This window comes from Capsicum annuum, chromosome 5, assembly GCF_002878395.1.
Source record: "Capsicum annuum cultivar UCD-10X-F1 chromosome 5, UCD10Xv1.1, whole genome shotgun sequence".
Taxonomy (NCBI): domain Eukaryota; kingdom Viridiplantae; phylum Streptophyta; class Magnoliopsida; order Solanales; family Solanaceae; genus Capsicum; species Capsicum annuum.
The window spans coordinates 75,987,049-76,131,227 of NC_061115.1; the positions used below are offsets into that span (position 1 = coordinate 75,987,049).

General features: G+C 34.5%; 1 pseudogene; it reads right to left on the minus strand.

Moving 5' to 3' along the window:
* Positions 1-30,082: 30,082 nt before the first annotated feature.
* LOC107871896 lies at positions 30,083-105,205 on the minus strand (annotated as a pseudogene).
* Positions 105,206-144,179: the final 38,974 nt, after the last annotated feature.

Genomic DNA, 144,179 nt, shown 5'->3' on the forward strand with positions numbered 1-144,179 from the left:
TGTTCTTTTTGAAAAACCCCACATACCTTTATGGTAATGGATTCATTGAAAGATTGGACCCTCAATGTTGATTGTGCAACCCTAGTTGTTTTTCTCCTTTAGTGCTCTTGGATGATGAACTTAGATTGATAATAGGGTTATGATGTGTTTAGATTCTATTAAATTTGTAAGGTTAAGTTTAGGGGTTTGTAAGGAGTGCCAAAAGACTTAATTTCCCTCAAAATAACTCAAACAGAGTGTTTTTACTACCTGAAACACCAAGTGTGCGTCGTATTGCTTATCTCATACCTTTATGTATGCGCCGTCTTGCTTATCAAACACATTGAAGTATGTGCCGCATTGCTTATCGCACACATTTAAGTATGCGCCGCATTTCTTATCATAAATATTTAAGTATGCGCCGCATTGCTTATCGCACACCTATTCCAGTAGCCATGTTCGATTGGTTAGACGACGCACTGTACTTTGCAAAGTCATAACTCCTTGCTCAGGTGTCGGATTTTAATGAAATTTGTATAGTTGGAAAGCTAATTCAATTATCTAGAACTTGATAGGTCTTGGGATGAAAAATTCCACATATATTAAGAGATATTCCCATTTGAAGTTGACCCTTGTAGAATCGAATGTCAAACTTTGGATGAATCAATTAGTCTTAGCTCAACCTTGTCTATGTCATTGCTATAAACATTTTCCACCTCTAAACTACCCCATGGACTAGGATAAAGATCATGCAACTTGTATTCATGTGAGAATCACTTGGATTAGAGCTTAGATACGCAGGAACGACGGTTAGAATTCTAGCACAAAAATACGAGGTATTACATTATCTCCCCCTTGGGAACATTCTTCTTCGAATGTGGATAATTAATCTGAAACACAGAGGAATATTAGTCTTCAAGCTGTCATGTGTAACTGATAGAACTGAATCACTGGATCTCAAGAATAATCAGCTACTGAACTGGTCTGCAAGTGCATGAATCCTCAAGAAAAATAACTATATGGCTAAGATAGAAACGACAGTGTCAACTTATAAGTAACCATTACTTTGCACTGGATCTTATCTCATGAGAAAGGATGAGAGGTTTATGATATAAAAACTCGGGGTATTACAACATCCCCCTCTTGGGATTGTTCGTCCCCAAATGATAATAATTTGATGAAAATACTTAGAAGAGACTATGATACTACACAGGATACTTACGAACTGAATCTTGACTTAATATATGAAACTGAAACTGATGCATGAACTGAGATGAATTCATAATTTAATTGGACACAAACACATTGCCTCTTGGAATGTACATACGTATAAGACTGCGGATAGTAAGACTAGCTAGAAAATTAAGAATCTATAGGAGCTTATCTCCTTGCTTGCTAAACTAGATTATAGGCTATATGGACTAGATCATACTGACTACCCATACTCAAATGGAGTATTTCCTTAGCACTTTTCTACGAAATTCTTTTGACATTAGGGAGCAAAGAATTTTGGGCATGCTCTGAACAAGACATTTGACTAAGGAATTACAACACTGATATAACTCAATAGCATGGAATATAATTATATAACTCGTAAACTAGGATAGGATTGCTAGGCTGTAGGCAACACAACTTCTTACTTTCAAGTTTAGCATCACTTCTGAAATGCTCTCTCAACTATACTATTTCCCTTAAATACCATACTTATTTGATTCAACTTATAATTCTCATATTAGCACTGCAAAATCTTTCTACTAAGGTGTAAACTAAACTAAGTTCTCTCACCATGATCAATCCTAACACTAAATCACAAGATACAACATGCCAAACCACAATACTAGTCTAAACCACAAGGTTCAATATTCTATATCTTCTTAGAGCTCACACCCTAAGCATAACATGCCATACCACTTCAATGACTAATTTAAAACTCTTGATATGGATTCACTAGTGCATATTGCATTCATCATCTTACACCCAACATGACATTCAAGCCTATCATTAAAAATCACATATAACTTTAAGGCAAATACCCATAAAGGCATACTTCGCATATTCTCTAAACCTTTATCAACAATAACTTTCTTGCACTATTCTTAAAAACATACACATAATTTCTAACTAACCAAGACATGTATCAAAGACTTGGCCTCAATCTTACTTTACACTTTCGCCTTAGATAGAAAAACATAAATAATCTTTCTTAATGAGGGTCATCAACTCTCTCACATATAAACCATTGCTTATCCACTATCATCACCACTATCTTAACATAGGAAGTGGTCACCGAAGGGCTAACACATATGAACCAGAAGCACAAAAACTACAATACATACCATTAACACTTATCTTTGTCCTAAGGAATAAAATATCAAAGGCATAGATTCATTAAAGAAATCTAAGCTGAGGATATGCATGATATAATGCGAACTTCACTAGTATCATGAGTTTAAAAACTGTTCATACTCTGAAACATGAGTTTATACTTATCATGAGCTATTCAACATAAGATTGGAGTTCATAGCTTCATAAGAGAACTCGAATCATAGAGTGAAGCTGTTACATGCTTGCTAGAAGCTGAGAATGGGCTTGAGCACACATGATAGGTATAAGCATAGGCCTGTGGCATGAATTTGTCAAGCAAGTGATGGATTTGGTGTTGTAATGACTGAAATCCAAGGAATACTCTAGAGTAAGAAGGGATCACTATCTCATCATAACTCATTATTGACATGTATCACAATCTAATTCTCAAAACTTGGTTTGGTTCTTCACTAATCATCTCCCCCTTAGGTCAAAGCTGGTATTCTAAGTATGATGGTCTACTCCATATACTCAAGATTAAGCCATAATTTCATCATTCTATTATCTACACATAAATGCTAAACTCAAAAGAATAAACTAATTTTGAACTTAACGACTTCATTCTTGAACAACCCATCCATATGTCATCCTTAATTCCTAGCTTTAATAATCATCATCAAAAACTTACACTCTCATTTGCAACCATATCTACATCTCTAATCACATAATCATAGCCTACCAAGATCACACTTCTATACTTATATTTTTCCCAAACCATAAGAATAAAATCATACTACAAAGACTCAACATCTTTAATCATAACTCCTTAACTTAGCTATCAAGAACAACATAAATTATCTAAGTAGCCTTTCTCCACCTAGCAACTCAACGTTACTACTAACCACACAATATGCAATAATACTCAAAAATTAATACAGCCCCATAGCACCTTGGGCACACCTCTACACCATACTTAATTACGAACACATGATCTTACACTCTTGCATACACTGTTCAGTCCTACTAGATCACCTCCATATAACTAGGATCAACAACCGAACCATCAAATGTTCAAACTTAATGTTTAGAGCTTAACATGATTTACAACCCAATCTCACACACAATTTTCACTTCAAAACTATAGAACATAATATTAAGAAAAACTAGTACACAATGACAATCGATCATAATCATATGGCCTATCTTATTCATAATCTGTTAACACATCCTCCTTCTTCACATCATTACTATTTACCCATCTTCACACCTAAATTACTTTTATAGCTCTATAAATTTCAACTAAACTTCCTCTTACAATCTCAGGAAAGCCTAAATTAACAATACTCAACCACCAAGTACTTCCATCAAAACCTATGCTTTCCTAGCACAACAAATACCATCAATAACTCTTTTCAAACTTCAAGCAAACAACAATCTACCTTAAATAATAATATCCTTCTCTAACTTCACTAAACTAACAAACAAGGGTATATCACTTTATTACTAATTCAATCATAAGAAAAAAATCAGCTATACATATTCAATAAATCGCCCTTACCACCATTCTTGCCACTACACTTCTAAACGTACAAGTTCAACTAACACAAGACTTTCAACTAAACATTACTACTTCTGTCACTATACAGAAACCCACACTTTCAGCTAACACCAAAATAACAAGATAAACAACAAGTTGCTAGTGAATCGAAATAGGCCTTACACGGCTTTACTAGACTTTGGTTTTGTGTTTTGATTAAGAAAATTATATGAATAACAAAGCAACGATGCTAGTAAATCTAAATAGGCCTCAGACGACTTCACTAGACTTTGATTTTTCACAAATATAATGGTAACAAGATTACATAATACAAGATATAGAAACTTGACACACAACATTGAACGATCTAAGAATACACCTTACTCTATATTAATTAAATAACTCATAAGAACGAGGGCATAACTTAAATTTGAAGGAATTATAACACACTAGAAGGCTCCTCTCAAGCCACTTTATGAAACTTTTGAAACTTCTGCCAGCAAATATAAGAGCATTATCTGGGGAGGAAATTGGAACTTGCCGAACATGTTACCTTAAGAACAGTACATAGATAGAGAAGTATAGATTAACATTATGAATTCTAAGGAGAAATTTGAAAGCATATTTGACTCGGGCTTAGTGCACGATTTCTACAGGCCTAATAAAGCACTTCAGTTTTCGGAACTCAAAAGTACTTATAAGATAATTTTGTAGCTCTCTTATAATTCCATAATTATCTATAGAGAATTAATCTCAACTATTTCTGATACCTTAGAAATAAGGTAGAGATGGCCTGACTAGAGTAAAATAAGAATCTGTATAAGTTTCTTGGAGAATTTTTCTATAGCACGATTTAAGACTTAAAAGAATAGAGACATTTCCTAAATGCCCTGTAGCCTCTCAAAGAAAAGTACAGACATCTCCATACCGTTCTGCAAGACTCTACTAGACACGGCTTCATAGATACCCTAGGACACTTGAACTCTGTGCTCTGATACTAAGTTTGTAATGTCCCAAAATTGGGTCCTGAGATGTCACACGGTGCTTAGGATCACATGTGACCCCAAGCTAACCCTTCTACTGGCATAAATCATAAGCAACTAAACAAAAAGTATAAATCTATACAAATCTATGGAAAATAACTCTTTTCTAAATATGATAGATACAAAGATAAATTTATAAGATTACAACTCTGCTTTTTACAACCAAAACTAAAATAGAATACATCAACTTCTACTGACTATCTATGAAACTACAAGTACTGACTGTAGGTAGCTGGGTCATGACTCCCAACTAACCCAACTCAATACGACTGAGTAAAGAAAATACAACACTTTTCGAACTGTATAACTAACTCAAGCCCTTGAATCAAAGGGACTCATCACCTGCTAACTGGATGCGGCGAACTGACTAGATCTGAAGATATACACTATAACTTGTACCTATATTCTGAGAAAATGTAGCCCACATATGAATATGTGGGTCAGTACCATGGAAATGTACCGAGCATATGGGGTGCAATGCATATATAAAATAATATCTTAATATCGTCAGAGTTTATAAAAATTATACATGCTGATATAAATGACTCACTTAGCACGAATTAAAATTATCATAATCATAAGAGAGTAAAATATATCAGGTGAAACATGTAAGTCATCACAATAAATCTCAATTCACTTCCATCTCAATTCTAAATTATCAAAGCAATCAAATCTCATAACAATTCTCTTTGGAATATATGTTCATTAAATCTTTCAAAAATAATGACTTTCTCAAACTCAGTCTTTCAAACAAATATGTCTTCATCTCAGATAAAAGAATAAGACTTTTCATATTAGATAGGAGAATACACACACACATTGGGAGTCTCTTACAGCCGATAATAATTTAATTGAGCTACATGGAGTCCAACGACCAATCCACATTAGGGAGAGGTGTCCTATCCTTGCCATCGGAGTAGGACCTTAATCATTCTTTTCACTAGTGATCACTATATCAATTAGCCTTAGGCTCATATCTTACAGGGGCACGTAGTTCTAGGGAATTACCAATCATAGATATACCTCCCACTCAGTGCTAAAGACTACTCCCGAATTTAGCTCAGGTCTTTTCAAAAGAAAATCCACAACAACACAATTCCACAATTCATAACGGGAGCCATCATGCTACCCCTTAATCATAATCAATCAAAATGTGGATTTCTTTTCTCATTCGAGTTCAAAAATAACTTCTTCAAGACCAAAAGGTCAAATCAATCCAATCTCAAAGTGTATATAACATATTACTTCAACAAAATATAAATTCAAATCGGGTTCAACAACCCATATATCAATACTTGATCAAAACATTTCAAGATTCACACTTTATATATCAAACATGTATGATTCATATGAAAATCTAGAAATTTATCTTTAATCATGAATATTCACATCAACGCTCATCAAATTTATCTTCAAAACATCAAAAATATTATAACTTCTTCAACAAGAATATAGATTTTGAATTTCCATCTCAAATTCATAAGTAGAGCATGTAAAATCATATATATATGTAAACTAATACAAATTTTTGGCACAAGAACATTAGGGTGTTCTTGTTGAAAAAACCCACTTACCTTTATGGTAATGGATTCGTTGAAAGATTGGATCCTCAATGTTGATTGTGCAACCTTAGTTGTTTTTCTCCTTTAATGCTCTTGGATGATGAACTTAGATTGATAATAGGGTTATGATGTGTTTAGATTCTATTAAATTCATAAGGGTAAGTTTAGGGGTGTGTAAGGAGTTCCAAAAGACTTAATTTCCCTCTAAATAACTCAAACGGAGTGTTTTTACTACCTGAAACACCAAGTGTGCGCCGCATTGCTTATCGCATACATTTACGTATGCGCCGCATTACTTATCGCACACATTTAAGTATGGACCACATTGCTTATCACACATATTTTAGTATGTGCCGCGTCGCTTATCGCACATATTTAAGTATGCACCACATTGCTTATCTCACACCTATTCCAGTAGCTATGTGCGATTGGTTAGACGACACACTGTACTTTGCAAAGCCATAACTCCTTGCTCGGGTGTCAGATTTTTATAAAATTGGTATCATTGGAAAGATAATTCAATTATATACAACTTGATAGGTATTGGGATGAAAAATTCCATGTATATTAAGATATATTCACGTTTGAAGTTGACCCTTGTAGAATCGAATGTCAAACTTTGGATGAATCAATTGGTCTTAGCTCAACCTTGTTCTATGTCATTGCTATAAATATTTTCCACCTCTAAACTACTCCATAGAATAGGATAATGATCATGCAACTTGTATTAATGTGAGAATCACTTGGATTAGAGTTTAGACGTACAGGAACGGCGGTTAGAATTATAGTACGAAAATATAGTATATTACAGTATCTCAGTCCCAAGAGAGGAGAATCAGGTGTGTGTAGTTCATTCAAATTGGACAATTACGAATTAAATAACAAACTAAAAATTGACTTGAGAGACACTACTACAAACATAAGATGAAGAGCGTTAATAAAATCTTTTGGTTTTTTTACTTTAACACTTCTTAGAAAATTGACACCAATAATTATGAAAGAAAAATCTTTTTGATATTTTCATTACAAGAAATTTACAAGACTTCTACCATTTTTAAAATTTTTCTTTTATAAAAAATTTCTATTAATTTTTTTTTTAATTTTTAAATTATGACATGCTAAAGGAACAAAAGAAGAATCTTTTTGATTTTTTTGTTGTTGAGAAATGAGTGCAATGGGTAAAAATCTTATGAATTTTTTTGAATTGTGAAGAACAAAAGTCATAAAGAACTCTAAAAAACTACAAAACTCTTTTTTGACTCACTTTTTTTCTTTTTTTTTTTTTTTTTTGAAACTTTCCTTGCCTACACACTTTCTTATAATTCTAGAACATGCTTTTCCCAAATCAGTCTATTAAATGACCTTGTTACCCTCAAAGATGCAACAATTAGCACGTAAGGATACTTTGGGGGTGAGTTCCTACAGAGGACCAAGTGAGTCCCGCTAGGTCTCAATATGATGCAAATAAGCATGACCTAAAGGATGACCTAGGTTGGGGTCTACTAACAAGGCTATTCGGGAGACCGTATGGTCAATAGTTTCTATGAGAGCTTTCTACCCACTCCATAGACCCGACGGCTCCCCTTCCTAAAATAAGGGTGACTCAACTAGAAGTTATGTACACATGTGTACTACAAAAATTAATGCAAAAGAAATTACTCGAGTTATGCACATGATGACAGATATGAAGTAGTAACACATAAGAAAAACTATAAACATGTAGCACGTAGGTAATCAACAATTATATTCCACAAATAAAGATTCCGATTAAGGAATTTTGTTGATCGAGGGGAAGGTGTTAGGCAACCCTCAGTCCCATGGTTCAACCATGGTAGCTTCATGGACTATATCAGCTAGTCTGATGCTATGAAGTGAATAAACCACATAAAAACACAAAACAAACAAACACACAAACCACACAAAATAAGTCCAAAAAAATATCGTCTAGTCCAATTATTACAGTCTAAAATAAAAGATACTAAAATAAATCTATGTTAACCTACACTATCCTAAACTATGCTTTACCCGAAGGCTCGGGCCTTCATCACGAATGCCTTCATGTACAAGACACTTCGGGGAATACACCGGTGAATAAGTACAAATGGTCTTGTGGCATTTCCCGGCTAAATGAATATATTTTTTGATTTCAAATGACAAAATAAAACAATCTCAAGCACAAACATCTAGTCATTCCACAATCGTCAATTTTATAATTTGCCTGCCCAACATAGTATTTGCGTACCTATTCAACAAACAAATCATGATACTATGGTGTTCAATAACAAAGTTGACATCCATTTCAAATCAAGCAACAATCCATAAATTAAGAAAAAAGCAATATTCATTTTTTGCCCCAAAATTCAACTCAAGGTTCCAACCCAACAATTTATGATTACCATTTCAACAATCCACAACCATTTTTAATTATTGATACCAAGCAAAATTTGATATCACCAAATATTCATATCATGCTTCACCCAAGTCAATCACATATAATGAAATTAAAATGGGCAGAGATAGAATTTGGACCTCAATGGAAGCTTTTATTGTGAAAAATAATCCAGTTAAAAGATGAATTCAGATCTAAAAACCTCCAATCTAAACTCAATCCAAACAAACCATCTCGAATCGAAGACCCGTAACCATCTCGAGCCCAACTCAGAATTTTTTGATAACTGCCCATCAACCCCAAGCCCAAACTGAAGCAACGTCAAGCATCTCTTGTGCTACTGTGTTTTTTTGGTGAGGGTTTTTGGTGGTTCTCCATCGAGGTTGAATGAAAATAAACTTTGGAGGGATTTGGTTGTTGGTTTCACTGCCATTTGGTTCTCTGGTGACAATTGTTATGTCGCTGGAGCTCCGGTGAACTTAATAGTAATGGTAATTTTGTTCCTCTCTAATCTATTTTCTCTCTTTTGCAAGTTGTTTCTCCTCTCTTTCCCCTATATCTGTTACTATGTGTGTGTGTCCTGGTGTAGTGTGTGGGTGTTTTCCAATGGGAGGATGTGCATTTTTCGATGATGTGTGTGCCTCCTTCATTTACTCTATTATTTTCCCCCTCCCGATTTGGCTATGTGTCCGTATATAATATTCTATTCTTCCTCTATGAATCTATGTATGTGTATTGTTATTGTTTCAGTATTCTGTGAATGAGAAGAAAAACTAGAGATTATGTAGTGTGTATATGTAGTGGCAGTATGTGTGTGTGTGTTTTCTCTTTTCCAGTGAGTCTATCTTTTTATGTATGTATTGTGTGTGTGGATATATGATTGTATGTGTTCTCTGTATATGTCCATTCTAGTGAGATCTATTATTTAGTAGAAGATGTGAGTGAGGTAGGGTAGGAGGTCTAGGGGTATAGGGATAGGGGGTTGTTTAGGGTAGTGAGTTGGGTAAGAGTATGAGTGGTTAGGATAAGATGAGGTGGTTAAATTTGATTGAGTGGGGTATTAATTTGTTAAGAATTTTGTTATTTTTGTCTTTTTGTGAAAGGATAATCACATGGGGTAAGGTGCATGGTAAGGCGGGGTAAATATATAAACTTGACTTTTGGGAGGGACAAAATTACATGTCTACAATGGGATAACAGGCAGTAATCAGAAAAGATCGTGTGCAATGATAGAAATAGTAATAACAAGTGACAAATAGAAAGAAAACATATAACATATATACAAGCAACCTCAAGTATAAAAGACTATACTAGAATAGATAGAAGAGGATCAGCCTCGGATAAGAGTAAGCTTACCCGACTATGAATTAGTACAGGAAGGTAGGAATCACATCAATGTCAGCTGCTATTACTTGGGTTAGCCTCAGGAAAAATATGCAGAACTGTAGTATGAGTATCAAAGCAATGGGTACTCAATAGGCATCATCGGTCGACTAAGCTCAATACAGAAAAGGTATAACTACAATGCAAGGGTATAATCTAAGTCAATAGTAAACAGGGACAGAAAGGTAAACAACTACCAAGCTATGCTAATGTGATAAAGGAATAAACGTAAATGATACAAACAATAAATAACACAATAATTACAGACAAATCAAACATAACATAACTTGGACCCCATAAGTCCGTTAGGAACACTGAAGAAGATAATTAACCCAATCTTATCTCCATAAGTCGGTGGGACACACAAGAAGATAGTTATGAATTCATAATTTTAAATTACAAAGAATTCAAAGCTAAAACTTTCAAAAGGTGGATACATTAAAATTAAATCTTGAATCACTATTAGATTATGGCGTATATGTTGTATGTGAGCATCTTAATTTATGTTTGAACATATATTTGACTATTTTATGTCTTATTTGACTCTATCATAAATTTCAAATCTAAGATTAATGCTTAATACTTCCATTAATTCTTCAATCTAATTTATAATATTTGTAATAAATATTTTTTGACATTTATATAATGGATATGTTTCATGAATTTAGTCAAATTAGCTACTTATATGGTCTTTCAGGGCTAGTTATGACAAACAAATCCACTTAGATAAATGTTACAAAATAATTATCACAAATATATAAACTTCTGATTTAATACTCCTTACACTTAATTGTATTTCATCATTCACTAAAGAGGCTATGTTTGTTATTAAGTGTCAATTAGCTACTTACCTGGACTATTAAGATGCATTTATGTTATGAGTATTTGCGCATTCTTATTTTGAGCATTAAAAATTAATTCGCAATGTGAAGAGAATTTTATATTATTCCCATATTCCATGCCAAAGCTTTTACTAAATTAGTGATTTTTCTAGCACATATGGGTTTAGGTAGACAATGAGAAGAAAATTTTATATGTATTTTGAGTAATTTATTTGTCGTATCCTAAAATTAAAGGCTTACATGATTGGCATCTGTTGTCGATGCCATACATTTTGTTCGTAAAAGTAGCGTGGATTTTGTGAAATTTTAGAACTCCTTCGGCAAACCTGTACGCTTCAAGTGTATCACTGTATCCCTTAATTTAAAGGTTTATCTTCTTTACATGTTCACTACATTTATGGACACGTGGTGAAATAATATCCCTAAGCTTTTCCAATGCTTGGGCATTCTTGTCAATGGAACTTGCTAAGAGAATCCCATCTTTGCTCCAAATCTACAGAAAACTTGCCTTTGGACTAACTACACAGAGAGTTTACGTTGTACAGATCTTTGATGTTATTCTGGAATAGCGTTCCAGACTAATGTATGTGCTTCTCAGTCTCAACCTTTTTCAATACTTTCCACACAAGGCTTTGCTAATTAAAAAAGGCCACACTACTCAGAATGAGTAAAGCCATATGTGGAAAGCTTTGTAAAAGGCCAAAATAGAGATGCACATACTTTTCCCTAGAACTCCATTCCCGAATAACATCAAAGAGTTGTACCACACTCTCTGTGTAGTTAGTTCAAAATTTGTTGCAGATTTGGAACAAAAATGGGCTTCTCTTAGAAGTTTCATTGACAAGAATGTTCGAGCATTGGAAGAGTCAAGGGATATGATTTCACCATTAGTCCATAAACATGGTGAAATGTAAAGAAGGTATGCCTTTTGGGTATAAGGGATACCATGATACACTTAAGCCCATAGATTTGCAGAACACTACTCAACACTACCCTAAAAACAACGACCAAAATCCATGATGTTAGGGTCGTTATAGTGACCAAAACGCATGCCAAATCGACACTCTCAGAAAAGTTGGTGAATACATACACAGTTGGATCATTCCTTACTTTCATTGTACAAGTAATAGAAAACTAAATATCCCAAACATTATTTATATGATTGCTGTGACAAATATGTTTTTCACCTATTGTGCTAGTAGTTTCTCCCACTATGTGGGAATACATTGGGTATGTTTTTGTTGTTGTTTTCATCTATTGTGCTATTAATTTCACTGTTTTCCCTTACTTAATCATTTTTAATTATCATTACTTTTTAAGTTTGACCATGGACATCTCTATCTTTACCTGCAAATATTCTTAGTCTTTCTTTGTATACAGGTAGAGATTCTTTCTATTTTTTGTTAGAGTACATACCCTATTGATTTTATTATTTTCACCTAACTATTGACTATTAATGAAATAGGTTGAATAATGTGTTCCGAACTAGATAACACAGTAAGAAAATAACACAGTGAATTTTTATCTGGAAAACACCCATCTCAAAAAGGTGTAAAAATCATGACATGTACCTCTACAAGATTTAACCCCAACTTCACTACACAACAATGAGCCTCAATAACAATTGATTACAAAACTCTTGTAACCTAGGAATTATAAACTCTAATTCCTATAACTCAACAACTAGTAATTATAAACACTAATTCCTAACTACACACACCCCGCCAAAGTATGCGTTTCTAAAGTCTCTAAGTTTTTCCTAACTCAAAGACTAGCCCCTTGTTCAGTTTATAATATACTGAAACTAATATTACATTAATAGTTCAACACAATGAACAACTCCTAAAAATCAATGCTAAAAATTTTAGCCAGATTTTATACTAGGACTAGGTTCTTCAATTTGTCTCTTGAGTGATTGAGTAGCACTTCGTGAACTCAATCTGTCAGTTGTCTTTTTCAGCTTTGTAAGTGTCTGAGTTACTCTGAATAATACATCTTTTATTTAAGTAAAACTTTTCAAAGAGTCATTCTTTATTTCAAACCCCCCTTCAATTAGAACTCTCATTGCATAGAGCTCTACTTCAAGTAAGACTCCTTTTTCAAATCCAACTCTTGTCTTCTTAGTGTTGTAGTCAAACTCCAACTCTTTATATCAGCACATGTTTATTTCCTTGAGTTTATCAGAATCTTTCTCCTTCTACTCATAGCACTCTTCAGGATATGCTCAAAAGTGAAACTCCTTCTTATCACGACTCGAGACTACCCCCTAGTCGCGACAACGATGCTTATGGTCACAAATGACTACAAGCTAATCCATGAGCTAGTACCCGCTGTAAGCAATGAACAATATAATAATAGTAGAAATACATGAAAATAATTGATAAGGTCATAAGGTTTTTAAATACTGAAAATTCAACTGAACTCACAAGTCTGAAAACAACTGTCAAGACTAATAAAGTTAATAACACTAAATGACTGTGTGAATATTTTAAAGCCTCTAAACTGTCTAAGGAATCAATGGGATAGGACCTAACTTACTTTAATTGACTAACTGAAAAGAAATACAAAAATATTGAATAAACATAATAGGTCCCTGATAGATAAGGACTCACCACTATCGTTGTTGCTGAATCACTGGACTGTCTAAGTATGGTTGGAAAACTACATGTCCATACCTATGATATAAGATATCATAGCGAAAAGAAGAGTATGCAATCAGTACATTAAATATACTGTTATATGGGATGAGGTTGGCTGAAATGCATGGGTTAACTGTGCATGAAGTAACAACTTACTGAATAGCATGAGATAACTGAGTATGCATGCATGAAAACTGAAATACTGAGAATGCAAGACCAAATATATAATGTTTCTAAACTAATCTATAAACTGAATTACTAAAATCTGATAACTTCATAAGTGCAAGTTTGTATGCTATGGTCAAGCAAACCTAAACTAAATTCTATATTGAATACTAAGCTGAGAGTGTGGGAGGTATCATTTAACCGACATGCCCCAATATGAGTTGATCAGGGTCCAACCTGTAACCCCAATTAGAAGGGTGTCAATACCGTGCCACAAGTACTAACACTGGCAGTGTGGATCCACTAAATTAATATCCTGAAGGACTAAAGTGTGAACCCTAAACTAGAAGGAAGACATCTCAAACCTACACTGGCTACATAGTTTTGTAATGCAGGGATTGCTAATAAGGGTCAAGCCCTAAACTGGTAGGAATGCCCCTATCCCTAGGTTTGCCTGATGCTGAATCCTACTCCCAGCTGAACTGATACTTATTAGTGCACTAAACTAAACTTAACTAAACAAACAATTGCTTATAATAATTGAATGAATGACAATGCTCATGGTTTATCTGAAATCATTCTAAAGACACTAAATATATGTAAAAAATTAGGTATCAGGTGTTCATAACCTACCATCACTGAAAGAAAATAACAATAAGGGCATATAGAAGCGTTAAAAACCATAATAGGGAATCGTTATTAAAAGTCCATCACTTTGGCATTTCATCAAACACATAGAGATCAAGACGTTAGCATGGGAATGCTTTTAAACATGAGAGATAACATGAGTAAATGGAAAAATCATAAATTAAGGATTCATTCTGACTCGCAGGATAATGATATGGGAACTATAACATTCAAAATATACTATAATCCATTCCACTTGAAAACATTATAATCTTAAATTAGAGTTGAAACAACAAAAGTTTCATGAATATAGTTCAATATAATCATGTAAAAACTCATAATTTCAAATCAAAAAGGGATTCTTGGACTCCATGGGTGAAAAGGGCCCATGGATGAACATCACACATACCTTAAACCCTTAAGCTTGAAAGAAAAATACCAATCTTGATGTTTTCTTAAATTTTCTTGGACTGGGGAACTTGAATTCTTGGTTTTCTTGGAGAGAAAGTAATGAAATTTATGATCTTGGGGGATAAGTAGGGTTTTTTTTAGAGAAAATTAGAGAAGATGGGCAAATAATGCCCTAACTGAAGCTTTAAGTCATGAATTTATGAATTGGGCTGAGGGAAAAAGATATAATTGCCTCTCAGAAATTTAAATTCATACGTAAAATATGTTTTATAGGGTTACCACGATGCGATAAGGTTCCTATCTCTATAGCTACCGCGACACGATACATTTTGATCCAAACGTGACTCAATCCTCATTTGAAAAATCAAAAACTTTCCCCGAGACATGCTTCTTACACCTTTGAACATGAATTAATTCAAAAACCAATATCTTGGGGTCGGGAAGACCAATTTAAAAATCCTCAAAGTTAAGGGACCTTAAAAATGACTAAGTCCCCAACACTTAGTGAAATTTTCAGGCTTTAAGCCACTTATGCATGCAACTAGGAGCTGAACTGTGCTAAGAATAATAGGGGTATTACAATTCTTCACATAGGAATTTTTTTTCAACTCAACTTTCTTTCTCTTATCATCAAGTGTTTGAATCAAATTTAACATCTTCTATTCCCCACGTGATCAGTAAGTTGAATTTTTTAGTTGCATCGATTCAATTGATTCTGATTCTTAATCATTTGTATCGTGGACTTGCACTCTTGAACTCGTCGGATCAGTGGAATACGCATAGTAACTTTTTTCATTCATATTGTCATTTATCAAAACTTCAACGTTCCAAAAAATTCCCCCTTTTTTATGATAACAAACATCTCATCTTTGTGCATTGAAACATCTTTACTTATAGGTACTGCAGTATAAAACACTAGAATTAAACAAGGTTAGTCAATGGGTTATAAATACTACACAACCCTTATTTTCCCCTTTTGGCATCATCAAAAAATCATTTTAATGCAATAATATACTAACCAAAGTGATTATTTATGATATTTATGGCAACTGGGGCTATCACCAAAACAATCAGACAAAGACTTTAGCCAACATAGTAATGTATTACAGAGATCAAGAACATGAGTCAATTAAGAAAAGATACCATACCATTCAACTGCCAGAACATGTTCCACATTAAACCTAAGCTAGTACTAAACAAACCAAAACAACTGAGCATTAATAAAAAAGAATATGATATAAAAGTGGGACATGGCTAAGGATACGAATAGTGAGAAACCGATGAGGAATATAGAACAAGTGATATCAACTGTGTCAATTGACGAATTAATTCAACATTTTCAGCCCTCTCCCAATCAATACCATGCTTTAAAGTTATGATCCTAGCCAGAAGGACCTCTTATTCCACTTTATGACTGTCTTGTGCAACTTCTAGTTCAAAATTTTTCTCAACTAAAGCATTTATTTATTAATTTTCTTACAAATGAATACTATACCTCCTTATTGAACCAGGTAGAGAAGCATGATTCATCTGTTCAAGAATATCCTTTGTTGTTTGAAAAGTCAAATCTAAACTAGGATTGAGAAATCCTAAAAAAATTGAGCCAATTAAAAACCAAATGAGAAGTTATGTCCCTTTTTTATCCTTCAAAAATATATGCTGCATATGATTGATGATCAATCTTGGTAAATCCATGGTGCAAAAACTAATATTTTGATTGAGAGAGAAGAATAAATTTTTGGTGTAGAATTAACACATTTGTGCATAACTATTTGGAAAGAATGAAAGAAAATTTTAGCAACCAGTTCATTAGTATTATAGGACAAGGAAGGATAAAGTGTAAGGAATTGAACAGATGTGTTGAACCATTTCAACTTAGACAACCTATGCTTATGTTAGTGCAAAGCATACCTGATAAGAAGAACTTTGTGGTCACAATTACTTACTTGTACCTATTTTTCTGCACAATTAATACAAAATTAGGTTAGAAGAGTAAAAAATCTAGAATTGGGACACATAACTAAATGTGTAAGACTAAAACAAATAACACTCTAGCTAATATGATTAAAAAAATGGTTATTCTAGTCAATCATTAAGGTAAGTTTATGAAATTTTAGTCACCCCCAAGTCTAACCTATTCCTTTCAAAATGCTTTCTACTTAGTGTCTTTAGTGCTTCCCCAATCAATTAAGTAACCCACATACTTAACATCTTGATAGCCCACAAGAGTGAAACTACTTTTCTTTGGATACCATAGTATCAAGTCATTGATTTCCATGATATAGCTCAAGATTTTTTTGACATCACTAATTTTTATAAACTATCAGTAAATTATCAATAGCTTATGCTGGTGTTATTAATGAATCAATTTCTTGATGTTTTGTTCCCCCTGTAGATATGTCCTCAGTCTATACAACAGTTGGACCAGGTGGTACAACATGTTCCTATGCATGCTCATCAGATTCACTGTCATCCTCTTACCTTTTATACTTCCCACATTAGTCTACAAAGATTCATATGAACTAGGTCCAAGCACTAGATCATTATTTTTTTTGTTAAAGAGGATCTCATTTGCTTCCCCTTTATACGAGTACTACAAACCTATCCATCTTTCATAGGCTTTTTGTTTTATTTTTCCAAATCTTTTAAACTCTAGTAATAGTGCTCTTTTTCCCATATCCAAAAGATCCATTCCCCTTTAAATGTGTTTAGTGAAAAAACTTTATTTGCTTCCAGTCTTATGCCCTGAGCAAGCTCTATCCATGTACTAATTTTTCTTGACTCCTTTCACTCACACCTGCAAAACAAATTAAGGGTTAACTTTAGGCACTCGAGTAAGCTTGGGTCCTTTCTTATGAGAAAATAATATATGAGGTTCCTTCTAGCCCATCGAAGCAACATGTTATGTGATCGACTTATCTGACTAGTTTTGACCTTTTTATTAGTTTATGCTAATATATAACCAAATTGTTTTGCTAAGCTTATGCTTCTTCATTTACTTTTTGCTTCAACTGGACATTTAATGATTGGATGCCCCAGGTTACCATAAATACCACACAGATCTGTAATAGCATTAGAATTTATATAAAAGTCCAACCCAACCTTTTCATTTTGAGTTCTTTAACCTAGCTTATGAATAATTTTTGAATAATGTGTCTGTATATTATTATCTCTTTCAAGATCAAGTTTAAATTTAGAAACTTCTAGACATAGTTGACTAACTTTTTCTTCATATTTAATCTTAGTCAATTCTGACTTAATTTTTTCTTGTTCCTCACTCTTGACCTTTTTTCTTTTTCAAAAAGAGATAGTTTTAGAATTTCAGATTTGAGGGTCAGGTTTGATGAATCAATTATGCTAACCTATTCTTTAAGAGTGGATTTTTCCTTTTCAACAGTGTTATCCTTTAGATCAATATAATCAAACTTTAGGCTTGCCAAAATGTTGAAGATTTCATCCCTATTAATTGTCTGTTCTTGAAAATCATCAATTAAAGAACATATTAAAGAAACAAATTTCTTTTTGGAAATAGATTCAACTTCTCTTTGAGTTTAAGAATACTTACCTCAGAGGTTCCATCATATTCTTTCATGCCTGAATTTCCAACGACCATGAGAGCCGTTTCATTATCTGATTCATCACTTTTAGATGCCCTAGTTAGATCTTCCATATTCATCTCATTGGTCTTCAAATTACCAACTAACTTATCAAGGGACATTCTAGTGATATCCTTAGATTCTCTTATGGTTGTAACTTTGACATCCCACTTAGATTTTGGTAGGACTCTCAAGACCTTCTCTACCTATTCTTCAGTAGATAAAACCTTTCCTAGAGATGATAACTCATTTACCAATAAAGTTAACCAAGTTATAATATCTTATAGTGACTCATTTTCCCCATTTTAAAAGTCTTATATTCTATAAATAGTAATGCAATTTTGAATTTTCTCACTTGGATAGTGCCTTCATGTGCATTCACCAATGCATCCCAAATTTGTTTAGCAGTGTTGTAATTAGACACTCTATTGTACTCGATTGTACCAAGACCACAAACAAGAATGTTTTTTGCTCTTGTATTCTTTTTTTGTGCAACAAGATCTTCTAGGGTGAACTCACTCCTTACCTTTTTCATTTTTTCTAATCCACTTTCTTCATGGGAATTATTGATCCATCAGTAATTCTATCCCATAATTCATAATCTACACTTTCAAGATACGTTTCTATCCTAGCTTTCCGCCAAATAAAGTGAGAACCATCAAGAAGTGGAGGTCTAGTATTGGATTGACCTTTACTATGACCAGTAGGTGGTGCAGAATTTATCATAGTGATCATTATCTTAGGTGTTAACCTTTTTTAAGACAACCTAGTTCTGATACCACTTGTTAGAGTACATACCCCAGAGATTTTCTTATTTAACCTAATTGTTGCCTATCGATGGAATAGGTTGACTAATGTGTTCCGAACTAGCTAACACAGTTAGAAAATAACACAGTGAATTTTTAAGTGGAAAACACCCAACTCAAAAAGTGTAAAAACCATGACCTGTACCTCTACAGAATTTAACCCTAACTTCACTACACAACAATGAGCCTTAACAACAACAGGTTATAAATTTCTTGTAACCTAGGAATTATAAAATCTAATGCCTATAACTCAATAACTAGGAATTATAAACTCTAATTCCTAACTACACCCCCTCAAGGTATGCGTTCCCAAAGTTCTTGAGTTTTTCCCAACTCGAAGACTAGCCCCTGGTTCAGTTTATAACATACTAAACTAATATTACATCAATAGTTCAATACAATGAACAACTCCTAAAAATCAATGCTAAAACTCTTATCTAGATTTTATACTAGGACCAGGTTCTTCAATGTGTCTCTTTAGTGATTGAGTAGCACTTTGTGAAGTCAATCTATCAATTATCCTTTTAAGTTTTGTAACTGTGTGAGTTACTCTGAATGATACATCTTCTATTCAATCATAACTCTTCAAAGAGTCATTTTTTATTTCAAATTCCCCCTTTAATTAGTACTCTCATTGCATTGAATTCTTTCAAATTCCCCCTTCAATTAGTACTCTCATTGCATAGAGCTCTACTTGAAGTGAGACTCCTTTAATTCCAACTCTTGTCTCCTTAGTGTTGTAGTCAAACTCGAAATCGTTAAATTAGTACATGTTTATTTCCTTGAGTTTCTGAGAATATTTATCGTTCTATAGATAGGCCTCTTCAGGATATACTCAGAAGTTAAACACCTTCTTTATATAGGACTCTTTTTTCAACTCAACTTGATTTATCTTATCGTCAAGTGCTTAAATTAAATTTAACTTGTTCTATGCCCACATGATTAGTAAGCTGTAACGCCCCCAAACTTTTCCTAGCTAAATTTTTTCCCTAAAGTGTGAAGCTTTGGCTTCCAGAATGATTTACACTTAATTCCCTATGGAATTCCCTAGATTTCAATTTTTCATTACGTAGATGATTGAATAAGCTTTTCATCGATATAATATTCATCCAAAACGAACACTCGGTAAAGAAGTTATGGCTATTTTATGTGCTAGTCATAAAACATCATCATTTTGGTGTTTAGCGCATCACGGAGATGGTTTAATTAGCAATTATCAAATTCTAGTGGAACCTCACAATAGTGATGCATCTCGGAGGATCCCAATTTTATATTCGTTGATTTCCAATGAGCCACCGCGATAGTGGCGCATCGTGGTGGCCTTTAAAATCGGGCACCAGTTATATTTTTACTCCATCTCATTAAGGGTAAAATGGTACTTCTCCAACCCCTTATCATATCTAACATGGAATTTAATCCCAAGAATACCAAAGTAAGATTATTTTCATCAAAATCTCTCAAGAAACGCCATTAGGGTTTCAAACTAAAAATCCTCGTAACTTAAGATTCAACCGTGACTTTTTGAATATAATTAGAGATTTGGAATCCTCAATCCGTAAGCTTCCAGAATCATTCATTATTCTTCAAAATAGAGGCATGCAGTTTTTTTTTTAAAATATCATGGGCATAGAAATCATGATTTTAAGAAAGGGGTTTTCAAATTTATGAATACATTCATGTTTTAGATATTTTGACGGTATTGGTTTGGTATTTATACCTCCCCCCACATTGATTCAAAATTGTATATTTATGTATGCTTGTGTTTTAAGGTTGATGATTTAATTGAGAGCATGACTTATGTAAAATACCTCTCTTGTTTCGATTTTCCTTTACTTATCATATGCTATAGATGTGTTGAATGTATCATTGAAAAGTATGGTTTAAAATGTCTTGAAATGTCTTATGATTGGATTAAGATTTGGATTTAAAAAAAGAGGGTAGTTGTGTTGATAAATTTTGAAAATATTCATATAAGGAAAGAGTGCATGATTTTGTCAAAAGCACATGACCACCATATGTTTAAAGGATTTTTACTTAGTTTCTATTTATGCTTTAGAACATGAAATCTCTTGTACTATTTGCATGTTTGGGTTGTTTGAACTATGTCTTAATGAAAGATCATGATTATTATAATATGACTTAGAAATAAGACTTGCAAGTTTTAGTGTGACGACACTAATTCAGATTATGCCATAATAATTCAGAACAGAATAGAATGCAAGCTTGAAATTAGCCTTTTAGATTTTAAGATTTAGAATGATGTATGTTTTAGAAGTGGTTAAAACTGGGCATAAAGAGATGTTAGGTGATTCCCTAAAGGAGGTATAAGTTCAGACAACTAATTTCCTGAAATCGTGATTTGTCAATCCGGGTATATTATATTACACTGGCCTAGTGCCGTGTGACGTATTAGAAATAGAAACTCCGACCCTTTCGACATACTTGGGTTAGGGGCTTCCCCGCCGAATTCCAGAATCCAAACAACCCGTGGGATTTTAGAATTGTAGGGGCGTAACACCTAATTCAGAAGAAATACAACGAAAAGACAGTGCATTGACAAGAATGACTTATGATTTTTAGAAAATGCCCATGTGTTTTTGAGAACTATTTATGCATGATGTTTTAACAAATTGATCTCCACTATTTCACTTATATAAAAGTTTTATTTTGGATTACTTTCCGAACCAGTACATCTGTATTGACCCCCTCATCCTTCCTCCAAGTTCTGAGGCTCAGTCTAGAGGTCTAGAAGAGTAATAGATTTTATCAAATAGAGTTGCAGTTCCCCGTAGGTGAGCCTTCTTTATTCCAGAAGGCCTATTTACTTTCAGAAAACTATTATTACATATGATTTTGGTATGCTGGGGGCCTTGTCACAATTTTAGACAGTTGTCAGATTTTCATGTAGTAGAAATTTCGCAGATTGAGTCAGATGTTATTTAGATGTAGTTGATTTACAGTTTCCATACTTATGATGAATTTAGAATTGACCATGTCTTCGTAAAAGATTATGTTTCTACATCTTCTTTTATTATATGAATGTTGTGCAAGATTACTAGATAGAGAAGGGCATTTCAAGCCTTCATGGTTCGTGATGTCCGTTACGGCCAGGCCCTAGTTTAAGTCATGAAAAACTTGGTATCAGAGCACAGTTCATGGTCTCAGGGTGTCTGTGAAATTACATCGAGTATAGTCTTGTTTATGGGTGTGTAGCGTACCACACTTATAAGCAAGAGGCAACTAGGCATTTAGGAATGTTTCCTCTCTATGTAATTTAGTTTCTGCTTTAGAGTTTGAGATAGAATTGTCTCCTAATCAATGATCTATCGTATTTCAGAAAAAAGTCATGCCTTCTCGTCGTTTCAATAACTAGGATATTCAGGATGATGAAGTTCGCCCAACCCATAGGACGCGGACCCAAAATAGAGCACACACCCCAGAACCTGTTTCTACTCTAGGAGTACCTCCAGCCCTGACCAGTACTCCTCGAGCTCCAAGGAAAAATGTTAACCATCCTCAGACTTCTTAGAGGGACATATCAAATGCAAAATTCAGGCAATCCATTTACATACTTGTATAGCTGGTAGCTTCACAGACTCAGAGGTTGGAGGATACTAGGTCTACATCTATTACTTCAGAGGCTACTAAGGTAGGCCAGTTTGTGAGGATGAACCCGCCCTAATTTTTAGGCAGTAAGGTAGAAAAGGACCCACAGGAGTTCATAGACGAAATGGAGAATATTTTTAGAGTATTGCATGTGGATCAGGTGGAAGGGGTTGAGTTAGCAGCTTACCAACTAAAAGATGTAGAGAACTAATAGTATAATAAGTGGGATGAGGCAAAGAGTAAAAGCGTTGAGCCCACAGTTTGGGGAAAATTTGTGGAAGCTTTTATTGACCGATTCTTTCCTCTAGAGTTGAGGAAAGCCAAGGCAGAAGAGTTTATAAATCTTAAATAGGGGAAAATTCTTGTCCAGGAGTACACTCTGAAGTTTAACCAACTGGCTCGTTATGCACCAGAAATGACAATTAATATGAGAGCCCGGATGAGGAAGTTTGCATCTGGCCTTTCCAATGATCAAGCTCTTGAATGCCAAGGGGCGATGCTAAATAGGGATATGGACTTTGCTAGGCTGCCAGTCCACATGCAGTAGGTATAAGAGAAGAAAAAGAAAATTGCCAAATCAAGAGAGAAGGACAAGAAGGAAAAAAGAGCTAGAATAGTGGATCAGAACCACAGTCAGCCACAGAGTAGTAACTGGGGCAGTAAATTGCAAAAAAAGAAGTTTTGGAGTAACACACAGTCTCCAACCAGCGCCCCAGCGCCCAGACCCCCTGTTGATAGACGATCTCAGAGTTTTCAGACTAGTCGCGGACCAAGGGATTAGGATACCAAGTCACAGGACAGTATGGCTCAACAAGACCTCCCTTATCCATGGTGCGAGACTTGTGGTAGGCATAATCCGGGAAGGTGTTAGCTAGGCGCATTTATGTGTCATTCTTGTGGTCAGATGGGTCACTTTCAGAGGGATTGTCCATCTGCTAGGAAGAATATTGATGGGACAAAATCTCAGGAAAATTCCTCCGCACTACCACTGCCTCAGAAGGGCACCACATCAACTGCCGGGAGCGGTCGAAACCGATTATATGCTTTGACTAACCGACAGGAGATGGAAGCCTTATTAGATGTTATCATCGATACATTATGAATATTTTCCCGTGACGTATATGTGTTCCTTGATCCCTGGTCTACCTTATCTTATGTGACCCCGTATGTGGCTATTGGTTTTGGGTTTGAGCCCGATGTGATTACTGAACCTTTCTCTATTTCCACTCTGGTGGGTATTTCAGTTATGGCTAGAAGGGTGTATATAAATTGTGTTGTGTCTATTCTTAGTAGGGATACTATGGCAAACCTCATACAACTTGATATGGTTGCTTCTGATGCTATCCTAGGGATAAACTAGCTCCATCGGTGTTATTCCATACTAGATTATAGAAAATAAAAGGTTACTTTTTCTTTTCTAAATGATCCAACAATAGAGTGGAAAAGGCAATATTTAGCACCTATAGGGCACTTCATATCTTACCTATTCCTAGGATTGTTGACCTCTTTGATTAGCTTTAGGGTGCTAAGTGTTTTTCTAAAATAGACCTTTATTCGGGATATTATTAATTGAATGTTAGGGAGTCAGACATTCCTAAAATAGCTTTTTGAACTAGATATGGTCATTATGAATTCTTAGTCATGTCCTTCGGGTTGACTAATGCTCCTGCAGCTTTCATGGACCTAATGAATAGGGTTTTTCATCAGTTTCTAGACTTGTTTGTCTTAGTGTTCATTGATGATATCTTGATTTATTCAAAAGTGAGGAGGACCATGCCAATCACCTCTAAATTATCCTCCAGACTCTCAAAATCATAGGTTGCATGCAAAGTTCTCCAAGTGTGAATTCTTGTTAAATGTTATTGCTTTCTTGGGGCATATTGTGTCTAGTGAGGAGATAAAGGTTGATCCCCAAAAGTTTGAGGCAGTGAGGAAATGGCCCAGACCCATGACTCCAACCGACATGCTTAGCTACTTGGGTTTGGAGGGTTATTACAGAAGGTTCATATAGAGTTTTTCTTCCATAGCTGCACCACTTACTAAGTTGACTCAGAAAAAGGTAAAGTTTTTATAGTCTGACTCTTGTGAGAATAGTTTTGAAAAGTTAAAAGATAAGTTAACAACTGGTCCTATTTTGAATCTTTCGAAGGGTATAGAAGGTTTTATTGTATACTGTGATGCATCCTGAGTGGAACTTGGGTGTGTTTTTATGCAGTACGGTAAGGTAGTGGCTTATGTATCTAGGCAGTTAAAGGTGCATGAGCAAAACTACCCTACTCATGAATTAGAGTTAGCGGCTATAGTTTTTGCAATTAAGATCTAGCGTCACTATTTGTATGGGGTACACATTGATATTTTCACCGACCATAAGAGTTTACAGTATGTTTTCTCACAGAAAGAATTGAATCTCTGGAAGAGGTGCTGGATGGAATTGCTAAAAGACTATGACAAGAGCCTGCACTATTATCCGGGCAAGGCAAATATGGTAGTCGACACCCTTAGCAGGTTTTCAATGGGTATCCTTTCTCATGTGGGGAAAGAAAAGAGGGAGATGGTGAAGGATATTCATCGACTTGCAAATCTAGGAGTGCAACTTTTGGATTCCAAAAATGAGGGAATGGTTGTTTATGAGATAGCTAAATATTCCCTTTGTACAAAAGTTAAGGAGAAACAGGTTGAAGATCCCATCTTGATGCAGATCAAGAAATATGTGGGTCAACAGAAGGTGATGTCTTTTGAAATTAGTGGTGATGGTATTTTGAGATACCAGGGTAGGTTGTATATGCCAGATGTTGATAGTTTGAGGAAGAGAATCCTTGACGAAGCTCACACTTCGAGGTTTGTTGTTCACCCACGCTCTACTAAGATGTACCATGCTCTGAAATTTATTTATTAGTGGAATAATATGAAGCGTGATGTGGCTAACTATGTTTCCAAGTGTTTGAATTATCAGAAATTTAAAGTGGAATATATGAGGCCAGGTGGTTCTTCCCAAGAGATAGCCTTGCCCTTGTGGAAGTGGAAGATGATTAATATGGACTTTATTACAGGAATTTTGAGGTCCCAAAACCAGTATGATTCTATTTGGGTGATTGTAAATAGGTTGACCAAGTCAGCTCACTTTCTACTTGTCAGGACTATTATTCGGGAGAGGATTATGCCAAGCTTTTTATTGCAGAAATAGTTCGTTTGCATGGAGCACCTGTATCCATCATATCTAATTGAGGTACACAGCTTTCTTCATAGTTTTAGAGATCGTTTCATAAGGGCTTACGTAGCCAAGTGAATTTGAGCATGACTTTCCACCCTCAGACAGATGGGCAAGGTGAGTACACCATCCAGACCCTTGAGGATATGTTGAGGGCCTGCTTGATTGATTTTAAAGGATGTTAGGTAGAGCACTTTCTATTGATAGAGTTTGCATATAATAATAATTTCCATTGCAGTATTAAGATGGCACCATTTGAGGCATTGTATGGGAGAAGATGTAGGTCTCTAATAGGATGGTATGAAGTAGGTGAGATGCAGTTATTTAGGCCTGATCTTGTTTATCAGGTAATAGGGGATGTGAAAGTCATTAGAGAATGACTTAAGATAGCTTAGAGTCACCATAAATCCTACGCCGATGTTAGGAGAAGAGATCTAGAGTTTGAGGCTAGAGATTAGGTATTTCTCAAGGTTTCTCCCATGAAGGGAGTCATGCGATTTGGGAAGAAAAATTGGATAAGTCCTCACTATATAGGACCATATCAGATTGTTAGAAGGATAGGTAGAGTTGCATATGAGTTAGAATTGCCAGCTAGTTTGGCTTCTGTTCATCCGGTATTTCATATATCTATGTTGAAGAAGTGTATTGGAGACCTTTCTTTAGTATTGCCTACCAAAGAATTCAAAGTGACAGACTCCTTATCCTACCAAGAAGAGCCTGTAGAAATTTTGGATCGCCAAGTTAGAAGATTGATAAACAAAGAGATAGCCTTAGTTAAAGTGTTGTAGAGAAACCAAAAAATTGAAGAAGCAGTTTGGGAATCAAAAGTTAACATAAGAGCTAGATACCCAAACCTTTTTTATTCGATAAATAATGAAATGGAAAGTACAATCCTTGCCTTATTCTTTCTATGCCTTAATATGCTTGAAATTAGGCTTGTCTGTGTCTCGCGTCAACATTAGGGGACGAATGTTCCGAAGGAGGAGATATTGTAACGCCCTCAAACTTTTCCTAGATAAATTCTGTCCCTAAAGTGTTAAGCTTTGGCTTCTAGAATGATTAACACTTATTTACTAGTGTAATTCTGTAGATTTCAAATTTTCATTACATAGATGACTGAATAAGCTTTCTATCGATATAAGATTCATCCAAAACGGACACTTAGTGAAGAAGTTATGGCTATGTTATGTGCTAGTTGTAAAACATCATCATTTTGGTGTTTAGCATGTCGCGGAGATGGTTTAATTAGCAATTATCAAATTCTAGTGGAACCGCGTGATAGTACGTCGCGGAGGATCCTAATTTTGCATTCGTCAATTTTTAGTGAGCCACCGCGATAGTGGCGGGTCATGGTGGCCCATAAAATCGGGCACCAGTTATATTTTTGACTCCATCTCATTAAGGGTAAAATGGTACATCTCCAACCCCTTATCATCTCTAACACGGGATTTAATCCCAAGAACACCAAAGTAAGATTATTTTCATCAAAATCTCTCAATAAAATCCATTAGGGTTTCGAACTAAAAATCCTCGTAACTCAAGATTCAACCATGAGTATTTGAAGATAATTAGAGATTTGGAATCCCCAATCTGTAAGATTCAAGAATCGTTTATTATTCTTCGAAATAGAGGTACACGGGGTTTTCCTAAAATCTCATGGGCATAGAAATCATGATTTTAAGAAAGGGGTTTTCAGATTTATGAATACATTCATGTTTTGGAAATCTTGACGGTATTGTTTTTGCCTTTTGACCTTTCCCTATGTTGATTCGAAATTATATATATATTTATGCTTGTGTTTTATGGTTGAAGATTTAATTGAGAGCATGACTTATGTAAAATACCTCTCTTGTTTTGATTTTTTCCTTTACTTATCATATGCTATAGATGTTTTGAATATATCCTTGAAAACATGGTTTAAAATATCTTGAATTGTGTTATGATTGGATTAAGATTTGGATTTCAAAAGAAAGGGTAGTTGTGTTGATAAATGTTGAAAATATTCATATAAGGAAAGAGTGCATGATTTTGCCAAAAGCACATGACCACCATTGTTTAAAGGATTTTTGCATCGTTTTGATTTATGCTTCAGAACATGAAATATCTTGTACTATTTGTATGTTTGAGTGATCTAAATTATGTTTTAATGAAAGATCATGCTTATTATAATATGGCTCAGAAATAAGACTTGCAAGTCTTGGTGTAACGACACCAATTCAGATTTTGCCATGATAATTCAGAACAGAATAGAATGCATGCTTGAAATTAGACTTTTAGATTTTAAGATTTAGAATGATATATGTTTTAGAAGTGGTTAAAACTGGGCATAGAGACATTAGGTGGTTCCCCGAAGGAGGCATGAGTTCAGACAAGTCATTGCCCAAAACTGTGATTTGCCAATTTGGGTATATTATATTATCCTGGCCTAGTGTCGTGTGGCGTATCAGAAATAGAAACTCCAACCCTTGTGGCACACTCTGGTTGGGGGCTTCCCCACTGATTCAATGGCAGATTCCATACAAACCGTGATATTTTAGAATTGTAGGGACATACCACCTAACTCAGAAGTAATACAAAGAAAAGACAGTGCATTGACAAGAATGACTTATGATTTTCAAAGAGTGGCCATGTGTTTTTGAGAACTATTTATGCATGTTGTTTTAACAAATTGATCTCCACTATTTCATTTATATAAAAATTTTATTTTGGATTATTTTGCATACCAGTACATCTATATTAGCCCCCTCTTCCTCCCTTCAGGTTCTGAGGCTTAGTCTAGGGGTCAAGTAAAGCAATATATTTTATATGACAGAGTTGTAGTGCCTAGTAGGTGAGCCTTCTTTATTCCATAAGGCCTGTTTACTTTCAAACAACTATTATTACATTTGGTTTTGGTCTACTTGGGGCCTTGTCCCAGTTTCAGACAGTTGACAGATTTTCATGTAGTAGAGATTTCGCAGATTGAGTCAGATGTTATTTAGATCTAGTTAATTTACAGTTTCCATACTTATGATGAATTCAGAATTGACCATGTTTCTGTAGAAGATTATGTTTATGCATCTTCTTTTATTATATGAATTTTGTGCATGATTACCAGATGGAGAAGGGAATTTCGGGCCTTCATGGTTCGGGATGTTCGTCACGGCCAGGCCCTAGTTCGGGTCATGACATAAGTAGAATTTTTCAGTTTCTCCAATTCAATTTATTCTGATTCTTAATCATTTGTATCATGGACTTGCACTCTCGAACTTGTCGGATCAGTGGAACACATATATCAACTTGTTTTACTCATATTGTTATTCATCAAAATTTTAAGGTTCCAATATTTTTATTTTCAGTTCTGCAAAAATCTTACATGTCTAGTTGAAGTAAAGGGATTATATTTTTTTGTCCTATTATGTTTTTCAAAGTTATCTTTGGGTATAGTGGAACTTAAAGATCTATTTCTTCTTTGTCATGATTGAATATAAAAGGAATCAGCTGGTTTTTGAAGTCCAACCAAAAAGAGAAAGTTTCAACTTCAATATTCCATGTATGACATATTATCCTAATAAGTTGCAAGCATATAAAAATGTATTTGGCCTTAGGGACATAGTGTAAGCACTGGTGTTTTTTTTGTTTTTATTTCTAGAAAAGTGAGTGTTATCGCTTCTTGCATGCTAGCAGAAGTGATGGAACCATTACACTTAACCTATTAGTATAAGCAGTGGTAAGTCATATACTTCTTACGATGATCTAAAATTGTAAGTAATATTATCCGAATAACTAGTATGCACCAGTGTAAGTGAAGGTTGGGACTAAGCTAAAAGTTTGACAATAAAGCACCATAAATACATTTTGTATTATCCACTAAGAATCAATTTATGAGTTAAAATTGCTTGTAAATAAGTAGTAGAAGCAGTAACAACATCCTAGCTTCACAGTAACAACATCATAGCATCAAAGTCTGATTGCTTCATGTACCAGCAAACAAGAATAAATCATACTAACCTAACCACCTAATTTTATAAGGTTGGTTACAAGAATTAAAGCATGTAATAGGCACCACACGTAGTGTATGAGATAGCTTTTAAAAAATTAGTGGACCTCATGCTTAACCATGGATACAAGTATGTTATCCTCGAACCTATAGCATGAATTATACACTTCATTCCAAGACAAAAGTATATCTGGATGATTCTTTTTTCTCATCTGTTGTTCAATCTCGCCAACCTCCCATTTTGATGTCACTGGAAAGTAAACATACACAAATTTTTTCTGACCATTCCTGTGGGATCGACTGCTGGCTTGTTGTTTTACTGAGGGATTCCAAACAATGTCAAGAAAAACCAATCTTGAGACCCCTATAAGACTTATCCCTTCTAAACAAGCTTGCACGAAACACTTTGACATCACTCTTAAGGTCATTAAGAAAATCAATTGATATCTTCCACTGCTTTACATAAAGTTTCCAATCCATATATAGAATCCCTTGACCTGAAGTCCATCCAAAAAGAGACTTGAGTTGTTCTTGATCAGGTTTAGAGGATCAAGAAAATGACTAAATAATATATCTCTCTTCCTCTATTTTAGCCCACCACAGTGTCTGATCACTTCAACAATTTATTTTTACTCTAATATTTTGATCCAACTGGCATTTTCTTTCTTTTAGCATGCTTTTAAACTCAGAGAACTAGTTTATTTTCTCCACTAGGGAAGGGTGAACAGAGATCAAAGACACCAAATTTTGTTTATAAAAGGATCCTGGAGTCTCTAGAATTCTTTTAAGCAAATCCTTCTGTAAATCTATGGGCTTTAAGTGTATCACTGTATCCCTTACACCTAGAAAGCTTATACTCTTTACCTTTTCACCTATCCCTTAGCTCTTTTATTGATCGGGCATTCTTGTCAATGGAACTGCTAAGAGAAGCCTATTTCTGCTCTAAATCTACAGTAAGCTTTGTACTGATAATGTAGAGGATATTGTATATCCCTTTGATGTTTTTATGGAAGAAAGTTCCAAAAACCAGTGTTAAAAGTATACACTAGTTAGCCAAATCAGTAAGAAATAGAGAGGAACAAGAAGAATCTGAAAAAGAGAAATTTTACTAAATGAATTTGTTCAATTATGCTGAGATGATATGAGCTAATATTTATAGATATATTAGCTTCTTATGATAGCTATATAATGATAGTTGTCACTCTATTTAACTAACCTCCACACTCACTTAATGTGCACATTGACTTTCTCTAACAAAAATTTAACACTCTATTATTTTTTGGGCTAAGGTTTGAACCGTCTTTACTATGTATGTAGACCTGAAACCAATTGTTTCTACTTAGAAATAAGTGTGAATAGTGATTATTTAGGGTGGGAACATTTTTGGAGATGGATTTAAGTATTAAATTTCACCTAGCTCAAAGTTAAGTTGAGCACTTTTCTATCCATTAAATTTTGGTATATGATTTTTTTTCTTGGGTCATCTTCCAACAATCATTAATCATAGAATATAAAGAGTTATATGGCCTATTATATATCTAATTAAATCCTTTTATGTCTTCTTTCCAACGCAAATGGCCATTTTTCAACCCGAGTTTTGAATTAAAAGTTATAAGTATTTTAATGGGACACTGTCCAAGGTGCGTGATTGGGTCGCGAGGCAAGGTTGGAGCTCCATATTTGGGGTCGCAAGCCAAAGATCCAGCTCCACGTTGGGTCCGCGGTGCAAACCCCCTTTTCCAGCTATTAAAACATATTTTTCCACGTTAAATCAATGGTAAAAAAATCCTTTAACCCCCCATAAATCCCCCAATCCATCCTATAATCGTAAAATTATCGCAAGATCAATTGAAATTCCCCAAAATCTAATCTCTCCCTCTCAAGAACATCAAGGAGGGATTTCTCAATTGTGAAGCATGTAGATTCCAAACTCAAGGTTATTCTTTGATTTTTCTCCATCCAAGATATATAGGACAATCCTAATTCCCATGGGTGTAAGTTTAATGTTTTTATCAAGCTTTAAATTATATATGTATGTATATATGATATGTTTTGAAATTGGTTGAAGAACTTGAATATTGAACCCCCTTTTTATGATGAAATTATGTGTTAACTATGGGATTTTTTTAAACTTGATTTATATTCATGAGTGTATGTGTAATGTGTTTCAAGCGTGTTTGAGAGCATGATTTACGAAATTCCCTCTACCATGATGGAATCCATTGTCATAACATGTTATGGATTCTTTAAAAAAGGATGATTAAAAGTTTGAGTTAAATATTATATTATCATTTATGGATTGACAATGTTAAATGATACAATGAGAGGGTGTTTTCTCATTTTATAAATGCTTTGTGTTTAATGGAAGAATTGTATTTGATTAATGAAAGAGATGCCCACCCTATGTTCAAGTCTTAAAGAAGTGTGTTTTCGCATAGGTTTTCATATGCTTCAAAATAAGAACTCTCATGTAATGTTTAAATCCTTTGGTGTTCATTAATATTTTTTTGAATGAAAGGGCTATGAACATAACACAATATGATATGGCTTACAAGTCTAGGTATGATGATACCTAATTATGAAATGCCCTTAGCATGAAAGATAAAGTATCTTATAATAATGAAGCATGATTTTAAAAGGCTAAAACTGGGCTCAAGGAGGGCTAGATAGAAGACTAAGAAGGCACGACTTTAGATAACTGGTAGCCCAAAATCATATTTTGTCGATACAAGTTTTCATGATAGATTGTCCCAAAAAGGGGCATATTTACTGTATACTATCATGCACCAAGCATAACTCTGATCTTTGCGGCAAATTAGGATAGGAGTCTCAACTTTCTAGTTAAAGGAGGGTCCATATAACTTGTGGGTGATAAGGTCGGAATGTCATCTAGTCCAGAAGTAAAACAAAGAGTTTGTTTACATTTACAAGATTGATCATGGTTTACATTTTAAAATTTTGCCCATGTGTTTTTGTATATATTATGATAAATTACTTTCACAATGCTCTCAATTATATTACATGAAATATATGTTATTTTTTATTAGTTTTGCATATAATATTTCTAAGTATTGACTCCTCATAATACATATCTTGAGGCACAGTCTTGTGGTCATCACATCAGTAGAATATTTAGGATAATGATAGGATTGGTGAGCCATCTATCTTTTGAAAAACATTTATTTATATGTTTACTTCTTTTAGTTTATGGTCCAGATTAGGGCCTTATCCCGATCTAGATAGTTAGTATTCAGTAGAGGCTTCATGGACAAGATTGGCTTGCTATATTGTCATAACCCTTTTGACATGTTTTGACTATAAATTTTTCATTGACTATCATTATATCATCTTTACTTCTGTTTCATATGAATTATGCTTATGATAGTATATTAAGGGGTCTTTTTGGGCCTTTATGGTTTGGGATGCCCATTGCGGCCAGGGCCTAGGCTCAGGTCATGATAAGCTTGCTATTAGAGCATGGTTCATGGTCCCAGGGTATCTATGAATTCGTGACTAGAAGAGTTTTTCTTATAGGTGTGTTGTGCACCATATTTATAATCAGGAGGCTACCGGGCATTTAGGATATGTTTTCTATTATTTTATACTCTAGTTCATGCTATAGTGATGTCTATATGAAAGTTGTTCAAATTTCTTTCTTGATCTAATTTTATGGGCCATGCCTCATTGTCGAGGCAATACAAGTTTAAGAGTTTAGATTTTGAACAATGTGGTCTTTCTGATTGAGTTATCCATAAATTTATGAAATACCACAAGACTTGAAAGGTGTCCATTATTGCTTCAAAGTGTGTTGGTTCAAGTGTGTACCCTTATCTATATACATCATGTATTTGAGCCTTAGGTATGAAGTGTATTTAGTCCATTTTAGAATCCTTGTTGCACATGTCACGATTAAGGGTAGAGATATGTATCAGAATATTGGAATAGTATTTCCACCCCAGTAGTATGTGTTAAGATGTCATAACCTATTAATAGTAAAATGGTCCCAAAGTTAGTGTTATGAAGTCATAAGTTAAGAAGTTAGAGTGAAGTTAAATCTTGAGTGAAGAAGGTAGTTGTAGTTATGTAACCTTTTAGTGCAGGATGGCATGACCTTTATGTTAATTGGATAATATTGTAGCAAGATTTGTAGATTGTATGATAGTCTGTGGAGGAACAGATTATCCATGATAATTATTTATTTAAAATAGGAAAGTAGCTCAGGATGAAAAGTTATGGTGATTATAAAAGCATTATGTAGTAATGGCGTTATGAAGAATATGTTCTTGTAGGCCGTAGTTATGTCAGATAAGGAATTTAGGTTGACTTCCCAATTTGATGGACTAGTATAGTATGTAGTATACTTCGTCGGTGGTACACGTTGATAATGCTCTAAGCTTGAACTTTAGATGTTGATCATGGCGATAGAATGTTTGGTCAAGGGAAGTGATGCAAAATTTATTGGAATGAATTAGTAAGTTTGATAGAGTGTGTGAAAGAGGCCTAGGTTGATAACTTACGAGAAGTTTGAGTTGGAAAATTTGATGTATAAATATGGATATGAGTATTAGTGTTGGAGCAAGTGTTTATAATAGCCTAGGTGTTTATGGAGTCTATTATGTTTAAAATGAGCTTATGTTGTCCTTAGATTGAATATAGGACATCCCAAGATAGGTTCTAATGTATTGGGGAAAGTTTAGGTATGGAAATTAGGTCAGAGATTGTAAAGGGGTGAGTTTGTATTGGCTTCCTGTTGCAAGGGAGCCATGAAGGCCCATTGCCTCAGCTTCATACTGGGCTATATGCCGTGAGCTATTGCTTAGTGTTGGGCTTTACGGCGTGAAGCTGGAGGTTTTCCTGGGGCTTCGAGCCATATACCTCCCTTTCTTTGTCGACGAGATTTTATTTTAAAAGTATTTTTAAGGCTATTTTGGTCCTTTTATTTCCTATAAACCATCCAATCTTTTCATAACCCATTTTAAGCTTTAAAACTTCTGTTTTCCATAAAAAAATCACATTTTATTCCCAAACTAAGGTTAAAAGGTAGTGAGTTTAGAGTTCAAGCTTGGAGGCTATAGAAAGTTGAGAGTAGTGCCCTTGAAAGGAATGTCTTAGCAAAAAGTTAGTGCTTTTCCTATATAGTTTATCAAGGCAAGTCTAACCTTCAAGTTTATAGTGATACCTCCACCCCCCATTGTGTTGAGAGTTGTGGTTACAGATTTGATGAGAAGATATGTTCGCAAGTTTATAATTGTGACTTTAATCTAAGGAGAAGATGGATTAAGGTAGTTCTTGAATTTTCTCATGGTGGAAATTTTCAGGGAAGAGTCATGATAAATCTATTCCCATTCTAGTAAACTCCTTCTACTTTAATTTAAGAGGACATAGTACAAATTTCTTACATATTCAAGCCTGTCTATGCCAAAGGTTTGAGTTCTCTATTCAACTTAAATCCATATTCCGACTTCCAAACTAGAAACAATAATGCTCCTCAGAAATCCAAGATTTTAAGTATTCAAGTTCTATATTATGATGTTCATGATCAATAAATCCATGTCTAACTTTATGCTTAGTTCTGAGAAACCTTGCTTTCTAAGTGTAACTGATTCATTTTATGGTAGGATTAGCCCAAAGTGATAAGGTTTATTAAAACTCATGGATATTTTTAGTTCTTTAAATGAGGAGCAATAGCTTCACGTGTAAATCCTTGTCTCAATCGTTTACTATATTAATTCCGCCTTTATATTAAACAATTCATGATATATGCACTGATGTTTCTCACTGTGGCCAGTCCTAATAACATATTTTGTGTTGTGTTTATTCCCGAATGACGCTTTACTTATGTTCTAGACATTTGATATATGAAGCACTTCGTGCCTATGGTATCGTATCTTCATCTCATGTCCCATCTAGAGTAGTGCAATAAATATAAGTTATAATTGAATAGTGTCACTCGTGTTCGTATTCTTGCGCTCTAGTCCCTCAATGACCTTCCAAATGTTAGTATTATAGTGGTTATGGAAGTGTAGTAATATTATAGATAAGAGAGTAGATATTTCCTATAGTGTTAAATTTTGGTGTGACTACTTGACCTAAGGTTAAGTTTTGAAGAACATGCATATTGAACCCCCTTTTTATGATGAAATTATCTGTTAAGTATGAGGTTTTTCTATAAACATAATTTATATTCATGAGTAGATGTGTAATGAGTTTCAAGAATATGTTTGAGAGCATAATTGACAAAATTCCCTCTCTCATGATGAAATCCATTGTCTTAACATGTTATGGATTATTTAAAAAAGGATTATTAAACATTTGAGTTAAATTTTTTACTATCATTTATGGATTGACATTGTGTAACAATACAATGAGAGGGTGTTTTCTCATTTTATAAATGCTTTGTGTTAAATGGAAGAATTGTATATGATTAATGAAATAGATGGCCTTCCTATATTCAAGTCTTAAATAAGTATTTTTCTGCATAAGTTTTCATATTCTTCAAAATAAGAACTCTCATGTAATGTTTAAATCTTTTGGTGATCATTAATATGTTTTTGAATGAAATAAATATGAACATAACATGATATGATATGCCTTTCAAGTTTAGGTATGACGATACCTAATTACGAAATGCCATTAAAATTAAAGATAAATTATGTTATAAGAATGAATAAAAAGGCTAAAACTGAGCTCAAATAGGGATAGATGGAAGCCAATAAGGCACAAGTTCAGATAACTCGTAGCCCTAAACCATGTTTTACCGATATGGGTTTTTATGACAGATTGTCCCAAAAGGCAGATATTTACTATATTCTATCATGCACCAAGAATAACTCTGATCCTTGCGGTAAATTGAGATTGGGGGCTCCATTGTTGAGTTAAGGGCGGGCCCATATATCCCGTGGGTGATGAGGTCGGGATGTCATTTAGTCCAGAAGTAAAATAAAGAGTTTGGTTATGTTTACAAGATTGCATGGTCTACATTTTAAAATTATACTCTTGTGTTTTTATAGATATTATGATAAATTATTTTCACAATGATCTCAATTATTTTACATGAAATATATGTTATTTTTGGTTAGTTTTGCATACAGTACTTTCCAAATATTGACTCCCCATAATATAGTTTCTAATGCATAGTCCCATGGTCCATCACATCTGTAGAATATTTGGGATAATGATAGGATTAGTGAACCATCCATATTTCGGAAGGCATTGATTCATATGTTCACTTCTTTCGGTTTATGGTCCAACTGGGGACCTTGTCTCAGCCTAGAAAGTTAGTATTCAGTACAGGCTTCGTGGACGAGATTGGCTTATTGTATTGTCCTAACCCTCTTGATATGTTTTGACTATAAGTTTTTCAATAACTATCATTATATCTTTCGCACTTCTGTTTCATGTGAATTATGCTTATTATAATATGCTAAGGGGTCTTTTAGGCCTTTATGTTTCAGGATGCCCATCGCAGACAAGGCCTCATCTCGGGTCATGACAAAAAACCATCAACTTGATCACTGCTTTACTTTAGCTTAACACTCCCCCTCAAGTTGATAGCTTGAAGAGGTTCTTCATCCGTAATTTATTCAGTAGATACTCATATTGATTTTTTCCCAAGGCTTTTTTGAGAATGTCTGCAATTTGTTCTTCTGTTGACACATGATTAGTCTTGATCATCTTCTAATTAATACTTTCCCTTACAAAGTGACAATCTATGTAAATATGTTTTGTCCTCTCATGAAATAGATGATTGGTTGCAATTTGTATTGCTTCCTTATTATCGCACGAGATCGATAAGTTGTTTGATCAGAACACCTAACTCTTTAATCAAACCAAGTAAACTTTGCACTGTATGTATCCATACTCCTAAACTCTATTTTTGAAGAAATTTTGGTTACAGTCTTATGTTTCTTTGACTTTCAAGATATTAGAGCATCTCCAAATTTTACTACATATCATGCAACCGACTTTCTAGTTTGTTAGAAAATGCTCCAATCAGAATCACAGAAAGCTTTCAGCTTATTTGTAGTCTCTGCAGGCATAAACAATTCCAGACCAAAACTACCATTTATATATGTAACGACTCTTAGAGCATCTTCTATATATGAGGCCTTTAGACAATCCATATATTGACTTAGCACCTATACCACAAATGATAGGTCAGGTCTAGTTATGGTGAGATATAGTAACCTTCCTACTAATCTTTGATAGAATGTTGGATCCCTAAGGACTGTATTACCATCAACCATTCCATTGGAAATATAATTGTCATATTCCACTGAATTTAACTTGTAATTTACTTCAAGTGGATTGCTAGCACAAGCCAGCCTCAGAAATGAGTTCAAGAGCATATTATCTTTGGCTTAATACTATCCCTTCCTTTGAAATGACTATTTATATTCCTAAGAAGAACTTCAGGTCTCCAAGGTCTTTCATTTTAAACTTGTGGCATAAATCTGATCTATCTTAATTAATGAAGGTGAGATTATTACCAGTCACCAATCGATCATCTATATAAACAAGAATGATTACCATCTCATCTCATGATTTCTTATGAGCAAAGAGTAATCAAAGTGACTTTAAATGAACCCCTTTTGTGAAAGAGCATCAATTAGTTTCTTATTCCACTCTCTAAAGGTTTGTTTCAATCCATATAGAGATTTTTACAATTTACAGACCTTCTGATTCTCTCCTTGTCTGTAAAAACCATCAGGAACATAAATGTATACCTCTTTTAAGAGATAACTATTGAGGAAAGCATTTTAAACATCCATATGAACTATCAAGCACTGTTTAGAAGCAACAAGTGCAATAAGTGATCTGACATTCACCATCATAGCTATAGGTGCAAAAGTGTCAGAATCAACACCAGTATTGCACTATAAACTTAGGCTACTAGTATAGCCTTACACCTCTCCACCTCTCCCGAAGCCTTATACATTAGTTTGTCTACCTATCTGTGGCCAATAGGCACTTTACTAGGAGGTAGATCTACAATTGACCAAGTTTTGTTCTCCTCAAGATTTGTCATCTCCAACTTGACAGCTTTAATCCAAGATGGATCTTTGGAAGCCTTAAGGAAAGAAGAAGGCTCAGGGATAGATGAATACATAAAGAGATATTGATGATAATGAGTAGACAACTTAGAGTAATATAAGAAAACATGGGATAGATGTATTGATGTGCTAAGGCAGACTTAGAAGTAACAAAGTCATACAACAAGATAGAAAGATTCCTAGTTCTTGTGGATTTATTGAGAGTAGGTGCAATTGGAGGATCTAAGTGAGATGAAGAGTGATTAGGGGCTTATAAGGTGGATGAGGGAGCAGATTCATTCCACTGCTCCTGGGAAGAGAAAATGCTAGGAAGGGATGAAGAGGGAAATGAAAGAGGATCTGAATTATGATCAATAGGGGAAAGTTATAACACAGGGAAAAGAGAAGACCCAATAGAGTGAGTTTGAAGAAAAGGAATAATAAGTTCATTAAAGATTATATTCCTACTAAAACAAAATGATTTGGGATAAAGGCCATATAGTTTATACCCCTTGTGAGTGGAAGAATACTCTATGAAAATACTAGGAATGCCTCTAGCTGCAAAATTATTAGAACCATAAGTACTGGAGGCATAAGAAAGACATCCAAACACCTTCAAATGGCATAAAGTAAGATAATGCTAATATAACATCTCCTAAGAAGATCTGTGATGGAGAATTTTGGAAGGTATTCTATTAAGAAAAGACACAACAGTGTCTACACATTCACCCTTAAATTTGAGAGCCTGCTTGGAACCTAAGGATTTGGCTATGCCCAAAATTATTCTATGTTTCCTTTCCACCATTCCATTCTGTTGAGAAGTGTAAACATAAGAAGTTTGATGTAATATACCAAGAGCAAACATACGAGACTTGAATTCATGACTACGAAATTCACATACATTATCAGTTTTTAGTACTTTTATAGATTTGGAGAACAAATTTTGTATCTTAGTAAGGAAATCTCTTAGTACAACTATCACTACATATTTGAATTGAACAAGAAACAACCAAGTAAATATAGTGTAATCATCTACTATAGTAACAAAAAACCTCTTGTTATTGTAGGTGGGTACTCTGTAAGGACTTCATATATCACAATGTAATAGATCAGAATTAACCTTGGACATAGAAATTCTAGGATGAAAAGGTAGATTTGCATTCTTTTAAAAAGGACAAACAGTACACACATGATATTCACACTTCAAATAAATTAGTGCAATATGTTTCTTCAGAACTTCAATAGGAGCATGCTCCATTATTATGTGCCAGAGAACACTAGAATCAAATAACAGTTGCACATTATTAGTAAACCTATTTACATAGTTTTGTTGAGTAGAAATCCTTTTGAGACTATACAACCCCTGATCCTCTATACCAATACCCAACACCATGCCAGTATAAAGATCTTGAAATATACAAAAGTCAGGAAAGGATCCCACTAAACATTGTAATTCCCTCAAATTTGAAATAGATAAAAGATTATACTAAAAAATAGCCAGATACAAAACATCAAAAATGGAAGAATTGGTTAACATTCCCTACTTGATGTGCATATTTACCTACTCCTTTATTCATAGTTTTAGGTTGGTAGACAATTAGCTTAAAACAATGCTCCTCTGTGTGACTATTATAACCACAAAATTCACACACCTTACCTTTTTCTGTGATGAAGCTTTGTAACTAGATGTAGATAATCTCCCCACATAACCTCCTATAGGGTTTATATTATTTTCTAAATGAGTACCACTCGAGCTACCTAATCCCAGATAGACTCCCTTACCTTTTTTCCCTGAGGATTTGACGACGAACCTGGTTTGTAGGTAAAAACACCTGTTGCTTCTAAAGTGTCAGTTACTTGGTTGATGTGAGAACCATTAGCTATGTAAATTTGACTTTTATCATCTATAATCATGGAATACACCTTATTAAGTGATGAAATATGTTTTATTAACTATATTTTACTTTAATACTAAGAATATGTCTTATTAAGGCCAATAAGGTAACTTTCTAGCTTTACAATAATTGCATCCTAGATAGGGTATCAAATTTATCCCAGAGAGTTCTCATGAGAGAGAAATAGTTAGAAACAGACAAAGTAGCTTGAGTAAGGATTACAATTTCTCTATGCAGAATTAACACTCTAGACCTATTCACTTTATCAAACCTTTCCTTTAAACCTATCCAAATACTATGAGCATTGAAAGCATAAATGAAACTACTCAACAACTATTTTTCACTAAATTCATAATCCACTATAAAACAACAACATTTACTCTCTCCTACTAGTCATGCAAAGACTTATTAAAGAGATCTTTCGCATAACGGCCTTCAACGAAGCCTACTTTATTTTTTTTATAAGAATTAGAACCATGAATCTACTCCATAAAAGCTTAATTATAAGAACTAGTGAGATGAATCAAAATAAAAGAACTACCTGGATTATTATTAGTATGTAAATATAATGGATGGTTATCATCAATTTCAATTATAACAGAATGTACAGTTGTATTTGTAGGTACTGTTGTTGTATATGAAGCTTATGTAGAGAAATTTTGAGTATTCACACTGACAGAGCTCTCAAGCTTATTTAATGAATTTATTATTGCACAACTACTGCATTGGGATAACGCCCTCTCAGAAAAAGAAGAATTATCTAAAATAGAGAAATTTTGCTAATTGAATTTATTCAATTACAATAAGCTGCTATGAGCTGGTATTTATAGACATAGTCTTATGAGAGTTGCATAATGACAATTGTTACTCTAACTAACCTCTGCACTCACTTAATATGCATACTAACTATCTTAACAACGATCAGCTTGATCACTGCATTACTTTAGCTCAACAAACAGTATGCGCTTCTGTGTTTCAACCTTATTCAAAGTTTTCTACCCAAGGATTTGCTTATTACAAGCAATGTGCCCTTCTTCCAAGACTAGAAGACTAGGAAATTTTAGATGTTTCTTTATAGTATCTTTGACATAATCATCTTCATCTTCTCTTATAAAAATCCTGAACAAGTCATAGTTGATTCCCAAAACACTCTTATTCCCCACTCCCTCCTAGGATCTCAGCTTCACTATGTATATAAGATGTGAATTTGTTTCAAATATGGAATAAACAATGAAAGACACCAATAGTACATTCTTTTTCCTGAAAGATAGATCTTTGATGTTCAAGTTGTGGAAGGCATTGTCCACCTCACATTTCTAGAACTCATTTTCCCAGTTAAAAAGCAAATTAGATGGAGCTATGATTATAGGCTGACACTTCGGAAATAGCTTCATAAATGACTGAAGAATACTACGGTGAGTTAGTTTTTTTAGGTGCAAGGTGGATGTGAGGTTATGCATCCTCATTTTCTATCAGATAGGGGCTCTCGCATCTTCTTAAGATTTTATATTTCTAGCAATGTTGTTCCACATGAACTCAAATCCTCCATGTTAATGAGGATACATTGTTGCTTTGGCACTTAAGGGAACTAAATACCACACGATTCCTTAAATAGTTGATTTGGTTTATTTTGTGGGGTCAAACCCATGTGGAAGAAAATTTCAAGTGCCAATTTACTTGGCTAGGAAATGAATTTGGAGAACAAATAAAAATTTGCAAAGGACCAATTTTATGTTTATCTTTCCTTTTCTTATTTTGTGCTTGGAGCCCAAGTTTGGTCATCTATAAAAGGATGGTATTCTTCATTATTTAAACCATCCAAAAATTCATAGTTATATCCATCATAAGAATAGGGAGTTGAGAGAGCAGTTATCTTAGGTGTATTTAGGATCTCTCCCCTATCTTTATTAATAACATAAAGATGACTATTTTCTAATGGATATAGGATCATTCTAACCTGAACCGCGTCAAATCTAATGAATTCTCTTATTCTTTACTTCACGTTTCTACTAAAAATTGGCATCAGAGCCAATATTTTGTATGCGTATACTCTGCGGTTGTAGCACAACCTAAATTTCTACATCAGAAATGAATTACTATGTTTTTCTATATTTCTAAATAATATCGGTAGTAGAAGCGGAAGAACAAGTAACAATGAGTTCCATGAAGTTTGAATTGATAGATTTACTAGGCATAATAATTTCAATATCTAAAATATCAAGATGATGATGTTACTGCAGAGGGAAGGTTCATCCATAATATTAATGGAAAGTACCCTAATAGTACATCAGACATCAATAAGGAAATGATTTATGATGATGCATTGAGCGTTATCCAATTGTCCATTACACCTAACATGCTCTATGAAGTGAGTATAGGTACCAAGGAGACAACCAAACAGTTATGGGAAAAGCTCTAAGGGCTTTACCAGTATCGGTCAGTGACAACAAGTATGTTGTTACAATAATCTACTCACACATTTAAGATAGAGTTAGGTATTTTTTTGCAAAACAATATAGATTCATTCAATAAAATTGTTATGGACTTATAGACTGCCAAAATTAAAAATAATTAGGAAACACTTACATGACTGCCAAAATTAAAAATAATTAGGAGACACTTACATGTGCTTTTTTATTTTCATTAACTTTGAATTATCGTGATATTGAGAATTCAATAATGTATATCGAAGATCCCATCACTGTTGATAAAGTGCGGCAACACTTAACTCTTGTGATTTGCAAAGGTATTTTGAAGGAGACAAAAATGATGAATCTAATGAGCTCTTTGTGAAAGGATATAATAGCTAACAAACAAGGAGAAAACAAAGCACAGGTTGAAGTCACATTTGAAAAAACAATTCAGAGTGTTGGGACTGCCACAAGAAAGGGCAGTTTGAATGACATAACCCAATGTCGAATTCTAAAGAAAAGGCGAGTGTTTTCATTGTTGAAAAAGTGCATGATTTTGATAAAGAATATGTACTTAAAACCTCATCGAATAGTGGATACTATATAAATAAATGGGTTCTAGATTCTGGTTTTACTCTGTATATAACATTTCGAAGAGGTTGGTTTAACAACTATGAGAAAAATGGAGGAACCATAGTAATGGACAATAATGCAACTGGTAAAATAGTTGGAATTAGCTCATGAGGACTATTATAGAAGTCCATCGTATTCATGAACTGAAGAAAAATTTGATCTCACTGGGTTCTCTGGATTAACAAGACTATAAGTACATGAGTGAAGGAGAAATTATGGAGGTGACTAAAGGTAATGTTGAAGTCCAAGTTAGAGAATGGACTCTATACATTCGTAGAAAGCACCATTGCTGGCTCTACTAATTCATTTATAGTATATTTATCAAATGATGATATGGCAAGATTTTGGCACTTGAGACTAGGTCATATGAGCGTATGAGGATTATAGATACTGAGCAACCAAAACCTTATGAATGGTGAGAAGATTAGCACACTTGAATTTTGTAAGCATTGTATATTTGGAAAGTGGAAGAAGGTTAGTTTCAGCACTAGAAAGCATAAGATGAGAGAGGTACTAGACTATATCCATTAAGATTTATGGTCCCTTTAAAGTTCTATCAAAAGGTGGAAAGAGGTATCTTCTCACATTCTTTAATGATTTTGCAAAGGGTTTAGCTGCATTTTTTGAAGGCAAAAATGATGATAGCATTTAAGGAGTGAAAGATATTGGTTGAGAATTACATTGAATAGAAAATCAAGTATCTTTGCACAGTTAAGGATGAGGACCTTTGCAGTAAAGAGTATAATAATGTCTACAAGGTTCGTGGGATCTCAAGATATTAACTAGTTAGGCATACACCACAGTATAATGGAGTTTTTGAGAGGATGAATAGAACTCATCTTGAAAAGGCCTGTTGTATGCTCCTACAAGCTAAAAAGTATGAAGTGTTTTGGGATGAAGTAGTTCACACTACTTCTCATATTATCAATCGATCTCCATCATCAGTGATTGACTTTAAGATACCAAATGAGGTATGATCAGGTGAACCCTCTAACTATTCATACTTGCAAGTATTTGGGTTTCCAACTTATTATTATGTTAACAAAAGAAAGCTTGAACCAAGAGCTAGAAAGGCCATATTTATAAGGTATGTGGATGGAATAAAAGGGCCTAAATTTTGGTATTTTTCTTTACTCAAAGTTGTAGTTAGTAGAGATATTATCTTTTATAAATCTTTTTTACTTAATCCTCATAAAGCTTTTATATAGATATCAAGAAATGAGAACAACAAGTAGTGGATCTATCAGTGGAGCTTACCAAGGAGAAAAAGGATCAATCGGCTTAAGTTGATAAGTCAACAAGTGTAGACATTGAAGAACTTGTTATCAATGAACTATACATAATTGCAAATAGATGGGACAAAACTGATTACATATGCATTCATAGCTGCAGAAGAAGAGATCAAGAATCTAGAGCCCTTCTCATATGTTGAAGCAACTTCTTGTAAGGATGCTGCAAAATTGTGGTTAGACATGATGGAAGAGTGGAGTCTCTTCATAAAAATTAGATGTGGAACTTAGTTAAAAGTCTAAAAATAAAGAAGCGAGTTGGATGCAAATAGATCTATAGAAAGAAAAAGGGAATTCCAGAAGTTGAAAATACTATGTTCTAGGTGAGACTGGTTGGAAAGGGTTTTAGTCATAAAGAAGGAAGTGACTACAATGATATCTACTTCTAATCATAAAACATAGATTAATTTTCCTGCTACTAGCATTGGTTGCCCAGTTTGATCTGGAGCTTCAATAGCTTGATGTCAAAATTACTTTCTTACATGGTAATTTTAAAGAGAGAATCTATATAGATCAACCCAAAGATTTCCTAGCTGAGGGAAAAAAAGATCTTGTATACCAATTGAAGAAGTCTTTGTATGGTTTGAAGAAGTTCCCTAGACAATGATAAAGAGATTTGATGTATTCATGACTACACATGGATTCTAAAAGAGTGCATTTGACTTTTGTGTGTATCACAATAAGATATCTAGTAACTCTAGGAATTATTTACTGATGTACGATGATGATATTCTTATTGCTGCTAAAATTATTATAGATATAAATAATTTAAAGAAATTGTTGAGCAAGGAATTTAACATGATGGATTTGGGAGCTATAAGGAAAATCCTTGGAATAGAGATTTCAAGAGAAGACAGTGTTGTACATCTTTCTCAAAAGAAGTATGTTAAAAAGGTTCTGGAGATATTCAATATGCATATGAACAATCCTATAAGTACGTCGTTAGCTCTTCATTTTAAACTGTCAAAGTTACATATGCCTTAGTCTGAGGATAAGGTAGAGCATATGTGATGCACATCAAAGTGACACTACTCTAAGAAGGCCTGTCACAATAAGTCAAGCGATGGACCTTCAAGCATTGCAAGCTTTATGGATGAAGATAGAATCTTTGGAAGATTCCCACATGGAAGACTTGAAGTTACTTAATATATTAAGTGTCTACCATATAAATTAGCTTGTAATTTAAACGAAGGCCAGTTTGTTTTTTCTATATCTTTTGTTAATCCTTTGTATAAATAGTTAACTATTAGGTTTGGACCATTAGTTTTAGGATATTCAAGAATTGTACCTCCTTTGAGAGCTTAAAGCCCCATTGTTGATTTTCAACACTTGTCCTAGAATTTCCAAGTAAGATTACTACCTTCTTGAGGATTCTAATAGATTAGGTGCTTTTACTTCCTAATTAAGCGGTATTTCAGTTAGTTTCACCTTTTCATATTTAAATTATTTGAATCTAATTGTGTCTATATTTCTTGAATTTATATCATTAAATTATATTTATTTTTTTCTTGTTTCATATCCAATTGGTATCACGAGCTTGCATTAGATTTGTTTCTGCAAAATCTAAGTTTTGGGTTAAAAAAATCCAAAAAAATTAAATTCATTAAAGTTTGTTTAATATTATTTCTCCCAATAGGCCCATTTTTTCAAACTTGTTTCCTCTTCTTTTCTTGTCAATTCTAGCTAATTTACTTTGGATATTAATTTATACTTAATGTTAAACTAGTTCTTGTTGGTTTAATTTGTTCGTACATTTTTTAATTTTGTTTCATTGTATGCATGTTTGTTCACGTTCCCTTGTCTTTAACTTTTTTTATTTTCCTTTCTTGATTTACATAAACTCCACTCCATCCCAAAGAAATAGTAACACTTGTGAATTATTTAACGGAATTGCCTTTCAACCTTGGGTAAAAAAGTAGTACCACTTGTGAATTATTTATGCTCATGACTCCGAAGGACCACAAGCTAACCCATGACTGATATCTGTACCTATAAACTGCATAATATCTCATAAAATATGCGGAAACATAAACTGTAAGGCCATAAGTTTCAATACTGATACATATCTAAAAAACATGGTATAACAATATCAAAAAGAAACATAAATACTAAAGTCTGAACATCTAATATGACATTTAGTCCGAAAGCCTCTACCTGATCTGAATAAAGAGTTGAAGGAACATGTCTCCAACTAACTCGAGGAACTGAAAAACTAATCTGAAATACTACAATAAAGTAATAATAATATTGTCCTCGAATGAAGAAGAGCACTGACTGCGGAAATCTACAATGCTACTGCTGCTCTCAAACTTGTGCCTCTATACCTATGGCGTCAAATAAAACACCATAGCATGAATACGTCAGTACGACTGAATGTACTGAGTATATGAGTGAGGTAGGCTAAATGCAAAGGGTTTTATATACATGAACAATGCTGACTGATATGAATGTGTGAATATATACATACATACGTAACTACAACCAAACTCGTAGTGATACTGACTACTGAGTCTGAATACTGACAACCTGAGTTTACTGATGCTGAGATACTAAATGAATGAGTTTACTAATATTGAGATACTGAATGACTGAGTTTACTGATATTGAGATACTGAATGACTGAGTTTACTAATATTGATATGTAATTCACTAATAAGTTAGGAACTGATACTGTATTACTGAATACTGGGAGACTAATACTATATTACTGATAAAAGAATGATAGTTTGGGATAGTTCTGATTATGAAGAATTGATTTGATTAACCGTATATAACAGTCCTGAAACTAAGCTCGTGATAACATAACTACTGAGTATGAATACTGATGACATGTATTTATTTATAACATCTATGATAACTGAATTCTGATAACTGATATATCTTATAACATAAGTTTTGATAACTGATAGCATGAATGATTGTATCTAACAGTCCTAAATTTAATGGAACTAGCTGAGCTCCGTACTATATCTGAGTTGACTGTATCTGACAGTCCTGATATGCTGAAGAACTATCTGAGTTCTTTTACTAAGATTGATATTGAAATTGTGGGAAGTATTTATCTAACTGACATACCCCAAATATGCTATAATAGCTAAGCTGGGGTCCAATCTCTGCCTTGATTGCAAGGGTGTCAATACCACGCCACAGGTAAGGACAAGCTGTGAGTGACCCTCATCTGGCAGGTACTCTAATGAGAATGGTTGGAAACCTCATCTGACAGGTTAAGCCACCTCATCTACCCTTAACTAACAAGCATTGATGTCTCAACCTATGTTGGCTATATAGTTCTAGAACGCAAGGAATACTTTTAAGAATCACACCCTCTAGTGGCAGGTGAGTTTCTATCCTTAGGTTCGTTCGGTGCTGAATCCTACTCCCAACTAAATCACATTGAACTGAGTATACTGAACTGATTTCCTAGTTCATACTAGAATTAACTGAACTGTTACTGATTGTTCTGTTTAACTGAACTGAACATGGACTAAGTTTATTGAGTTCCGATGACTAGCAGAACACTACTGAATTCTGTTAACTGACTAAATGCTACTGAGTTCTATTAGCTAACTGAAGTCTACGGAACATGGCTTGACTGAGAGTATCGTGAAAACATGACATGGCTCTAGTCACACAACTATATTTTTTGGGTACAAATACCCCCAGGACACGATGGAAGGAAACTAACATGACTTGACATACAAGAGTACTTGACCAACATTAACAATCCATAATATAGCATCTATGGTGGATTCATAAATCAAGTGGCTTTCATAACCTTTTCATATAGCTAACATCTTGGTCAATTCTGATATCATGACAAGCCAACAACATATTCATAGCACATTAATAGCATAGAAATCATCTTGATCAAGTATACATGGCATAACTTAAGAGACATGGCAAAATCTTGGAGCATGAAGACTAGGTACTTGATCATTATTTATTCGTTGAGGCACATTATCAAACACATGGTAGGCATAGATTTAGCATGGGAGTCAACTTAAGCATATGGATATGGCATGAAATAATCATTTAGATCACAAATAGGTTAAAGTGCTCAATTTTTCTTCACTTAGGCATTTTAACAAATACCTTGCATGCACTATTTTGGGCATAGGCCTAATGATAAATTTTATACATAATAACACCATAATTCAACTCAATTCCACCAATTGAATCCACAAAATATCATGGTATCATGAACAACATGTAAAGATTCGAACTTTATTCACACAACATGGAATTTACGTGAAATCATAAAACATGGAGTAAGGGCTTGTTAATTGAGCACTCTTAAATCATGAAAACATAATTATGCCTACGGATTATAATATAGTATTTAAAATCATGGTTCTTGGACTCCTACGAATGAAAGAAATCCGTGGATGAACACTATGCATACCTTAGGTGGAAGATTCTTGAAGAAATTCTTACACATGTTCTTGATTCCTTGACTAGGGTTCTTGTTCCTTTGAGAGAAAATAAATTGGCTCTTGAGTTTGAAAAACTTGAATATCATATATTTTTGAAGAAGGATTTGATTCTTGTTATAGGTTATGATCTTGAGAGAAACCTTCTTTTGATATTGAAGATAAATAAGGAGTTATGTTCTTCAATTGATGGAATTTGGGTCATCGAATTAAAACCCTAGCTTGAGTTCTTGAGAGGATTTTTAGAAGAGGAGTATATTTTGCTTCAAATAAGCCTTAATCCCGTGTTTAGGGTATATAAAGGGGTGGAAGATGACCAAAATACCCCTAAGGAACAATTAAGGTCAAATCTGTCCCTAATTGACTGTCTGATACACTGAAGTAAATTGATCATAACTTTTTATTTAGATGTCTAAATGGGATGAAACTAATTTCATTGGAAAGAAGACTCAAAGATCTTTCCATTTATAAATAAAAGCTCTCACATTTTATTATATATTGGGAGTTATGATCATTTGAAGTTGACTGAAATTTTTGACCTGAAATGTGCCCGGAATGCGGGAGCATTTCAGACCAATGAGTTAGCCACTGAAATGCACCCAAAATGCACTTGAAATGTGTCCAATACGTACTAAGGACTTTCTTCATCGCAACACAACTTTAAAATCTAAAAACGGAGGTCGTAAAGGTCATCATATAAATCCCCAAATTTAGGAGGTCTAAAATGAGAGTAAGTGTTGGACTTGAACACTTAGCAAAAAAATTTTCTAAGTGTTGGAATCTCTCATGGAGCTTTACGATCTGAATTTGACATGCAATTTTTACGGGGTCTTACAATATCTCTTCCTTGGGAACATTCGTCCTTGAATGAGACTAACTGAGAGGGGAGAAAAGACAACTGACGTGAGTACTGAGCATGAACGACTGAATATGATTTCATGGTTGACATAACTAACAAGCTGAATATATCATACTAAACATGCATATCTGATGCATGCATAACTGATTTATGAATAAAGGACTGAGTGTTCTGATGAACTAAGTTTTCTCAAAATGAGAATGCATATCTGATGTATAACTGATAAGCTGAGTCTATGCATATCTGATGCATGATTATATGACAGATGTGATACGTGAATGTATGACTGAAAGTGTTTATAAGCTGACCACACGTATCTAATGCGTGGATACATGACTGAACTGACTGATGAGCATATGGCTGAACATGCAATGGTAATGGTACCAAGTTTGGTACTGAAATCTGCACATGAGAATAAGTAAGCTCAAGGAAGACTGTTATGTTGAACTGAAAATACCGATGAGTCTGAGATTAATCACTCAATATGCATGAGCAAAAACATGAGAACATAACTGAGTCTGGAACATGATACATGAGTTGAACTGATTCTATAATATGTGATATGGACAGAGTATCGTGGGCTAAACTGAGCCATTAAGAACATAGATTACGACTGAAATTTAGAGCTAGAGGGTCAGCTTTTAAGTAACCTTTCCTCCAGCTGGATTCATCTAGAGAAAAGAAAGTGGCATGTTTAAATCACATAAGGTCGGGGGATATAGGGTATGTCTCCCTTGGGACTCTAGGTCCCTTGAAGAATAGTGACTTAGCTGAGATACTAAGGAAAACTAAGGCGGTGTACAAGACACTTACAAACAGAATTGTGACTTAATAGCTAGGATCTGAAACTGAGACATGATGCATGAACTTAGCTGAGTACGAGTTCATAAATATACTAACTTATCTGATTAACTGAATAACTAGTAATTAAATACTGGGTATGTAAGACTGAATTGTACTTAGTTTGAATAGCTGGACTGAGACCATAGAGTATTAAGTATATGAGAAAGGACTGACTGACTAACATGAGGTAGCTGAGCATGGATTTACCAAAAAGGTTTGAACTAAGGATATACATGACATGGTATGAATTTATCTGATCTGTAGGGGTATAGCATGAGTCATGAAAGCTGAGTATACTATAAAGCATGATACGTGTACATGAGTCATTAGCTATATGACCTAAGTTTCGAGTTTTTTGTATTCGTGAGACATGATTCATGACACTGAGTGATTTACATTTGAATCCCTATGCTAGGAATTGAAAGCACACATGATTCTATGGAAAACGTGTGAACATAAGTGGTGTTCTTGGAATTTATTCGTACTACGGGGTAAATTGAGATCCTTTATACTAGGAATTAAAACCGTACATGATTTATGGAAAAGTGCATGATCATGGTTCATGAACATAGAGTTGATATGTAACACATGAGTTGATTTCGTGATAGCTGAAGAGAAAAACTCTGCAATGAGATGAGAATGGGTTTGGAATTGTCTTCCCTTACTGCTTTCTATACCTACTGACTCTACTACTGAAATCTGAGGTCCTGGCTTAGGTACTTGATCTACCATCACATACCTACATTCTGTTCAACACCTTCCTGTCTTACTAAATATATCATCTGATTTTGTTTCCTCATATACTGCTAATAACACATTCACACCTTCATGCTTAATTTTTAGTCAAAAAACTTAACTTTTTAGCTCGTACTGTTCAAGCCTACTGATCTAATCCCCATGAATACATAACCTAATAAATAGAATAATACTATCCCAACTCTACTACTGCTACACTTCTAGGCTCTATAATAAGTTCTCATGTTCATGAATAAAATTTGTACGACCTTGGAACAATAATGAACTAATGGGATACTGTTTGAGTCTATGGCTAATCCCATAACTGACTGTAGGGACTATCTGAGAAAGCCCTAGCTTTAGGACTTTAAACTTCACTATTTCTGTTACCTTGAAAGTAAGGTAAAGTGAACATGAGGGGAGCGTGATATGAATCTGCATGAGTTTCTTAGAAAAATTTTCTATAGCACAATCTGAGATATGAAAGAAGGGAAACTATTCCTAGAACATCTCATAGCCTCCTGCACATAAGTGTGGTTCATAAGACGCCCATGTACAAGACTCTACTTAATGCAACTTTCAGACTTCCTAGGACACTGTTGAACCTTAGGCTTTGATGCCAAGTTTGTAACGCCCCAATTTTTTGAATCGAAATTCTACACGGTGCTCATGACCCTGAAGGACCACAAGCTAACCCATGACTGATATCTGTACCTGTAAACTACACAATATCTCATAAAATATTCTGAAACATAAACTGTAAGGCCATAAGGTTCAATACTGATGCAAATCTGAAAAATATGGTATAACAATACCCCAAAGAAACATAAATACTGAAGTCTAAACATCTAATCTGACATCAATCTGAAAGCCTCTAACTGAACTGAATAAAGAGTTGAAGGAATATGTCTCCAACTAACTCCATGAACTGAAAAACTAATCTGAAATACAACAATAAAGTAATAATAATATTGTCCTCGAATGAAGAGGAGCACTGACTGCTGAAATCTGCAATACTACTGCTACTCTAAAACTCGTGCCTCTGTACCTATTGCGTCAAATAGAACACCATAGCGCAAATATGTCAGTACGACTGAATGTACTGAGTATACGAGTGAGGTAGGCTAAATACAAAGGGTTTTATATACATGAACAATGCTGACTGATATGAACGTGAGAATACATACATATATATGTAACTGCAACTAAACTTGTGGTGATACTGACTATTGAGTTTAAATACTAAAAACATAAGTTTACTGATGCTGAGATACTGAATGACTAGTTTATTAATATTGAGATACTGAATGACTGAGTTTATTAATATTGAGATACTGAATGACTGAGTATACTGATATTGAGATACTGAATGACTGAGTGTACTGATATTGATATGTAATTCACTAATAAGTGAGGAATTGATACTGTATTACTAAATATTGGGAGACTGATACTATATTACTGATAAAAGAATGATTGTTTCTGATAAATCTGATTATGAAGAACTAATTTGATTAATTTGATTAACCGTATATAACAGTCCTGAAACTAAGCTCGTGATAACATAACTACTGAGTATGAATACTGATGATATGCATTTATTGATAAAATATATGATAATTGAATTCTGATAACTGATATATCTGATAACATGAGTTCTGATAACTGATAGAATGAATGACTATATCTGATAGTCCTAAATTTGATAGAACTAGCTGAGTTCCATATTTTATCTGAGTTGACTGTATCTGACAGTCCTGATATCCTGAAGAACTATTTGAATTCCTTTACTGAGACTGATACAGAAACTATGCAAAGTAGTTATATAACCGACATGCCCCAAATACGCTATAATAGCTAAGCTGGGGTCCAATCTCTACCCTGATTGAAAGGGTGTCAACACCGCACCACTGGTAAGGACAAGTTGTGAGTGACCCTTATCTGGTAGGTACTCTAATGAGAATGGTGAAACCCTCATCTGATAGGTTAAGCCACCTCATCTAGCCTCAATTGACAGGTATTGATGTCTCAACGTATGCTAGCTACATAGTTTGGGAGCGCAAGGACTGATTCTAAGAATCACACCCTCTACTGGTAGGTGATTTCCCATCCTTGGGTTTGTTCGGTGCTGAATCCTACTTCCAACTGAATGATACTGAATTGATTTCCTAGTTCATACTAGAATTAACTGAACTATTACCGATTTTTCTTTTTAACTGAACTGAACATGAACTGAGTTTATTGAGTTCCGATGACTAGCGAAACACTACTGAATTCTATTAACTGACTAAATGCTATTGATTTCTATTAGCTAACTGAAGTCTACTGAACATGGCTTGACTGAGAGTATCATAAATACATGACATGGCTCTAGGCGCACAACTATATTTTTTGGGTACGAATACCCCCAGGACTCGATGGAAGAAAACTGACATGACTTGACATACAAGAGTACTTGACCAATATTAACAATCCATAATATAGCACCTACGGGGAATTCATAAATCATGTGGTTTTCATAACCTTTTCATATACCTAACATCATGGTCAATTCTAATATCATGACAAGCTAACAACATATTCATAGCACATTAATAGCATTGAAATTATCTTGATCAAGTAGACATGGCATAACTTAAGAGACATGGAAAAATCTTGTAGCATGAAGACTAGGTACTTGATCTCATTTATTCGTTGAGGCATATTATCAAACACATGGTAGGTATAGCTTTAGCATGGGAGTCAACTTAAGAACATGGATATGGTATGGAATCATCATTTAGATCACAAATAGGTCAAAGTGCTCAATTCTTCTTCACTTAGGCATTTTAACAAACACCTTGCATGCATTATTTAGGGCATAGGCTTAATGATCAATTTTATACACCATAACACCATAATTCAACTCAATTTCACCAATTGAATCCACAAAATATCATGCTATCATGAACAACATGTAAAGATTCGACCTTTATTCACACAACATGGAATTCACGTGAAATCATTAAACATGGAGTAAAGGCTTGTTAATCGAGCACTCTTAAATCATGAAAACATGATTATGCCTATTCTAGGCATTTTGTAGAACACCTTGTATGCACACTTTATGGCATAGGTGTTCTTAATAATTTAGTCATCTTAAACCGCCCAATTTTATGGGTTTTAACTACAAGCACACATACTTCATGAGAATCACCCTAAATTAACATCTTGAAGCATAAACAACAACCATCAACATGTACATGATCACATCTCAACAAGAAAATCACAATATAGTATTGAAAGCATGGTTCTTGGACTCCTACAGATAAAAGAAATCCATGCATGAACACTACGCATACCTTAGGTGGAAGATTTTTGAAGAAATTCTTAGACATATTCTTGATTCCTTGACTAGGGTTCGTGTTCCTTTGAGAGAAAATAAATTGGCTCTTGAGTTTGAAAAACATGGAGATCATATATTCTTGAAGAAGGATTTGATTCTTGCTATAGGTTATGATCTTGAGAGAAACCCTTCTTTTGATGTTGAAGATAAATGAGGAGTTATGTTCTTCAATTGATGGGATTTGGGTCTTCAAATTGAAACCCTAGCTTGAGTTCTTGAGAGGATTTTGAAAAGAGGAGTATATTTTGCTTCAAATAAGCCTTAATCCCATGTTTGGGGTATATATAGGGGTGTAAGATAACAAAAATACCCCTATGGAACAATTAAGGTCAAATTTGTCCCTAATTGACTGTCTCGTAGGCTGAATTAGTTGATCATAACTTTTTATTTAGATGTCCAAATGGGATGAAACTTATTTCATTGGAAATAAGACTCAAATATCTTTCCATTGATATATAGAAGCTCTCACAGTTTATTATATATTGGGAGTTATGATCATTTGAAGTTGACTGAAATTTTTTACCTGAAATGCATCCGGAATGCGGAAGCATTTCAAACCAGTGAGTTAGCCACTGAAATTTGCCCAAAATACTCCCGGAATGTGTCCAATACGTACTAGGGACTTTTATCATCACAACCCAACTTGAAAATCTTAAAAAGGATGTCATTAGGGTCTAAAATGAGAGTAAGTGTTGAACTTGAACACTTAGCAAAAAAAATTTCTAAGTGTTGGAATCTCTCATGGAGCTTTACGAGCTGAATTTGACATGCGATTTTTACGGGGTCTTATAGGTTTTGACTCTCAATCTTGGGTTATTCAAGAGTGAAAAAAAGTAAGAGTGAAGTGAGTTCATTTGATGGTGGCCTTAAAAGCCTTTACCTTAGAGTAAAGTGAGTGGTGAGGAACTTTTTTATATTAACTTTTTAATTTATTTTTGTAGGTACAATGACAATTGGAGGGAGAATACTTTAGAAATATGAAAAATAATGATTCAAAAACTATTGGAAGAAATGAAAGAAACAAAGGAAAAATAGGAAGATGTGGATAGAAGGGTGACAAGACAAGATAGCAAAGCAACCACTTAAAGTTTTCAATTTCATGGGTCAACATGATAAGGGATCAAGTAAAACTCCTCCTGATACAACTCCATCACACTTGATACTATAAGTTACCCTTTCTCTTAATGCTACTTTACCAAGGGTTCGTAATCAAGCAATACTTTAAAAATGGGAAATCAACAAACAAATCTTCCACCATAATCCACTAGACCTCAAATGAAATCCCAACATAACCTTGAAAAGCATGATTATTTTGATGGTGACAATTATGATTTTGGAGTCGACAATTAAGTTCAATAAGAGAGGGTTAGGTGGGAGAGAAATAAAAAATGTGGAAGAGTATTATTAGGAGCTAGAGCATACTAGGATTCAAGCTACTGTCAATGATTATCTTGGGATGAAATAAGGAGGTAAGGGAACAATTGGAATTGCATCGTCTTTCTTCTTTATATGAAAGTCAAAGTACAATCTTATTTTTCTTTTTCATGGACTTAAATAAGGAAGTTTGGAAATCATCTCTTACTTGGGACAAATCGAAAGGCGCAAAGCAAGACTCAAGTACAACTTAGACAAAGGCAAATCAAATGTGGACTACAAGGATGGAGGTAACAAAGTTAAACTTGAAATTCCATCTAAAATAAAGTGTTTAAAATTTCAAGGATAGGGTCATAAAGTAAATGAGTATACCGATCGAAGAACTATTACTTCATTGAATGGTGGTGGTTATCAAAGGAAACATGAATCTAAAGATGACGACAGAGAGTATGATAATAGTGATAAGTTTAGGGGAGAAGGTGATAGAGAAAAAAATTAATGATGATGGAATACTTGTTTTTGTTGTGAGGAGAAATATGAGTGCTCTAGTAAGGAAAGACCATGATCAAAGTGAGAGAACTTATTTCATAATTGGTGTAGAGTTCAAGAGCAATTATGTTTCTTTATCATTAATAGTAGAACTTGTGTTAATGTTGCTAGTGTATCTATTGTAGAAAAATTTAAACTTCTAAGTAGAAGGCACCCAAAACCTTATGAATGAAGTGGATCAATAAATATGGTGAACTAAAGGTTTGATAAAATTCAAGGTTGGAAGTTATTATTATGGAGTGCTTTTTGATGTTGTACCAATGCAACCATGCCATTTATTATTGGGAAGTCCATGAAAATATGATGCAAGGGCTAACTATAATGGAAGGCTGAATAAATATACATCTAATAGGGATGGCAAAAAGCATATTCTTAACCCACTTTCTCCTAATCAAGCGTGTGAGGCATATAGAAAAATGGGACAGTTGACAAAAAAAACTCAAGAGAGAAAAGAAAGAAAGGAATAACTAAGACAAAAATGATAACTTAAGAGAGGAATAAGGAGAGATTGAGAGTTCAAGTGAGAATGAGTTATCACAAAAAATAGAGGTGGGGAATAAAAGTAAAAAATTAAAGAAGAAGAATACACTTTATTTACTTGTTACCCACTACTAATGATACTAGCATTTTACCTTGTATAAACCCATCTCTTGTGTAGGTTTAAGAATTTCCAAAGAAGAACCCAAGAAGTGTTCATAATGAACATATGATTGAAGGCTTAATGGAGTTCTTATCTAAGAATTACAACTTCAGAAAGAATAGTAAGGAGTTGATTCAAGGTAATCAAATAGATAAACTCCCATGTGTTGAAAATGCCCAAAAGGAGAAAATGTGCTTCCATGTTGAACAGCAAGGTGAAGATCATACTTCTTATGAGTTAATAGGTAACAATACTAACTTTTGCACTTCTTTAAACTTGAAAAGTCTTAATATGACTAGTAGCCAAGTAAGTGTAAATGATGGCTTATATAATGTTGAGCATAATGATTCTTCCATTTGTGATACTCTTGATAGCACTATGTTGTATGATGATCATGTTCATGTTGTGAGTTTGCAAACACTAGTTAATCCTATACATGACCAAATTGACTCTTCTAATAAGGCCAATTTCTGTCCACCTAGTATTGGAACTTATAGCTTGATTGAGGCTCTATTTTCAAATGATAAGATTATTTACACATTAGTTGACCCTTGTGAAAATCAAGGAGAGTTTGTGTTGGCCTGTGAATTCTCTATAACTAGTAAAGGTATGTGCATTAATCGACTTATGTTATACTTTAATTCGCAAAATGAGGAATTGTATAATGATCTTAATGAAAATTAAATTACTAATGACGAAGATAAAGAGGATCTTCTCAAGTTCCCCTTTTAAAGGTTCCCAAATGACCTATTTCTGATCAACACCCAATTGCTCATCATCCTCGTCTTAGATTATCAAACTATGTCCATAGTTGGGAGTATTTTGAATTTTCTCCCTTGGTAAAAATTGGAGATTGGATCAGGAAGTAGAATTCAAGGAGTCAATGGATTCCCCAATTACTATCCATGCATTGTATAATACCATCCACATTCATAAGCTTACTACCAAAACCCAAAATTTGACCCTTCACTTCTTTTATAACTTGGAGTATTCCCATGATCACCGCTAATAAGGTTTATATATTAACCTTTTCCATGGTGTTTTGACTGTCATGTTCCGCCGCCATTGTACCTAGCAAAAACACACTCAACAAAAACAATAACATATTAGCATTAAAGGAATTAAACCTCAAAGTCACTCATGTTTACACGCCTTTGATTGCCTTATGATTAGATCATCTAATATTGCAAATTGCTTATACCCCATTGGTACACAAGGTGTAAATTTCACTCTTGTCCAAAGTGGACTCACATCATAAGAAAGATGGACAACTCGATTATAAACTAACGAACTTGAAACAAAAAAGTAACTATGAAATAAGACTAGAAAAGCACAAAATAAATAGATTAAGAAAGAAAAGGGCTCAATAACTAATAAAAAAACTAAGTAGGATAATTACTAGTTAGAAATTAGTTTTAAGAATCAAAGAAGATGAATTAGAATCAAAGGAATGAAACTAGGAATTAGAATCCAAGATTAGGTGTACAAGAAAAGACTTTAGTATTGGAAACCATGTTGCATCACCAAATTGGCATTAGCATCGAAATCTAGACCATAGGTGTAACACCTTGAGAGTACACCCTGGATACCACACGGTGCTTATGGTTATAAGTGACCATAAGCTAACCCATGAAACTGGTACCTGCTGTAGGCACTAGGTAAAATTAATAACAAAAGATTATATGCGGGATTTAACTAAAAAATGCCATAAGATTTTAAATTATAGTTCTAATAATGTCTGTAAAATAATAGTGGTAATATTGATTCTATTGTTGATAATAACAACTAATAACTGACTGACTGTCTGTACTATTCTAGAAGTCTCTAAACAATCTAACTGTGGAGTTGATAGGACAAACCCCCAATGAACTCCGACTGACTAGATAGCCAAACTACTGACATAACTGAATATAAGATAACTCATCCTCAAAGGATGAAGACTCACCACAGCTACTACTGCTGCTGATGCACTGGAAGGTCTAAGTATGATTGAGAATCTGAGCATTCGAACCTATGATATAAGACATCATACCATAAAAAATGAGTATGCGATCAGTACTTTGAATGTACTGGTATGCTAAATGAGGTTAGTCAAATATGCATGGTTTCATGTGCATGAGTAATAACTGACTGAATGTATAGAATGAGGTACTGAGTAAGAATACATGTAAATTTTAAAGACTGAGAATGCACGACCAAGCATAAAGCAAGTTCTAAAATAGTTTGTAAACTAAAATACTGAAATGCTGGTAACTGAAGAACTAATATTGTATGCTACAGTCAAGTAAACCTAAAACTTAATACTGAACTGGATAATAAACTAAAACTGTGAGAACTAGCTATAACTGACATGCCCTAATATACTATTAGGGTCCAACCTCAGCTGGAAGGGTGTTAGTACCCTGCTACGATACTAATAATGGTTGTATGGATCCAATAATTTGATATTCAGAAGGGCGATGGTGTCATGCCTATCTGATGGGGGACCCCTCAAATCTATGGTGGTGTCAAAGTTTTGGAACCTAAGGACTGCTACTAATGTCTTATGCCTACTGACGGGGGAGACAAGTGCCTCATACCTACTGACGGGAGAGAAAAGTGCCTTATGCCTACTGACGAGGGAGATTCCATCCCTATGTACACTCGATGCTAAGTTTTACTCCCAACTAAAAGACACTGATTTTTGAACTAATGTATGTTTGACTGCTTATGATAACTGACTGAACTATTAGTGTTGATGGTTTATCTAAAACCATTCTGAGAGTATTGTAAACTATATAAATATCTAAATTTTGGATATTCAAACCCCCAAGACTCGATAGCAATAACAGTAAAATCATAGTAAAACTTTGAGGACATGACATGTAAGCACTTATTCAAAACTCATTCTTATAGGCATGTCATAAAACACTTGCAATTCATGGCTTAAGCTAAGCATGGAAATAGTTTTAAAACTTATAGTAATAGCATGATTTCAATACTACCATCATTATTCAAATATGTGGGGCTCAATAATGATAACAATACGTGTAAATCTGGTATAAATCAAAATTCATGGGAATTCAAAGTTACAACATTAATAACATGTAAAAATCATAGATTTGAATTTGAAATCGGATTCTTGGATTTCATGGATGGAAAAGGGACCATGGATAAATATTTAGCATACCTTGCTTAAAGAATTTGTGAAGTTCTTGGTGGGTTTTTTCAGAATTTGCCTTGAATATTGAAGAGCTGGGGTTTGTTCTTGAGAGGGAACACTTTTAATTGAGGAAATTTTGAGAATAAAATAGTAACTTATGCTTTTGGGATCCTAAATCCCGTGTTTTAGATCAATTAGCTGAAGGGAAAGGAGTAAAATGCCTTTGAAAAAACATGAATGAAAGCTGAAAATACACGGGGTGCGATGGAGTACACGCCATGGGCTCTATCGTAGGTTACCCCCAGAGGTGAAATGGAGGGCGCGTCGCGAGCTAATTGTATGTTGCCATTCTTTTAGACGTCCAGAGTCATCCTTACGCTGGTCCAAAAATTTCAAAACTCACCCGGGATGTACTATTACTTCCCCGAGCATGAATCAATGTAAAAATCAACTTTCTAATGTTGGGAAGATCAAAATAAATTAATCAAAGTTAAGGGCTTTGGAAATAACTAAATCTTAATACTTAGTGAAATATTCTAAGTCTTTGACCCCTTTAACATGCAAGAGTAAGCTGAAACGAGCTAGGATTATGGGGTCTTATAATAGCATCACCTAAATAGGTAGTAACAAAGGTGGGTTTGGAAATAGAGTGGATACTATCACCAAATTGCACTTTGTGTTGCCTAACTGTCCCCTATCATCGCCAAACTTGGTAGAGTATGAGAGAGGACTTTGGCAATCTTAATCCTTACTTTGTAAGGATTCTATAAACTTTAGTAACACCTTTTCATCACTAAAATACTCAATACCATTTCCAAATAGAACCTAGCATGCCCAAGTAAGCAGCATCCTGTAAATTGACAGTTTGTTAGACTAGTCAACAATCTATTGCCAAATTAATTTTGTAAATTTCCAATGAGTTGGGAGATGTCCCTTGAACTTTTGTACAGCTTACACATCACCAAAATGGTCTATGGCATTGTAAAAATGATCAGTATCTCACCCAAAACGTTCAACAAAGGCCACTCGAAGGAAGCTTTCAAGAATTGTATCCTTTGATCCCCCTGTAGTTTATTTTTTGTCTTTTTCCTCTTTTGGAATATTTCCTTTATATCAACACCCAAGAAATTTTTTTTACCTTTTTTTTTGGATCTAACATACCTTTTTGAATATTCTTATTTTACAACACGTGAAGATTATGAACCCTATGAACTTCAAAATTCTTAACTTTTTCATTTCAAATTTGAATTCGACTAAACTCGACATCTAAGTTCTCCTCGTCATGGAAAACAACTTCCAACACCTTTTAACCTGTAATTCCAAGCTAAAAGTTTCAGATTTTAAAAATCCATTTATAATTTTCTTTAAGTTATGAAGAACTTCATAAACTTGAAGAACACCCAAATCAAAACCCAATGGATTTCTACTACTTTTAAGCTCAAATTTCATATTTGAACTCCAAATATTAAGGAGAACAAAGCCCAATAATCAAGAGATTTCATTTTCACCTAGATCTACAAAACCACTTAATGATTTTTGAATTTCTTCACCTCCAATAGTGGTTGATTCAAACTAGATAGTTCATCAGATCTAGACTCAAATAATACTATAAAATATGATTGAGGAGTAACCCACTACAACTCACCAAAAACTAAAAACTTTGTGCCAGTTTCATCTCGCGAGTTTAATGTTCTCCAAGATGCTTAGCTTGTTAAACAGAATGATTCTGTGGTAATAAAGGTTGAAGTCACTGAAGAAAAGGTGGAAGCTCTTGCAAATGCTGAGCAAGCTAGTCCTAAAAGTACTGATATAGAAAAATATAATTACAAATTCTTATATATTAGGTCATTATTACATAACATTTCATACCATTTAAAAAATTACATAAAATCTAGAAATTTAAAATTGCTCTTATTTCAATGATACATGGTAGAACAAGGTTGAAAACTGGTTCAAGATGGTTCAAATTAATTGGATGATAATAAAGATTTTTGTCCAACTACATGTGGAGAAGAAGTTTCAACCATATTTTCAATATTTCTACTGTTGCATCTTTTAAAATAAAAATAACTATTAATTTTTAACTTATTTTAAGTATAATATTTTAAACCTTATTTTTAACCATACAAATAGCAGTGATCAAGATTATGTGAAGAACAAAGATCACATACATAAAGAAAGTGGATCAAATTATGTTAAGAATCAAGCCAAAAGGAGGAGATATGTTAGAGTTTTTACCTTGATTTTTCTTACCAAACTTGAGTATTAATTTTCTATTGAAGGAAAGTCAAAGTACTACCGTAATTGTTTTTACTTTTCTTGAAAGAAAAATATAATTCTCTTACATGTGTGGCTAACCTCTTTAAGAAAGATTTTGTACTTCTATAAATTGAGTATCCTTCTTCTTATTCCAAAACAGGAAGCATCACGATATAATCGTTTATGAGTCTTTTTTAGGGGGATATTTCTCACAATATTAATTTTTCTTTGTTGTTATTATCATATTACAACCATATTAATATTATATTTTGAGTATGTTTTTATCATCTGAATTATCGTCGCCTTGATATGAAACTATTTTCTTTCATATGATGCTCTCTCCATTTTGCACAACAATATGCCCTATGACATAATTTATGTCTGGCATAACTTATAACTTATGCATTGGGACATTACTTGTCCTTGAGACATAATCACGTTTAATACATAACTTGTAAACTGAAATATGCGATATAATTTTTTCCTTGGGATATAATTTCTTTCATCTTGAGCCAAAATTTGCACTATTAAACTTATGCCTTAAGCATAATTTGTGTCACTGGACTTACGACCTTGAATATAAGATGTGTTATTGAACCTATGCCATAGAAAATTTCTTGTCTTGCAATTTTTCTTTTATCTTCCCAATTTTCTTTTTCTTTTACCTTTAAGGACATTTTTATACCATTTTTACTCCCTTTGTTACTTTTACTTGGCCTCTATATCATAAACAATTGTTTCAATTCACTTATTTAATTTATGAAATCAAGAAATATTTTTACTTTCTATTCAAATCCCTCCCTACAACTCATGAATTAAGAATTCTCACAACAACAAGGTCTACTCGACACGAATTACGCGTTAATGAAACTTTTCACAGGAATCTTTCAGAAAATTTCGCCACTAAATATCCACTTTGTACTAGAAACTCTGCTTCCATTAGTCAGGCGCAGGGCTACAGCGAAGCGCTTACCAAGCGCGAAGGGTATATCATGAGCGATACGGAAATAGATCGAGTAATCTGTTTCTTTAGCCAAGAAAAAGCATTTCTAGTTTGCATGGTCCTGAGGACCAGGATGGCCGAAGATCAAAACCTAAATGTGCCAGGGGTTGATCATCGAAGCCTGGGCAATAACGATGTTGGAATTTGAGCGCTGATGTAGCTAAGAGCCACCTTCATAGTCAATTCATTAGGGTTGTCACCTTCTACCCGGAAAAGTATCCACCCCTTTCAACGCCTTACAATTTGTTCTCATCAGGAACCTCTGGTGTTGCAAGCCCCCCCATCTTCCGCATATCTTGATATCGATAAATCTGCGAATCTAGAAATTCATTTCGGCCTATTTAATAAATATACAAAAGCAATAGTTAAATTTAGTGTTCCAAATAATCATTAATAATTTAGTAAATACAACCTTAATTAAAGTTTATCTTATGTGGCAAAAATTAAGGAAAAATTAAACAATGTTTAAACAAACCGGGTGACTAGTTAATTTCACGTATAAATAGTCCCTTTAAGCTAACTCTCGCCTCTCTTTCTCTTTAAGCTAATATTCGTATATTTACAAAGATCAGTTTATTCTATTTATACATGATCCAAATTATTTTTATTTATACATAGAAAGATGTTGAACCTCTTCTCCTGGTTCTCGTGTTTGTTCTTTTCTGTTATGAATTCTTTAGTGAAAATTTTAGATTTGTCGCTTCCTGACTCTGTGTATTTTAGGGGGTTAAATGCTTTTAGTATTCACCTGTATGGTAACCTTTTAGTTTTTCTTGTAAGTTATTTCTTCTATTGAAGTTGATGATTTTCTTTGGCTTCTACAATATTTCTTTTTGAATTTGATCAATTTTGTTGAATCAATTTATGTCACGATCCGAACCGAGGCCCTAGCCATGACAAATATCCCAAACTATGAAGGCCCGAGTGCTTCTTATAATTTTCAATTATATACACCATTCATGTACAAAAATAAAATGCGGAAATATGTAGAAAATGGAATCATGGTCAATTTTTGTTTCAAACTACTCAATACTATAATGTTTTCATAAAGATCAAAAACATCTAACACTAGTCTGCGAAATATCTACAAACTAAAAATAACCTCTGTCTGAAGACTGGGAAAAGGCCCGCTGTTTGACCATAATTCCAAATAAAATAATAATGACTTAAATATTAGGCCTTCTGCAATAAGGGAGGCTCAGCAACTGCAAATCTCTGACCAATCAATCTACAGCTTAGAGGGACCCCAGGATTTGCTTCTCAGATCCTAAAATATAGGGGGTCAATACAAAAGTATTGGTACGCAGTGCAATCAAAAATAATGAATTTATACATATATAACATAGGTGAGAGCAAGTCATATAACATTATGCATAAAATAGTTTAAAATACATGGGCCATCTCAAATGATCTTAAAACAATCTTGTCAATACAATCTCATTCTTTGTATTACTTCTGAGTTAGGTTGTACACCCTATAAGTCTACAACCCTTCGAGCCATATGGCGTCCGCTCTTAACTCGACGGCCAAGCCCCCAACCCAAGTTTGCCGCAAGAGTTGGAGTGTCTGAGTCTGATACATCACAAGGTACTAGGCCAATTATAATCCCTCTAGGAGACATAATAATCCGTATCGGTAAAATACAATTTTGGACAATGAGTTGTCTGAACTCGTGCCTTCTTCGGGTAACCACCTAACATCTCTTTATGTCCATTTTTATCCTATTCTAAACATGTATCTTTCTGAAATCAAGATTTATAAATCTGAGAAACATCTAATTTATATTCTATTTTGTATATGTTATGACATTGTCTATTTTGGTATCTTCATACCAAGACTTGCAAGTCATAATTCTGAGCCATAAAAATATCATGCATGATTCTTCAATTTAAAACATTGTTCATACCACCAAAGCATGCAGATAATAATAGGGAATACATATTTTAAAACATATTTTAAGACTATACAAAGATTCTCATCCTTTTAAACAATTTCGAATAAGGGGTGGTCAATTTCTTAAGCATTCCTGAAAATTTCTTTAATTATCACTCTCAGCATTTAAATCATAATAATACCCCTCTCTTCAATTCTCAATCATCATAAAATTAATGCAAGATAATAAGACTCTTGAATCATTCTTTAAATCATGCAAATTTAGGAACCCATAACTTGTAAATCATGTAGTAACACAATGAGAGAGGGGACGATTTAATATTTCAGGCTCTCAATTTATATTTCAAAGCTTCAACACATGCATACATATATACTTAACCAAATCAATTTCAGGGGAAGGCCTCAAGAACAAATCAATATCATTAAGGATTTCATAATGCAAGATTATAAACATAACTCCAAAATCCCTTTAAAATTTCATGATTTCTATAACTTTAAATCTTATTCAAAAAATTTTCAACAAGCCCATGTAGTTTAGGAAAATCCCACGTACCTTAGATTTTGTAGTTCGAGGAATGAAATCCAAATCTTAATTAGTTTTCTTGGAATTCTTGATCCTAAAGATGAGTTCTTGGTGTTTGGGGGAAGGATTTAGGGTTTTGATTTTGAGAGGAAGAGTGAATAATAGGCAATTTTTGCTTCTTGTGGCTGAAATTCTATGTTATAGATGGATTTTGGGTTAGGAGAAGTGACCAAAATGCCCCTAGACCCATTAGAAACTGGAATAATGCATAAAACAACTTTAAATTCATGTCAAATTTCATTTTGGGGCACAGTCGACGCGACACGTCAAGCTCGCATCAGCTTACTGCCTTACACGGAAAAAGCCATAAATTTTTGCTCGGTTATCAATTTTAGGAAAAATTTGTATAGTTGGAAAGATAATTCAATTATCTACAATTTGGTGGGTCTTGAGCTAATAAATTCTATGTGTATCAAAAGTTATACATATTTAAAGCAGACCCTTGTAGAATCAAATATCAAACTTTGGATGAATGGATGACTCTTAGCTCAACTTTGTTCCAAGTAATTTTTATGAACACTTTTCACCTCATAATCACTTAATACACTGGGATAAATATCATGACATAAGAATTTAAATATAAACCATGGAATTAGAGCTTACACACATAAGAATGACGGTTTTCTTTCTAGCTCAAAAATGTAGGGTGTCACAATTTAATTAGTATTTATATCATTTTCCTTATACGAAGGGTTATAGAAATAATATCATTAAGGGTTTATGTATTCCATTGGTATTTAGATGTTATGCTCAGAATTGGATCTATCTTAGAGCCAGGGGGTTCGAATAACGAAAAATTATACCAATTATACATAGTTAAAAATATCTTTTATATATATATATATAGTAAATGTCGAATCCCTTTCAATTAATTAATTTATTTATTTCTTCAGTTTTTGATCCCCTTAATGAAAAATACCACTTATGCTAGAAGACTAATTTCTAGTATGACATTATAACCTGTTTAATATCTAAATCATCTAAACCAGGGGTAGAGGCAGGTAGTACTGAGAGGGTCGTCTGAACCTCCTTTTGGCAGAAACATACACTCTTTATACAATTAAAATTATTCTTTATGCATATATAGTAGGTTTTGACCCCCTTCGACGTCTTCCTATGTTTACTCCTATGTATTCTAGACCCATTAGTGAAAATTTTGACTCTGCCACTGATTTAAATATATCCATGTAAATCACTGTTGCAGCCCATTTCTACTAGTAAAGGCTTGGTCCATTATACCTACTGTCACACCCTTTTTTTGCCCAGAGAGTCGAAGGATTTTTTCAATTAAAATGACGGTTTTGAGTAGGGATTATTTTGTTTATAGAGTTGCCACTTGAAATTGAGTTATGGTGTTCCAAGTCACCTTATTGAATTCCTAGTAAAAAAAAATGTCTCTTTATTTTGGTTTGTAAAAATAGAAGATTGGGTAATGAATTCTATTGACCAAGGGGAAGGTGTGAGGCAGCCCTCCAGTCCCGTAGTTCTAGAGCGATTGCTTTTATCAACTTATACTTCAGTTAAGATATTATGGATAAATTGTTTGAAGGCCTTGATTTGATCATTTTTTTATATCTAATATCTATCTATAACTCTTGTATTAAACTAGTAAAAATCAATTTTAGAACGATCTTTGTCAAGGTGCATTATTGCATCCTTAACTTTTTTATAAACTTCTAAAAAAGATGTGTATTATTAATTGATACAATCATTTTAAATGTGCCTAAAGCTGATCTAGCGTTAAAGACATTTTTTTCATCTGTTGTAAACTCGAGACACTTTTATCTTATCCATTTTTATTCTCTTCACTATTTTTGAATTTGTAATGAGTTTTTAATTAATTTGTACCTCGCCTCACTCCCTCACAAATGGCTTTTCCCCCCTCTTTTCTTCTCTATTGTGATGGGTTTTGAATAAATTCTTGTAACTCATCTTATTTAGTGTTGCATTATTTAATAAGCATCTCATTATAAAACTTTTCTAGGACTGAACATCTATTATTGGCATATCACTAATAAATCAAATTGGCATATCACTAAGAAATTAAACAAAATTGATAAGTCAGCACAACTTAGTATTCTTAACTCATTAATATGCCTATAAAATACTCAAGATTAATCTAAATAAGATTTGAAACAAATTGTAATAAACTATTTCATGAAAATATGTCCACTGAGGTTTAATATGATAAATAAATAATTTTCAAAAAAGAATATGTACAATAAAATAACCACGTTATGGGAATAAAATCTTACCTTTTTTAAGAAAAAAATATTTTAGATCTATTAAAAAGTTTTACTTGAATAAAAAATTAAGTTTTAAATATAAAGACCAACTAATCTTAACAAATTCACATCTGTTATAAATATATTACCATATATAGTGAATGTCTACTTTACCATATATAGTGTATGTCTATTTATGGAAAAGTTAGAAACCTAAGGTTAATTTTCCCGTATAAATAAAGGGGTTTTCGTTCATTGTAATTAACCCATCAAGAAATCTCTCCAGAGAAATAAAGAAGTCTCCTCTCTTCTCTCTTTATTCTATTTCTTCTTATTTGCTTTATATTTCATAACACGTTATCAGCACAAGACTCTGCCAAACAATGTGAAATCACAAATCTAAAGGTAATTTCAAGGTTAGTAATTCCTTATGTTTTTTATTTTTTGCTACTAATGATATAACTATTATTGGATTTGAGAAAAAATAATTGGTTTGAAACCACTTATGCTTCAAATTTGTTCATGAAGAACAATATTGTTAAAAGATATAATGATGAATTTAAGTCTCATCTCATTAAGAGAGTAAGACATTGGGTTAAAAGTTCTAATGCACCATAATGATAAGATGTTGGGTTCAAGTCCCATCGGGTTATAGCCTAAGATGCCTTTATATGGATAAGATATTGAGTTTGAATCTTAATATACCATATTGATGATATTATAATGGCTAAGGAAAAATAATGGGTGTTTGTGAAAAGTCATGAGACATGTCCCATTGAATATGCTCCATTCTCTGAAGTGAATATGGTAGCACTACATAATATGTCTGAAAGAAGACAAGTGATTGAATATACGAATATAATCGTGAAGGGACAATATGATAATAATCATTAAAAGTGACAATATTTTCTCACGCTTATTATGATTATTAGATATGTTAGAGAAAAATCCTCTAAATTATATGCACATATCGATTTTCTCATAAATTAGCAATATTTTAAAAGAGGTTATAAGCTATCATAATATTGATAGGCTTAAGACACGATTATATTTCATTCCTATGAATGAGAATTTTGATTGTTATAAGCATAGATTTATTTCATGCATTGAATATGATAATATTTAGTGAAGCTTATCAATACAAAAGTGCACTTGATTATGATGGTATCACAACTTAGCTCTGAAAGAGGCAAAATAATTGATAAGAGTTATTTTCAAATCTACTTCTGAAGAAGTAAATATGAAATCTATTCATAGCACGGTAAATTTGAAATTTCCAAAAGCAAAAAAATACATATCATGGTAAACTTGGAGTTTATTAGTATAAAATTTTATAAATTGACATGAACGATTGTGACATCCCAAAGATATGTTGTAACACCCCAACTTAGGAAGGAGTCCCACATCGACAAAACACAAGAGGGATGCTGGGTATATAAGTGAGAAGGCCTTACTCCCTAGTTATGCATTTTAAAGCCATGCGAGCCTAGGGCCAGAGCAAATAATATCACTAGTGGGTTGGGCAGAGATAGGGGTATCTCAAGCCTGTGTGGTTTGGGATACCCGTCACAGCTAGGGCCTTGGTCTGGGTCATGAAAGAATAGTATCAGAGTCGCTCCTATGTCATCCCTATCGATGTGGGCCATAGTTCAAACTGAGTATAGGAAAATTCTGATAAGGAGGGGTAAATCTCAACCCTGAGTCTAGGCAAATCCCATTCGGTGGGGCAAACCTTAGAGAGGATGCTGAGTCCGTAAGGGGGGGTGGATGTAACACCCCAACTTAAGAAGGAGTCTCACATTGATAAAACACAGGAGGGATGCTAGGTATATTAGTGAGAAGGCCTTACTCCCTAGTCATGCATTTTAAAGCCATGCGGGACTAAGCTAAGAGCAGACAATATCACTAGTGGGTTGGGCAGAGACAGGGGTATCTCAGGCCTGTGTAGTTCGGGATGCCCGTCGCTGCCAGGGCCTTGGGCCGGGTAACGCCCCACATTTTGGGCTACAAGATAGAACATGATTCCAATGTGTTGATAAATCTCGAAGCCATAAATCCTATGCCAATATGGCATGTTAATTATTTGTGTAACATATGAATCTATTCAAGCTTGAATTTAGACCATAGGGGTCATCTGACTCAAGGACGAGTTGAGAACTACTTTGACCGATTAAGCTTAAGTGAACATTATAGTTTTTTTCAACTTTTATTGAATATGACTCTTTTTATATGACTAATTAGAAATACTACTATATGTAAACTGATAGGTTTCTGAGTTAGCTTTTCAATAATACCAATTTTGCTGAAATTCAGCACCCAAGCAAGAAGTTATGGCCTTTTAAAGTGATATGTGCCGCCTAACCAATCACCCATGGCCACTGGAAAGCATAGGTGATAGCCTAGGAAGCACCTATGTAAACATAGGTGATAGCCTAGGTGGTGCCTATGTAAACAAAGGAGATAGCCTAGGCGGCGCCTATGTAAACATAGGCGATGGAATAGGCTGCGCCTATGTAAACATAGGCGATGGAATGGGCGGTGCCTATGTAAAGATTTCAAGTGACTTAAACACTCTATTTTTGGGGCAAAATGGTCCTTTTCCACCCTTAGCCCTAAAACACGAAATTCAGTTTGAAGGACCCCAAAATACACCTTCGTTCATCAAAAGTGCTCAAGGATTATCCTTAGGGTTTCAAAATAAAAACCTAAGCAACTCAAGATTCAACCGGGGGTTTTAGGAACTAATTGCGTATTTGGAATCCTCTCAATGTAGGCTTCAAGGAGCATCTAATATTCGTAGTAATCGAGGTACGTAGGGTTATCCAAAAATCTCATGGGTGTAGTTTTATGAACATGCATGCTTTTAAATGGAGGTTTTCAATAAAATACTAATAACTTGCTTTTATTATGATTTCTAAGTCATTTTTTAAGGTCATAAGAATTGTTTGCCTATATACTTCAATGGTTGAAACCATGCATATGTGATTTGAGATTTTTCATGAAAGTTTGATAAATATGAATGATAAACTGTTTCAAATTCCCATGATAATGTTTTGATACCCTATATTATATTGTGACCAACAAAAGAGAGCATGAATTTTAAATAATTATTGTCCACTACTTGTAAATGATGAAAACATCTTGATTTTTACATAATTATGCATATATTAATGTGATATTGATGACTTGCAAGTCGGGTATGATGATACCCTACAAATAAGATATGTGATTGAATCAGATGAAATTTGAATGCATTGATTTTACATGAGATAGGTGGATGCCCGAAGAAGGTGCTTGAGTGTAAGGGCTCATCGCTGGAAACCGTGTTTCTGACATGGGAATTTGGTACCCTGCTTTGTGCTCTTGCGTACCTGACTTTATGTCATTCCCAAATTGGGACTATGGTTAGGAGCCCTGCTTTGTGATCTTGTGCACTACCATTGGGTCGAGACACCCTGCTGTGTGATCTTGTGTGTCTTCCCCTCACGTATACTCTAATCTTGACGGCAATCGAGGTTTGACAGTTGGTGTAAATGTGATATGTAGGGTATTCCACCTAGTTCAGCTGCATTACATTGTTGTTGAAAAACAATTACATTATGCCCATGTGTTTTCAAATGACTTGATATGAAACGGCTTTATAATGGCTCTCAACTATATTTTGTAAATATATTTATGTTTTGTTTTGTTATCTCTGCGTACCAGTACTTTTGTATTGACCACCTTCCTCCCAAATTCGGAGGCGCAGTCTAGGGATCCAGAAAATCAATAGATTCCTCAGACAGATTTGTAGAGTCACTTGGTGAGCCTTCTATATTTTGGAAGGCCTGATTATCTGGCAGTATCATTTATCACTTATTAGTTTTGGGTCTACTGGGGGCCTTGTCCCAGTTTTCAGATAGACAATTGTTTCAGTCATGTAGTAGAGATTTCGGAGATGTTATAGAGGTGTTGATTTGATATTTTGGGACATTATTTCCTATTATTGCTTTCATATGACTCTTGACCATGTTTTCCATAGTGTTATTTGTCTTCTGCATTTCTTTATCATTTGAATTATGTGCATGATTACCAGACAGATAGAGGTGTTTCGGGCCTTCATGGTTTGGGATACTCATCACGGCCAGGGCCCCAGTTTGGGTCGGACAAACTTGGTATCAAAGCATGGTTCATGGTCCCAAGGTATCTATAAAATTGCGTCGGGTAGAGTCCTATTTATGGGTGTGTAGCGCGCCACACTTATAAGCAGGAGATTGCTATACATTTAGGAAATGTTTTCCTTCTTTGTGATTTAGCTCATGCTTCAGAGTCTGAACTGTCCCCTAATCAATGATCTCTTGTATTTCAGAAACACAGTTATGCCTCCACATCGTATTATCAATCAGAATGCTCAGGAAGATGAGGTCCGTCCCACCCATGGGATGTGGACCCGTAACCGAGCTCACACTCCAAAACTTATCCCTACTCTGAGAGTCCATCCAGTATCGACCAGTCCACCTCGGGCTTCGCAGACTAACGTCAACCATCCCCTAACTGCTCAGGGAGATATTTCAAATGCAAAATTCAGATGGTCTATTCATATGCTGACATAGTTGGTAGCTAACCAGGCTCAACAATTGGAAGATGATGGGTCTGCATCTGTTACATCTGAGGATACTAGGTTCGGACATTTCATGAAGATGAACCCACCTATGTTCACTAGCACCAAGGTAGAGAAAGATCCATAAGAGTTTGTGGATGAGATAGACAAGATCTTTTAGGTAATACATGTGGATGAGGTTGAAAGGGTGGAACTAGAAACTTATTAGCACAAGGATGTTGCGATCAGTGGTATGCCGACTGGGAGGATAGAAAAAGTGAGAGTGCTGAGCCCACAGTTTAGGGCAAATTTGTGGAAGCTTTCCTTGATCGATTCTTTCCTTTGGAGTTGATGGAGGCCAAAATGGAAGAGTTTATGAATCTGAAGTAGGGCAGTATGAGTGTCTAGGAGTACACTTTGAAGTTTAATAAACTAGCCCGCTATGCCCCAGAGTTGATTAGTAATATGAGAGCCCGGATGAGGAAATTTGCATTTGGCCTTTCTGATAACCTAGTGCTTGAGTGCCAGGGGAAATGTTGAATAAGGAGCTAGACTTTTCTCGGCTGACCGTTCATATACAGCAGATAGAAGAGAACAAAAAGAAAATTTTAGAAACAAGTGAGAAAGACAGGCAAGCAAAGAGAGTTAGAACCGCGGATTAGAATTACAGCCAACCACAGAGCGACAATTGGGGAAATAGATGGCAAAAAAAAAGTCTTGTAGTAATGCACAATCAGCTGCCAGTGCCCCAGCGCCCAGACCACCAGCAGACAAACGATCGCAGAATTTTCAGACTCCTTATGGATTCAAAACCCAGATACTCAGTCACAAGGCAGTGTGGTCTAACAGCATTGTACTCATCCACAGTGCGAGACTTATGGGAAGAATCACTCGGGGAGGTGTTATTTTGAGGGAGCAATTGTTATACTTGTGGAAAGGTGAGCCACCTTTAGAAAGATTGGCCTTCTGCTGGAGGAAATGCTGGGGGGACTAAGCCCCAAGCCGCGTTCACGGCTCCTCCTCATAAGGGTGCCCCTTTAGCTATCGAAAACAGTTGTAATCGGTTATATGCTTTGACCAACCGCGAGGAGGCAAAAGTTTCCCCAGATGTTGTTACCGATACATTACAAATCTTTTCCCGTGATGTTTATGTGCTACTTGATCCTGGGTCTACTTTATCCTATGTGACCCTTAATGTGGCTGTTGGTTTCGAGTTTGAGTCCAGTGTGATTTCTGAACCCTTTTCTGTTTCCACCCCGATGGGGGATTCTATTATTGCTAGGAGGGTGTACAGGGGTTGTGTTGTGACTGTTGGTAGCCGGGATACGCTGGCAGATCTTATAGAGTTAGATATGGTTGCTTTTAATGCTATCTTGGGAATGGATTGTCTCTATTCGTGCTATGCCACAATAGATTGTAGGACTCGAAGGGTCACTTTTTCTTTCTCGAAGGAACTAGTGATAGAGTGGGAAGGACATTCTTTAGCACCCAGAGGGCATTTTATATCCTATCTCAAAGCCCGCAAACTCATTTCTAAAGGTTACTTGTACCACCTTATTCAAGTTAAGGACTCCAATGCGGAGAGTCTTCCTCTTTAATCTATTCCCGTAGTAAAAGAATTCCCAGAAGTCTTTCCAAATGATCTCCCAGGAATACCACCTGATAGAGAGATTGAGTTTGGCATTGATGTGTTGCCAGACACTCATCCTATTTCCATTCCGCCATATAGAATAGCTCCTGCAGAACTAAAAGAGTTTAAAGAACAGTTAGCAGATCTCCTAAATAAGGGTTTTACACGCCCCAGTGTGTCCCCTTGGGGTGTACCTATACTTTTTGTGTGAAAGAAAGACGGTTCCCTTTGTATGTGCATAGACTATCGTCGGCTAAATAAGGTCACAATTAAAAATAAATATCTTCTTCCTTGATGACCTTTTTGACCAGCTTTAGGTTGCCAAGTATTTTTCAAAAATAGACCTTCATTCGGGTTATCATTAGATTAAAGTTAGAGAGTCAGACATACCCAAGACAGTCTTCCGAACCCGATATGGTCACTACGAATTTCTAGTCATGTCCTTCGGGTTGACTAACGCCCCTGCAGCCTTCATGGTTCTTATGAGTAGAGTGTTCCATCAGTTTCTTGACTTGTTCGTAATTGTATTTATTGATGATATTCTGATATATTCTAAAAGTAAAGAGGATCACGCCAATCACATCCGAATTATTCTTTAGACCCTTAAGGATCATCATCTGTATGCCAAATTTTCTAAGTGTGAATTCTGGTTAGATGCTATTGCATTCTTGGGGAATATTGTGTCCAGTGATGGGATAAGAGTGGATCCCCAGAAAGTTGAAGTAGTGAGAAAATGGCCCAGACCCATGACTCCAACCGATATTCGGAGCTTCTTGGGTTTGGCGGGGTATTACAGAAGGTTCGTAGAGAGTTTTTCTTCCATAGCTACTCCACTTACTAAACTAACTCAGAAAAAGATAAACTTTGTATGGTCTGACTTATGTGAAAACAATTTTGAGAAGTTGAAGGACAAGCTGACTACTGCTCCTGTTTTGACCCTTCCCGAGGGTATAGATGATTTTGTGGTTTATTTTGATGCATACCGTGTAGGACTTGGTTGTGTATTGATGCAGCGTGATAAGGTGATAGCTTATGTATCTAGGCAGTTAAAGGTGCATGAGCGCAAATACCTCACTCATGACTTGGAGTTAGCAGCCGTGGTGTTTGCACTTAAAATCTGGAGGCACTATCTCTATGGTGTGCATGTTGATATTTATACTGACCATAAGAGTTTGCAGTATGTTTTTTCACAGAAAGAATTGAACCTCAGGCAGAGGAGTTGGATGGAGCTTTTGAAAGACTATGATATGAGTCTGCATTACCATTTGGGCAAGGCAAATATTGTAGCCGACGCCCTCAGCAGGTTGTCTATAGGCAGCCTTTCTCATGTTGAAAAAGGAAAGGAAGAGATGGTGAAGGATATTTACTGCCTTACAAATCTGGAAGTGCGATTCTTAGATTCTGAAGATGGAGGGGTGATTGTTCATGAGTTAGCTAAGTCATCCCTTTGTGCTAAAGTTAAGGAGAAGCAGGTTAAAGATCCCATCTTGACGCAAATCAAGAAAGATGTGGGTCAACAAAAGGTTATGTCATTTGAAATTAGTGGTGATGGTATTCTGAGATTTCAGGGTAGGTTGTTCATTCCGAATATTGATGGAATGCGAGAAAGAATCCTTGATGAGGTGCACACTTTGAGGTATGTCGTTCACCCAGTCTCTACTAAGATGTACCATGATCTGAAAACCTTGTATTGGTGGAATAACATGAAACGTGATGTAGCTGATTTTGTGTCCAGGTGTTTGAACTGTCAACAAGTGAAGGTAGAACACATGAGGCCAGGTGGTACTTCCCAAGAGATAGCCCTGCCTTTATGGATGTGGGAGATGATAAACATGGACTTCATTACAGGACTTTCGAGATCCCGAAACCAGTATGATTCTATATGGGTGATTGTAGATCGATTGACAAAGTCAACCCACTTTTTTCCTATGAGGACTAATTATTAGGGAGAGGGTTATTCTAAGATTTACATTGAGGATATAGTTCGATTGCATAGGGAACCAGTGTCCATTATATCCAATAGAGGTACGCAGTTTTCATCTTAGTTCTGGAGATCTTTTCAGAAGGGTTTAGGTACACAAGTGAATTTGAGTACAGCTTTCCACCCTCAGAAGGATGGGCAAGATGAGCATACCATTCATACCCTCAAGGATATGTTGAGGACATGCATCATTGATTTCAAAGGTAGCTGGGTAGATCACCTTCCACTGGTTGAATTTGCTTACAATAATAGTTACCATGCCAGTATCAAGATGGCTTCTTTTGAGGCTTTGTATGGAAGAAGATGTAGGTCTCTGATAGGATGGTATGAAGTGGGTGAGACTCAATTGTATAGGCCTAATCTTGTTCATCAAGCGATGGAGTAAGTAAAGATCATTAGAGAATGACTCAAGACTGCTCAGAGTAGTCAGAAGTCCTATGTTGGTGTTCGAAGAAGAGAACTAGAGTTTGAAGTTGGTGACTGGGTATTTCTCAAGGTTTCTCCTATGAAAGGAGTTGTGCAGTTTGGAAAAAAGGGTAAATTAAGCCCTCCATATATAGGGCCATATCAGATTCTGAAAAAGATTGGTACAGTTGCTTATGAGCTAGAATTGCTTGGAAGTTTGGGTTTTATTCATACAGTATTCCATGTATCCATGTTGATAAAATACATTGGAGATCATTCTCTGGTATTGCCAGTAGAGAGTATCAAAGTGACAGACTCCTTGTCTTACAAAGTAGAGTCAGTTGAAATTTTAGATCACCAAGTTCGAAAGCTAAGGAGCAAAGAGATGGCCTCAGTAAAGGTACTGTAGAGGAATCAAAAATTCAAAGAAATAACTTGGGACTCAGAAGATGACATGAGAATTAGATATCCCAATTTGTTTGCTTTGATGGAGGAGGAAATAGAAAGTACTATTCCTATCTTATCTTTCCTAGTTCTTTATTATGCTTGAAATTATGTCAGTCTGTGTCCTAGATCATCATTCAGGGATGAATGATCCAAAGGGGGCATAATGTAACGCCCCGCATATCGAGCTACAACATAGACTGTGATTCTGATGTGCTGATAAATCCAAAAGCCATAAATCCTAAGCCAATACGGCGTGTTAATTTTTTGTGTAGCATATGAATCCATTCAAGCTTGAATTTAGACCATCGGGGTCATCTGATACAAGGATTAGTTGAGAACTACTTCGATCGATTAAGCTTAAGTGGACATTATAGTTTGTTCCAACTTCTATTGACCATGACTCTTTGTATATGTCGAATTAGAAATCCTACTATGTGTAAAATGATAGATTTCCGAGTTATCTTTACAACGATACCAATTTTGCTAAAATCCGACACCCGAGCAAGAAGTTATGGCCTTTCAAAGTGATATGTGTCGCCTAACCAATCGCCCATGGCCACTGGAAAGCATAGGCGATAGCCTAGGTGGCGCCTATGTAAACATAGGCAATGGAATGGGTGGCGCCTATGTAAACATAGGTGATGAAATGGGCAGCGCCTATGTATAGATTTCAAGTGACTTCAACACTCCGTTTTGGGGGAAAAATGGTCCTTTTCAACCCTTACTTAGCCCTAAAACACGAAATTCAGTTCGAAGGACCCCAAAATACACCTTCATTCATCAAAAGTGCTCAAGGATTCTCCTTAGGGTTTCAAAATAAAAACCCAAGCAACTCAAGATTCAACCAAGGGTTTTAGGAACTAATTGCATATTTGGAATCCTCTCAACGTAGGCTTCAAGAAGCATCTAATATTTGTAGTCATCGAGGTACGTGGGGTTATCCAAAAATCTCATGGGTGTAGTTTTATGAATATGCATTCTTTTAAATGGGAGTTTTCAATAAAATACTAATAACTTGCTTTTATTATGATTTCTAAGTCATTTTTTTAAGGTCATGGGAATTGTTTGCCTATATACTTCAATGGTTGAAACCATGCATATGTGATTTGAGATTTTCCATGAAAGTTTGATAAATATGAATGATAAGTTGCTTTCAAATTCCCAGGATAATGTTTCGATACCCCATATTATATTGTGACCAACAAAAGAGAGCATGAATTTTAAATAATTATTGTCCACTACTTGTGAATAATTAAAATATCTTGATTTTTACATGATTATGCATATGTTGATGTGATATTGATGACTTGCAAGTTGGGTATAACGATACCCTACAAATAAGATATATGATTAAATCAGATAAAATTTGAATACATTGATTTTACATAAGATAGGTGGATGCCCGAAGAAGGCGCTTGAGTGTAAGGGCTTATCGCTGGAAATCGTGTTTGCTGACATGGGAATTTGGTACCCTGCTTTGTGATCCTGCGTACCTGAATTTATATTATTCCCAAAGTGGTACTATTGTTAGCAGCCCTGTTTTGTGATCTTGTGCACTACCATTGGGTCGAGACACCCTGCTATGTGATCTTGTGTGTCTTCCTCTCATGTATACTCTAATCTCGGCGGCAATCGAGGTTTTACAGTTGGTGTAAATGTGATATGTAGGGTATTCCACCTAGTTCAGCTACATTACATTGTTGTTGAAAAACAATTACATTATGCCTATATGTTTTCAAATGACTTGATATGAAACTGCTTTATAATGGCTCTCAACTATATTTTTTAAAAATATTTATGTTTGGTTTTGATATCTCTGTGTACCAGTACTTTTGTATTGACCCCCTTCCTCCCAAATTCGGAGGCGCAGTCTAGGGATCCAGAAAATCAATAGATTCCTCAGACAGATTTGTAGAGTCACTTGGTGAGCCTTCTATATTTTGGAAGGCCTGATTATCTGGCAGTGTCATTTATCACTTATTAGTTTTAGGTCTACTGGGGGCCTTGTCCCAGTTTTCAGATAGACAATTGTTTCAGTCATGTAGTAGAGATTTCGAAGACGTTATAGAGATGTTGATTTCAGATTTTGGGACATTATTCCCTATTATTGCTTTCATATGACTCTTGACCATGTTTTCTGTAATGTTATTTGTCTTCTGGATTTCTTTATCATTTGATTTATGTGCATGATTACCAAACAGATAGGGGTGTTTCGGGCCTTCATGGTTTGGGATACTCATCACGGCCAGGGCCCCGGTTCGGGTCGTGACATATGCATAGTGAGTATTAAACATATATTGAAGAATTATAAATTCTTCATTAACTTTTAATGTTGTTTGTTCTCTTGATAAGTTGGTTGGACCAGCTATTATTGGGATTGGATCCCTTAAAATATGATAAGTATAAAATGATTGATATAAGATGATCAGATGTACATTTCTCGTCAACCTACAGCTTGACATTCATAAAGTTGCTTGCTTATAAAAATTGAGTTAAGAACATAAATTTCAGATTGTATACTTAAGATAATTCATCTCGATGATGATGGTTTAGTATTGAATGCCTTCAATAAATAGCTAAACCATTACTAACGAGAACAAAGCTTCATGCGTTGGTCTAAAATATGATATGTTGTATACAATATAACTTCTATGCATTAGACCAATAAATTATGATTATTTCTTTCCTCTCAATTGGTTTAATGTCCAAAACCAACTATTCCATCTAAAAGTTGATGTACGATATACAATTAATGAATACACCATGATGCACAAAGATGTATTCCTCAAAGAAGATAGAGATATGTATGTTAGTTTTCCAAACATAAGGAGGAGATTATAAGCAACTATAAAATATGTTAGGAATTATCATCAGATCCTCATTCAAAAGATAATTCAAGTCAAATGCCAAAAACACATCATATTTAAGCTGTAAGTGCTCCTATGTGTGTCCTTGAAGGACAAGGTCTATGCATGCGTGAAGCATGATAGACCAATTGATTCCAAATGAAATAATCCTTAAATAGGATATGGAGCAAATAATCATAATTAGAAGGCAATATGCTCTTAAAGAGCCTACGATACTAGGGTGGCTTGAGGTTGGAGAAGAGGCTTTAATTGGGCTAGATTCGGTTCTCAAAGCTATGTAAAAGGTATGGTTGATTTGTGAGGGATTAAAAATTACCCAAAGCTATCAAAAATGGTATGCTGATGTAATGAGAAGAGAGCTCAAATTTGAAGTAGGTGATTGGGTATTCTTAAAGGTGTCACCTATGAAAGGGATAATGAGGTTTGGAAAGAAAAAAAAGTTGAGTCCGCAATTTGTTGTCCCCTATAAGATAGTAAGGCATGTAGAAGAGGTTGCTTATGAATTGAATCTTCCATTTGAGTTAGTTCCTGTTCATCTTATGCTCCATGTTTCAATGCTTAAGAAGTATATTGGAAATCCATCCTTAGTAGTTCCCATAGAAAGTATTGGGGTCAAAGATAATTTATCGTATGAGGAGATTCCTATAGATATACTTTATAGGTAGGTTCGGAGGATAAGGAGTAAAGAAGTTGCATCAGTATAAGTTCTTTGTAGAAACCAATTAGTTGAAGGGCCCACTTGGGAAGCTAAAGCAGGCATGATGTGTAACACCCTGATTTTCTGAACTGAAATGCTACACGGTGCTCATGACCCCGAAGGACCACAAGCTAACCCATGACTAATATCTATACCTGTACACTGCATAATATAACATGAAAATGCAGAAATATGTACTGAATGGCCATAAGGTTCAAATCTGAATAAACATCTGATAAGACAATGTCTGAAAATGGTATAATAATACCAAAACAAATCTAAAATAACTGTCTGACATGCTATAGTTTGGAAAGCCTCTAAACTGTTTGAATAAGGAGTTGATGGGACATGTCCCCAACTAACTCCATCTAGAAACTGAACTAAATCAACAAATAAAGTAATAATCATATCGTCCTCGAATGAAAAGGACTCACTGCAAACTCTGAACACTGGAATGCTACTGTTGATCTGGAGCTCGTGCCTCTGAACCTATGGTGTAACATAAGAAAAAGCACTATATCAAAAATGCGTCAGTACGTCTGAATGTACTACGTATACGAGTGAGGTAGGCAAAATACAAAGGGTTATATGCATGAACAATGCTGACTAATATAAACGTGAGAATATATATATATGCATACATAATTGTAACTGAACTAGTGGAGATACTGACTACTGAGTTTGAATACTGACAACATGACTGTACTGATACTGTGATACTGAATAGATGAATGACTATTTTTGACTGTTTGAATTATGAAAACCTGGTCTGGTTGACTGTGGCTGACAGTCCTGAAGCTGAATACTGATATCATGAATTCTGATAACTGATATGATTGATACATGAGTTTAAAAAACTGATATAACTGATATAATGTGATGATCGATCTAACTGATATAATTGATACTGAGCGACTGTATCTGATAGTTTAAGGTCTGATGGAACTATCTAAGTTCTGTTCTACTTGGAGTAAGAAAATCTGAGATCATTCCTATCTAGCGTGATCATGAGTATACTGATAATAAGGATAGTTTGACTTAGTCTGAGATCAGTCCTATATGGCGGGTGATCTTTAAATCAAATAATTTTAATACTGATTAATCATAGTTGAGATCAGTCCTAGCTAATGGATGATCTTGAAGTCTATTTAGAATGATAAGCATTGACTGTATCTAACAGTACTGAATCTGTACTACTAATCTGAGTTGACTATGTCTAAAAGCCCTGATTCTGTAACTAAAACTGTGGGATGTGTTCATCTAACCGACATGCCCCAAGCTAAGCTGACTGGGGTCCAATCTCTGCCCTGACTGGAAGGATGTCAATACCGCACCACCAGTAAAGACATCTGCTGTGGAGTCAGTCCTAATCTAGCGGGTGACTCCTGGGATCAGTCCTATACATATAAATGTGCTAACGGGTGACTCTTGAGTATGTCAATCCTATCTAATGGGTTTCATCTCATACCTACGTTGGCAACATAGTTCTGGAATTTAGGGATTGCTTTTAAGGATCTCAGTCCTAATTTAGTGGGTGAGTCTGCATCCCTAGGCTCACTCGATGCTGAATCCTACTCCCATCTGAAAGACACTGAACTAAATAACTGGGCTGAACTGAATAACTGAACCGAACTGATTAGCTGAACTGATACTGATTAACTAGACTGGTACTAGTGGAATTATTTAGCCGAGCTAAACTAAGTTTACTGGATTCCGTAACTGACGGAATGTACTGAGTTTTGAGAACTGGTTGAGAGTACTAAAATTACTGAGATTGACTTTGAATATTGAGATTACTAATATTACTAAGTACTGAGATCACTAAGATTACTGAACTACTGAGATTACTGAGGTTACTGGATTTTCCTGAGTCACATGACTGACTGAATTCTATAGATCATGGCTTGACTACGAGTATCATAATAACATGACATGGCTCGAGGAACACAGCTATATTTTTTGGTATGAATACCCTCAGGACTCGATAGAAGGAAACTGACACAACATGACTGACTTGATCATAACATTGGAGTCCACAATTCACATTGTCATAAATAGGGGATATTATACTTCATGTAGTTCTTCAACATATTAAGCATGGTAGGGAGTGCATGGATATATTTTATGTACATATAGTATATCTCCATTATCATACATACTTCATACCACAACAATAGCAACACATTAATAGCATGGAATTTATATTGAAGTGTATAGCCAACATGGATTTGTCATTTAGATATCATGGAACCATGTAAACATGAATTTCTAGCATCCTAAGTATTTTATCAAACACCTTGCATGCATAATATTGATCATAGGTGTACTTAAAATATTTAGAAATCTTGAACCACCCAAATTCATGGGTTTCCAACTAACCTATTCACATGATTCATGAAAAACACATCAAGACACAACCTTGAATCCAAACAACAATCATTAACATGAATATAGTCATAAAACAACAACAAAATCACAATTTATAATTTAAAACATAATTCTTGAGCTCCATGGATGAAAGGGACCCATGGATGAACACAACGCACACCTTATATTAAGAATTGGTGAAGATTGACGGTGAAATTTCCTTGAAATCGACTCTTCTATGAAAACCCTAGGGCTTGTTCTTGAGAGTTTTGTTCTTGAGAGGAAACCCTAATATTATGGTTGAGAGTGTATGAGAGAGATTTTTGAGATGTTTAACCAAAGAGAATGGAAGATAATATGCTCCTTGAGGGTTATAAGTCGTGGGAAGTGAAGGAAAAAGACCAAAATACCCTTACTAAAATAAATTCCCAGTTGTTGAAAATCATAGCTGACGACATTTGTGACAAGATATAAAAAGTGTGGTGATCCATCAAAAATATCGTCACACAGGAGCTGGAATTGATGGTTTCTGCCTAAGTCTGACGACCTTCGTGGTAGGGCGTCACAAATGTGGTAAGCTACCATGAATGTCGTCACTTAGGAGCTGGTTTCTGCCTAAGGCTGACAACCTTCGTCGTAGGGCGTCACAAATATGGTAAGCTACCACGAATGCTATCACATAGGAGCTGGTTTCTTCCTAAGGCTGACGACCTTCGTGGTAGGGTGTCACAAATGTGGTAAGCTACCACGAATGTCATCACATAGTTTCCAGCCTGACATGCTGGAGTAAAATAGGAATAACTCTTTGCTCCAATATCGGATTTAGGAGAAATTGGTTTTGTTGGAAAGATAATTCAATAATATATCTATTGATATGTCATGAGCTAAAAAATTCCAAGTATAATGAGAGATATGCTCGTTTGAATCTTACTATGGCAATATCTTTCTCAAAAATTTGATCGGTTAAGAATGTTTTGATTCGTCTGATAGCTGGGAGTTATTTGAAGCCTTCATATACATATAACCTACTCATAAAACTATAAAATAACCATGATGTACTATACATGAGCTTGATACATGGCTCTAATATAGATTTGGATTTTTTAGGGTATTACAATATCTCCCCCTTGGAAACATTCATCCTCGAATAATGACTGCTTGGGAGGGGAGAAAAGATAAAATAACACATATATAGCATGAATGAATGATCATGATTTCATCGCTGACATCACTGAAAACTGAGCATATCATACTGTGCATGGGTAGCTGATTTATGAATGTAGGACTAAGTGTTTCGATAAACTGAGTTTCTCAAACTTAGAATGCATATCTAATGCATGATTATATGACTGACATAACACATGAATGCATGACTGAAAGTACTGATAAGCTGACCACGTATATCTGATGTGTGAATACATAATTGAACTGACTCACGAATATGCGACTGAACATGCAATGATAAAGGCACTAAGATTGAACTAAAACATGAGAACATGACTGAGTCTGCTATGTGACATATGGAATGAATATCATGAACTGAACTGAACCTCTGAATACTTGACTTACAGCTGAGTTCTAACTTGAGGGTCAACTTATGAGTACCCTTTATTCTAGACTGAATTTGTTATGCAAGAGAAAATTAAAGTATCTAAGGCATGAAAGCGTTAAGAGAAAGTGAGGTATCTCTCCCTTGGGATGCTATGTCCCTCTAAGAACGCTTACCTTACGGAGATACTGGGTGATGCAAAGGGCATCTACGAACTAGATTATAACTAAACTTCAGGAGTCTGAAACTAATGCATGATACAAGAGATAAACTAAAATTTCAACTACTACGAGGTTCTACCTTGAAATAGTTACTTTATCTGAGATTTTGGATAGCATGAATAGATGCAAGGATGAGAAAACAAGCTATAAAAATCTGACTGGTCGATTGCTAAACTGACTTGCTGGCTTTACTAGCTAACTCATACTGAAACATATGCTCGAATGAGAGAAAAAGATCTAACAATGCATACTATGAACATGAAAGACTGGCAACATACCCGAATCAAAGTCAGGAAAACTTTCTAGATTAGGACGGGTCTAGAGTGCATAAATTTTATTCTGACGCTGACCACTATTGGTACCTTGCTGACACAACTCCTTATCCCTCTGTGCTAGAACTCTGCACTCTCGCATCCTGTTTCCTGGCTTGCCACACCTAAAGAATACATCACTGCCTGCCATAGATACACCTAGATGATTCTTACCACACTCTTCACAAAGCGGATGAGTAAGACCTTTATTTTCACTAACCTGGGCCTCAGAGCTTGGTGCTCCATCATAATGGTTATTTCTGGACTTAGGTGTTGGTACACTAGCTGAGGATAGATTTGGGACTGAAAATTTCTGACTATGCTAAGAATGGTTACCACCCTGTGACATAGGCTGAGCAAAGCTGAAATTACCTATCCTTGCTCTCTTACTCTTTCTCTCTCTTGTCCTAATCTTCTGCTCCTCTATCTACTGAGCATGTGTCCTAAGTATGGATAAAGTCATATCACTATTCAACACGGCAGATCTGCACTCGTTTACCATACTATCATTTACCCCAGACACTAACTTACTCATCTTAACTCTACCATCTTTAACCACATGAGGGGCAAATCTAGCTAATTGAGTAAACTTGAGAGAATACTCTTTTATCGTCATACTACCCTGCCTGAGGTTGATGAACTCTAGTACCTTAGCTTCTTTAAGCTCTAGTGGAAAAAATCTATCAAGGAAAGCAGAGGGAAATTCCTCCCACTCTATAGGGAATGCATCATCTAACCTTTCTAAATTCCACTGCTTATACCAAGTATGAGCGATATCCTATAATTATTATTTGGTTAACTCAGTACTCTGAATAGTAGTAACCCCCATAACATCTATCACCTTCTGAACCTAATCTAAGAATTCATGTTGGTCCTCATCTGACTTAGACCCTGTGAAGGAAGGAGGATTTATTCGGGTGAAGTCTCGAATTCTAGCTGCAGCTGAATCAGCCACTGGGTTGACCAGAACGATAGCTGGTCGTTCATTCTGGGTAGAAACTGACTGAGAAAGAGTGGTGAATGCAGCCCTGAACTCCGTATGAGAAACATAATCACCCAAAGCATCTTCTGGCTGAGGGGCTGAGTGACTCCCATTTCTTCTTTTAGGAGGCATGTCTGTAGAAGAAAGGGAGAAATGGATTAGACTGAGATTATGTTCACTGGCACGTAAAGAAGGGAAACTGTTCCTAAATTATCTCATAGCCTCTTTCACATAAGTGCGGTGCACAACACACGCATGTACAAGACTCTACTAGATGCGGCTTTTATACTTCCTAGGACTCTATTGAAACTTAGGCTCTAATACCAAGTTTGTAATACACCAATTTTCTGAACCAGAATGCTACACGGTGCTCATGACCCCGAAGGACCACAAGCTAACCCATAACTGATATTTATACCTGTACACTGTATAATATAACATGAAAATATGGAAACATGTACTGAATGGCCATAAGCTTCAAATCTAAATAAATATCTGATAAGACAATGTTTGAAAATAGTATAACAATACAAAAACAAATTTGAAATAACTGTCTGACATGCTATAGTCTGGAAAGCCTTTAGCCTCTAAACTTTTTGAATAAGGAGTTGATGGGACATGTCCCCAACTAACTCCATCTAGCAACTAAACTAAGTCAGCAAATAAAGCAATAATCATATCATTCTCGAATGAAAAGGACTCACTGCAAACTCTAAACATTGGAATGCTACTGCTGATCTGGAGCTCGTGCCTCTGAACCTATGGTGTAACATATGAGAAAGCACCATAGCGAAAATGCGTCAGTACGTCTAAATGTACTGAGTATACGAGTGATGTAGGCAAAATTCAAAGGGTTATATGCATGAACGATGCTAACTAATATGAACGTGAGAATACATACATGCATACATAACTATAACTGAACTCTTGGAGATACTAACTACTGAGTCTGAATACTGACAACATTAATGTACTGATACTGAGATACTAAATAGATGAACGACTATTTTTGATAGCTTGAATTATGAAGAAATGGTCTGGTTGATTGTGTCTGACAGTCCTGAAGCTGAATACTGATATCATGAATTTTGATAACTGATATGACTGATACATGAGTTCAAAAAGCTGATATAACTGATATAACGATAATGATCAGCCTAACTGATGTAACTATTACTGAACGACTGTACTAATAGTCTAAGTTCTGATGGAACTATCTGAATTCTGATCTACTTGGAGTAACTAAATCTGACATCAGTCCTATCTAGCAGGTGATCATGAGTATACTGATAATAAGAATGATTTGACTTAGTCTGAGATCATTCCTATCTAGCAGGTAATCTTTAAATCTAATGATTCTGATACTGATTAATCATAGTTGAGATCAATCTTAGCTAATGGGTGATCTTAAAATATATTTACAATGATAAGCATTGAATGTATATAACAGCACTACATTTGTACTACTAAGCTGAGTTGACTGTGTCTGAAAGCCCTGATTCTGTAATTGAAACTATAGGATATGTTCATCTAACCGACATGCCCCAAGCTAAACTGACTGGGATCTAATCGCTGCCCTGACTGGAAGGGTGTCAATACCGCACCACTAGTAAAGACATCTGCTATGGAGTCAGTCCTAATCTAGTGGGTGACTCCTGGGATCAGTCCTATACATATAAATGTGCTAACGGGTGACCCCTGAGTATGTCAATCCTATCCAATAGGTGTCATCTCGTACCTACGCTAGCAACGTAGTTCTGGAACTTAGGGATTGCTTATAAGGATCTCAGTCCTAATTTAGTGGGTGAGTCTGCATCCCTAGGCTCACTCGATGCTGAATCCTACTCCCATCTGAAAGACACTAAACTAAATAACTAAGCTGAACTGAATAACAGAACTGAACTAATTAGCTGAACTGATACTGATTAACTAAGTTGATACTAGTGGAATTGTTTAGCGGAGCTAAACTAAGTTTACTGGATTTCGATGACTGACGGAATGTACTGAGCTTTGAGAACTCATTGAGAGTACTAAAATTACTAAGATTGACTTTGATTATTGAGGTTACAGATATTACTGAGTACTGAGATCACTAAGATTACTGAACTACTGAGATTACTAAGGTTACTGGATTTTCCTAAGTCACATGACTGATTGAATTCTATAGATCATGGCTTGACTAAGAGTATCATGATAACATGACATGGCTCTAGGCACACAGCTATATTTTCGGGTACGAACACCCTCAAGACTCGATGGAAGGAAACTGACACAACATGACTGACTTGATCATAACATTGGAGTCCACAATTCACATTGTCATAAGTAGGGGATATTATACTTCATGTAGTTCTTCAACATATTAAGCATGGTAGGGAGTGCGTGGATATATTTCATGTACATAGAGTATATATCCATTATCATACATGTTTCATACCACAATAATAGCAACACATCAATAGCATGGAATTTATATTGAAGTTATAGCCAACATGGATTTGTCATTTAGATATCATGGAACCATGTAAACATTAATTTCTAGCATCCTAAGTATTTTATCAAACACCTTGCATTCTTAATATTGATCATAGGTGTACTTAACAAATTTAGAAATCTTGAACCACCCAAATTCATGGGTTTCCAACTAACCTATTCACATGATTCATGAAAAACACATCAAGACACAACCTTGAATCCAAACAACAATCATTAACATGAATATAGTCATAAAACAACAAGGAAATCAAAATTTATAATTTAAAACATGATTCTTGAGTTCCATGGATGAAAGGGACCCATGGATGAACACTATGCATACCTTAGATTAAGAATTCGTGAAGATTGATGGCGAAATTTCCTTGAAATAGACTCTTCTATGAAAACCCTAAGGCTTGTTCTTAAGAGTTTTGATCTTGCGAAGAAACCCTAATCGTGTGGTTGAGAGTGTATGAGAGAGATTTTTGAGATGTTTAACTAAAGAGAATGGAAGATAATACACTCCTTGAGGGTTATAAGTTGTGGAAAGTGAAGAAAAAGACCAAAATACCCTTACTAAAATAAATTTTCAGTTACTGAAAATCATAGCTGACGACGTTTGTCACAAGGCATCAAAAATGTGGTAAGCCGTCAAAAATATCGTAACATAGGAGCTGGAATTAATGGTTTCTTCCTAAGTCTGGCAACCTTCGTGGTAGGGCATCACAAATATGGTAAGCTACCATGAATGTCGTCACTTTGGAGCTAGTTTCTACCTAGGATGATGACCTTCGTGGTAGGGCATCACAAATGTGGTAAGCTACCATGAATGTCATCACATAGGAGCTAGTTTCTGCCTAAGGCTGACGATTTTCGTGGTAGGGCATCACAAATATGGTAAGCTACCATGAATGTCGTCACACAGTTTCCAGCCTGCCATGCTTGAGTAAAATAGGAATAACTCTTTGCTTCGATATCAGATTTAGGAGAAATTGGTATCGTTGCAAATATAATTCAATCATATATTTGTTGATAGGTCATGAGCTCAAAAATTCCAAGTATAATGAGAGATATTCTCATTTGAATCTGACTATGGCAATATCTTTCTCAAGAATTTGATCGTTGAGGAATGTATTGATTCGTCTGATAGCTGGGAGTTATTTAAAGCCTTAATGTACATCTAAACTACTCATAAAACTATAAAAGAACCATGATGTACTATGCATGAGCTTGTCACATGGATCTAATATTGTTTTGGATTTTTTAGGGTACTACATGATGGCAAAGTATCCTATCTCTTTTCCTCCAATACCATTCCTGCCTAAGGTAAAGTGTTATTTCCAGCTAATTCTTTCTCTTTAAGTCTGTTTAAGTACACCTATATTGTAGGTCATGTTATAATTAAATAAAATCCTTGCCATAGTGGAAAAGATTGAGTGTAATTCCAGTATCGAGGTTTTGATTCTTGTTCAAATCCCAATCCTAGGTGAATTACATTTGAGGACAAATGTTTCCAAGGAGGAGATAATGTAATACCTTATGTCTGGAAGTTTCTATATATCATACAACTTCTCTCTTGAATCGTACCTATACTATATGAGTGGTACGTTGTAGTCGTATGCAAGATAGTGTGGTAGGGTAAACCTTATGTTGTGGATACAACTTCACCCCTAGGAGTCGTTAATTAGGGTACGAGTGGTATGATGTTAAGTCATTAATTCATCAGTATAGTTCTCCCAAGTTTTTGTCCAAGGTACGATTAGATGTTTAAGAGTCATATCAAGATGATACTAGTCATATGTGGAACTTATATATTGACTAATTTGTTTTCCCTTGCGTGTACTAAACTTACAAGTTGAGGATATAGGTCTTACCATACCATACGGTCGTGGTAGACCAATAAAAATTGACGAGCTTTTTATGTAAAGTTTAACTAAGGGCTTTTTGGTCTTTTTCTCTCATATGACTTCCCATCCACGACCTATAACCCTCAAAGAGACATTATTTTCCTACTCATTCCAATCAAATAACAACTCTTATAACTTCTCATCTACAATAAACATCTAGATTAGGGTTTCCGTCATAAGTTCATCCTTCAAGTCCCAAGATCCATCTTCCTTCACAAGTCAAGCTACTTAAGGTATGTGGAATTTATGACAAGGTTATTATTTCATCCTTATGCCCAGAATACATAGTTTATAAAATTGAATTTCTTTACTCTAAATTAGGTTTCACACCTAAATAGCCATATTCTTGAATTATGCTACTACCATGAAATTTAAAGGCTTCAAGTGAATCAAGATTTACATATATTCATCACTTGATTTATAAGATTCATAATATGATATAAATTTTATTATATTGATTGAAATTATTGAAGTATTTCAATATGATTATTTAGCATGAAGTTTTGTCATGAATTTTTAAGAATTTAAGCATATGTTATAAGTCTAAATACTTGTATTGAGTTTACAAGAAGGTTATTATCTTAAGCTTTATTGTTAAGTCCATACTATGATTCAAAGCAAATATTGATCTTATGATCTTAAGAAAACATATGGAATCAACATTTTTTCATTAAAAAATGATTTAAAGTAAAGAGAAGCATAATCAGTTTTCATCTTGTAAAACTCTTATGCTAATTTAAAGTGGATTTCCTAAAGTATGAGCATATAAGTAATCTAACAGTATTATTTAGCACTGAGAAGGGAATGCGGATGAGCGTATCCTAATTCCTAGAAACTATGAGCTACCATAGGATAAGGTTTTTCTCAATATAGATGAAGTAAAGTGATCACTAAAATTAAGGTTCTATTCCAATGACAAGTGTAGAATTGCTCTCCCCCACATGGGTATGACGTTGGACTCCATGATGTTCACGTGGTTTATGTTGGTTAAAAGAAACTCCAATAACAAAGATTAAAAATAAAGCTTTTAAAACTAATTGTTATGGCTCACAAAGTTTATCCTTATATTTCATTACTTATGGTTATGATTTCATAATCTTTGTTTATTTCAAGCTCAAGGTGAGTCATTTACACTTAGAATGCATTATTTGAAAGTCTAAGTCTAAACTCAGTTATTATTTTGCTTATGCATTCACCCCATATACTCAGTATATTCAAGCGGTCCTAACCCACATATATAATTATGTGCTACATTGTCTTATAATGTAGGTTCTGGTGCTCGTTTGTAGTAGCACGATTGACCACATGTATGATCAGCTACATCTTGATTGCTGGTGAGTCCTCATAGTCCGAGGGCCAAGTTTATTAGATTTCTGTTCATTGGTGGAAGTGTTTTAGTTATATGATTTTTGTTTATGTTCGGGGCAATTGGAGTTTGTCCTAGTGGCTCTCTAGTCAGTAATAGAGTCTTGTCAGACTATTTATATCTTAAGTTTAAAGAGTTGTGTGAAGATTCCTAAGTTAAAGACTTTCTATTAAGATATGTCTTTGTTTACCTTTAAGTTTTACTTATGTTAGTTAACTTTTCTTATGAGTTTAAAGTTAAGTAGGATGAATGGGTTAGTTTAGGACTATTCATAGCTTTGAGAACCATGTGAAATACAATAATACTTCTGGGGTGTTACAAAGTAAGATTTTCGTATACCATCAACGAACTTCTGCTTTGTTTGATCATGATTCCATCTTTCTATGTGTTTCTGCTTATTTTGCATCGCAGTTGGGTTTATGTTCAAAGTCCTTATCTGTGCTATTGTGTATAGCTACCCCTGTGAGTGATTTTTTAGTATTGGATTGGGTATATAAAACTTGTTTAGTGACCATTCGGGAGTCTCATACTCATATTGATCTCGTTGTCCTATATATGGTAGATTTCGATGTGATTCTAGGCATGAATTGGTTGTCTCCTTAAAATACGGTCTTGGATTGTTTAGCTAAGATCATTACTTTTTCATTTCCTAGAATAACCCAATTGTGTGGCAAGGTTCTGTTGGCCACACGCCGATGGGGATTATTTCATACATTCAATCTAGGAGACTAATATCGAAGGGTATAAGTCCTTCTTGCTTATGTTCAAGATATTAGTGCTTAGAGTACACACTGACTCCGTCCCTGTGGTTCGCGAGTTATCTGATGTGGTTTCGACCAACCTACCTGGCCTTCATCACGAGTGTCATATGCTCGTCCAAAATCCCTACCTATTTGAGCCTTCAGGTATTTCCTTATCTTTTACTTTTATGCACGAAAGTCCTTTTGGTAGCGGATGTTTTAATGAACCTCATGGTTATTTTCCTTGTTTTCATAACATTTTTGGTGTCTCAAACTTTTTTATAATTGCCCCAAATTATTTATGACTTGCTAGGACTAATAGTTCAATTTTCAGGCAGTTTGTTTAAGAATTTTACTACTTTCAAATATACTATGGAATATTTAATTTAAATTGGTATTTAGTAGAAATATAATTTATTACCCTTCTAGAATATTTTTACCTTTATAAAAAAAAATTAGTTATGATATGTTTATATTACTTTATAATAACATTGTTATATTCTATTAATGTTTTATACACAGATAGTAATTCTAGATATGTTAAAATATTATTGTTATAAAATAAAGGTTTTGTTACAAATAACTTTCTATTAATTATAATATATTTAAAATATTATATTTATTTTATGACAAACCTATATAATAATCGAGTACATACAAAAGTGGAGTAAAATTAAGGGGGTTGCCACCTCCACATCCACGTGTAAGTGGAAGGGAGGGGCAACATGATTATCCCTTGCTTGTAGGCAGCCAAATGTTAATATTGAGGCATACTAGCTGAGTATGTGTGGTGCATATATATATGTTGTTAAGAAAGTATGGCAGATTGTTTCTTTGGTTGTTAGCAAGTTCATATATCATATATATATGTATATAAATATTCCCCCCCAAGATGATCTAAAATATTATATATTTATATATATATATACACACACACACACACTTGGTATCAGAGCCATGAGGGGAAGCAAAGATTATTATTCTTGATTTTAACTTGCTATTATATGGTACTGTTAGATCTATAATTTAAATGGTAAAACTTGAATATATCTATTAGACTTAGAAAAATCTATTTTATAAAAGGAATAAATTGAAGATGGTATTGTGATCTTTCACATCTACACTGTAGGTTGTTTACCTAAGCATTAATGGATGGATTGCCGATGGAGACTTAGTGAACTTACAGATGGTTATTTATAACCTTTGGACTATACGGCTGAAAAATCTTTAGTTAAAATTGATCTAGCTAATATAAATAGAATTGAGACAAGACTCCACTAATTTAATTATTAGATCTGACTCTCCAATATAGTATTGAGTTAAATTCTTGAATATTTTTCTTTATGGAACCCAATGGTCTCTTGATCCAAGGATAGGAAGCATTTAAGTTATTATTGTTGTTATTTTAAATTACTGACATGCAGATTCTTCTATGGCATTCTTCCGTCCCTTCTCCTCTCCTTCTAAAAACTCCTCATCCTCTTCATCCACTTCAATTTCCTATAATTCTCCTAATTCAAAGCTCAAAGAAGATATTAGTTTCTCTAATTTGCAGCAATCAATTAATAATTGGCAAATTACCAGACATCCTCAAGACCAAATTTATAAAGCTCCCTCTATATGGCACTCTCTAACAAGTGACTACCATATTTCAACTGTTGAACAAACCATCCCTCTTGAATCAAATCATGAGGATATCTAACTTCTCAATCCCAGGACTATAGAGGGATGTAAGCGTAAGTACGATTACCTCCATTTCTGCTTAGTCCAAATAGCAGCTAAATCTCTTTTCCGAGAAGGTTTAGATACCTCTATTCTCCTTTGTCTTAGGGACTCTAGGTTTTTAGACTTCAATGATTCCTTTCTAGGAATGGTCGAAACTAACCTTTGTAATGGTCCAATTTATTTTGACTGCTTGTCAAATTTTACTGTTTCCTTAAAGGATCTAAATATGTTAGATTCTTTAATGCTCAATTTTAAGACATCCAACTATATGACCAAATTAGGGTCTCTCCCGGTAGCAATTATTTTTAGATTCGAGTATAAGGTCATGAAGGAATTCAAAGCCAACTTAAACAATCTAACTTAAGATTCACGATGTATATTGTTGCCACTATCCTGTACACTTAAAGTTGTTCTATATATCAGATGCAAAGTGCTAGCCTATAAAATAAACATTAATATTATAATCTATAAAACAATAATATGAATAAACTCTGAGTAACCTAAGACATTTTATTATTTCCCCAGTATCTTTTTGTTGAAAGATTACTTTCGTAGACAACCTTCAATATAATTTGTATTTGCAACTTTCTTTTATGCTTAATCAAGTTTGTCGGTTCACACTTCCTAATTAAATATTTTTTGTTTTCCAATCAAGTTACTTCATGATAACAACCTCGGTAAACATCAAGTACATCAAGTTAGTAGCTATATATGGCTCAAAAGTATAAAGAAGGAACTTAAGTATCATTAAGTTATAGTGTGCAACTTAATGAATAACTTTTGGAGATCTTTATTTGCATAAGGGCATTTTTATAATTTTTTTGAAGGTGCATTGATAAGGATGAGCCTTTAGTGTATGAAAAATTCTCACTTCTTGTCCGATCTGTTCAGAAAATGACAGTCTTTTCAGATTCTTGGATAGTAAAATATATGTTGAACTTGCATTGAAAGAAATGAGCTTTTCTTCAAAATATAAAAATTGAGTGAAGGCTCGTTAATAATAGATCACCTTCAGTGTGAATATATTTAATGGATCATGTATTCTTAAACGTGAAAATTGAACACTGAAGGTGTTCTATTTGTTATGCATTTTCACTATTATGATCATGAAAAATCTGATAAACCCATTTATTGGAAATATCCCTCATTCAACACCATTTTGATTCAAAATTATTTTTTTGAAATATTTTTACTAATTGATAATAGAATCCACGTATACCACACAAAATGAACATAAAGTACTCATAACTTCCACAAGCTGCACATATCTCACACGGGATGCATGTAGGTACCACAAAATATGTGAATCACACGAGATATGTGTGATGAACACAAAAGCTAATTTTATTAAATATAATTGAAACTTATTATTAAGATTTAGCTTTAGGCTACCAAATTTGTTGAGCCACCCTTGATATAACCTCAACTTTTGAGTCAAAATCTAAGACTTTAACTGATGAAGATAATGATAACCCTAATGATAAGACATACCAAGAGATTGAGTCATCAACTTCTGATGTTAAGGAATCATAACATGATCACATGAGGTGTTCTACAACAATGAATAAGGAAAAAGGAATCAAATTGAGGGATAGTGTTACCTCAACTTATTGTTGAGGGTGAAAAGTATAACAAAGGTCGAGAATGTCTTCTTTGACCACGTCTAAATTCCAAGTACAAAAATAAGAAGTTACACCAAGTAAATTGTAGCAGCCCTATTATTGTTAATAACAAGGAGGAGTCTGAGTCCCCATCTGTAAAGGATGAGGTTGATGACTCGATGAAAAATGCAGCAATTTGATAGAATTGAAAGTATCTTCCTGAATCACAATTTTTGAAGTTTGTTGTTGATTCTATAATAAATGTTAATGATAATAATAAATTAAATCCTCCATATGATAAGGAATGGGTTACTGGAAAAGAAACACTTCCTTTAATAGTTTTGTTGATACAAACCAAATAGGTGTCAACCTTTTAAGACATATAATTCAAGGTTGACATAAAAGGATTCAGTCCATGATTATATTAAGGATGTAATGGTGTGTTTGGAGATATATTTTGAGCTCCTAAAATGATACAATTCTAGGAGCCATTGATACTGTAATACCCCGTATTTTCGTGCTAGAATTCTAACCATCGTTCCTACGCGTCTAAGCTCTAATCCAAGTGATTCTCACGTGAATACAAGTTTCATGATCATTATCCTAGTCTATGGAGTAGTTTAGAGGTGGAAAATGTTTATAGCAATAACCTAGAATAAGTTTGAGCTAAGACCAATTGATTCATCTAAAGTTTGATATTTGATTCTACAAGGGTAAACTTCAAACATGAATATCTCTTAATATACATGGAATTTTTCATCCCAAGACCTACCAAATTATATAGAATTGAATTAGCTTTCCAATAATACCAATTTCATCAAAATCCGACACTTGAGCAAGGATTTATGGCTTTGCAAAGTAAAGGGCGTCGCCTAACCAATCGCACATAACTATTGGAATAGGTGTGCAATAAGAAATGCGGCGCATACTTAAATGTGTGTGATAATCAATGCGGTGTATACTTAAATGTGTACGATAAGCAATGCGGTGCATACTTAGATGTGTGCGATAAGCAATGCGGCGTGTACTAAAATGTGTACGATAAGCAATGCGGCGCATACGCAAATGTATGTGATAAGCAATACGGTGCACACTTGGTGTTTCAGGTAGTAAAAACACTCCGTTTTGAGTTATTTTGAGGGAAATTATGTCTTTTGGCACTCCTTACACACCCTTAAACTTAACCTTATGAATTTAATAGAATCTAAACACATCATAACCTTATTATCAATCTAAGTTCATCATCCAAGAGCACTAAAGGAGAAAAACAACTAAGGTTGCACAATCAACATTGAGGGTCCAATCTTTCAACGAATCCGTTACCATAAAGGTATGTGGAGTTTTCAACAAGAACATCCTTTCGTTCTTGTTCCTAAAAATTTGTATTATTTTACGAAGATACATGATTTTACTTGTTTAATTATGAATTTGAGATGGAAACTATTATTCTATATTCTTGTTCAAGAAACTATAATATTTTGGTGATGTCTTAAAGATAAATTCCTTGAGTTTTGATGTTAATATCATGTTTCAAGTGGAATTTCCAGATTTTCATATGAGTTATACTTATTTGCTATACAAAGTATGAATCTTGAAATGTTTTTCTCAAGTGTTGATATATGGGATTTAAACCCTCTTTGAGATTATGATTTTTGGTGAAGTAATGTGTTATACATACCTTGATATTTGAATAATTTGACCTTTTGGTCTTGAAAGAGTTATTTTTGAACTCGAGTGAGAAAAGAAATCCACGTGTTGATTTATTATGAAAAAATGGTAGCATGATGGATCCCAATATAAATTGTTGAATTGCGTTGTTATGGATTTTCTTTTGAAATGATCTGAGCTAAGTCCGGTAGTAGTATTTAGCACCGAGTGGGAGGTATAGCTGTAATTGGTACTTTCCTAGAACTATGTGCCCCTTTAGGATGTGACCCTAAGGCTGATTTATATAGTGATCACTAGTGAACAAAATATTAAGGTCCTACTCTGATGGCAAGGACAGGACAGCTCTCCCCAATGTGGGTTGGACGTTGGACTTTATTTAGCTCACATGGTTTATGTAATTTGTAAGAGACTCCCAATGTGTGTGTGTATTCTCTTATCTATGAAAAGTCTTATTCTTCTATTTGAGATGAAAACATATTTGTTTGAAAAACTGAGTTTAAGAAAGTCATTATTTTCGAAAGATTTAATGAACATATATTCCAAAGAGAATTGTTATGAGATTTGATTGCTTTGATGATTTGGAATCGATATGGAAGTAATTTGAGATTTATTATGATAACTCACATGTTTCACCCAATATATTTTACTCTCTTATGATTATAATGATTTTAATTTGAGCTAAGTGAGTCATTTATATCATCCTGCATAATTTTATAAACTGTGATGATATTAAGATATTATTTTATTAATGCATTTCACTCCTATATACTCGGTACATTTCCGTGGTACTGGCCCACATATTCGTATGTGGGCTATATTTTCTCAAAATGTAGGTACAAGGTATAGTATACATCTTTAGATCCAGTAAGTTTGCGACATCCAGTTAGTAGGTAATGAGTCCTTTTGATTCAAGGGCTTGAGTTAGTTATACAGTTCGAGAAGTGTTGTATTTTCTTTATCTATCTGTATTGAGTTGGGATAGTCGGGAGTCATGACCCAGCTACCTATAGTCAGTACTAGTAGAGGCTTCATAGACAGTCAGTAGAAGTTGATGTATTCCATTTTAGTTTTGGTTGTAAAAGCAGAGTTGTAATCTTTTAAATTTAGTTTTATATCTATCATATTCAGAAAAGAGTTATTTTCTGCAGATTTGTATAGATTTATACTTTTTATTCAATTTCTTATGAGTTATGCCAGTAGAAGGGTTAGCTTGGGGTTACTTGTAATCCTAAGCATCGTGTGACATCTCGAGACCCAATTTCGGGGCATTACAAACACAGAAGGGATGCTGGGTATATAAGTGAGAAAGCCTTACTCCCTAGTGACGCGTTTTAAAGCCGTGTAGGCCTAGGCCCAGAGCGGATAATATCACTAATGGGTTGGGGAGTGGAAGGGGTATCTCAGGCCTGTGTTATTTGGGATGCCCGTCGTAGCCAGAGCCTAGGGTTGGGTTGTGAAAGAATGGTATCAGACCCACTTTTGTGTCATCCTTGTTGATGTGGGCTAGAGTTCAAACTGAGTTTAGGCGAATCCCAGTAAGGCGGGGCAAACCTCAGTCCTGAGTGTAGGCAAATCCTATTCAGTAGGGAAAACCTCAGCGAGGATGCTGAGTCCGTAAGGGGTGGTGTATGTGATACCCCAACTTAGGAAGGAGTCCCACATCTGCAAAACATGGAAGGGATGCTGGGTATATAAGTGAGAAAACCTTACTCCCTAGTGATGCATTTTAAAGCCATGCGGGCCTGGGCCTTGAGCGAACAATATCACTAGTAGGTTGGGGAGTGGAAGGGGTATCTCGGGCCTGTATAGTTCGGGATGCCCGTCGCGGCCAGGGCCTCCGGCCGGGTCGTGATAGATACCCTCCGAGCCTTCTCAAAGTCTTACATTCAAATTCAAGCTAAGGAATTGGAGGATGTGTTGTCAAAGGGTATAAGTTGCAACCTTAGAGGCTTGATAGATTCTTGGAGTAAAGTTGAAGCTCAGGCACTTTTGGAAGGATCAAGGAGCAACATCTTATTTTAAAGGTGGCTTGGTGGATGGTAAGACCAACCAAGTGAAAGAAGATTTAAAGGATATTTTGTCCCTTTTGACGATGCAAATGGCATCGCCAATCACAAGGGTGCATCGCCAAATTTACAGACCCTATCGCCGAAGTGGGAATTCCCCTCGTTGGGTCACTTTTGGTTCCATTTATAAGTAGCCTAGGCCTAGAATATAAAAAAAATATCTTTCATTTACCTTACATAGATTTTGATGACATTTGATATTGAAGCCTCTTAAGAGAGCATGGAAGCTTAAAAAAATTATGTTGATTATTATTTAGAAATAGTAGTTATAAGGGCGTTACACTTCTCTTTCAGTCATCATAAGAGTTAGGTTCTTGTAGGTAATCTAAAGCGATGTGATTTGATTTGATAAATCCTTTGATTGTCCTTTTCTTTATCTTATTGTGTCTATCTATCTATCTCTATCCTTTATTTTCTACATTTTCAATTCTATTATTTCTTTATGTTTCTATGGTTACTTCATCATTCATATTTTGGATGGTATCATTAGGTATTAGAGAGGATCATAGGCTCATTCCAACTATTCAAGTCTTGGAATTTGTTAACACATAAAAAATATTTTTGGTATTTTTCAATATTTTGAGTTTGATTTTTGTTTCTTCTTGAGTTTCTAATACTAGAATTGTGTTCTCTAGTATTATCTAAGACTTGATCTAAGAAACTAGCTTGTTTGGATTTGAATTTAAAGGTTCCATCATTGTTGGAGGTAAAGAAATTGAAAACTCATCAAGTGGTTTTGAAAATCGAGGTGAAATTTGAAGATCTTGAGTTTTGGGATTTGTTCTTCTGAACATTTGGAATTCAAATCTGGAATTTGAGCTTAAAAGGAGTAGAAATCTATTGGGGTTTTGATTTGGGAGTTCTTCAAGTTTATGGAGTTCTTCCTAACTTGAATAAAACTGTACATGGATTTCTAAACCTGAAACTTTTAGTTTAAAATTATAGGTTAAAAGGTGTGTGATATTATTCCCATGACAATGAGAGCTTATATTTTACATTTTGTCGAATTCATAGTTGAAACGAAGAAGTTATGAATTTTGAAGTTCATAGTTTTCTTGGCGTTCTTTATAATCTTCATGTTTTGAAGGAGAGGAATATTCAAAAGGGTGTGTTAGGTCCAAAAAAAAGATAAAAGTGTTTGAGTTTTTGACCAATATTCTATTGATCCGACCCTGAAAAGTTCGTGATATGACCCATGTTTGTGATTTTTGTCAGATTTGTGGTGGTAGAGTAAGGACCGGGCCAATAGGGGCAGTATGGACTTGTATACTTTTGGGCCTGGAATTTATTTGTATGCACGTATTCTATAAGTACAATTTTCTGGGTTGTTTTTTGCATGGTTAAAAATACGTCATTAGACTCTCCTACTTTGTACTCTTCTCTATTATAGTGAAAATCCTCCTCCTCTGCATGTGGTTTTTCCTGCAAGGGTTTCCACATAAATCTACGTGTCTTCTTCTTTTTTTCTTTTTCTTTGTGGTATTTCTCATTCTACCCAATCATAACAAATATAAAAGCAGTTGGGTGTTGGTAGAAAGAGAATAGTTCAAAAGGGGAAAAAGACACAGAAGGAAGTATGAGGGGACTACAGATTACAATTCTTAAAAGCTTTCTTCAAGTGGCCTTTAGTTGAACATTTAGGGTGAGCTAATGCTTAGTTTTGTGATGCCATAGACCATATTAGTTATTTAAAAAAAAAAACTTCACAAAAGTGCAAGGGATATCATCCAACTCGTTGGCGATTTACAAAATTAATGTGGTAATAGTTCGTTGACTATTCCAATAGTCATTTTAGGCGATGTTGCTTAGTTGGGCAATACTTAGGCCTATTTGTAAATGGTATATTAGTATTTTTGTGATGAAATGGTGTTACTAAAGTGTATATAAACCTTACAAAGGGAGGATAAACATCGCCAAAGTCCCCCCTCGCAATTTTCCAAGTTTGGCGATGTTAGGGGATACTTACGCAAAACAAAGTGCAATTTGACCATATTCTTCGCTCCATCACCAAATTTACACTTTATTAATACCTAGTTTGGAGATTGTATTATATAGATTGGTGATGTAATGCAAATTTGTGATGCAACATGGTTTCCAATATTAAGGTCTTTTCTTCAACACTCGATCTCGAATCCTAATTCCTAGTGTCATTCCTTTGATTCTGATTCATCTTCTTCAATTCTTAAAACTAATTTCCAACTAGTAATTATCCCACTTAGTTGTTTATTAGTTTTTGAGCCCGCTCTTTCTTAGTCCATTTCTTTTATCCCTTTCTATTTTTACTTCAGAGTTTTTTTTATTTAATTTTGTATTTTATTAATAATCAGCACTTGATGGACCAACCCACCATACAAAAAAAAACAACCTAGTCCTATTCACTTAACTCGGCCCAACTCGATATCTATTTATTAACAAATACATATTGTAGGGTTTCCAAAAAGAACTAGTTTTCTAATTCTAAACTTGTGTCTACCTCCTTCAACCATGGTGCTTCCTTTCTCAAGTCCGAGATTTATCCTGTTGATGCTTTGAGATATCAATATTGTACCTCCTTCTGGATGCTTTCCTCTTTCTATCAGCTCACAGAAGCAAGTACTGCTAATCCTTCCATTCTGTGCTTTACAATTTCTCATTCCAACTGAATAATGGTATTTGTTTTGCTTTAGCTATGTTCCCCAGTAGATGGAAAAAATTGAATGTTTTTGTTCAGCTAAGAAGGATTCAGTCTTCTGAGAAGAGCTGTAACAGCCAAGTATGTTACCCTCTTCTAGTCTTTCTCTGTTGTTTCTAGATCTACTTGACTTGACTTTATTATCTATTGCTTGTAGACCATAGATCTTGAAAGGATGAAGAAAATGAGTTGCTTAGACCCATGATTGTTCAGCTATCCATCTCCCTCTCAGGTTTATGTTTATCCATCTGACCCATCGATCCTCCCATGGTGCTGAGAGACCTTTGTGATGGCTGTAATATCTTAGAAATAATACATGCACTATTATAAATGCTACTAACTCCTATATATAAATTGCATATAAACTATTCAGTTTGAATTTCCTTCTTATTTTTATCCCTTGACTTGCATTATCCTTAAGTATAGACTCTGCCATTTGTCACTGTTTAGGATAGCTTTTCCTCTGCTCTGTAACTGCTGATAATTTGTAATGGTAAAAGCACATATATCTATGGCTAAATTTGCTAGATAATCTGCCAATTGGTTACCCTTCCTGAATATGTGCTGATACTTTTCTTTTTTATTTTGCATAAACTTATGAATTTGTTTAACTAGGTGTGCTATATGCCATAGGCAAGGCCATTCACCTGTTAACACCTTCTATATGAGTAGTGAGTCCATCTGAATGATAATCTTATTGTGCTAAGATTGTGTACTATACTTAGCTGTATAAAATCTTGCATAAGCCTCTACTTGCATACTATTAGCATAATAATGTGGTTCACCTTTAGAAAATAAGACATCTCTATTCTCATCCTCTCAAACAAAATACATATGAGCTTCCTCCATCTTCTCTTCTAACTACTCCATCTGTGTTGTACTTCTCCCATCCCTCCTCTGGTGACTTCCATAAGACTTTAATAGCCTTAACTTTCATTTTTAACTTGCCCATCTCCTTAATTATATTTGGCCATTCATTTGGAAATTCCAAATCTGGATTTCTAACCTTCAACAACATTCTCAGGTTCCTTGTAACATTGTATAGTATTCTTAATCATGAAGTTTCCTTATTTTCATGTTTCTTTCTATTCCTTCTCCTCCACAATCCCCCATAGAATAATGCTAGACATAGCAAAGTAGTATGGTTGTTCCCTCCCTTTTACTTCAGCATTCCACCAACTTAGTACTATTTCTCTAAGGGTCAGATGTTAAATATGAATACCTACAAAAGAAGAAAAGTAGGACCATGTCATGTTAGCATAAAAAGAATTCCTGAAGACATATGCTATTGTCTCCACTTCTGGTTCCTCACAACACCAGCACTTAGAAAGACATTGTAATCGAAATCTTCTTGCTGTATTATCTACTGGAATTCTCCTTCTGTATTACTTCCACATGAAAAAACATATCTTGAAAGGAAAACCTTTCATCCATACCCTTTTCAATGTGTTGTCAATACTTTCCCTATTCATTATATACTGCCAAGCTAATTTCACTATAAACATACCTTTTGGTTCAATACTTCATATTGGCCAGTCTTTTCCTTTTTCTAATGGAGGTATCACCTTATTAAGAATATGATCTGTCATCTCCTCTGTGAATATTTCTCTAATCAGTTGTTCATCCCAATTTCCTTTTCTTACCAACTCTTTTACCTGCTTATACTGTTCTTGCTCTCTTTGTCCTCCTTCCATTATGGAATAAAGATCACCTTGCCTAGTCCAGTTATTTAACCAGATATTAGAATTTCCCTGGTTCAGTTGTCATATAATAAGATATTCCACCAAATCCCAGGCAATAAGCATCTTCTTCCACACTTGAGATCCATCTGCACCAGTTTTCCACATGACTAGTTTTGGATGCTATCTTTTGCAATATTTATTGAATATATAGTCCTTCCATATTGACTGTGGTCCTTAAATTCCACCAAAGATGACAAAATAATTCCATATAAATATCACCAATCCTTCTAAAACCCAAGCTACCTTCTTCTTGTGTAAACATACTATTTGCCATTTTACCCAATGTCTTCCCTTTTATCTAATTTTACTACTCCAAAAAAATTGAGCTAGAATTTTTTGAATAGTATTCAACACATTCAAGAGAGAGTTCATCATTGATAAGCAATGTATACGGATAATTTGCAAAACATGTTTGACCAGCACAGCCCTTCCTTCATAAGATAACAATTTTCCTTTCCGTGAATGCACCTTACTAGAAATTTTATTCAGTAATTGCTGATAATAATCCTTCTTCCTTCTCATATAAAAGATTAGAAATCCTAAGTATATGAAAGGGAAATCTCTTCTCATGATGCCCGTAGCAATCTCTGCTATAATCCCTACTCCATTGGATACTCCTTTCTGCAAATAATTTGCACTCTTTTCCTTATTTATTTTTTGCCTGGAGACATCCTTATATTTATCCAAAGTTATAGTGACCAGATGCAAATTCTTCACCTCAACTTTACATAGGATTATCATATCATCTGCAAAAGCCAGAAGATTCAGTTTTGGACTCCCTCTTGGCATCCCAAAAAGTTTAAAATCCTTATTCTGCATCAGCTTCTTCAATGACCTTAACAAAACCTCTGCTTCTATGATGAACAATGTTGGTGACAATGGATCCCTTTTTTCAATCCTCTTGTTGACCTAAAAAATCCTTTTGGTTGACCATTAAAATTTATGGAATACCAATTGTTTTCCAGTAATCTAAAGATCATGTCTATCAGCACCTCTGAAAAGCCAAATGTCCTCAATACCTTAGTTAAAAATAGTCACTCCACTCTGTCATATGCCTTTATCATGTCAAGCTTCATAACCATGTTAGGTGTTTTTTCTCTCTTTCTAATTTCAGCCACAATCTCCTGAACCACCAGTATATTTTCAGCAATACTTCTTCCCTGAACAAAACCAGCTTGATCTGGTGATATCAATTGAGGTAGTATTTCTTTAATTATTTCACAAACAATTCTTGAAAAAATCTTAATCACAAAATTACTAAGAGAAATAGGCCTCATATAAGAAAAAGTATTCACTACTAACTTTTTAGGTATCAATACCAAATTTGTATGAGTAATGAATCTAGGAATCTGAAAATCACAAAAGAAAACAATTACCATTTTGTGAATGTCCTACTTAATAATCTCCAATGCATCTTGATAAAGTGCTCCTATCATTCCATTTGTCCCCCCTACACTATTTCTATTCAATCCCATGAAAACTTCTCTAATTTCTTCCTCCCCTGGTAGTCTTATAATGTCCTTATTCTGGTCTTCTGTAACCAGCTTTGGTAATTCATCTAACATGGAGAAATCTTCTGCATCCTGTTGCATAGTAAACTGATCCTGGAAAAAATTAACGGTTGTCTCTGCAATATCTTGTACTTCTTCCATCCATTCTCCCTGCTCATTTTGAATTCTATTAAGCCTAAGTATGATTCTCCTTTCTTTGACAATAGTGTGAAAAAAAATGGTATTTCTCTCTCTATCCTTGAACCATATATATCCAGCCTTTTGCCTCCAAAAATCTTCTTCTCTCTTAAGTTGCATATTTAATTCAGCATGAACCTTAAACAAATTAGTTCTACTTATTCCACTAGGATTCTCTTCAAACTTCTTCTGTCTTACCTTGATAATATCCTTCAGTGTAGCTATTTCCTGGAATATATTACCAAAATGGTCTTTGCTCCACTTAGCTAATGTTGACTTAGTGTTTTTCAATTTCTATTGAAACACAATAAATGGATTACCTTCAACCTGATAATTCCATCTTTGTTTGATCACCTCCATACAAAATTCCTCCTAGAACCAGAAATTTAGAAATTTAAAAGGTCAACTATCTACTCACTCTCTATTCTGCATTGCATTAATAAGGGAGAATGATCTGATCCACTCCTAGCTAGATGTTCCACTTCCATCCTCTGAAATAAACTTTTCATTCTTTCACTATACAGAACCCTATCTAACCTCTTAAAAATGCAATCTTCATCAGTTCTTACATTCCACCATGTGAATTTACGTTCTTTAAACTAGATTTCTTCCATATTACATAAAGTGATACGGTGATTAAAATAATGTGTCTCATTAAATGTAACAGGTAGTCCCCCAACTTTTCCTCATCACTTTTTATCACATTGAAGTCCCCTCCTATTATCCATGGCATTTGATATGAGTCTGACAAATCAACTAAGGAATCCCATAGTGCCAACCTCTCATTAGCACTATTTTTTGCTTACACTAAATTCACAAACAAAGATATACCTGCATTCTGATTGGCCAACTTCAATTTTAGTTATTGGTGTTCATATTTTAAAATACTAAACTCTACATTCTCTTTAATAAAATCCCAGATCTTTCCAGAAGCATTTAGAATAGCATGCTCCATGCCCAGCCTCCTTCTATTCTCCTTAATATGTTGTCCACCTTGAATATGTTCCATAAGCCCAATAAAATAAAATTGATATCTTCTTTACATTGTTACTATTCTAGTAAAGGCCTGTTGTATATTAACAGACCTTATGTTCCATATAAAAGCATTCATTTGGACTTTGATCTAGCTATATGACTTCTTGTATACATTGTTAATGATTTGTCCTCTGATACCTTGGTACTATCACCTTTTTCCTTCTTCTTATTTCTTTCTTATTTCTCCTTCAAAGCTTCTACTTTCTTAGGTGACATGTCTATTGATTTTTCAAGCATTGATGTTTTCTTCCAAATCATTCTCATCAAGGTCTTTCTTTGTATTATTACTACTCTCCAGTAGATTCTCAATTTGCATTGCTACTAGTTTAATCCCTTTTAGTACCATCAACTCCTACAGTTCTTTATCATATACCTACATTTACATATTTCTAGTTGTCCTATTATGCTTCCTTTGTCTGCATTCTGATCATCCTCCTCTTCCTGTACATGCTAACTGCTAATACTTTGTGATTCTTGTCATTCTTGCTATCTTTAATCTGATTCTTGTTATGATCTTCTACTCCTATTTGATCCTCAAGACAATAATGAATTATTTGTTACTGACATTGGGTATTATTTGCACCACTAATTTCTATCTCCTGTGTAACTTTCTCCTCTATTGTTATATTAACATCTTGAGCATCCTCAATAACTTTGCCAAAACTTTTAGTAACCTATTCGTTTGTGCTCATCTTTTCTCCTTCTTCTTATTGACTAGCATTAAGATCCCCTCCTTCATCCTTGTTATTTTGCTTCTTGTCCTCCTCACCTTTTAGAGCTTCAAATGCATTAGATGTCTTCACTTTTTTTCTTTATTCTCATTTACCTCACCCAGTACATGGCCATACTTGTCCTTCTTATATTTATATTTCCTTGTGATCCACTGTTGATTATTATTTCTTTCTCTTGCTATATTATCTGGCTTCTGTGATTGATTCCCCTGCTTCTTATTCACTTTTTCCTTATTAATTGCCACTACTTCCTTCTGTTCTTCCTTCTGATTATCATATAATTCTAGGTGCTTATTCCAACAACTTTCTTCATCATATCCTTGTATACAACATTCAGTACAGTACTTTGGTATATAATCATACTCAATGTGTACCCATTTGGATTTAATTTATCCTATATATTCATTCTCCTCATTAATTCGGATCCTTTAGGGTAGTTTTGTTACTAAATCAACCTATACGTTCACTTTTGCACAGCTGGGTCTGGTGTGATTTTTAGTATCCATATCAATTATAAGAGGTTTTCCAACTGCTGAAGTAATAGGAAAAATTACATCTTTGGCAAAAAAGTTTAGGGGTAGATCTGGCATTGAGATCCAAGCTACTGCCACTGTGGTTTCAACATCTGGTTCAAACAATGGATCCCATTTTAGAGTCCTCATCTGCCAATATCTATCCATGGATCTAATGTAAAGCATTATTGTTGACAATACATAAACGTACTCCTCAAACACTTGCAACCTTATTAAAATATGTCTTTCATCCATTACCCCTATTGTGCATTGACTCTTGATCCCACATTGAGATGGAATAATTTTATGTAATACTTCAATATGTGGCTTACCATATGAGAATTTACCAATGATAGCATACTGTAGATTCTCCTGCATGATAAGGTTTTGCACTTTTAATGACTTCCACGTAATTGTAGGCTCCCCATGCAACATAATAATTGGTTTAGGTGAAACCCTAATGTTACTAGAATCCACCACTTTTGATTTCAATAAATCTGCATATTTTGTATTGCCAGCTCTATTTTGGATGGTTTGATTACTTTCCTCAACACTTCGATTGTTGTTACTATTATCCGGTGGGACTATCCCACCGGCCATGGTGGCCATATTGGCCGGAAATAGCTAATAAAGATTATAATTGGCTAGGGTTTTGGGTTTGATTTTGGTGAAGTTGAAAAATATAGTAACTACTTATTATTATAATTATTATTATTATTATGATGGTGATGATGATTCAAATCACACCATAGTTCACATTATAATCCCAAGACCAAACCCAACAATTCACGAAAGAACAACTTAACATCATATTCAATTTTCTCTTCTTTTTTACTTCGGAGTTATTTCTTATTTCAAGTTTGTCAGTGTATAATAGAGTTAACCATCTTTCTTTAAATGAGAATCCACTCCAGCTAGGAATAGCATTTTACAAATTATGTACCAATGATGTATGATCAATCTTTAACATTAGCTAGCTAATCGTGAGGCAATCAAAGGTGCGTAGACTTGAGTAATTGTGTAGTTTAATTCCTTTAATGATAATGTGTTGTTGTTTTAGTTGAGTGTCTTCTTTCAAAGTACAATTGTGTCAAGAAGTGAAATTTAAAATCCCATAGAAAAGGGTGATATAGAAATATTATTGGCGGTGATCATGAAAAGGGTCAAATTTGGGGCTTTGATAGTAGGCTTATGAATGTGGATGGTAATATGTCAAGCATAGATGGTAGCATGACAAACATTGGAGAATTCCTTGACTCCTTCAATTCTACTTCCTAAACTAATCTTTAAGTCTTTCCAAGTGAGCAAGTCCAAAATGCTCCTAACTATAGATATAGTTTGGTTATCTTGGAAGAGGATGAGGAGCAATTGGGCATCGATCAGAGTTTATCTCATATCTTAAAGAATTTAATTTGGAACCTTTGAAAGGGTAACTTAGCCAAAGTGAAAAGCTACTTCATACAAGGTTTGAGATAAAGGGGAATATGTGTTCCTTGGTCATTGATGAGGGGAGATTTATTAATTTTGTGTCTTGTACACTTGTTGATCTAATGAAACTTCCACACAAAGGCATCCCAAGCCTTACAATCTCTAATGGTATGATGAGAATGGTTCAATAAATGTGAACAAGAAAGTGATCATTAGTTTTAAAATGGGCAAGTATCAAGATGAAATAGAATGTTATATAATACCCTTAAAAACATACAATATGTTTCTTAGTAGGCTACGGAAATATGGTAGATCAGTTCAATACTGAGCGAAGTCCAATAAATATTTACTTGTATTTGGAGGACAAAAGCGTATTCTTGACCCTTAACACCTGAGCAAGTGCATAGGGACTATGATAACATGAGAGGGTTTTAGAAAGTATTGAAGAAGGAAGAAGTTGAGAAGAGAGAAAGGAAGTCGCCCCCTATGCAAGGCAAGAAAGACGTGGGTCAAAGAAGAGAGTTGAATAAGAGTGACAATCCAAAGAATTATTTGAAATAATTGGACAAGAAACACTAAATTATGGGACTCATCAACAATAATCACTTATTAATCACTAACCATGATACTAGTATTTTACCTAGTATCAACCCATTTCTTGTGCAGGTTCATGAACCTCCAAAAGAGGACCCAAGAAGAGTACCTAATGAACATATTCTTGAAGTTCTAATGGAGTTCTTATCTAAGAACTCCAACTTCAAAAATAATGATGAGGAGTTGATTCGAGGGAGTAAATTGACAAACTCCTATGTGTTGAGAATGTCCTAAAGGATCAAATGTGCTTCCATGTTGAACATAAAGGTGAAGATCATACTCTTATAAGTAACTAGGTAACAATGCTAACTCTTGCACTTTTTTAAAATTGAAAAGTTTTGATATGTCTATTAGACAAGTAAGTGTAAATGATAGCTTATCTAACGTTGAGCATAATGAGTCTTCTATTTCTGATACTCCTGATAACACTATGTTGTATGATGCTCATGCTCTTATTGTGAGTTTGAAAACACTAGTTAATTCTATAGATCACCAAACTGACTCTTCTAGTAAGATCAAATTTTGTCCACCTAGTTTTTTAACTTATATCTTAAATTAGGCTCTATTTTCAAGTGGTAAGAGTATTCACACACTAGTTGACCCTTGTGAAAATCAAGGTGAGTAGATGTTGGCATGTGAATTGCCTACAACTAGTGATGGTGTGTTCATTGATCCACTTATGTTGGCCATTAATCTACTAAGTTGGGAATTATATTATGCTCTGAATGAAACTCAACATAAAAATAATGAAGATGAAGTGGATCTTGCTGATAGTCTTAAAGGATTCTTACTTAAAAGTGGAAATTTCATAGATGTTGAATTCATTATTTGTTCTTGTCATGATAATCTTGAGGTAGAATATGTTTTTAAGGATAACCCCTTATTTGGTGATGACATAACAAAATAAAATTGTATTGATCAACTTGTTTGTGAATCTAACATACTACTTAAGCATGATTATGGAGTGATTTGTGAACCTGAAGTTAATGATGATGTTAATAGAGTTGATCTTGTGAATAGAAGTAATTCTTTGAGTATATCATGTGAAAATTACCCTATTATTAGCTTTTCTCAAAGATATTATATGGATGAAAATGATGAGAAACATGACATGTACCTTTTTTAGAGGAACTTGCATGCTTTAATTCCTCAAAGAAAAATATCTTTATTGATAATTGTGAGATCACTTCTAGTTTGGTATCTAGCAGTGTATATCGTAATGTTCTTGAAAGGAAGGATGTAAGCTTAAAATCACATGTTATCCTATTTCTTGAAATCCATTAAGAATATAAAATTGAGTAAATATTGTGCTAACTATCCAATTATTGATAGTGATCTTTGACTTTGGAGAAACAATAATCATTTGGGTGAGGATAACTTTGATTTGCTTGACTTTTTGAGATATCCAATTTGTGATTTTTTTGGTACAGATTACTTTGTATGACATCTACCTTTGTTCGAGGAAGAGGTATATGATTTAATTTATTCTTGTGGTGACTTGAGTTATGATCTCCTTGATGCTAGTGGTGGTTTGTGTCAACTTAAGGATTCTTTCCTCAAAAAAGAATAAGTAATTTTTTAGAAATTGCTACTTATTCTTTCTGTGCTTCCCTTATTAAGGATACTCATAGTGATGATCTTGAATCCAATAGTGTGTATATGTATGAGGACACCTTAGTTGAAGTTAATTTGCATGAAACCTTTCTCTACTCTCTATTGATAATGATATTGGCTAGGGTTCTATGGAGAGTGTGTCTTTTTTTATAGTGACACCCTTAGGGAAAATTTGTATTGCACTAACCCATGTCCATGGATACTTCTTCTATTTAACCATGGTAACTATTTACAGAGTGGTGGTTTCATACATCTTATACAATACAAATTGGCTTTACTCTTTTGTCCACTCATTTGGGATCTATGCTTCAAGGACCACACCTAAGGATCCATAACTTGATCATTTTAGAGAAGAAAATACATGATTGGAGAATAGTTTGGACCGTGGGAGTAGCTAGATTTGATGATATCTTCCAAGGGAATAATGAGCAACATCGCATTTGGATAATAGCTTGGGCCATGGGATAGCATAAGTGCCAATATAGGGCCTATTTAGCATGGTATTTTTCTTTTGGGTCATTTTTGGGACCACTTAGCATTTAGAGTTACTTTTGGGCCTAATTTTAATGATGGCCTTGGCCAATAAATATCTAGGACCCTCTTCATTTTTAGGAACATGATTTGTGGATGCATATGTGAAATTGTGAGTGTTCTATTGAAGCTTGTTGGGAGCTTTATTGATTTTTGTGAAACTTGGGTTTCTCAAGAATACCTTCCTGTAAGGTCCTCGTAAGAGGTTGGTGTTTGTTGATACTTGATAGGAAGGTCATTGGATTTAATATACCCTTTGGTTGTCCTCTGTTTATTGAATTATGTCAAGTTATATATCCTTCTATCCCTTTTTATTGTCTATCTTGTTGCCTTTATTATAGTGTTTTCCTTTGTTTTTGTATTGTTTCCATCTTGGTAATTTTTAACTCATATAAACATCCTACGCGGTGCTTGGTAAAAATGACAAGCCAAAATTGATTAAGCCTGTTGTCACCATTACCTATGATGGAAAGTCTCTCTCAAGGATTTATAATCCACTTGATAGACCCAAGTTGTGTATAGGAGAGTTTTCCAACAAAGAAGAATGCTCATTAAAGAAGGGGAACAATGAGAAGGTAAGAGCATTCTCTTGATGTGCACGATCCGAAAGATTCTAAACTAAAGTATGGGCAAATGCTACTTGAATCTTGGTGTAGGTCCCATGAGCTTAGAGGTAGAACTTTGTGTCTCTTGATGTACTTAATTGTTTAGTTGACTTATTTGTGAAGTTGTACCATGGAAGGAGTCTTGAGAAGAATTATCAATGGATGAGAGCTCATGAAACTTCAACTTGGAATGAAGTCACTTCAAATATTCCCTTTAATAAAGGTATGTATTCATGTCTCAGGCTTGTTCTTGGGCTTTGTAAAGCGATCGATCTTTGTTTGATGAGCATTATAGTAATACTTTCTTCATTTAAATGGTAATTTCTTGGTGTTATTACTTGATTTCATGGTGAGATAAAAGGTGATATACATACCAATGTGTGTAAGGGATATCTTTGTATTGGATCCCAGTGATGATTTGGGAATAATACTATTCTTGAAGACAGCTAGTGCATTAGGAGGATCCTTAACTTGGGATACCTTGCACTTAGATATGGGAACTATTATGTGAGTCTTGACTTAAAAGGGGTCTTAATCTTTTGGAAATATCGAACCAATGTGTCGCGACCTAATTTCTAGGGTCATGATGGCGCTTACTATAACCCACTAGTAGGCAAGCCTAACTCGTAGTCCAGAACAGATAGTAACAGACTACTCAATAATATAAAGAAAAGAATGCAGAATAAATGAAATAAATATCAATTACATAAGTGAATCCCAAAACCTGGCGGTATCAGTACACGAGCTTCTAATATAATAATTGTAAAAGAGTGAAACATCAATAGAATAACACTGATACAACTTATCTCCAAATACAATATAGAGAATAGTGTAATATATAAGAGGAAATTAAGTAATACTCTGAACATCGGATGCTCACTCTCAGTTTCCAAATCATGGCTACTCCGCACGAGACACAAATCAATGGCAATAACCCGTACTATGATTTGCAGGATGCAAAAGTGTAGTGTGAGTATCAAACAAATGGTACTCAGTAGGCAACTGCCAACTGGGCTTCAAAGATAAAGCAGCTATATCCAACATATAAACAAAATGAAAATTACACCCAAGAGTCTATATATCATATAACAGTATATCATATAACAGGTTAATGAGACAATAAGGATAGCCTATTCTGTTCATATCCAAGAGACTAACATAATAAGGCTAAGGAAGTATCAAGGATGAACTATCCTATTCATGTCCAAATTCATAAATCTCAATACTATACCATAAATCCCGAGCTAGAATGTGAATAAAGAGTGAAAGAAAGGTAGATAACAATATACAAAGCCAAAGAATAAATATACAATATGAACAAATGAAGGAGGGATATACGATAGTACCATATCTATGTAAAGCTTGAAATATATATCCATATAGTTATGAGGTTAACTCAAAGCATAACCTAAATTATCATGTCTATATTTTAAGACCTCATTATAATCTGATCAGGATTTAATGCTCTTATAATCAGGGTTTTTAGCACACATGACTATACATGAATTTATCATGTATAATAATGCAATTGTAAGATAAAAGAGGATAGGAACATACCTAAAATCTTGATACTAAATCAATGATTAATTTGTCATAAGCTAGCCATAATAATAATCATAACAATGAAAATAACAATATGAATAATAGCACGAGTAATCGGTTATTCAGGACAACCAAACACCTAGGTGAGCCTATTCATACCCCACCACCCCAGGCTTAGAAGGTTCAATCAACATACAAAAATGTAAGGAATATTTATCATCCATATCTATGCAATGTCCCATACTAGCTGATAGACATAGGTGTATACTGGTGATAGGCGATATGCATGTAAAAATAAATGCAAGGTACACAATCAACATCATAATCTCATCATCGTAACCGTCATCATTATCTTAATCAACCTCCGATTTTGTCAGGTGTCAAAATATCATCACAAATATACTCTGGACTCAAATCGAGAATATATATATAATCACAATAGTATCGTCTAAACTTGAATCAGGTATATATATCATCACAATAGTATCCCCCAAAATTAGACCGATATATATATCATCACAACAGTATCCTCCAAACTTGAATCAGGTATATATATCATCATAATCATCAATACATAATATGGATATATAATAGATACACAAATACAAACTATGGCTAAGAGAGTGTAAATTCATAAGTATGTTGCTCGGGGTGATCTTCGAGACTAAATCATTATAAAAGTGTAGAAAGCATTGGAATGTCTCATGACCGAAGTAAATAACAAAATAACAGTTTTAAGTTATGGAATGGAATCTATTTCAATAAAATCTTTAAAACAATATTTTTAACCTCTTTTATACGTATAAATATTCCATTTAGTTAGGTAATTATTATAGTAAAGAAATCCATTGTTAAGGTGAAAAGTGAATTTTAACCCTTACTTAGAAAAATAGTGATAAGGTCATATTTAAGCTTGGATCACATCAATACTGATAATAATCTTGAGTGTACTAAATCTATGAATGTCATCACAGTATTCAGTCAATGAAATCATAGGCAACATAAACATATATGTGTCCATATTCTACAACCGTATCCTTTACAAGGATAAATACTTCCCGAATATCCAACCAATATCATAACATGACCCTCGGATGAATAATATATCTGGAATAATAATGACATCATAACCACGGACTTAGGCCCATATACATATCCAAAACTCATATCGACAATCATATTTATAAATTGTAGCATATCTATAATCATGTCACATATAGGAGGTTTCTCACATCTAGGAGACATAATATCAATAAGCATATCACCTCTATTAGACATCTCATATCTATAGGCCATACATTATGACCAAGAGGAAAATCATCTCTATAAGCCCAATAATCATAACTAAGACAAAAATCATCTCTATTGACCAAATATCATTATTAATAGGAAAATGCATCTCTATGGGTCAAATATCATAACTACGAGAAAAATACATCTCTATGGGCCAAATATCATAACTAAGAGAAAAATGCATCTCTATGGAGTCAATATCATAACTAAGAGGGAAATGTATCTCTATGGGCCAAATATCATAACTAAGAGGAAAATGCATCTCTATGGGTCAAATATCATAATTAGGAGGGAAATGCATCTCTATGAGACAAATATCATAACTAAGAGGAAAATACATCTCTATGGGTCAAATATCATAACTAAGAGAAAATGCATTTCTATGGGACAAATATCATAATTAAACGAAAATAATCTCTAAAGGATTAACATCACATATAAGGTAAATTAACATCTATATAATCCATTAATCATAATCCAGCAAAAATCATTACAATTTATCAATTCACCCAGCAAATCTCATAAATAAGACTCATTAGTCTAAACTAGGCCTACTATTTAAAACTAAGCCCACAAAGACTAACACAAGTATTGGACTAAGTGGGTCAAATGGTTCCACTTCTAATTCTCAATCTCCATATTTAGGCAAACTACATCCAAAACTAAGATAAGGTATATAGTTCAACTTCTAGATATCAAGTAAGTCATAACCAATCCTAAAATAGGAAATTTGTCTATAAACATGGGCAATTATGTCAATTCTACACCAAGATACGATTTCAAGATCACTAGACCAGCCCAACTAAGGTCAATCACACTAACCATGATTCCAACATTTGGACAACATCCCAAATCTAGCATCATAACATTTTCATACTACAAACTAATTTAATCTAGGGAGAAGGCAATAGGATTCTAAAAGGGTCATAAACATACTACCTTACGGGTCCAAAACCCTCATCCAATTCCCCAAACATCAATTATCAATACTAAGTTAATTATTCTTAATCAAGCCTAAAATTAATATTCATATGGCATACATAAGACACATCATCTTCGAAGAAGAATAGGTAGAAGCATACTTCAAGGTCGAACCGCAAAACTTCACATCATGCAACACATGCTCGTCTTCACTTCACAATCCCCAAATTACCATCATGCTATAAAAAATATAATCTACTAATGAATATGAGTCTAACAATACTCATATTGAACTATTGTGCTTCAGGTCCAAAAACGACACCAAAAATCTCAAATGGGTCCCACATACGAAAATAGCATTTCTGAGGTCAACCCAATGATCATACATCACAAGGAATCATAACCCTCAATTAATGGGTGTAAAAAAATCATATTTGGGGCTAAATCAAAACCTAAGCTAAATAGGGGTTCTGGGTCAAGAACTATGAAACTCACCAATAAAGTGATAAAATCTTACCTTAATCTAGATGATAATCATGATGAAAAATGTTTATCAAGCTCCCTAGACAACCCAAGACTCAATTTTGAGTTATCATACCCATTTAGGGTTGTAGGCTCTCAAAGATGAAGGAAAATACCCAAATTCGTGACCTTGGGATCTATTTATAGACCCCCTCGGCAAAGATATACGGTATCCCCATGACAGCAAAGTCAAAAACTTATTTTTTTACCCTCGAAACTCATTCAAAAATGAAATAACATGACCTAATAGTGAAATTTGAGTGTAAACCACATTTCAAATCTGCTGGAATCATCAAAACTTTCATCCAAGATTATTTCTTCAAAGAGTGAGGTCCACACCTATTGTTTTATTTTTCATAAAATCCACCCAATAGCCCAAAATAAGTTTGGAAGCCTTGAAACCTGAATCAAGGGTCTCCCTAGCCTAAAATCAACATTCCAAACACAATGGAAAAGTTGTATATTCAATCTGAGGTCATTTCGACCAAATGTGGGTCCTACACTTATATTTTGATTTTCCAACTTTCTGACCAATAGGCCAAATTGAGCTCGGATACATTGGAACCCAAACCAAAGATTTACCTAGACTAAAATTGATATTTTGGACCTTCTGACATAGTCGAAATTTACATCCTTGGTAATTTTACTAAAGTTTTTGCTCAATGGCTATTTGAAATGAATGAAGACTTCAAAACAAGGAATTGACTCTAAAAATCAAATGAACTACTTGGTAACCGAGCCGTCGATCCCAGTAAGTAATAAATGACTTGAGAAGCTATGGATAAGTCCTAATGGTGAAAATATATGGAAACATAAAAAATGACCAGATGGGTCATTATACAATATGAGTTCATATGTGTAGTTGGCTTTACCATAGTTCTTATGGTTTATCCTTTTGTCAAAGTCCCTTGAGTAGCCAAGTAGTGTTTACTTTGGGGGTTACAAACCCTTGATTGATTGTTTTATTTCTTGTTATATGTTAACTGTGTGCATCCTTGGCATTGTGATAGTATTGTTATTGCTAACACTAACTCTAATGCCATGAGGATTTGGTTGTTGCCCTATGATTTTGCAAAACTTGAATTCAAGGTTGAAGCCATTTCAAGAAGGTGAGGATGATACAAGTTGTGTCAAACTTATAAGACCTATAATTTAATAGACACAAAGGGATTCAATCAATGATCATCTTAAGGGTACAAGGGTGTGTTTGGAGGCCCCTTTTGAGCTCCCAAAATAATATAATCCTAGGAGCCATTGATTCCATATAATCCTTCTCAAAGTCTTACATTCAAAGACAAGCGAAGTAGTTGGAGGATATATTGTCAAAAGGATTGATTTACAACCTTAAAGTTTTGATGTATTCTTGGAGTAAAGATTGGCTCATTCATTATTGGAAGGAACACCTAAAGGAGAAACATCATGTTTGAAAGGTGCCTTGGAGCATGGAAACACCAACTAAGAAAAGAAAGAACCGAAGTACCTTCTATCCATTTTGGCTATAAAAGGGGCATTGCTAATCACAAGGGTGCATCACCAAATTAGCACACCCAATCAATGAAGAGGCATCCCCCTTGTTAGGTCACTTTTGTGCCCATTTGTAATAAGCCTAGGCCTGGACTATAAATAGCACATCTTCCATTTTTCTTAGGTAGATTTTGATGACATTTGATATTGAATACTCTTGAGAAAGCATGAGATATTGTAAAAGCTTATGTTGATTCTTATTTAGAAATAGTAGTTATAAGGACATTACGATTCCCTTTCGGTCATTGTAAGAATTAGGTGACAGTAGGCAATCTAAATGGATACCATTAAATTTGATACATCCTTTGGTTGTCCTTTTCATTATCTTATTATGTCTATTATCTATATGTATCTCCATCGTTTGCTTTTTGCATTTTCAATTCTATCATTTCTTCTAGTTTTCTTGTTTACTTTATATTTTATATTTTGGATTATATCACGGTTTAAAGACGAGGAATCCCCTAGATAAACAAGAATGGGAAAAGGAAATTGATCTTTTTGACCAAATGAACATATGTATCTTAGATCAAATATTGACTCTACAAATTCATCTATTTTGCTGATGTAGAGTGGACAAATAAGTTATTATCAGATAAGGAACCACTATCTTGTGCTAGATTAATGCATTTAGAGATCAAGTACCTCTTCCCTACATTTGTAAGTATATGACTTTTCTCCTATTAAGCACTTTTCTTTTCAATTAGGAACCTAATTTATAAGATATGTTGTTATCACTTTAATGGATTCCATATTTTATCTAATGATTGTATGTAGAAGCTTTAGCTAAATTTTTATTTTGTTCTACCACACATGTTCTACTAAAATCTAAGTTCCTGGGAGTGTTTTCTATAGTTTGAGGTTTTAATACTTTTTTAAGGCAAGGTTAATTAAGTACTGAAGTGTTCTTTACAAAGTATATGATAAGAATTAGGGCAATGCAACTGATTCTATGCCTAAGAGATTTGTAATAAGTTCTTGAGTGTGAAACTTTTGTCAGTTTACAGAGGCCTAGAAATTAATTTTCTTGAGTGTAACATAATAAATGTTTTGTGGAGTAAATAAAATTAGTTTGTGAGATTTCTTTATCCATAAATTAATAATTGTGATTGGTTCACTCTTAAATTCTTAAACTTCTGCCATCTATAGGCTCAGAGAACTCAAGGAAGGTATGAAGGAAAAAATTCTAGAGATTCTCTATCACTCTTGGGATATTGACGGCTTCAGATTTTCTAATTATTCAATAGTTTAGGATTCTACTATTTTGGAAAAGGAACTGTTAGCAAAGACATGAAATAAAGAACAAAAAAACACAAGATTTAACATGGTTTGGATCAAAATGATCCTACATCCACCAGAGGATAACTACATTTATATTATTAACAAAGAAAAGGGACAGATCCTAAATACTCCTAAGAGAATTACTCTCTCAACTCTCTAGTCTTACAATTTATTGGATACTATGTAGTTTTGATGATTGAAAAACTGACACATAAATGAAACATATTACTTGAGCTGGTTCAAGCATAGGAAAATAGGTTTCAGGTTTCACTGATAGATGCAGACAAGATTGCTTAAAGTCAAGAATGAATGTGTAAGCCTAATTATGATATACTCATTTTAATAATCACGTGATAAATATAAGAAGTTGAATATTGATTCAAACACTTGATGATAAGGGAAAGCAAGTTGAGTTAGAAAAGGAGTCCTATGGAAAGAAGGAGTTTTACTTCTGAGTATATCCAGAAGAGTCCAATGTTTAGAAGGAGAAAGATTCTGAAACTTGAAAAAGTGATGTTTGAGCACAACACACAAAGATAAGAGAAAGAAATAGTTTTACTTAGATAAGGAGTTTGACTTAAATAAGGACTTTGGCTTAACAACAAACTATGATGAGTTGAAGAGTCCAACTGAAGATAGAAGATTGATGACAAGAAGGACTTTTTGAAGAGTTGCTGTTAAAAATAGAAAGTAATTCACATAATCATTGATGCACTGACAGAGATAAAAAGGTTATTAACAGATTGACTTTACAAACTGCTACTCAATCACTGAAGAGACATATTGAAGAACCTGGTCCTAGTATAGAATATGGCTAAGAGTTTTAGCATTAATTTTTAGGAGTTGTTCATTATGTTGAACTATTGATGTAATATTAGTTTCATTGTGTTATAAACTGAACTAGGGGCTAATCTTTGAGTTGGGGAAAACTCAGAGACTTTGGGAACACATACCTTGGGTGGTATGTGTTTAGTTAGGAATTAGAGTTTATAATTCCTAGTTACTGAGTTATAGGAATTAGAGTTTATAATTCCTAGGTTACACGAGTTTTGTAAATAGTTTTTTTTTAAGGCTCATTGTTGTGTAGTAAATTTGGGGTTAAATCCTGCAGAGGTATAGGTCTTGGTTTTTTACATCTTTTTGAGTTGGGTGTTCTCCATGTAAAAATTCACTATGTTATTTTTTTACTGTTTTAGCTAGCTCAGAACACATTAGTCAAACTGTTCCATCGATAGGCAACAGTTAGGTGAAAATAAGATAATCAGTAGTGCACATACTATAACAAGTGGTATCAAAGAGAGGTTGACTTACAATGGTTAGCACCTAAGATAAGAGATCACGATGATGAATTTTGCACCACCTATTGGTAACAGTGAAGGTCAATCTACTACTATACCTCCACTCTTTAATGGATCCCATTTTATTTGGTGGAAAGCTAGGATGGAAATGTTAATTCAAGGAGAAGACTACTAGTTCTGGGATAAAATTATTGATGGTCCAACTATCCCAATGAAGCTAGTTTATGGAGAACAAGTCAAGAAAGTAAGAAGTAAATTTACTGCTAATGACTTGGTTGCACTAACGGAAAATGCAAAAGGCTAAGAATATCTTAGTGTATGGACTAGGTCCTGCTGAGTACAACAGAGTGTCTACTAGCACCACTATCAAGAAAATTTGGATGCCTTGGTTAATGCTCAAGAAGGCACGACTCAAGGTAGAAATTTCAGAATTTCTCACCTTTTTATGGAGTATGAGGCTTTTTAGATGATGTATAACAAATCTCTTCATCGGGTGATGTCAAAACCCACTACTTTAACTAATAAATTAACTTCTTTGGGAAAAGTCATCACTACTGAGGAACAAGTTGAGAAAGTGTTAAGGGTCTTGCCTAACTATAAATGGGATGCCAAGGTTACTGCGATAAAGGAGGCAAAGGATCTAGAGAGGATGACCTTAGATAAATTAGTGGGAAATCTAAAGACTTATGAGATGCAGATTGACGAAGTTAAGAAGGAAATGGCAGCTCCTGGCAAAACCTTGGCCTTAAAGGGTTCAGACATTGATGAAGAAGATAAACTAACTGAAGATTAGGTAGCAGTTATAACAATGAATTTTAGAAAATTCTTCAAAAAGAAGACTGGAATAAGTAGCAAAAACATTCCAATGACAATCCCACTGGGTGTTACAAGTGTAGTAAAATTGATCATCAAATTTGAGATTGTCCAGTTTGGGAAATTGAATGGAGAAAAGAAAGAGATGAGAAAGAATTAAAAGAAAAGGCTAAGAAGAAGGAGAAGGAAGAATATGCTATTGTGGCTACTTGGGAATAAAACTCATAAGAATTAGATGAGGAAGAGGTAGAAAAAACTGTTCTCATGGCAATTAGAGATTCATACATAGAAGAACAAGATGACACCTTTGAGGTAAGTATTCTTGAACTTAAAAGGAAATTACATTTATTTTCTAAAGAAAAGCTTGTTTCTCTGATGAGTTCTCTAATTGATGATTTCCAAGAATTAACTTTTGATAAGGATGAGTTGTAAAATAGTCTTAGAAGTCTTAAATTTGACTCTATTTATCTAGAAACTTGCAAGAACACTATTGAAAAGGAGAACCGCACTCTTAAGGAATAGTTGGTCAACTTGATTCTTCAAATCTGACTCTAAAATTTGAAATCTTAAAATTGACTCTTTCTAAAAAGGGGAAAAAGGTCAAAAGTGGAGAACAAGAAAATCTTGAACTTGAATGGATTAAGTTCAAACAAAAATGTAGTGATGAAAAGGAAAAGGTGAACAGATTAAGTCAAGAAGTCTCTAAAATGAAACCTGATCTTGAAAGGGTAAACAGGTGGACAAATTCCTCTAGAATTATTCATCAACTGCATGAAAATATTTACAGTGAAAAGGTTGGACAGGACTTTTACAAAAGCTTTAATGTTACTCAAGATTTATGCTACATATATGGTAATCATGGATATCCAAATATTGAATCTCCAGTTGTTGATAAAAGCATATCAAGGAGTATAAATCTAGCAAAAAGATCTAACTCTATGACAGCCCAAACCAATAAAAGGAAAACTCAAACTAGTCAGAGGAAAAGGTTACACAACCTATTGCCTCAAGGGGCTAGAAGAAATCTTATTCATATTTTTACTCATAATAAAGGACCCAATCTTGTATGGGTTGCTAAATCTAACCCCTAATCTATTTTGTAGGTGAAAGTGAAAAGAGGCAAGCAATATTAGTACATGGATAATTCTTGCTTATGGCATAAGAATTGAGACATATAAAATTTCTTTTACTCACCATATTTAATGGGAGGGTATATCTTTTAAAGATGGCTATATTTTTCGTTCTTATGTAAGGGGGAGCAAGGGAGATCCTTTTTAAAAACAAAGAATCATACAAGTAAGACCAAGTGCTTGGACCTGGTCCGTATGACTCTTTGTAGACCAAATATAAGAGGAGCATATTGTACCACTTGGTCCAACTATTATGGAGACTTAGAGTATATCAACAGAGGGGATAATAAATCAATAAATTGATTCATCTGTAACACCTACACAAACTACATATAATTTTGTTGGTAGTTCATAAGAATTGTTGTTGTCAAAAGAATCTTGAGATATCTTAGGGGAATCAATGAGTTGAAACTATCGTATCCAAAGGAAAGCAATTTCACTCTTATGGGCTATAAAGATATTGATTATGTGTATTACTTAATTAACTGAAAAAGCACCACTGACACTAAGTAGATAGTATTTTAAAAAGAATAAGTTAGACTTGGGGATGATTAAAATTGAATGAACTCCTCTCAATAATTGGCTAGAATAACTATTTTCTCTTTAATATTATTAGTTAAAAGTTATTTGATTTAGTCATGCATATTGTGTGTCTCAATTCTAGATTTTTCACTCTTCTGGCCTAATTTTGCATTAGATTATGTAGAAAAATAGGTACAAATAAGAAATTATGACAACAAAGTTCTTATTATAGGGTATGTTCTATACTGACATAAGCATAGCTTTCTAAGTTGAAACAGATGAGCACACCTATTCAATTCCTCATAATTCATCCTATCCTTATCCTATAAAGCTGATGAATTGGTTGACCAAACTTTCTTTGATTCTCTTCAAATGATTGTGCATAAATGTGTTAATCCTACACTAGAAACTTTTTCTTCTCTCTCAACCAAAATATAAGTTTTTGTACCATGAATTTTCCAAACTTGATCATAAATCTCATGCAGCATATGTATCTGAAGATTGAAAGGGACATGCTATCTCTTTTAGTTTCTAATTGGCTTAAAGTTTTTTAGGACTTCTCAGTCCTAGTTTAGGTTTGACTTTTCAAACAACAAAGATTGTTATTGAATGATGAATCATGATGCTCTACCTGTTATAATAAGGAGGGCTAACATTCATTTAAAAAAAAACACTTTAGCTGAGAAAAATTTCAAACTAGAAGCTAAACAAAACATTCATGAAGTGGAATAAGAGGTCCATCCGGCTAGGATCATGACTTTGAAGCTTGACTTTGATTGAGAAAGGGCTAAAAATATTACTCCTCATTATTTATATTCTTAGCCATGTCCTACTTTTATATCAAATATTTTTTGACTAATGCTCAATTATTTTGATTTGTTCAATACTATCTTAGGTTTAATGTGGAACATGCTCTGTCATCTTAATGGAATGGTTATCTATGCTTAATTTACTCATGTTCTTGCTTTCTTTAATACATTACTAGGTTGGCTAAAGTCTTTATCTAATTATTTTGGTGATAGCCCCAGTGGCTACGAATAGCATAAAAAATCACTTTGTCTAGTATATTATTACATTGAAATGGTTTTTTGATGATGCCAAAAGGGGAAAGATAAGAGGGTTGTGCAATATTTATAACCCGTGTTTATAACCCATTGACTAACCTATTTCATTCTAGTGTTTTATACTTTAGTTCCTATAGGTGAAGATGGTTGGATGCACAAATACAAAAGGCTTTTCATCATCAAAAAATAGGGAATTTTTTGGGTACGATGTATTTTTGATGAATGAAAAACTAACACATGTATGAAACATGTTACTTGAGTTGGTCCAAACATAGGAAAATAGGTTCTAGGTTTCACTGATAGATGCAGACAAGATTACTTAAAGTCAAAAATGAATGAGCCAGCTTAATTCTGATATACTAAAGTTACTAATCACGTAAGAAGTACAAGAATTTGAATATTTATTCCAACACTTGATGATAATAGAAAACAAGTTTGGTTAGAAAAGGAGTCCTATGGGAAGAAAGAGTTTCACTTCTGAGCATATCCTGAAGATTTCTATGTGTAGAAGGAGAAAGATTCTAAAACTTGGAGAAGTGGTGTTAGAGCACAACACATGAAGATAAGTGAAATAAAGAGTTTCACTTAGAGATGGAGTTTGAGTTGAAGGACTTTGACTTAACAACAAACTATGATGAGTTAAAGAGTCCAACTGAAGATAAATGATTAATGACATGAAGGACTCTTTAAAGAGTTGCTATTAAATAGAGAAAGTGATTCACATAATCATTCCCGCACTTACAAAGCTAAAAGAGATAATCGACAGATTGACTTTGAGAAGTGCTACTCAATCACTGAAGAAAAACATTATAGAACCTGGTCCTAGTATAGAATCTGGCTAAGAGTTTTAGCATTGATTTTTAGGAGTTGTTCATTGTGTTGAACAATTGATGTAATATTAGTTTCAGTATGTTGTAAACTAAACTAGGGGCTAGTCTTCGAGTTGGGGAAAACTCATAGACTTTGGAAACACATACCTTGGGTGGTGTGTGTGTAGTTAGAAATTAGAGTTTATAATTCCTATTTGCCGAGTTACAAGAATTAGAGTTTATAATTCCTAGGTTACAAGAGTTTTGTAATCAGTTGTTGTTGAGGCTCATTGTTGTGTAGTGAAGTTGGGGTTAAATCTTGTAGAGGTACAGATCGTGGTATTTTACACCTTTTTGAGCTGGTGTTTTCAACGTAAAAATTTACTGTCTTATTTTCTTACTTTTTTAGCTAGTTCAAAACATGTTAGTCAACTTATTCCATCGATAGGAAATAGTTAGGTGAAAATAAGATAATTAGTAGGGCACGTACTCTAACACAATGTATTTAACAATGAATTTTTGGATAGTTTCAACAATGAAGGATGGTCATCCTTTATATGGCAAAAAATAGTCTCCAAGCACAAAATAAGAAAAGAAAAAATAAATAAAAAATTTGTCCTTCATAAATTTTTTCTTGCTCAATTTTATTTCCTCGCCAAGTAAATTGGCAAATGAAATTCTCTTTCACATGGGCTTGACCCTAAAAAATAAACCAAACCAAATCTTTTAATCTCCACCTTGGTTTACATTCTGAACATGTATATGAACAACTCTTGCCAAACTTCTAAGCTTACTGGGAAACCCATTGTAAGAAACAAAAAGAATCAAACTTTTCTTAACATAGTAGCTCCACCTAGTGTAATAACCCTCACGGTCATTTGTCTGTATTTTCATACATTTTTAGTATCCAAAGATTTTCTATAACTGTCACAAGTTATTTATGACTTACTGGGACAAATAGTTCGGTTCCCAGGTGGTGCGTTTGAGAAATTTAGTATTACCAAATATATTGTGAAATATTTAATTTAAATTGGCATTTGGTAAAAATGTAATTTGTCACCCTTATAGAATATTTGTAACTTGTATAGAAATACTTTAAGTTATGATATATTTATATTATTTTATAATAGCTTTTTATAGTCTATTAATATTTTAAGCGGAGATAGTAAATCCAAAAATGTTAAAATATTAGTATTATATAGTAGAGGTTTTATTAGAAATAATTTTCTATTAATTATTGTATATTCAAAATATTATATTTATTTTACTACAAACTCATTCAATATTCGAGTACACATATTAAGAGATGAGTATAAATATAGTGTTGACACCTCACTGTGTTTCAGTTTGAGTTTGGCATCTCACTATGGTTATGGTTCCTTTGAGTTTTGGTTTGAGTTAGGCATATGATTATGGTTGTGGTTCCTTTGAGTTCTAGTTTACGTCTGGCATCTGATTATGATTGTGGTTCTTATGAGTTCTGGTTCGAGTCCGCTATCTTTGGTTGTGGCTTTTTTGAGTTTTGGTTTGAGTTTAGCATCTGATTATGAGTTTTGTTGTATATTATATATATGGCCTCTCATTACTACCCATTATATCTTGTTCAAATCCGGCACCTGTCCTCTAGTTATTATCTATCACTATCGGTTTGAGTTTGGTGTCTAGCCTCTCGTTACTACCCATTGGTGCCGGTTTAAGTTCGGTTTACATCTAGTGACTACTACAATTTCTTGGGATCGGTTCAGTTATGGATTATTTATGTTTATTTTCATTACTTCTTGTGTGTCCTATCGGCTTATGGGGGTATGATTGGATTAAGTGTCTTTTCAATGTGCCTAGCGGGCTTTTGGAGGCCCATTTAGGTTATGTTTGATTTGTCTGTTGTTACTACATTACTTATATTTTGTATCTCTTATATTTATTCCCTTGCAGTATTTGCATAGCTTGGTAGTTACTTACCATTCTATCCTTATTTACTGATGACTCCAATTATGACCTTACATTGTAGTTATACCTTTTCTGTATTGAGCTTAGCCGGCCTACGATGCCTACTGAGTAACTGATGCTTTGGTACTTATACTACACTTCTACATCTTTTACCTAATACAGATTCGAGTAGTATAAGCTGGAATTGATGTGATTTCTACCTTTCAGTACTGATTCAGAGTAGGATGAGCTTACTCTCATTCGAGACTAATCCTCTTCTATCAACTCTAGTTTAGTCTTTTATACTCAAGACTATTTGTTTATATTTTATATATATTTTGAATTTTGTCTAATATTCTTGGTATCTTTTATAGTTGCTCTAGTGCTGACCTTTTCTCTCATATTAATAGCATATGTTTCCTTTCTATTTGTCATTTTTTATTGCTACTTCTATCATTTTACATGATCTTTTCTGATTTCTGCATATTAGCTGGCTTGCCTACTGGGGGATAAGGTAAGCGCCATCACGACTTGACAAAATTCAGTTATGACAGCTTGGTATCAGAGCCTAGGTTTCATGATACTGTTGGTACTAAATCCAATATTTAGTAGCGTCCCTCGAATAGGTATGAAGACATCTATATCCTATCTTCAGGAGGCTACAGAGCATATTTATGAAACAATCTAATTTTCTTATTCTATTTTCGTGCATTGGGTCTGAGTTGGTTACAATTTTTATTGGTATACACTTTATGCAGATGGCTAGGATGTGAGGTTCAAAAACTGAGGGATCGAGAACCTGGGTTCACTTTTAGAGTTTTGATTAAGGGTCAAGGTCGACCCAGAGGTCAAGAGTCATCCCGGTTATAGTGGTTTTAGTGGTCAGAGCAGTAGCCAGCCGCAGAGAGGGGTTCATTCAGGATCGTTGAGTCCGGGTATTTATTTTGGATCCACCGGAACTTCTAGACAGAGTAAGATACTCGAGGAATGTTTTGACTGTGGGTTTTTTGATCACTTCACTCATGAGTGTCCTTAGTGTTGGATGATTGAGCCTTCAATTTTGACTACATAACCGATCAAATCAGTGCTGCCGTTAGGTAAGGTTTGTGCGTAGGGTCGTGGGGATGGTCCCTAGTGTCTTAGAGGTGGTCTATATGGAGGTAGGATAGGTGGCCGGATAGGCACTAATTCAAGTAGTGGATAGGGTCATTTTTCTATTGTACTAGGTAGATCTAAGTCTGAGGCTTTGGGTATTGAGATCACAGGTACAGTTCTTTTGCCATCAACCAGGTTCTACGCTGATTAATCCTTGTTCCATATGTTGATATGTTTCTTCTTATTTTTCATCGCGGTTGGGTTTATGTTCGAAGTATTTGTCTTTGTCATTGCATATAACTATCCCTCTGGGTGATATTTTGAGTAGTGGATCGGGTATATAGATTTTTTTTGGTAATTGTACAGAAGTTTCATACTCAGGTTGATCTCATTGTCCTAGATATGGTAGATTTTGATGTGACTCTAGGCATGGATTAGTTATCTCTCTATCATGTGATCTTTTATTTTCTTGTTAGGACCATTACTTTAACCTAGCCTATCATACCCCCAGTGGTGTGGCAGGGTTCTGTTAGCCGCGCACCGACGCAAATTAGTTCTTCCAATAAAGCTAGGAGACTAATGCCATGGGGTTGTGAGTCACTTCTTGATTATATTCGGGATGTTAGTTCTTAGAGTTCATCACTGGACTCCATCCCTGTGGTTTGTGAGTTTCTTGATATGGTTTCGATTGACCTACGTAGCTTCCCTCCCAGGTGTGATATGTGCACCCAATATCCCTACCTATTTGAGCCCTCAGATATGTCCTTATGTTTTACTTTAGCTGACGAAAGTCCTTTTAGTAGTGATTGTTGTATTAACCCTCAAGGTCATTTGCCTGTATTTTCATACATTTTCGGTATCCAGAGACTTTCTATAACTATCACAAGTTATTTATGACTTGCTGGGACTAATAGTTCGGTTCCCAGGAGGTGCGATTGAGAGTTTTAGTAATACCAAATATATTGTGGAATATTTAATTTAAATTGGCATTTGGTAGAAATGTATTTTGTTACCCTCCTAGAATATTTTTAACTTGTATAAAAATACTTTAAGTTATGATATATTTATATTATTTTATTGTCACGACCCGAGGCTACCCCTAGTCGCGCAATGGTGTTTACGGTCCTGAGAGACCACAAGTTAACCCATGAGCTAGTACCTGATGTGAGAACTGAATAAAACTGAAAATAAATGAACATGTACGGAATTTAACTGGGAAAATTCCATAAGGTTTTACACAATGGAAACAATACTGAATCATAAAATTGAAAGCAACTGTCCGAAAACTGATAAAAACTAGTAATATAATTGACTATCTGAATCTGAAAACCTCGAACTGACTGAGGAGTCAATAGGGAAAGCCCCCAACAAACTCCAACTAACTACGGAACTAAAATAATAAAATAGACATAAATGGTCCTTAATATGTGAGGACTCATCACTACTGCTGCGGATGCACTAGAATGTCTAAGTATGGTTGGAAACTTAAGCTTCTGAACCTATGATATAAGACATCATAGTGCAAGAAACGAGTATGCGATCATTACTTTGAATGAACTGGTATGCTAGATGAGGTTAGGCAGATATGCATAGGTTATATGCATGAGTGATAACTGAATGAATGAATAGCATGAGGTAATTGAATAACTGATATAAATGTGTGAATGCTGTAAAATCTGAGAATGCATAACCAAGCATATGACATGATTTTGAAATAATTTGTAAACTCAAATACTGAAACTTGATAATTGAATAACTGATAACTGTATGTTAGGGTCAGTGTAAACCTGAACTGAATCAAACTAAATACTGGACTGAGACTGTGGGAGGTATTATCTAACCGACATATACCCTAATCTAAGCTAATCAGGGTCTAATCTGTAACCCCAGTTAGAAGGGTATCAGTACCGTGCCATGGGTACTAACAATGGCTGTGTGGATCCACTAAACTGGTGTGCCGGAAGACGAAAGAGTCACCCTAATATGGCAGGATTACTCATGAGATTCGAGTCAACCCTAAATTGGTAGAAAGACATCTCATGGTACATTGGCTACGGAGTTCTGTAACTCAGGATTGCTACTAACGGGCACACCCTAATCTGGCAGGAATGCCCCATCCGTGGGTTTGTTCGGTGATGAATCCTTCTCCCAACTGAACTGACACTGATTACTAGACTTGGACTAAGCTTAACTGAACCCACAACTGACCGTATTAATTGACTGAATGATATTGCTCATGGTATGACTAAAATTATTCTGTAGATACTAAGAACTAGGTAAACATCTAAATTTTGTATATTCAAAACCCCTAGAACTCGATACAATAACAATAGGATATACTAAAGCTTCAAAAACCATAATAAGTACTCCTTGTTCAAACTCAATCATTTAGGAATTTCATCAAACAATTGGAATTCACGGGCTTAAGCATGTGAATTGTTTAAATATGTAATAATAACATAATTTCAATATTAAAATCATGGATTAAGATTTAACAAGAGACTAAGCACCATTCAAACGTGTCAAGGCTAATTCCAACGAAAACACATGGTAAACCTGATTTGAAATCAAAGTTCATAATAACTTTGGGTAGATAATTCATAACAACATGAAAAAATCATAAATTTAAACTTGAAAATGGATTATTGGACTCCATGGGTGAAAAGGAACCATGAATGAACATCTAACATACCTTATAAGCTAAATCCTTGAAAAGAAACACAATTCCTTAAGCTTTCTTAGAAATTCTTGAATTTGGGAACTTGTTTTCTTAATTTTTCTTGAAAGAAAGGGAGTTTAATTTTATGAACTAGGGAAGAGATTAGGTTTTATTTGAGAGTAAAATTGTGGATTTTGGGCATAATATGCCTTAACAGAAGGTAAATACCGTGTTAATACAGATTGGGGTGATAGGAAAAGAGAAGATTGCCCTTCTGCAATTTAAATTTACAACTGGGATACCGATTAGGCTATCACCGCGATACGCCAATGATGCCATCTCTACTCCACCGCGATGCAATCGCGTCGAGTTTATGGAATTAAAATCCAAACACGGCCCAAACCTCTTCCAAAAAATATGAAACTTTCCCAAAACATGCTACTTACACCCCTGAATATGAATTAACTCAAAATCTTACGTCTCGGGGTTGGGAAGGACACTTTCAAAATCCTCAAAGTTAAGAGTCTATAAAATAAGACAATGATCCAACAATTGGTTAAATTTTCAGGCTTTAAGCCTCTTATGCATGCACTATGAGCTGAACTGAACTAAGGAATGTACGGGGTATTTCAATATCTCCCCCGTGGGAATATTCGTCCTCGAATAAGACTGATTAAGCTGAGAATACTGGGGAATCTAAGATTACATACTGAACATGCATAACTGATAACATGGTTACATGACTGAGTCTGAAATGTGATGCCTGAACTGAACTAATTTCGTGAATACATGCATTGACATGAAAATGGTTATAAAGACGAGATAGAAATGAGAGAGTCAACTTATGAGTAACCATTGCCTCATGCTGGATCTGGTTTTGTGAAGAAAAGTTGAGAGATTTAAGACATGGGGGAAACGGGGGTATTACAACATTCCCCAAGTGATAGTGACTTGGCTGAGGTACTAGGAGAGACTTAGATGAGGCACAGAACACTTACGAACTGTATCGTGATAGAATATTTGAATCTGAAACATGATTCATAGATGGAACTGGATTCACAAATTTACCTGGATGCAAACTAACTATCTCTTGGAATGGCCACATTTATGAAACTTCAGATAGTAAGACTAGATCGAAAGACGGAAAACCATAGGAATTTGTCTACCTGACTGCTAGACTGAGTTGTTGGCTTTATGGACTAACTCGTACTGAAAACTTATACTTAACTATACATTCCACTAAAATACTATATTTTACTTGAGGCTACTTCAAACCTCCACATGGGCACTGATAACTCTATCTACTAAAGTCTGAGCTGAACTGAATATTTTTCTCACTATGTTCAAGCCTACTCAAATCTACAAAGTGATCACATAACACTTTAACACTAGGCTAAATAATGAATTCGACACACCCTGTATTTTCACAACCCCTCATCTCATGAATAATTCTTATTATCACTTCAGCAACAACATTCAACCTCTTACTAGACATTCACTGACGCGTAATGAATTCATCAACATATATGCAAACATGACATTCAAGCCTATCTTCATAACCATATATCCCCTTCTAAACAAACACCCATAAAAGCATATTCCTCATATCCTCCAAACCTATATCATTAATAACTTCTATGCACTACCCCAAGATAACACATAAAAAATCTCAACTAACCATGAGATATATAAAAAAAACTTGGCCTCAATCTTACTTCACACTTACAGTCTTAGCTAAAACAAGCATACACCAATCTTTTGTCAACAAGAAATATTTACTCTCTCCCATCTAAGCTATTCTCATCACTACTATTATTCCATAATAAGAGGTTACTGAAAGGTTAAAACATAAGGACCTGAAGTGTGAATGAACACTATACATACCTTGATGCTTAATTGAGGCCTGAGGAATAGAATATCAATATCATGGATTTATCAAGAAATCTAAACTAAGGAGATACATGACATAATATGAGTTTCACTAATCATTAGAAGCATAGCATGAGTACCTGGAACTGAACATACTGTAAAGCATGAGTACATGAGTCATGACCTACATGACATGAGTTTGGAGTTTCTGAATTCATAGAACATGATCCATACTGCTCAATAAACTGAAACTCCTCATACTAGGAACTAGAAGAGTAAATGATTTTCTATAAGGTGTACGAATATGAGCTATTATCATAGAGCTAACATGTAAGGCCTGAGTAGATACCATGATGACTGGAGTACAAAGACTGAAATAAGAATGGGTTGGGTATTATCTTCCCTTACCATTATTCAACAACATACTGGCATCACTACTGGAATCTAAAAGCCTGACTTGATTACTTATTCTATTATCTCCCCATTATCTTAGAGCCAACATTCTATGTCTAGGAACCATTTAATCAACAACTCTAAATTGAACTGCCACCACTTTACTCTAGAATATGGGGTATAATAATACGCATAATTGATAAACTTACCCTAAATGACTATGCCTGATAATTTAAAACCCGTTACTAGTATTTTCTTATAAGATACAACTCATAGCTTTTATATAGCCTCAAAAATCATCATATAACAACCTAAACACTGATTAACTTAGAATTCTCGACTCTTCTTTCTATTGCTCAACCTTCAAACATTTAAACTTAGATTCTAACACTTAATATGGATATTCCTAGACCTTTTATGAACCATACTACTTTCATCACAGCCTAAAATATCTCATCAACAACACACAACTTCGAACCAGCAAACTTAATTTCTTATATACACTGGTTTCAAGCCTACTGATTCACCTTTCATACAACTAGCCCTATGGCTGCATAACCTACTAATTCGGATAACACTACCCTAACTCTAATACTAATGCTAAACTCTTAAATTCATACTTCTAACTCTAGGTCATACACTATCAATGGATTTTGAGAAAAGATATGAAAACACATCTTACTCCTAAGCACTGGAATACTACCCCTCTATACAATGATTGGTTCATCAGGAAACTGAAATTGAATGGCTATATTTCTGAAATCAACTGAAGTAATTTTCTAGGATACTGTAATCGGGTAATTTCTATGCACCCGTCTGGCTATCTTAGATTTACCCACTAGGATAGACACTAAGAAGGGCTCTACTAGAGTTTTGGGACTTACATTAAAATTAACAACTATATAAGTGGTTACACAAGAAAGTGAAGCTCCAGGGTCTAATAAAATATACATATGGATATGAAAGACTTGTAACGTACCCGTAACCATATCAGGAGAGCTTTCCTTATCTTGACAGGACTAGAGTGCATAAAGTTTATCCTGGTGTAGGCTACTGGTGATACTGGAAGTGGCGCTCTGCTAAGTCAGGTAACTTGTCAGGGCTGATGAAAGATTGGAATAACCTTGTTGGTGTAAATCCTTTCCCCTATGAGCCATTACTTGATACTCCTAAAACCTATGGACTGGCTTACCACACCCAAAATATACATTACTACCAGTCGTACACATACCCTAATGATTCCTACCGTATTCTCTGCAAAGTTGATTAGTACGACCACCCTTTCCACTACCTGTGACGTAGAGCCTGGTGCTCTATCTTGACTGTAATTCATAAACTTAGGTACTGGAGTAATATCTGAAATCAGAGCTAGGTCTGAGAATTTGTAACAGAACTGAGAATGTTGCCACCCTATGACCTTGGTATAAAACTACATGTTCTGGCCCTCTTACTCTCTCTCTTCCTCCCTACGCTCCTTGCCCTTAATTTACTAAGCATAAACCATAAGTCTAGATAGGAAAATAGCATGTTGATAGTTCTGAGAAGCTAATGAATGAGCTAAGGTAATAAAAACAGCTCTGAATTTGGCATGAGAGACATGCTTGTTTAGGGGATTTTCCTGAATAGGCGGAGGTGCAGGCTGATTCTCGCCTCTTCTTTTGTTGTTCTTTCTAGGAGGAATTCTCTATAAATGAAAAGAAGAATGAATTATAAAGAGATTTTAATTGGAGATCATGCTCTTTCGCACGATATGAACACTGAAAGAAGGGAAACTTTTCCTAAAATGTCTTTTTGCCCACTATCCATAAGTGTGACGCGCTTCACACCCATTTAGAAGACTCTACTCAATGTGGCTTTCAGACTCCCTAGGACACTTTAAAACATTAGTCTCTGATACCAAGTTTTTTCACAACCCGAGGATACCCCTAGTCACGACAACGGTGCTTACGGTCCCGAGAGACCACAAGCTAACCCATAAGCTAGTACCTACTGTGAGCACTAAATAAAATTGGTAATAAATAAATATGTGCAGAATGTAACTGGTAAAATGACATAAGGTTTTAAACACTAAAAACAATACTGAATCATAAAACTGAAAGCAACTGTCTAAAAACTGATAATCTAGCTGACCGTCTGAAAGCCTCTAACTGACTGAGGAGTCGATAGGACAAGCCCCCAACTAACTCTAACTGACTACTAAACTAAAATACAAAAATAGACAAAAACGGTCCTAGATATATGAGGACTCATTACTGTTGCTACTATGGATACGCTGGAACGTCTAAGTACGGTCGGGAATCTAAGTGCCTGAACTTATGATATAAGATATCATATTGCAAGAAACGAGTATGCAATAAGTACTTTAAATGTACTAGTATGCTAGATGAGGTTAGGCTAATATGCATAGGTTATGTGCTTGAGTAATAACCGATTGATTGAATAGCATGAGGTAACTGAATAACTGATATGAATGCTGTAAAATCTGAGAATACATGACCGAGCATATAAAATCATTCTAAAAAGTAGTCACCTTATAACTGAATAATTGATAACTATTTGTTATGGTCAATGCAAACCTTAACTGAATCATACTGAATGCTGGATTAAAACTGTAGGAGGTATCATCTAACCGACATGCTCCAATCTAAGCTAATCAGGGTAGTCCAACCTGTAACCCTAATTGGAAGGGTGTCAACACCATGCCATGGGTACTGACAATGGCTATGTGGATCCACTAAACTGGTGTCCTGAAGCACTAAAGAGTCACCCTAATCTAGCAGGAGTACTCATGTTATTCGAGTCAACCCTAAATCGAAAGAAAGATATCTTAACCTACGCTAGCTACGTAGGTCTGTAACTCGAAGATTTCTACTAAGGGTCACATCCTAATCTAGCTTAAATTCCCCCATTCCTAGGTTTGCTCGGTGCAGAATCCTTCTTCCAACTAAACTGACATTGATCACTAAACTTGGACTAAGCTTAACTGAACCCACAACTGACCGTATTAATTGACTGAATGATATTGCTCATGGTATGACTGAAACCATTCTGTAGATACTAAAAACTAGGTAAACAACTAAATTTTAGGTATTCATAACCCCCAGGACTTGATAACAATAACAATAGGACATATTAAAGCTTTGAAAATCATAAAAAATAGTCATTGTACAAACTCAATCATTTAGGCATTTCATCAAACACTTGGAATTTATGGGCTTAAGCATGGGAATAGTTTAAACCTGTAATAATAACATAATTTCAATAATAAAATCATGGATTAAGACTTAACAAGCGAATAAGAACCATTCAAACGTGTCAAGGCTAATTTCAATGGAAACACATGGTAAACATGATTTGAAATCAAAGTTCATAATAACTTCATGTAGATAAATCATAAAAAATATAAAAATCATAACTTTAAACTTGAAAATGGATTCTTGAACTCCATGGGTGAAAAGGACCCATGAATGAACATCTAACATACCTTAAAATCTTAAATCCTTGAAAAGAAACACAATTCCTTAAGCTTCCTTAGAGATTCTTGAATTTGGGAACTTGTTTTATTGATCTTTCTTGAAAGGATGGGATTTTAATTTGATGAAATAGGTAAGAGCTTAGGGTTTATTTGAGAGTAAAATTGTGGATTTTGGGCATAATATGCCTTAACTAAAGCCAAATCACTTGTTAATGCGGATTGGGGCAATGGGAAAAGCAAGACTGCCCTTCTGCAATTTAAATTTGTAACTAGGATGCTGATTAGGCCATCATCGCTACGCGCCAATGATGCCATCTCTATTTCACTACGACAAGGTGAAATCACATCGAGCTGCTGGAATTGAAATCCACACACATCACAAACCTCGTCTGAAAAATTCAAAACTTTCCTAAAACATGCCACTTACCCCCTGAATATGAATTAACTTGAAAACTTACATCTCGGGATCGGGAAGGCCACTTTAAAATTCCTCGACTTTAAGAGGCCAAAAAATAAGATTAAGTCCCCAACACTTGGTTAAATTTTCAAGCTTTAAGCCTCTTATGCATGCACTACGATTTCTGAAGTGAACTAAGGAACATACGGGATATTACATTTATAATAGCTTTTTATAGTCTATTAGTATTTTAAGCAGGGATATTAAATCTAAAAATGTTAAAATATTAGTGTTATATAATAGAGGTCTTATCAGAAATAATTTTCTATTAATTATAGTATATCCAAAATATTATATTTATTTTACAACGAACTCATGTAATATCCGAGTACAGATATTAAGAGATGAGTATAAATATAGTTTGACACCTTACTGCCATATGGAAGTGAGGTAGTACAGTAACCTTAATATATATATATATATATATATATATATATATGCATATATATTCACTTGAAGATGTGGGGGTTTTAATTCAGAAAATATTTATGTTACAACTATTTTCTTTTCTTCTCTTTTCTGATGTGCTAAAACACACGCTTATAATACACTTTAAAGAAGTTTTGGCGGATGAAATTTTTCTTTTAGTAAATATTTGATTCCAAAAAATGAAATCAATTATCTACAAGTAAATTTAGTCCAGATTCTAGTGGGACATCATTTAGATGCTTGTTAGAGAAGTTTTTAGCTTTGACGTCGAGGTAGGCTAGATTTACCCTACCTTTAATTTAAGCTTATTTACTGAAATTGTGTACTATTATACTTGTTTTTGATAAGTACTTATAGTTGCGTACTATTTGATATATATAACATGTCATATTTACCCGGATTAGGACCCCGTTATAGTAAATTTTGGTATTTTGGTCTTTCTATATAATATAGCATCTATCACTTTAGGACGTGGAATTAAATTGCTTCACCTTGCATTTGCCCCTTTTAAAGTAAGACATGCGTACAGTAATTAGACGTATTTTAGCTTTTGTTCAGGTTCAGTATGTACTTTATTTCTGTCTGATTGTGAATTTTGGTACCACATTGACATTGTTATGATATGGTAAGGATTTTAATGTTATAGTTGGGTATGGTTACATGTGTTTTGGTTTGATTTTGACATCTGAATATGGTTGTGGTTTCTCTCTGTGTTTTAGTTCAAGTCCGGTATCTGATTATGGTTGTGGTTCCTCTGAGTTCTGGTTCAAGTCCGACATTTGATTATGGTTATGGTTCCTTTGAGTCTAGTATCTGATTATGGTTGTGCTTTTTATAAGTTTTAGTTTGAGTCTGGCATCTATGGTTGTGGTTTCTTTGAGTTTTGATTTGATTCTGGCATTTGATTATGAATTTTATTATATATTATATATGTCGCCTCTTGTTATTACCCATTATGATTGGTTCGAATCCAGCACGTGTCCTCTTGCTATTATCCATCACTACCAGTTCGAGTTCGGTGTCTAGCCTCTCGTTACTCCCCATTGGTACCGGTTTAAGTTCGATACGAGTCCTTGGTATGACTCGTACCCTATCTTACGGCTATTGGTGAGCCACTCGTACTCAGATCCAACTAAATTTTCCAAGCCTAAGATTAAGTGAAGTAACCAAACAACCCATATCCACCGATACGACTCATACTACCCAAGTCGTATCCATTCCTGAAATCTAATCCAATCCACCAACCAACACTGGACAACATATGACTAACCCATACCACTCGTATCCCAGTGTACGAGTCGTTTTCCCTAGTCGTATCCTATTCAGAGATCTGAAATCCAGGAAATTTTCTAAAGGCCAGAAACCTAGGGTGTTTCACTATATGGGTCCGATAAACACCCGATCATCTAGGAACCAATCCATGTTTTCTGCATGAAAACATACGAAACATGCCAAGGCATGTTCTCTTTATAACAAGTCAAGGCATGCCAAATCATCCTTATTGAAGGAACATGAAAAGTCATTCGAATTTATGGAGCAAACCATATCTACGTTGGCAAATATAGTTTTCGAGTAAGGAGCCACTTTTGACTCACACTTTCTCGATTAATTATTTAATTCTCTTAAGTGCATATTATATTCATATTCAACCCAATAACCATCCATTATATTTAAAAAAATATTCATATAAAATCGATACTGTAATACCATACTTGCAAGTTCATGAGTTCATAGCATAAAGAAATTTTATGGATTTGTGGGAATATTCATGTCATTAGATAAAGTCATAGTACTTAGAAAATTCATGAAAAGTAGTTTAAAACCATACTTGAAATAATAGCAACAAAGATTTTATGAAAAACAAAATTCACATGTTAGTATTTTCAAAACCAATTCACAACTGAAATCCATAAACTTCATAGCGTCCCAAAATGGAGTTGTTGTTCTTTAGGGATAATATTATTTCATAATTTCATGATTAACTCAAGTTCATACCTAGAAGCCAAAGAATTTCATTTCTAGTTTAATTCATAAAATAAGGACAAGAGTAAGGAGTTTTCATGAATACAATTAAAGGACAAGAGCAAGGAGTTTTCATCAATACAATTCAAGAATTGAAGAACTTACTAGGTAAGGGATATTTTTCTAAACCTTGATCATCAAAAGGAAATTAACTGAACATGAGAAGGTTATAATTAAAGGAAAGGTTATAATTAAAGAAGTTCATGAAGTTGGACAATCTTACATACCTTGAAACAGGAAAGTAAAAGGTGAACCTTTGATGGAAACCCCTAGCTTTGACTCTTCTCAAAAGTTTAAGTGTTGGAATTTGGGAGAGGAATTCTAGGAATTTTAATTGATAAACCTAAATTTCTAAACTATATGGGATGTTTTAAGTTAGAAGGATGGTTTTCAAAAAGGTCGCTTAACCAAAATGCCCTTAAATAAGTGGAGTTGGTTAAAGTTCCGATCGAAAAGGGCAGGGGTGCGGTGCGAGGCCCATCGAGAGTCCCCAGTCTAGTGCCGCAAGTCCCATTGTGCGCTTCAAGCCCCATGCCTACTCTCTATCGTGCCCTTTTGACAGTGTCTCACAATGCCCATAACATTTTGTGTTGAACTCAGATAGACTAATGGTCGGTGGCATTATAAAGAAAACTCAAAAACTTGTAGGTTGGTGGATATTGGGCCAGGTAACTCTTCATATTCAAGGAAGAATGCTCATTTGAAGTTGACTCTAATAGAAACTTATAAGAAAGCTTAACCGGTTGAGAAACTTTTAACTCAACTTTGTGCTTGGGGTTTCTTATGACCATAATTCACATCCAATACACTTTCGGTACTTAAGGATTGACCTTCATAACTAGGTACAACAAAATTCACAGGGTTACATACCTATAACTATTCGAATCTTAGCCTGAAAGTTCGAGGTATTACAATGAATAACACATCACCTTTCAGTGCCAAGACCACCACAAATGCTGGCTCTTTCAGGTTTCAGATACCACAACTTCTTTTGGCGTGCCTCACAATAGTATTTCCATTGGTCCTAAACTCTCTCAGCTAGAAAATTACTCTTATCTCCTGATGAATAGCATGTTGGGTTCAGATAACTTCACCAGTTTTAGGTACTCTATTAGCATTTCATCTGTAATGAATTAATTTCCTGCTGATAGCCCTTTGATTTGTCCAACTATAGATCTTTGATATGTAGATTCCTAAGGTTGAAAATTGATGAAATAAGATTACATGTATTTTATTATTAGTTGATTCCATTTTGTGCTTGATTGCACATTTACCCTTCCCCTCTTCACCCCCATAGCAACAAAAAAGAATACATATACCCTAACATGAAACTTGATTGAGAAATAAAGAAAATAAAAGGAATCACTTTTTCCGCTGTCATCTTTTTTCACCTCTATAACCCTGGACCTCAGTGTTTTTTCTACTTCTCTCCATCTTTCCCTCCTTTTCCTCTTACTCAAGGACTTTAGCTGGACACAGAAAATAAAAGAAATAGAAAAAAAAATCAACCCTGAACCAACAAGCATGGATTCAAGAAAGATCAATTTCACAGGAAACTCAAACCTCCTGTGCCTTTGCCTGGGAATTTTTCAAAAGATACAAAAGATATAACAGGAATATGACATTTCACCATACCAATCAAGCAGTGAAATGTTCCCTTATTGGTTGCTAGATCATGTAAAAGATGGAAAACATTAGAAGTGGCGATTTCAGAACATATGTACAACAATGTATGAATTTTTGGTCACAACAAAGAGACCCGTCACTGTGGTAGGACACCGAGTATTACAGTATGAAAACTAACAGAAATATGCCATGTCAAAGATCAGACATTTATCTACAAAACCTTTTACCCAAATAAGCTGTGTACATCAAAGCATCTCAAACAGGAGTAGCAGCCAGACAAACTACTAAATTCACATTGGACAAGTATCTTCATCCCCTTCTTGAGGCATAATGTAATTCCTGCAGAGAGGGCAGGTAACATTCCAATTCTTTAGCCATTTCTCATGACAGAGCTTATGAAAAACATGGCCACATGAGAGGTGGTTTATCTCTGCGCCATGGTTGAAATCTGCCAGGCACATCGGGCATTATTATGCAGGGTGATTAGGTATATACAATGAATTGTAAGAACTTATGAAATAGATTTATTATGTATCTAATGAATCTATTTTTCTTTGTGCGTGGATATTTCTTAAATTTTGTTTCAATCTCTTTTAATGATTTACTTTTTTCGTAAGATATATTCATTAATTTATTTGGTTTATTATTTTATCCTATAGTAATTGCAGAGTTACAAATTTCTGTATAATAATTTATCCTATCTGTACTGTAATGTATATCTAATTCTAGATTTTCAATGTTATTTATTATCTTGTGTTGTTCTTCTCGTAGTGAGTTTTTAAAATTATATAAACTATCACATGTGCTTTTTTCTAAATTTTCTAAGGTTTCTTCTATCCATATTAATTTTTATTTTAGATTTTTTATTATTTTTCTAATTGGATTTCTATAATTAATTTCATTATTTAGATTATCTTGATTTTCTCTAGTTTTTCTAATATATTCTAACATCTCTTAATCTGTATAATATCCTTCTGTGTAAATTTCTTCGTATAACTGTTCTAGCCAATTTATGGTTTCAATTTCATAGTCTATTACTTTTTCTAATATTATTTTCTTAATATCTATTATTTCTATATCTTTAAGTATATATAAGATTAAAACTTTAAGATAATCTAGGTGATCTATCTTTTAAAATTGATTTTATTATAATATTTTGTAGTTGTTTGTTTTAGCCTTAGTAGTTCTTGCATATTTTTATCAAGAAATTCTATGTATTTTATATCTTTATTTTCCATGTAGTTGTCTATATTTATTTTTATCTGTTTTTCTAGTAACTGTATGTTTCTCATATCTTTTTCTAAAAATCCTATGTAATTTATCATGGTAAGTATTTGTAAGAGTAGTTAGGTAGGTATGGTATATAATTTACTCTAGTCATGTAATATTTACCAAATGCTTTTTCTAATATGATTTAACTTATATCTACTACTTTTATATCTTTAAGTGCATACAAAATAAGTATTTTAAATTTATCTACCATCACATCAGATAAATAATTATTCATTTTCATAAAATTGC